This window comes from Triplophysa rosa, linkage group LG11, assembly GCF_024868665.1.
Source record: "Triplophysa rosa linkage group LG11, Trosa_1v2, whole genome shotgun sequence".
Taxonomy (NCBI): domain Eukaryota; kingdom Metazoa; phylum Chordata; class Actinopteri; order Cypriniformes; family Nemacheilidae; genus Triplophysa; species Triplophysa rosa.
Genome location: NC_079900.1, coordinates 10,667,215 through 10,769,321, shown reverse-complemented (window position 1 = coordinate 10,769,321; position 102,107 = coordinate 10,667,215). Strand labels below are relative to the sequence as shown.

Here is a 102,107-nt window from a genome sequence, read left to right as displayed (position 1 = left end):
TTTTGTTTTATTAGGAAATATAACTATGGTAGGTCGGTCTTGCTGTGCTAAAAACTGCAATAGCATTATGCAGAGTCATTCAGGTAAAAACCCTGGTTCTTTCACTTTCGATTTCTCCATATATCAAACAAAACAAGTAATGGTACATATCAAAACAATAATAGCAGTGGAGTATGATCCTCCCAAGATGGCGGCGCCACTGCAACATGCAACATAGGGCGTGTCGTCAGCTTCAAATTCTCTATACTGGTACTACTGTGTGAATTGTGCTTTTTTTTACAGACAAATCTGGTTGGCAGATATAGAGCGGTTCTGTCTGATTTACACTGTAAATTTAACGCATTTTGAAAGCCAGTTTTCATGAATAGTGCTATTCTATTCTCGCTCTATGAAGTTTTACTAGCTCACCACATCCAGAGTGTGTTGGCAGATTCTGTTCAGCCTCCAGCTTGCTTTTAACGTCTGGCGCTTTTACAATGATTTTCAACAAAATCATTTATTCCTCTTCCCAACTTACATTTCAGGACCTTTTGGTTTTTGGAGACAAAATGGCAATTATGTGATATAACAACAACAACAACAGTGAATGAAAAACTATTCTGTTGGCTTTTTGTATGTACTTGTTCATGTAATACTTCTATAATATTAATAACGCTATTGACATTCATACAGGGTCTGTAACAAACAACTTTTCTCCTGGTGCGAACACCTGGTCGGGTTGACTGTGGTTCAACAGCCTATGAGCAATGTTAGATCTCTGCCTCCCACTGATAATGACATTTCATTTATTTGCCATTTCAGTTCTCTGTTGTGACTTGGGCGTGTCACAATTCACGGTTCTTTAGGGTACATTTATCTCTGTAAATACTGTTGTAGTGGTTCATTTGAAACGAATGATGAAAAAAACTCAAGTTTTATGAACTCCATCTCATGGCTGCAGTGCCTTGTTGTTTTCAATTGGTTGGTTCCAGTCTGCACCGTTTTAGTAAAAGTTGTACAAAATAACACAAGTGTGTCATTTATTTTGTAATCTGTTCACATTGTTTAAATACGTCTGATGAGTGATTACTCTACGACTGTACATTGACTTATAATGTGTATACCTACACTGGTGAAAAAAACATAGGAACCCAATAGAAAGCATCACAGAAATTCTAATGGTTTCCATTGGAAGACCATTACAACTCAATAGCTCTTTCCATTAAAACCATTACAAAATTCCATTTTGTAGTGTGTTTTGGGCATTATTCCAGTTAGTATCCCAATAGAATCCATCTCATACCAGTAGAGACCATTACAGTTTCCATTAAAACCAATGTGGTTCATAATGGTATTTTAATGAAAACCATTAGAATTTCTGTAATGGTTTCTGTTGGGTTTCTATTGTTTTTTTCAGCAGGGTTGTATACCTGGCTGAAAAAACAATAAATCCCTGCTCAAAACACAATAGAAAATGTAATGGGTTCAATGCTTATAATGGAAATTGAATCTATAATGGTATCTAATGGTATGTGATAGATTCCCTGCTGAAAAAATCAATAGAAACCATTAAAGAAGTTATAATGGTTTTATTAGTTTTAAAGGGATTTGTATTGGTTTAAATGGAAACTGTAATGGTTCTACTGGTATGTGATGGATTCTACTGGTGGTATGTTAAATCCTACTGGAATAATGCCCAAAACACACTACAAAAAGGCATTTTGTAATGGTTTTAATGGAAAAAGCTAATGGTTGATAATGGTATTTTATTGTAAACCATTAGAATTTCTGTAATGGTTTCTGTTGGGGTTCTATTGTTTTTTTCAGCAGGGTTATAGTGGTGGGGTGATATCCATGAAAAAAAACCAAGAAACCCAACAGAAACCATTATGATGGTTAAATTCTAATGGTTTTCATTAAAATACCATTATGACCCAATAGCATTTCCATTAAACCATTACAAAATTCCTATTTGTAGTGTGTGTTGGGAATTATTCCAATAGGATTTAAAGGGGTGATATCACAGCTGAAACAAATATTATGGTTTGTTTTAGATGTAACGCAATGTGTATACATGATTTAAGGTTCAAAAACGCTGTATTTTCCACATACCGTGCATGTTTGCATCTCCTCTTTGTCCCGACCAATAGAATCCATCACATATAGCAGTAGGACCATTACAGTTTCCATTTCAAAGCCAGTACAAATCGCTTTAAAACCATTATAACTTCTTTAATGGGCAGGGAGATTGATCCTATTGGAATAAAGTCCAACACAAACCACAAAAGGGAATTTTGTAATGGTTTTAATGGGAAAAGCTAATGGTTCAAAATAGTATTTTAATGGAAATTGTTTGTTGTTTTTTCAGCAGGGTATTCTGACACACTGACTTCAGTGTCGGTTCTTTTATAATAAGCATCTAACACAGAATTGATACAGCTAGCTGTGCATTGCAGGTTAATAAAGGCTAATAAAATGTTTCATTCAGGCTGAAAAACAGCTAGTTTTGCAGTTCAACAAGGGTTGATACATTTTATTTCAGTCAGACAGCCGGTCCTCTGTTTTATAACCCCGTGTTATATAAGCATCCTCAGCAAGCGTTTTCACAAATTCAGACGGATGTTTGTGTTCCTGAATCAAGTCACAAAGAAAGAGCAGTCTGAGCACTTGGCACAAAGATAAATGACATTTGAAACACTTTGTTGGAACCAGAAGAACCCAGAGGACCATCAAAGGCTGCTGAAGGAAGTTTTTAGAAATCCTAGTTATTTACAGCTCAATTTAACATCACTAATGGACAAGCTGTTTATGAGCACATTATAACCATCAGGCCTCATTGATGGTGGTAATTTTTTAATCATAACTCAATCGTGTTTACATGTATATTAATATTGATAACAAGGAAACCATGACGAAGCTGTTAATACATGTTGGGTAAAAAAAACATGATGGTGTGGTACAAAACAATTTGGTTATGTACAGTAGCTTTGAAAAGCAAAGACGCTGAATGGGAAAGTAAACATGATGTGTACCTTTACAAGAGCAAGTTAACTAGCGAGTAAAACCATTTTTATGTATAAAATAACTGTAAACTTGACCCATCAAACATTAGTATGCATTGACGATCTATATTTCCTCATTTCTTTGTCCATCGTCGCATTTGATAAATAGCAGTATCTGACACCAGCCCACGTCCCCAGGTCAAAGGTTATATTTGAAATGCTTCCCATTTTATAAACACATTGGGTTTCATCACAGCAGTTGTTCATGAATAACAGTAATTAGACTCTGTTAAGAAAATACCTTCAGCTACAAAGCAGCTATGGTAACAAAATATTTTTTCTAAAAAAACTCTCTCTCTTACTTAAAACGAAATTTTGTTGTAGAAAATCTAGAAGAATTTTGAAAATCAAAGAGCAAAAGGTACATGTCACATTGCTGGTTCAGTGTATACGTGAAGATAGGGATTATGGGATTTTCCTCTTCCGGTGGCGTATCAAGCGTGTAGGCACACACGTTTTTCTATCTTCCAACGCACCGTGCTATTCAATCAACCGAGCATGAGGCAAAGAACACTTGAAGTGTGAGAAAGGTATCAAGAAAGAGAAAATAAAAGTTGCAAAATCCTGGTTCAATTCAACTCATAACACATCATCAGCTTTCTCAGGCCTACAACCCAGATCCCTTCCCAAAATATAGATTCATTTCAAAAATAGAAGTTTACATGCCTAAAGCAGAAATGTCTTTAGTCAAACGTGTGAATTTTCCATTAACGGCGACCTAGAAGTGGAACGTTCGTCTTTCCCATTCCGACGGGGCAGGATAGACCGCCTAGACCTTCCATCATGTTTGAAAACGGTGCGTGATGGGCTCCGTCCCGTTCAGAGGTGACTCTCTGCGTCATTTTTCTCTAGGGTACCGTTCTCAAAGGTCAGAGGTGAGAGGGCCAGTCCATTGGCATTGCTTTCATTGAGTCTTTGTACTCTGTAGCTCTCATAGTGGATGTCGTGAGTCACATCCTTCAGATCTTGCAGATGGGACCTTCAAAAACAGAACGCAGCGGAGAACACTATCAATTTTGATCACAGTAACATGCCCTACGGGAAATAAGCACAGTGTAAAATAAAAGCCATTCTATTAGGGGGAATGGAATTGTGTTCCGGAAGGTGTCCCTACATCTATCCGAAGAGATGTGTAAAGTTTTTATCATCCCGTTGTGCGATTTGACATGCGTGTCAAGAGCAAAAGTGTGAAAAGCAATGTGAAGTTCTTTGTTTTCCATTTCAGCAGGGACTAACTCTCACACCATCTGTTAGCTGGCAGCTATCCAGGAGCTATAGTGAGAGGGTTCTGTGACCTGTAGTGACCAGATGTGACTCTGTAATTAAACTGTCCTTTACTAAGCTCACAGGAGAACCGTTGTACATGGGCTCTTCTCAGCTGTGCCTCCAGTTTTAGCCTCCCGGGTTGTTTTAACTGAAGGTCTCCTTGCAGACTCCATTTATTGTATTTAATAGGTCCATCGGTGAAACACAACTAAATCAAGAGTTAGGGATTACTGCACGTTCTACATCAATGCGTGCGCTGCCATGAGACTTTTTATTTTGTATCGTGTATGTAGCTGGATCTGATCAATATTGGCTATGTAATTTCCTGTAAACAAGGACCATATTATTAATTTTGGCCACATCATCCGCAAAAAAAGAGTGTATTTCTGAATTATTTCCAATATAATCATCCTTTGACAAAATAAAAAATTTGGGGGGGGGGCTTTTATTTGGCCTTTTTACAAGTATAAGAGTGAATAGTTGACAGGAAAGTGGAGATGAGAGAAGGGGTGTGGGATCGGGATATGTCCAGGTTAGGCTTGAACCCAGGTCCCTAAGAGTCAACATATATGTCTGGAGCTTAGACCACAGCGCCACAGCTTGGACAAAACCAGGTAAATTTACCTAACAATGTGTCCCAAACTTAACTTCCTAAAGACCTCCGCAAAGAATCTATAACTGTTGAGAAGTTTTAATTTAATTTAATACAATTAATATAAAATAAAATATTACTATATATAAATTTAAATTAAACATAAAATAAATTGTCATTTATTTACTTAAAACAAGAAAAAGCTGTTTACCAGTTGGGTAAGAAAAATAATTGGTAAAACTTACAATAAGGTCGTATTTGTTAACATTAGTAAATGCATTACCTAATATGAACTAACAATGAACAACAGTTCTACAGCATGTATTAATCCTTGTTAAAGTTACTGTCAACACAATTATTCATGTTGGTTTAAAATGACAATGTTTACAACCATGTACAACTAATGTCTTAGGAAATGCTGAAAATAAAATGAACTAAGATTAAAAAATGCTGTAGAAGTATTGTTCATTGTTAGTTCATGTTACCTGATGCATCAACCAATGTTAACAAACACAACCTTATTGTAAAGTGTTACCACAATTATCTAATTCAAAAGGAAAAACAGATTCCAAATTGTCCCCCCAACTTGTGTATGGATGGACTGGTTCTCACCATGAATATAACCTGAGATGCTGGAATGGCGTTAAGAATGAATAAAACAAACAAACAAAAGGAAAAACAAAATTATTTTTTTCTACCCCAAACCTACCCCTATTTTCTTGTTTTAAGCATAAAAAAATCAGTTGGATTTCTCTGAAATCAAGACATAAATGCTTTTGCTCCCGTAGTGAATATATCTTGCTTTAATGATGTATAGATACTTGTTTTGGAAAACAAGTTAAACATCCGAGTAAGAAAATGAAGAAAAAAGACTATTTACAAAACTTCAAAACAAAAACATAAATACACTTAAGGACAGAACTTACCTAATAAGAAGATCTCTCAGATGTGCAAACTCACAGTGCGCAACATTTTCAACTAAAAACAAAACACAAAAACAGATATAAGTTCACGAGCTCATCCAGAGATTTTGCTTCACTGCACATTTTACATTGACCACTTGAGGGCAGTGTTGAATAAACTAAATCATGGACAACCTTTTGAAAACGCTCTGCTGTTATATTACACAGTTCTGTTTGTCAGCTGTCAGTTTCACTTCACACATCAGATGCTCTTTACACTCTCACCTTCAATGATTCCCCACTTCGTTTTTCTTCCCAATACTTTGTTTCCATTCACTTGATGTTCCTTGTCGGTTCCAACCACGGCAAATGGGATGTTTTCCTGAGAGAGAATCCATACCACAAAATCTCTGTATATCACATTCAAAGTTCATACCCATCCATAACGTCTCAGGTCCCTCTTTTAATGAAAGTCTATGAGATGGTTTTGCCTATTTTACCATCTGATGAAAATCACGGATCCAATCACATACTATCAAGATCATTCATGTATCACATACAGACAGTTTACAAGAGGTTTGTTCAGAAGAACAGCATGAGGAGCTGTTGCTCTAGCAAACAACACTAATGTAGTCAAGAGGTCTTAACATGTCATTAATACAGCAATGAAGTCCTTGAGAAGTGTCCTCATACCCTAATCTTATCGTTGAGTATTCGATCTTCAGCATCCTCATCATATTCCCTCTGCGGATACACTCTGATCCCGTTGGCCTGGAGATCTTGTCTTATCTGGAAAAAGAAGCTTCCAGTTAGATGGATTTGCACCGATTTCTACGAGCAACCACACACCCGAAACCGCACAATCACCCCAGGGGCTCAATATGACAGAAGCACTATCTCGCGCGCTAAAAGGCCACGGTGAAAGTGCACGAGTTCGCGACAAAATTCTTCTCTTTTTCCCAAAGCCAGAATTTCAGGCCCGAGGTGCAAAGTATGACAGCGTAATGCTTCAGCTGCCATCTGTATTTGTGCGTGCGGGGGAGGATTTTGGAGTGCGGCTGTTGTACATGGATATGATATCAGCGATTGATATCTTGAGCACAGTGTGACGTCCGCCCCCGCTCTGAGCTCGGCTCGGGCTATTGAGTAGTGAGAGACAGCTCCGGATAATCGGCTGAAATGACAGAGTACATCATTAGGAGCGTTGTTTGCTGTATATCGATGGGAGACGCGCCGCGTGCGGGGGCCGCTTGGGCCCCGCGGTCCGTGCAGTCGGAGCTGTCCAAAAGCGTTCCGCGGGGAGCACTGATGGCAACAGGACCGGGCTGGAGGATCAGCTATACATTAGTCAGACGAGAGCACGTCTCCCCGCGGAGACGCTGCTCGTAACCTTAGCGTGGCCTATTCATTTTCCCCTCTCCTATCCAACCCAATGCGAGCAGTCAAACGCTACGAGACCTTTGCAGATTTAAATCTTGCTTTCGGCTCAGGTTTTTAACCCGCTGCGGGGATTTTTTTGTCCACAGATGAACTGTGAATTTCAAACATTTACAGCAGCAGGTCGTACATATTCACGACCTTAATTATGTGAAGGAGTGAATGTGTGTGAAAAGCAAATATACGGTACCAGTCGAAAGTTTGGAAATGCTTGATCTAAAAAATCTTTTCATTTCAAGGTGTTTGCTTCAATGTTTAAAATTACAGACAAAATATAATTGTGCCAACATATCAATTTATTTTATTAGAAAAAAAATGGATTGCTTGGACCAAATAATGAAGAAAAAGCAGCCAATAAGAGCCCTGAATAGATGGGAACCCCTTCGATACAGCATCCCAGGGTGAGACCTGAAGAAGCTCAATGACAATACTCCAAAAAAATGATTTAGCAAATTCTAAAAAGAAAGATTTTAGCGTCTTCTACTTTGAAGATGCTCAAATATAACATAGTTTTGATTTCTTTTAGATGCTTTAATTTGCAACGCATTTCCCACAGTTAAAATTGTGCTACTCTACAGTTTTGATTTGATGATATTTGAAAAGATACAAATAAAGAGTGAGTGTTTCCAAACTTTTGACTGGTAGTGTATAAGGGACTGGGATCTGTATAGCGTAATGTAGTAGTGACGTTTTTAAGAGAATCTCACCCTCTGTTTGAACTCCAGCCGTTCCTCGAGAGTGAGAGTGTCAGCTTTGGCGATCACAGGAACGATGCTCACTATCTTCCCGATTCTCCTCATGAACTCCACATCTATGGGACGTAACCTGTAGAAGAGCAAAGTGGATCATTCCTAAAGTGCACATTTATGTCAAATGCAAACATTAGCTGGTCATCACATTTATCACATTGACAGTCGTCAACTAACCAACGTCTAGGTTTACATTACAGCGATAGTTTACCAAAAATAAAAAAAATCTGTCATGGTTTACTCACCCTCTTATCATTTCAAACCTGTATGACATTCTTTCTTTCGCAGAAGAAAAGTTGGTAACCGAACAGTGCCGGCACACATCAATTTCTACCGTATTGAGACAAATCCAATACAAGTAAATGGCTGCCATCGCTGTTCGGTCAATGACATTCTTCAAAATATCTTCTTTCGTGTTCCGTTGAAGAAAGTCATAAAGGTTTGAAATGACAAAATTTTCATTTATGGGTGAATTATCCCTTTAAGGGCTGTTAGGAAGAACTTTTAAAAGATGATGTATGTAACCCCATTCTTCACTGACTAGAATCATTTTCACAGTTCTCAAGGTTAGTGGCTCAAAACCCAAACTCGGATGGCTGAGATTCATATTAATGTGACAGAAGCACAACAGCATTTAAAAACATCTGGTGCGAAGCACGTGAGGTCTGCAGGAAGTGACACACACCAGTGTCCAGTGGCCGGCAGGAAGTAGACGCAGCAGTGGACACGGCTGTCAGGGATTCTTCTCTTCCTGTTAACATTCAGCTCTTCCTTCAGGTATTTCTCGTACTGTTCATTGACATACTTTACAATGGGCTCCCAGCTGAGAAGAGAAGTCATGGAGAAGCATTAGATCACAACATATTCTTATGCTTTACAGTAGATGCAGCTGTCAGACACAGGTTGTATAAGGCATTTAAAAAACAATCAATTATTTTAAGAAATAGGATAAAATACAAAAAGATTAATCTAAACAGAACTGAAATGTCATGGGTTTGATTTCCAGGAAAGCACATATTGTTAAGATGCATAGCTGGAATTCAGTTCGGATAAAAGTGTCTGCAAAATGAATAAATGTAAACTGAGGATTGTATGAAAGGTCAGATTCTTTAAGTGCATGCAGTCATTAAAGCAAAAGAAGGACATACCAAACGCTAATATATTTTATGATTCATGTACATTCTTCTATTCGGTTTTTCATAAAAATTGTTATACTGACACATTCCAACAATTTAGAATGAGGGTGAAATGGTGTTAAATCAAAATGAATGCAAAAAAGAAACATTTTCACTCGAAGTCTCAGACTTGAATATGTAAACGGTTCAAGTGTGATGCCTATAACAGCATAAAAAAGATTGACAAGGTCTTCTCACCAGTTCTCATTGTTGATCTGGTCTCCAAACCCAGGCGTGTCAATCACAGTGAGTTTCATCTTCACACCTTTCTCCTCAATGACTAGAAAATTACAAGACAAAGATGAAACAATTGAGAGAGGACTAAAAGATGTTTTAGGTGAACATGTATTCCATATCAGAGGACTTGAGGAGTTCTTTTTAACAACACCAATTCTTGAGGACTGAACTGATCAGATGAAGTAACACTGAAGTCCCAGATCATCACATTTGTAATGTAATGGTGCAGACATACATCGTACAACATGAAGTCTGTCTGCCAGTAGGAATCTAATAAGGTGTCTGCGCAGGCAGGGAGCCCTACAGTATCCCTGCATAAAGATCAGGCTTTAGTGATTGACGTTTGCCGTTAGCTCATCAGGCTAATCCTTCTGGATGAGACAATCAAGGAAAATCTGAGGAGGTTGTAATGGGGAAAAATTTAACTGTCAGTCAACACTGAGATTCATGAGTCGCAGGATTCGATTACTGTATGTGATGAGGATCAATGTTTCATATGCAATCGAGAATATGCCAGTGTCTGGACATCCCTCATGATCAAATGATGGAGACACATACAGTGGCCTCCAAAAGTAGTTGGACACTTTAGCCACACTTAAAGGAATAGTTCCCCCCAAAAATGAAAATTCTGTCATTATTTATTCACCCTCATGTTGCTCAAAACTTGTATATGACTCTTTTTCTGTGGAACACAATAGAAGATATTTTAAGAAATGTATCAGTGGTTCTGTGTCCATACAATGGAAGTCAACGGGGGGGCGATGTTGTTTGGTTGCCAACGTTCTTAACTTCTTTTGTGTTGTGCAGAAGAAATTCATACAGGTTTAAAATGACGTAAGGGTGAGGTAAATGATGAAACATCTTTTCATTTTTGGGTGAATATTGTAATCCCTTTACAAAAGTATGAATGTACATTGTCATTTTGCATAAAAGATACCACAATCACATCTTACAAACCTTTGCCAAGTTTCAAATGAACAAAAAACTGCAGATTACAACAATGTTTAGTACAAATTAGAATAACAAAAAAAAAAAACGAAAGTATTAGGATATGTCCATGTGTGACAAACGTAAAATTGCAAAAAAATTGCATGGTCAAGTTAGAGCTCTAGCATTATTGTTTGCATGTGGTTGCTTTACAGTAGTTGTACATTATGCAATAAAATGTCCAAACACTGTGCAAAATGCTCCTGACGTGACTCCGTAACAAAGCTGAGCTAGTTTCCCCCATAGCCTGTTCTCCCCCACTGAGGGAGCGGAGCTGAATGGCAGCATTGAGCAGGCCTGCACTTCATTTTCTGCACTGTGCCGTCTTTGAGAGAACGGGGGATTGTGTAACACCCGTCTCCCCTGGCGGTTAGTGTACAGGAGGACTTTTTTCACAGGCTGTGAGGGTCACTGGACAGCTTTGTACTGTGTGGAGGTGTCAGGCACCCTGTGACTTTGGTACTTCTCTTTGTCTTCAACAGGCCTGTACTCTGTCATGGAAGAATGAGTCGGATACTACCGAAACAGAAGACAGCAAGACATCTGCTAGACGAAGTGTCTCAATTATGAGACCGCAGGGGCGATTTGGCAGTTTAGCAGTAATAGTGGCTATATTATTGAGGGTACGGGAAGTAATATTTCTGTTGTTAGAGCTTTTTTAAAGGATGTGTATCACAATAATAAAATGAATGTGGGTGGCAAAATTCTGATAGTTTGGTCCCGGGAGCACCAGAAGACAAATTTGAGAAGCATTAGATAGCAAAAGTCTAAATTTGCACTCCAATGTTACTGCTTTCTATGAGAATTAAAGGTGCTGTGTGTATTCTTTGGAGGATCTATTGACAGAAATGTAATGTAATACAGTGATAATTCTATACAGTTTTTATGATCTTGGAATGAGCTATTTCTCTTTAAAGATGCCGCAGGTCCCCTTGCATGGAATTCACCATGTTGTTTCTACAGTCGCCCTAAACGGGCAAACTGCTCCACAGAGCACATTTCATAAATATGTTATCTCCTTCGGCAAAGAAGCGAAAAAGTGACGACATCTTAGTTCTGTGTCAGCCACCGTAGTGCTTCGAAAGGGAGGGCTGGAGTGAGCCGTTGGTTGCAATTCACAACCTCACCGCTAGATGCCGCTAAATTTCATACGACCTTTCATTTTCTTTTCATCGAATTAACAATTGTGTAATGAAAACAATGTGTGGTAAAAATATGTTGTGATTTCTATTCCGTAATAGAAGAGATCATAATAGATTCACGCATGATGGCTAATGCAGACGAAACAGCAAAAGAAAGTAAACATTTAGGTTGTGCGTCAAGCTCTGTCAACTTGTCTTTCTGAAAGCCAACAAAAGAAAACAGGACACTCTCATTCACGGCAATGTTTATGCTGTGCTACGCTGGGAAGTCAGTGAGGGTTGTCTCCTGAAGCCCGGAGATATCTCAGAAAATCACAAACTGACTTATCCTCAATCTTCTTTTGTTAAGAAACAGCACACCCAGCTTCTTATCCCACCCTCTTTCTCATTCTACATGTCAAACATTTGTAAACTATAGGGCCATAAGTTTTGAGAGGTCTGTGAGAAATGAGGTTTGGTTGTGGTACAGAAATACAACAGATGCTTTGTGAAGAGTTCTTATATCAATGCAGGTAAAAAAAGAAATTTATAGAACAACACTAAAAACACTTTTTACACAGCAGTTATCAAAAATACCCTGTGATTTCCATCAGTCAGATAGAGCACAAAACAGACCCCTAACAGAAAGTAAAAACATGTTGCAATTTCAGTCAAAAGTTATTGGAAATAAAAGTTTGAAATCTACAAACAGATTTAATTTAACCTTTGGGTAACTGAAGTGAAAGTTAAGAAACTAAGCTAATGCAGAAGTCCGCCACAGCGTAACATTTACTCATCATGTCTTAAACCTTTCAAGGGGAAGTCAGAACCGGAAGAGAGATAAACAAGCAGATCTAAGACTGAAACGTTACCCGACAACAAAACCAACTGACTCATCTCGAGACGGCAGGCAGCAAGCCGAAGACAGAATCTGGTCAAAGTTTTCAAGTTTCTTACCGCTGCCAGGACACCTGCAGAAGGTTGTAGTGATAATTAATATCACAGCCTTGGCGCCGCAAGCTCTCGGTAGGGTTTCGTAATTGGATATTTCTACACCCATAACCAGCTCGAGGTGAAGTTCGCCGGTCTTCATACAATTCTGCTGTCAAGTAGGCACCGCGGCAATTAACATAGCACGCTACGCTAATGACCTAGCGTGCCAAAGGCCTCCGCAAATCAACTGACTGACACTTAAAACTACAAGAAGCGGCATCACTTGTACAGCATCCTGCAACTTCCTGTGACAGAATCATTACATTACGTCCTTTCTATATTCGCTATGCCAACCTGCGGGTCATTCTATTCGAGTTCAGATTTGCGGTTAAACTAGCAAACATGAGTAACTCCATAAACTCTTGACCCCAATGAAAGTGGCAGGGGTAATTCGATTACGGTGCGATGTGAATTGTATTATTTAGTCTCATTAGAGCAGCACTTCAGACCTTCATAACCTTTTCAAAAGGGAGCAAATTTGACCAAGTTCTTTCAAGGAGTTTTTCAATACGGCACATGGAGGACCGCTATCAAATTTTGTGTTTGTTAGACTCTTGTCAGTGCATCTACAGTGTGAAATGAAGATGGATAGCTGGGTGTGACTACACCAACTGAGGTCAGGCAAATACACACACACACACACACGCACACACACACACAAACCTTTCATTTAAAGAACTGGTGAAGTTGGCTACGCCATCTGAATTTCACGCCTCTTTCCAACGAAGCATGGTGGCGCCGGCAGAAGCAAAAAGGAGATCCATTGCTTTTTCATTGCCGTATGCGGGATGTTTGGGAGATATGTGATTATCTGTGCATACAACCTACAACCTCTTGTCGTGGTAAATAAAAATACCTGAGAAGAACTCAAGCATAGCCGCTATTAGTCTCAGTAGTCTCAGTTTGAGAGATATCCTTCACCTCAAAAGCTAAGAATCAAAGGTAACCCTTCAGAAACATTCCAAACCTAGCTTAAACAAAACACAAATTCCACTCCTCATCGGAGACAAGACCCAAGCTCTTATTGGCTGTTAGTCTGGAGAAATGTACGAGACAGATACATTACTCAATAAATTCATTCACTCAGAAGTCACACGTCGTGTATGGGTGGCCTCCATTAGACCAGGAGTCACCTCTTGACCCGTGCGAGCTCCTGCTCTCTGACAGAGAGCTCATGACAGCTGCAGCCCGATCTCGACGGCACGACGTTGTGTGATTGATTTTTCCGAATCCAACCCCCTCGCAGGCATTTTAATTTCTCTTTCCTGCTCAAGATTAAACACTGTACAACTGTGACAAAGAGCTGTGCCTTCAAACTCAGAAGGACAGCAGCGATATCAAAGCAAAGCTTAAAGCAATATGGGAATATGTTTTTAGTGCTTAAATGCATATACAAAAAGATATATATAATGTTACAATGTATATAATACTATGTAATGTGTATAATGTACATACACTGAAAACTGAAAAAACAACTAAGGCCGTGTTCAGACTTGACTTCTTTTTTGAAGCTTCTAGCGTCTATTTTACATTACTGAGCGCTTTTTTCAACGCCGGCGTCTTTTTCTGCAGCGTCTTTTGAGGTTGAAAGAAGTTAAACTTTTCTGAAAAAAACGCCCTAGGTCGAGCTCCTTTTTCCCAGCTAACCAATGACAGAGACCTGTCGTTTCCATAACAACATGTGAGGAACGTGATAGGTCGAGAAGGCTCAAGCTCGAAAAAATTAAATGGCGGCCGAAACGCCCGCTGGAGCATAGTTTTGTATAAAATGTAAGTTTAATTTTCACTTTCAACAACTTCTGATTACATTTCTAGCGAGAAATGAGTATTATAGTTTTTAAATATGTGATTAGTTATTGCAAAGACGCTCTCTGTTTGTAATTCAAGTAGACTTAAGTTACGCTGCCTATCTGTTTCTCTGGGCTGCCTTCATGCACAGACGCTGCCTCCGAAGTCATGGTGTTCGGCTGCTATTTGTAACCAAATGCTGCCAGCGTTTTGTTTTATTAAAAAAGCACCTTTGTCAACTTTTTCTTGTCAAAAACGAAGTCAAGTCTGAACACGGCCTAAGAGCATTTGTCAATTTTTGCACCCACATCTTTTTTTTCATTTTTACAGACTATATTATGTGACATTAAATAAACATGAAAAAAATTGATTAAATAAATACAAATAGAAAAAAAATAGAAAATATCCTTAAAAATAACATATCTTGAGCTATAAAATCATAAATTATGCAAAATTGTCTGTCCTGATGAAAATCTAAAGAAACTCAAATTTCCAGCAGTCTTCTAAAACATTCTTGTCTTCAATAACTCATTTGTAATGAAACTCTAATCTCAAACAACTCTGTTCCAGGAGGCCTGAACAATCCAAAACTGTCACTGCCAAGTGTTTGTTTGTAAACAGTTATATTATCTATGTAACTCACTGTGGCTGACTGACTGCAGGTGGACAGTTTTGGAGATCTTCTCCTCATGGTTGGGATTGCAGGACTTCCTGCTGACCTTGGACTTGAAGAGCGTGTTTACAAGCGTCGACTTTCCCAACCCGCTCTGACCTGTCGATGAGAATGAAAACAGATTTAATGACTTTTGTTTGTAAACTGCAGTAAACAGCATATGCAACGGACCCCAAGCGTGTTTATTTGCCGCTCGACCTTTGCTTAGCATTAGCAGCGGGAATAAAACTTTATTACTGCTCACAGATAAGATGCCATACATAAAATTCAGGTCGTAAAGAAATCACGTGACCAGCCGGGGCTTGCGCAAGCCTTTGATGCTGCAAATCATCAGTGATGTAACAGGAACGGGTCAGGCAGAGCGTCTTATCTGGTGGGTGTCCAAACATGCTGACAGCACCACGCCGACTGGAGCTTTGGGGAGCTCTTACACTTAATGACTCTTTCACGCTGGCCCTCACGGAGATCCCATCGTAGAAAAGAAGCTATTACCAAAGAGGGAGGCTTATCAAGGCCATCACAATTCAAAAAAATAAGGGGAAATCTATGAGGCCACCTTCAATGCCTCGCTGTGTTAATGTGAGCGTGTGTCAATGATGAGCAGGGTATCATCTCGCTCTGAGGGCTCCTGGGGGCCGCCGGTCAGCTCCCCCACACCGGGCAGTGGTGGGGAACGTGCTAAACATTCTCGCCGCTCTGTTTGTACCTGTTGAGGGGCCCGGGTGCCTCGGGAAGACGTCAGCAGATAAAACAGAGATAGGCTTGACGGAGATTTGACAAAGATAGACGACAGAGCCGAGGAAATCTGGCCCCTCCATCATTGCCCACCTCAACAGAGGCTTTGATGAATTTACGCCACAGCCTCTCACCACGGGAGGCAGCTGACATCAAATTTATGACAAAATGACAACACACACACCCACACTGTGCGAGTCCTTCTGGGGCTCCTTGATTTAACCACTCAGACAATGTCTGAGTAAGGCAGGACTTCCTGAAACTCTCAGTTTAGTCACACATACCGTACCTGTTGGACATGAGGTGCTGAAATGAGGTAAAAAGACTAGACACAGACAGGTGCTTGCTTTGAGTCATACATTGGACAGGCACTCCGAAGTAACAACTTGTCATTTATCTACACCGCATACAACTTCAATGCAAACAGTAATTTTAGAAGCATCATGTGTGTTTAAATCTAATTGAGTTCTTAAAAGAATTTCTAATGGTGCAACCCATTGACTTGCACTGGTGTCTATACAATAGAAGACAATGGGTACCGCCATTGTTCGGTTACCAACATTCTTCAAAATATCGTCTTTTGTGTTCTGCAGAAGAAAGAAAGTCATACAGGTTTGGAATGACAAGAGGGTGAATAAATGATGACAGAAGTTTAATTTGTGGGTGAACTATCAAGAAGATCTTGATTTTTCACAAATATACACTGATACACGCAGTTTACAAAATGTACTTCGGACACAATATCTACAAGTTGGCATTGTAAATATCACAATATGCCAAATCTCCATTTGGGAGTAGAACGCTATGGGTTTCAGTCTAGCAAAGAGTCTGTGGGTTTATGGGAAACTGAGTGAGTCACAGTAGCTTAAGTCCTCGGGCTACAAGAAAGGTCCTGACCTTTACGACCGTGGACAAACTACACAGTCCAACAGTCTCCAAGTGCTGCCATATGTGTGTGTGCATCTTGTGTAAGAGCTGCCCAAGGCAGGAAAATAGGGGAATGCGAGCATAATACACTAAACTCTTCCTGTAGATGACGCAGAGCTTCCTCCATTCCATGCTTACAGTCTTACTGCTCATCCTGTTGTATATATCTTGCTTTCACACAATCGCCCATTTTCCTGTATCTTGTCAAGTTCTTATTCAGCTGTCATTTAATGCCATTACATATTAGCTTTCCAAATGCCCCCATGATAAAGTTACCCACTAAAAAGACCAGCATACATTTTCAACTTGTTTGGTGTTAGTATGACAAATCAACTTCTCTTTCAGAAACCACCCGCATAACAGAACCCAAACCAAAATAGTATTTTTAACAACATACACAATTTTAAAAACATTTACTAAACATAAATTAGTGATTCCATGCAAATCAACCGAATACTTAATGGAAACAAATGAGTGGTCTGTCACTAGTTTTATATAGAAAGTGAGAGTCGCACCGTCTATGTTTCATTTTCACACCCACCAAAAAAAAAAGAGATAGACAGCGGTTCACCTTTGATGCATGTCCAGAATAGCAGGCATGGAGAACACCAGCATATTTACAACCAAAGCTAGGATGTAACCAACACAGCTCACTGGGGCAAGGAACAGAGTCACGCAGAACAAATGTTAAGAAGTAAAGAGGCAGTTTAGGGGGGAGTGATCAGTGGACCGGACCTGTCTGTGCTCTGCAGAATTCACCGCTAGCCCTGATCTGCTTTAACATGCCTTTGATCTCCATCCTCCTCAACAGGCTGCTCTGGGTAGAAGGTTTAAAATCCGCCAGTGTTGCAAAAAACGAGAACAGGTGAAAACTGTTATATCAGTGTTGAAGTGCAACTAACTAAAAATAGTAACTTGGTTTTTCCAACAAGTACTGGAACGACAAAACGCCACATTACTGATCTTTGTAAATGTCACGTAGTTTTGCTCATGCACGTTTACAGCCACTATACGTTTGTGCATCGTTTGCTATGTTTAGTGTAAACGTATTTGTTTGGAATATAGCAATAATTGAGATAAATCTGTTTTCGGGCAAGATAGATACTGCTGTCTTGCTTAAAAATAAAGTTATATCATATGATAGTTCTTAACAGACTCCTTACACAGTTTGTATTGAGCTATTTCTTATTAATAGCTTATAATGTAGTTTCCAACCGTCTCGACAGAACTATAGCTTAACCACTATTATAACTGAACCACAGTTTAAAAGTAGCTGACATGCATGTCTAATATAAATCCCACACAATGAGAAGATCACATTGCATTTGTTTAACTGACATTATTCTGGAGTGACATGGAGACTCGCAGCCTTTGAAGGTTTTGGCAAAATGTCCTTCTATTTTCACAACACAGGAGCCACCGGGAGAAACCAAGGGAGTGAGGAAAAACCTGGCAGCTGACTTAAAAAAACAGGGGAAGAATAAAGAATAGCTCTCATTGGAGAGCTGGATGGTTTTGAATTTGTGATGCTGCGCCCATCATAAATCCCCTTAGCTGGCCCAGTTGGGGAGCACTGTGGCGTGTACGGCTCCAGGCTGGCCCTGCCTCCCAGCCCACAGACAACACAACAATAGCCCCTGCCATTTAATTAGGTAAGGCCCACACTCAGCCAACACCTCCTCTTCTGCCCCTTCTTGCATGCTTACCCACACTCTTTCTAAAAGCACAGGGGGATCATGGGAGGTTCCAGCGCACTGATTGGCCAGCCTTGAATAAGGTGGCCAGTTTTAATTGGGCAGATGACCAGTGAATTCTTTGGACAGTTCCCAGTACGCTGGTATTAAATATTTGACTTGACAAAACAAAACCACTCTTCTTTAAAACAAGGCAACATATGAATATATTGTAAATGTTAAATATGTTGTTTAATATAACTTGACTGGCCATGTACTATTAAGTGTCACCACGGTTGTGATGATTGTAAAGTGATTTTTATGTGGCCATTAAGTTTCTTAAAGAGCATGTTAATAGACTAGTTTCACGACCGCTTGAGAGCGTTAAGACAGAGTTTTAATAGCTTCATAAAAAGTGTCTCTTAATGGCAATTTAAACTTTAGCAGCAAAAATGGTGAAGTTTGATTCTTTTGAGTGAATCAATTAAAGTGATCTATGCCAGCGAATGAATCCAAAGTGATTCCTTTGAACAACTAATTTAAACTCTTAAAGGGATAGTTCACCCAAGAATGAAAATTCGGTCATCATTTACTCACCCTCTTGTCGTTTCAAACCTGTATGACTTTCTTGCTTCCGCAGAGCACAAGAGAAGATATTCTGAAGAATGTCTTCACCATTGACTTGCATTGGTTTGTGTCCATACAATATAAGTGAATGGGTAGCGCCATATTCTTCACAATATCATCTTTTGTGTTCTGCATACAGGTTTGAAATGACAAGAGGAGGAGTAAATGTTGACAGAATGTTCATTTTGGGGTGAACTATCACTTTAAAAAGAGACCGTTTTCCTCTCATGGCACCATTTCCTCTTCACCTGCGTGTATTTCCTGTCATAGGCAACTCACTTCCTGTCTCATTCAGCCACTTCTAAAATCATCCTAGGTTCTTGACACTTTGTAAATGTGTGACTGGCTTGATTTTACTCAGACTTTTTGAAGGATTTGACACCTCCCAAAAGCTGTGCTATTTTCATTACTTCATCAGTTGCTTTAAAGTTTAAACAAAGACAAAACTCATGAGACAAACAAAGTCTAAGGTAAAGTTTCACACTGAAAATAGAAAGAAAAGTGTGAAGCTACTCGCACTGAGCTGTTATGAATGTAGATTAAAGGTTCTGAATTTGCTTTGCAGGCTTTGTTCACTTCTATTTAAGTACCAACTTGACAAATTCTGCATAAAAAGTTAAACCAGCTGATGTTTCACTTACCAACAACCATGATATTGAATTCAAAGGCGGCCTTCATGGTTTTGCGTCTCATCTGGTCCAAAACCGCCTCGATTCCAACATATCCGAACAGATCTCTGCCCTTGATGATGCCTTGCGTGTCAGATTCACCGAGGCATGGCGGAGAATGTTCTATCTCCCCTCTCCTCTCCTCCACCTCTCTCCCCTCAATGACCTCCTCCTCCATCTGGACGGGTGGTTCCAGATCCAGATCCTGTGCCGTGTCTGCCAGGAGAGAAAAGAGTTAACATACAAGGTTTAACTCCATAACATCCTCACATAACAGTATTACTGTAGCTCAACTGTTAAAGAATTGCATATAGCAGCGCAAAGTTCATGGGTTCGAGGGAACACACATACTGATAAAAAGTATAGCTTGAATAAATAAGCGTTTGGTAAATGCATAAATGTAAATAACGAGGGTGCCCACATTTCCTGCCGTGTTCAATGCACACGCTTGTTTGTGAGCCAGAGAGTGTTATGAGCATGCTCAGAACGTGCAGGTGGAGATTCATGAAGATTATGATGACCGAAACTAAATGTAACTGAGGCAGGGTGGGCAAGTGAACTTGCTGAAATGAGGTATTAGATTCATTTGTTAATGTTTGATATGTATGATTAAACACAACGAAAATGTTAAGTTCCCTCAAATTGTATTAAACTGTCAAACAAACTAACACAAAAGACAACTGCACGGAGATGTTTCTGCCGCATGAGCTGCAGGTGTTCAGCTCCATTTATTTCACTCGCGAGGGTAGTGAGCACAGAGACCACAGTTCACGCCGCACTGGTTAACTACATCTGCACAGGCACCTGTCAGCCAGGCCGGACGGAGGATGCCCCGCCTGACTTAGCAAGTGCAGCGACTACATAAGTGCAGTGACTATACGTCTGATTGAAGCTAATGTTTATAATATTCCCGCACTGTAGTTTGCACGATTGCCGCGCCATTGTGTAAGAGGATTGATAAGAAATCTCCCTGAGAACCTCTGAAGTTGTAGTAAAGAGAGGACACTCCTATACTTGTATACACAGATAGCTTTAAAAACTGACTCCCTTTCAGTTCATGAGCTGAAATTTGATTTCAACAGGCCACGCCCCACAGTATGTTGAATTAGCATTTAAATGGAAAAGACAAGACACTTAAAGGGACAGTTCACCAAAAATGTAAAATGGTTTTTTCATATACTCACCCTCATGTCATTTCAAACCTGTATAAATTTCTTTCTTCTGCACGACACGAACGAAGATATTTTGAATAATGCTGGGAACCAAACATTATTGACTCCCCTCAAGATCCAAAATAACTTATTTTGTGTTCCACAGACAAAAGAATGGTTTTGAATGACATGAGGCTGAATAAATGATGACAGAACTTTCATTTTTGGGTGAACTAGACATTTCTATCAACTAATTCAAGTCCAAACAATGACCAGCAAATTTAAATGTTACCACAACATGCCTACAACACAATTAAAAAAATTGAATCCAGTGATTATATCATATTGATGTTTTGAGCTGCCACCCTAACGAGTGTGCTTCAGAGTAAAGAATATCATATCACATTAAAATATTAAAAGGGATCATCTCTTATTTGACATGGCGAGCAGAATTACGCTGCAAAAAGCACAGCTGCTTCCACACCCATATAAAAGATGTATAACACACATCTCATTTGTGCGTGAATGAGCTCACACTCACACCTGAAAACATCCACCCAACACCTCACAGTTCTTTGACAAGTCTTCATCAGTTGAACCTGATGACTTCACCTCCTATGGCCTTTTAAGGGTTGGACACTTGTAGACTGTCAGCTGCTGATAATGAAGTTAAAGGGGTCATACGGCGGAAGTACGTGTTTTTCTGTGTTTTTGGTGTGTTATAAGTTGCCCGTGCATGTAGTAGACACGCAAAATTGCACAAATGAAAGTGTGGGAACAAAAGATGCATTCTATCTAAAAGCAAATGCTCAACCAGACTTGCCTGAAACACCTCGTATAACCACACCCCGGCGAATCTACGTAACTTCGTAACATGATTTGACTTAAGACCGCCCAAATCTACAATTGGGCGAAATTGTAAATCTCATTGTATCATGCGTTACATCTAATACAAACAATAATATTTGTTTTAGCCATGCAATATGACTCCTTTAATAATAAACAATATCAATAAGCATTCTGACATCCTCCTAATTTAACATACTGAGTGCTAAACAGTGCAAATCTACAATCGCATATCTATTAAATCAGCAGCATGTGCTGTGTTTGATCTGATGAGATCACAAACCCTCGTGAGCATCCGGCAGCCCATATCCCGTCCAGATGACTTAATTAGCTATAAATATACCGTACGGCCTCCAACCACCAAAATGGAACTAATCCTGGGCTTCTTATTTCCTAACTGGCTTCACATTCAAGTGATCCATCCTGCACCTGAGGAGCTCAGCAACTGCACCTACTCTGTCAGGGCTCTAGACTGCGACTAAAATACGAACGTTTGTTTAAAGGTGCGAGGTAAAATTTCACAGGGTCGCATTGGTGCGAGTGCGTAAAAAAAAATTTTGTCAAAGATTTATTTGAACATTTAATGTGATTTATGAGTGGTGAATGACGCGCTTGTGATAAGTGAAGGAAAGGGCGAACCGAGAGCTTGTGTACTCCCCCTATGTCTCCAATCTAAAGTGTGTGTTTGACTTCATTCTAGCGATGGGTCGTTCTTGAACGATTCGAATCTTTAATGTGACTCAGGAAGAACGAGTCGTCTTAGGGAGTGATTCGTTCAGTCGCGCATGCGCATTGCGCAACATTCTATGGGTCCTGTACTGGAATTCAAGAAGAACGAACGATTCAAACCCGAAGACTCGAGAGGTGAACTAATCAATTCTCTTTCCGGCTCTGACTGCATTGGTTTAGCTTACGAAGCTGTCACGTGATGAACGAAAAAGTCAAACCCAAAGACTCGAGAGGTGAACTAATCAATTCTCTTTCCGGCTCTGACTGCATTGGTTTAGCTTACGACGCTGTCACGTACGGTGGCCGTGAAGTGCAAAACAAAACAACAAATCGCAAAACTAAAAACAAATCTAAAAGCAAAATAAAAAATCCAAAATCAAAATGACAAATCTGAAAACGCAATATCAAATCTAAAAACAGAATAGCAAATCTTAAAACACAACAACAATTCGGTAAACAAAATAACAAGTCAGAAATCACATCGACAAGTCAGAAACCACATCGACAAGTCAGAAAGCAAAACGACAAGTCAGAAAACACAACGACAAATCAGTCAAACCGGAAAAGGTAGGTATTTTGTTGAAATGGGATAGCTACTGCTGATTGGATGAAACTCCTGTCAATCAAGATATCCAGGACGCTCAATGTTACTATGAGAAAGGACATGCATATGTGATACTGCTGCATATTCATTGATTAAGTTCAAAAGCCACATTTTGTTAATAAAGTTGAAACGGGCTCATCTTGCATTAGGAGTAGATGCGTGTCTGTTTCACACAGCATCAATGAGCAGAGTCTTCGCGTGGCGTGAGCCCTGAGCAGCACGCATAGTGCATCTTAAAGGCGACTGCCTGTGTACCAGCCATGATCGTTTTCCCCTCACAAAATACATACAATATAAGCATATAACATGATATGTACTTTAATCTGTGTCCCTGTGGGTTTGGTGAGAGAGTGACTGACGCGTTTGTTTTCACTTATAAATATAAACATAAGCCTATAACAATACTGTGAAAACGCGCATCTGACGCGTGGTTGTTCTGAACGTCTCTTTATATTCGTTCACATTTTTTTACAGTTGTACAAACAAAACCATAGCAAAGTTATCGCTTTCCAGCTTGGCTTCACACATCGGCCGAGACGCGCAGCACCGCATCGCGTACACCGCACGCGTTTGATGTGCGTGTATAGGCTTATGTTTATATTTGTAAGCGAAACAAACGATCGCGTCAGTCACTCTCTCACCAGAACCACAGGGACACAGATTAAAGTACATATCATGTCATATGCTTATATTGTATCTTGTGAGGGGAAAACGATCATGGATGGTACACAGGCAGTCTATGCGTGCTGCTCAGGGCTCACGCCGCGCGACGACTCTGCTCATGCATGCAGTGTGAAACAGACACGCATCTACTCCTAATGCATCGCCCGTTTCAACTTTATTAACAAAATGTGGCTTTTGAACCTTAATCAATGAATATGCGCTGTATCACATATGCATGTTCTTTCTCATTGAGCGTCCTGGATATCTTGATTGACAGGAGTTTCATCCAATCAGCAGTAGCTATCCCATTTCAACAAAATACCTACCTTTTCCGGTTTGACTGATTTGTCGTTGTGTTTTCTGACTTGTCGTTTTGCTTTCTGACTTGTCGATGTGGTTTCTGACTTGTTATTTTGTTTCCCGAATTGTTGTTGTGTTTTAAGATTTGCTATTCTGTTTTTAGATTTGATATTGCGTTTTCAGATTTGTCATTTTGATTTTGGATTTTTTGATTTTGCTTTTAGATTTGTTTTTAGTTTTGCAACTTGTTGTTTTGTTTTGCACTTCTCGGCCACGGTAGTCACGTGATGAACGAACGACGTCAAACCCGAAGACTCGAGAGGTGAACTAATCAATTCTCTTTCCGGCTCTGACTGCATTGGTTTAGCTTACGACGCTGTCACGTGATGAACGAAGGAGTCAACCCGAAGACTCGAGAGGTGAACTAATCAATTCTCTTTCCGGCTCTGACTGCATTGGTTTAGCTTACGACGCTGTCACGTGATGAACGAAGGAGTCAAACCCCAGGACTTGTCAGATAAGAGGTGTGGTGAGCTAATCATAGACTAAAGACCCAGGTAAACAATGAATTAATCTTTTCTGTTTCTTATAGCATTATAGTTTTGTATTGTTTGTAATGTGATCAACGTTTGCATAAGTAGTAGATGTGTTAGGAAAGTAACATGTAACATTTTAATTATATTTTGCTAAAATGAACGAAATGAACGATATGACTCGAAAAAAGATTCGTTCATTTTGCTGAACGAGACTCAAAGATCCGAGTCAGTAAAATGATCCTAACTTCCCATCACTACTTCATTCGGTGTTGCACAGACCAATCGGTATAAAAAGCATCGCGGGACAGACTGCTCCATATGCTTTTAAAACGCTGTCACGGAACATTGAGGTCATATTCCGATCGTTCTGCGCAGTGTTTAATGAAGTCAAACACGTCGGTTTCTGAACTGTCTCTCTCGTTAATCAAAAGCAAGGTCGGAAGACAGCATCCATGTTTCACGTCGCGCATTCGGAGAATATGTTTTACCTGAATTAACGTACAGCTGGGTGTGACTGTGCTTAAAAACATGTCGCCTTTTCTTCCCCGACAAGTGTTCCGCACATGCAGCTGACATAAAGGAAATATCCTATCCAGTGAAGTATTTTCCGTGTGAACTTCTATCTTTTGCGATGTCGTAACAGCTCTGAAAAACAAACAGCGCATCAACGTCCGATTCGTGACCTAATGACTCATTTGAACCGATTCATTTTGTTGAAACAACTCATATGTCAAACACTGAATTCACGTGACTCATTGTCTGAACCCATCAGTCACTCAAAACACATCCGAACACAAGCATGCTTAGACCATTTAACAAGACTGTAAGATTAGTAAGATTTAGTATTTAAAGTTTATTTATGACAATCATGTGTAGTAAAGTAGGTTACATACTGTATATAATAATTTAGTTCCGAGTTGCTTTTGTGTTTTGAGCTAGCTAATTTAATTTAATTAAATTTTATGTGGTAAAAATAAAGATTTAGACCTTATTTAAAAATAAGGTCTGGCAAATGAAGCCGCAGTGGGGAAATTACAGCTTTTTGCAAAGTGCATAGATAATAAAACACAAGTATTAAAGCACAAATATGAAGCGCTCTATAGCCGACTATTTTAAAAGACTTAGTGACAAATTAACAGAACGAATTATCAACTGAGGTCATTATGCAAGGTCATTATGATTACTATAAAACAAGTGTGCGACCAAATTGTAAGTTGGTGCGACCAACTGAGAAAGTGAGTCGCACCAGTGCGACCAGTGGGAAAAATGAGTCTAGAGCCCTGTCTGTGCATTTCTGAGGTGCGTGTACAAACCCTCACAAGTCATTAAGTCATCCAAATGTTACAATTCTGCCATCATTTACCTTCCGTTAGCTATGAAACATTGAAAGCAAAATGTCTGTGAGCTTTTGCAAGGACTGCAGGTTTCCAAAGCCTGACAGAACTTTTCAGTCAACTATTTCTATACGGTAGAAGCAAAACTTACTAACTCATTGAAAAGGGAGAACAGGCAGCGAGACTGTTGATTGACAGATTTATTTATTTGTTTGATGCAGTCGGAAAACGGCCTGCGCTCTAATAGAATCTGACAAACAGAGCGATGCTCAGCTCAAATAGAGAGCGGGGGGGAAATAGAGAGGTTAGACACACTGTCTTCCAGAGGCTTGAGAAAAGCAAACAGAGTGAGAGAAAGTGTTAGAAAGTAGGAAAAGTGAAAGTTTCAACTTTTTAATAGAAACCATCTATATTGTGTCCAAATGCAAGTAAATCTGTTTCTAGGTTTGCTCTGTGTCTGCTTTTGCTCTTTAATAAAAGTGCACAGAGGAGGGCCATCTTTATTTAACACGAACGAGTAACAGGAAACAGCGCCCAGTGACAGGAGACAAACCGATCATGGTTCAAAACTAACACTCTAAATAACTAGTACATAACTAGTTCACATTTAAAGAAATGTACAAAGATTCTACTTTATCATGCATCATAAATTGACTAATGGGTAGTTGACAAATATACCGTGCGTGTGTCCTACGGTGTGACATGAAATATGATTTGAAAATGTAGAAAACAAACGGTTTATTAATATTTATATTTATAATACAAAATAGCATAAGAGGGATAAAAAAATCAAAATTTTAGCTGTCACACCATAGGACACATTTACGATTTGTTTGTCAACCACCCCAATAAGCACTATGCCTGCAGGAAACTGGCAAATGGAGACACACAAACAAAAACATGTCTATATGTGCCATGATGTGCCACATAGGCCTACGTTGCTATAAACATAAGAATGTGAGCCACATGAGCACTGATTTTACACTTCTCATGCTAACCGTTAAATGATAACGTTTGATCTGCAACCAATACCATGCCTTCAAATAAACCTCTATAAACTTGACATATGAGAATTGTCATATAATACATATTTTAATAGCTTTTAACCAAAGTAATAGGCTATATCTGAGAAAAACTGTTCTTGGCAGATAATGAAAGAGAGAGACAGATGTACGATCAATAGAGCATGTCGATATGAAGCATTGTTAATGGTCATAAAAGTTTCTGCAGCCTGTGTTTTCTTTTATGTGGCTCTGTACAAATTTAGCAGTTTTGCCCAATATAGCCACAGCACTCTGAAGCTAGCAATGGAGTGGGCCATTTACAGCCACGCATAAGTTGATAGGGAACTTTAAAGCATTTTAGGAACTAAATTGTGGTCAACAGAACAGCACAGCACAGCAGAAAGGATACGCAGACAGGAAAAGAGTTACACAGCAATAATCTTGAATACAGTTAAAAAGCTAGAATTCAATAGAAAACAAAAGAAATCTTGTTAAAATGATGCATCATGGGAAGTAATTAATCCCAGAGCCATATGAAAGATGTTTTGTACCCATGCAGGTCAACATTACCACAGGCAAACACATGACATCTGAACCTCATCATGGCACCATTTTTAAGCTCTTTAGCTACATCAACTTCCTGTTTATTTTCATTATGAAACATAAAGAACTTCAAACGTTTACTTCTAAAGCTGCACACAAGAGGAAGTGACTCAAACTGTCTGCTTCACATTAGAGAGCATCACAGTATACTTATTACAAAATACTGCGCTTTTGAATGAGGGTAAGCTATAAAATAACCATGCTTCAAAAAACCTCACTATGAGTCAACCATGACTTCCTTCCTGCCAGAATATATCTCAACAAATCTCACCCGCAAACAAAGCAAAACAAGCTAACAAACATGGAAGACATCATGTTTCAAAAGTGTGCTTTCTTAGGCAGCCATGAGCCTCCCCTCCCCCTTTTGGCACTGTCGAAGCGCTTCACTGCGCTCGGTCCCATTGTTATCAGAGGGCAGTGAAGCTGAGATCCACAGAAAAGCCCAAGGGATGAAGCGATTCTTACCTTCTCTCATTCGCAAAGCTCTGTCCAAACCACCCTGCCCAGTGCTGTATACCAAAAGACCCACCGGCCCACGCTGGACTCTCCTCAATTCCCTCTGATGTTCCTCAAAACTGTCCCAAAACTGCTTGTGCTGTGTAACTGCCCATGCACTTCTGCCTCACTCCCTCTCTCTCTCTCTCTCTCTCTCTCTCTCACTATAGAGAAGTGCGCAGGGGTAACGGCTAAAGCAGCTCACACTCATTCACATGCAGATTGCCAAGCAGCTTCCACTAATCCAAAAGAGGACTTCAACCATCAACCCCTCCTCCTCCCCCTGCATCTCTCTACTGCTCTTCCCAGCTCATTTGCACACGAGTGAGGCTGCTGCCGGTCTGCTGGCCCACGGCTCCCCTGCTGACCACACAATGAGGCAAATGCATAATTGACCCATAAAATCAATTAGGAGAAATTTCAGAGCTGCTCTGAACTGTAGGAATCCATGGACTCATCAGTCGGCTCATCAGAGAGAGAAAGAAAAGCAACTGCAGTTACTCGCTCAGTAAAAGACCATAAAGAAGAAAAAGTCATTTTTGTGCCGCCCATGCTGTCATGCTGTTTGCCTGTGGATTGCTGTTAAAAGACAAAATAATGGCTAATCAAACATGAGTGGTTTCTATACCGAAAGAGCTCGTATTTGACCACTTACACACAACTAACACTTGAGTTTAAGAGGATATTATTGGCGCTTAGCAAGCCTGGCATCACTGGATTAATAATATGTGCATGTACTTTTGAAACGTTATAGTGTACTTCTAGCAGGTTTCAGCACTAGATCTGGTGGGAAACAAACACCAGACGGGTTTCGAAAGAGAATAAATTAAACTCCCGTCCAGATCTGTTTAAACATGGAGATGTGAAGCATCTCTGCACAGTTTCACTGAAGAACCGCGTTTCTTTCGTTCTCAAACCGGCTGTCTGATTTTTCACACAGCTGCCGTGTTTAGTCTTCAGGTTCTCTACAATAAAGTTCACCTCGTATAAGTTAAAGTCAAGGGGACCACTGAATACACCCATGTAAGGATCGGCCTTCTTCAATATAGCAGGGTCAGAAACAGTGAACGTGACAGCGAATGTGCGTGCGCTTAAAAATCCTCCAGGAACAATTCCCTAATGTGACAAAATTTGTCCTTTGGGGACAATTGGGACGGCCTCTTTTGTAAAAATTGTAAATAAGTAAATGTTGTGACAATCGTAAAGTGCAAAAAATATGCAGTATGAAGTATAGTCATTATTAGAGATGCAACAATATATCGGCCAATAATCGGTATCGGTCGATAAAAGCAACTTTTCACACCATCGGCTATTGGACATCTATTTGTTTAAAAACAGCCGATGATCAGGGTGGATATATCCTGTCAATCAAAAGAGGAAAATGCAATGAATTTGTGTTCTGTATATAGAAAATAAAAAAACCATCACCATTTTGATGTTCGAAATGAAAAGTCCTTATATTCATTAATAACATTCAGAAAGTTAATAAATATCAATTAAATCTTCAGAATCGGTATCAGCATCAGCAGTTATCACGCTGAATAATCAGGTATCGGTGGAGAAATTTAGTATCAGTGCATCTCTAGTATAAACGCTATAAATTATAGTAAATACTTTTATAAATTGTGAAAAAGCAGAAAGTTTTCTGTTTAGTGTCAGGCTCTAATGTTTACTAGCTGTATACTGTATAAAAGCACTACAAGTCTATTGAATGTGCCCATTTAGATAGACAAGTAAATATGTGTGTGTGTGTGTGTGTGTGTGTGTGTGTGTGTGTGAGATAGACAAGTAAATATGTGTGTGTGTGTGTGTGTGTGTGTGTGTGTGTGTGTGTGTGTGTGTGTGTGTGTGTGTGTGCGCGTGTGTGCGCGTGTGTGTGTGTGTGTGTGTGTGTGTGTGTGCGCGCGTGTGTGCGCGTGTGTGCGCGTGTGTGTGTGTGTGTGTGTGTGTGTGTGCGCGCGTGTGTGCGCGTGTGTGCGCGTGTGTGTGTGTGCGTGCGTGTGTGTGTGTGTGTGTGTGTGTGTGTGTTGGGATTGTCTTATGTTTGAATAACAATACAATTCCTGTTTGATTCCTGATGTGTAGAAGTCTTGACAACTATGAGGCTCCTCACACATTCAAGCAAGCAACACCACGAAACAAAACAGACAGACACATTCACACTTTCACTCAACATACATCAGCCAACTGCTAAACCACAACATTCAGCAACATGTACCTACAGCACTCCTACATCAAGATAACAGGTATAACATGCACACACAAACCCCATTTCATTAGCAATGACAGCTAGTTACTCAATCTCCAAGACCAGAAATGATCCAAAGAAATTCACGAATGCTGAATTATCAGTAGAATATTAACAGAAATCAGTCTTTTACCTTAGCAGATAAGTAAGATACTGGAGTGGTTGCCAGGCCCCATGTGCTGTCAGAAAGTGAATTGCGAACTGTTCAGGATGTCAGTTGCGAGTTTGTGTGAGTGTGTGTGTGTGCGCGCGAGGGTGTGCCGTTGCACAACCACAGACAGCACTCTGAGAGTGATGCATTTCCTTGCCTTTGGGCCTCTCTCTTCCTGGTTGTATTTTAACTAGTTTTATGCCACACAAAACAATTGCGCACTTTCTTCAGCTGTGTTATCACCATAGTTACCAAATAAGAGTGTTTCTCAAGAGCGGGATGGATTTAGCAAAACCGTCTGTTAAAACGAACACTGAATCCCACACTCGAGATATGAGGACATGTCTTTGTGTAGAGGTTCAAAATCCCAGACAGGTAATGTCACAAATGGAAATCCAATCCATTGTGAATGAAATAAAATGCTCCGGCTCTGCCGGGATAGATATATCGAGTACAGGTTGAACTTTTTGCATCTCATAACTAAGGTTGCAGAGAAGATAGTATGAGAAGCAGCAAATTTCCATCATGCACTCTCTCTCTCCCAACACACAAGTGAACGGGCAGGTCTGCTGCACATTACCACACAGAGCATCTCTGCTGTTTTGGGAATTCTCTCTTCACCGCTGACAGGAAAAAGCATTTTGATTAATGTGGCAATCGCAAAATGACCTTTGCATGCGGCGAGAGCTGTCTATTTTACATTCAATATTTGATCATTTAATAAAGTATAGAACAAGCCCGATGACAGCAATTCATCACTTTCATCTAAAAGCCTTTCGCAAAGCTGCGAGCCCCATGCAGGGTCTGAACGCTCCACAGCATCTACAGATAATTAACTGACTGAGATTTGTTAATTTAGTTTCCTACAAAGTGCTCTCGACCACCACATCATTCTGGTTATTCCAGGTCATTATTTCGTGACTGATAAAGCTTTCCGATTTTGAATCCACCCACTGTGTAAACACTATCATTGGCATATACATCACTGGCAGATATACTTTTTGAGGTGGGACTCATGGTATGCGGTAAATGTATTCTGAGAAGGACTGATATGAATGACCAAACCTGAAAAAAATATGTGCTAAGAAACAGGCTCACGAGGGAAATGACTTGAACTCGACCTACTTAATGCAGCGAGAAAATCAACGGAAGCCATTTGAGGACAAAGTTGCGGCGACACAATCAGGGAGAGAAATGAAGCCGCCCCAAGTGCCAAATGCAAGTCAAAATTGGCGAGTAAATAAAAAAACACGCCAGCTGGCCTCCGACTTCATTAGGGACTGCTGTAGAATACATGGTTTAAATCACATTGAAATCAAAGACATACAAAGTGTCTACAAATGAAAACATCTGTCATGACTCATTTGTGTTCTAACAAGTGTTACTTCACTGGAAAATGTACCATCAGTGTTTTGTTTGGGATGTCTAATGTTTTTCTGCAGAACTTTTATGAAATATTTGTAGCCACTAAGAGACGGAAAGTGGCTCATCCAATATATTTTGTTTGACGCAAATAAGAAAAGCGCTCTTCAGTCTAGTGCTGTCATTGCGATTAATCGATTCCAAAATAAAACATATTGTGTAAATAAAACATACTGTATGTGTGTGTGGCGTGTACATTTATATGCATATATAAATAAACATACAAATATACATGTATATATTTAAGTAATATGAGTAATATATATTTATACATTATGTAAATTATATTTAAATGCAAACTATTATTATATATACACGCCACACACATATGTAAACACAATATTTTGGAATCGATTAATCATGATTAATCGATTTGTAGCACTTCTGCAGACATATTATGTTTTATATATAATGTTATAAAATAATACAAATCACCAAGACTGTCAAATGATTAATTGTGATTAATCGCACCCAGAATAAAAGTTTGTGTTTACATAATATATGTCTGTGCTGTGCATTATAATTTTGTATTTATAAACGCAAAAAGATACACATACATGTTTATATATTTAGGAAATATTTAGATGTATTTATTTATAATTATATATGAACATTTATTAATTTTTATATTTTTCTTAAACATATGCATGTATGTGTTTATAAATACACAATTAATATGCACAGTACACAGATATATTATGTAAACACAAACTTTTATTCTGGATGCAATTTATCGCGATTAAACGTTTGATAGCCCAATACCTAACTGGTAAAAAATATGTCCAGTGTTTTTTTCAATCCCATTGGAAGGTGTGGCAGATTTGTGACCCCACCCACAAGTATGGTGTCATGCTTTTGTTTTACTTTTACATCAAGAACAGAGAGCTGTGACTGCCCCTTTCTGTGAACCTCCTGCCATTACCAGATTCAATAAAACTCACTCCTACTGTACGATATCCCTCCAATTACATGAACCTCTTGCTGCGCAAACATACAGATTATCTAAACTGATACGTTGTTTTCTGCGGATGTCGCTACGCTTGAGTAAATGTGCGAGAGAGGAAGAGAGGGGGAGGAAGTATGTGTACGCTGTGCCACGAGGGACAGTGAATTGCCACTAAACGTCTCTATTACTGCTGCTCTTTAATTAAAAGCACATGTAAGCACAGACGCTGTCAGTTCATTCATACTGTTGCCAGGGAAACCTCCCCGAAGAGACTGGAGCTATCAGGTTACCAAGGAGATCCACCGTCACACACCGTGAGAAAACTTCTGCTCTCTACTTGTGTGGGACTCGAGGGGTTAATTCCATTACAGCATCTTAACTTTATCCTAATCCAAACATGCTTAAAAGGAGGTGGCGGACAGGAGCGAAGGATTCCTGAAGTCTCACCCTGGGCGTCTTCCGCGCATGGTGGGGTGAAGACAGACAGAAAAAAAGAGAAAGTGCCAAACACAGACATCTGTTGTAGGTGTACTTTTGGACTCAGCTGATGCACAGCTGGGTGTTTTGCTGAGAACCTATAAAGCATCTGCATATTAAGAGCGATTTTAGACTGTGTGAAGTTTTTTGTAAACTAGGATTAACTATTTTACAACTGTTTAAAATACATGCAAAAAAAAGAAGAGTTCTCGCAATACAGGCCGTTTTCTCTGTCATTTTCTATGTTTAACTTTCAAGTTCAAGCAACTTCCTGTAACTGTTGTCACAAACGGAGACTGTCTTTGTTTGACAGTGACCGCTTAATCTGACGGGGTCAATACTACGGCTGTCACGCCTGAGGTGACCTCCTCATAAGACTGCTTTGAGGTAAATGAATGCTTACTAGTAACAGCCAATGATTAAGCTTAACCAGGATGACAAATACAGATTTACCATCAAAAGCACACAAACAGCTGACTCGCATCCTGCCCTGAAGCAAGAAAGGCAAACTATTGCATAAATGGCACACTGTCATTACAAATGCAGACATACAAGAGTTAGATTACTGTAACTCGGCACGTTGTCATTCTTAGACAGCTTTTGTGTTTGAGTCGTGACCTTTTACTGTGTAGCTTTGACCCTTCAGTCATTATAAACAATACTACCATATTCAAAGAGGAATAAACTCACACGGAAAAATCGCCAGTGTTAAAAAGGTCAAATTAACACTCACAGTGTATATATAATCCACACTTTGAGAGTGTGGATTATATAAACACTGTGAGAGTTAATTTGACCCTTTTTAACACTGCCGATTTTACTGTGTGCACTTAACCGTATTGACACAAGTCACAAGACAACTTTATAGTTATTAAAACCAACTATAAACAGCATCCTGCTTATTACGGTGGATATTTTAATACATTTTTTTAGCTTGGTTCAGCATACCTCACCATGTTGGTATCACAAGGTCTCCGCATCAGCCTAACTGGATTGTTTATGTAAGCAAAACCTATGTGGCTCTATCGAGTCTCATTTGGTTCTCATGGCAGGATGCAGTCGCTCTTAGGGAGGGACGACCCTTGCAGGAAGCCGTCATGCTGTCCGAGAGGAAATCACCTTTCCCCTCTCCCCTTATCCGGAGATGTGTGAGCTGGGGCAACTCTGACCTTCTAAAGCATTTCTACAAAACAATGTTTTAGGATTCATTTGCACTGAGATGGAATGTAGACGCATAAACACCATCTGATAATACACTTCAAAATTGCATAATTAAAGGGATAGTTCACCCAAAAATGAAAATTGAGTAATCATTTACTCACCCTCTTGTCATTTCAAACCTGTATGACTTTCTTCCACAGAACACAAAAGAAGATTTTGAAAAAAGTTCACCGAACCGTGGCGGCACCTATATGCTTCTATTGTATGGAGTGCTGTCGCTTTTCGGCCAACAATATCTTTAAAATATCTTCTTTTGTGTTCTGCAGAAGAACGAAAGTCATACAGGTTTGAAATGACACGAGGGTGAGTAAACCATGACAGAATTTTCATTTTTCGGTGAACTACCACTTTAAGGTGAAATTTGCAGGATCTCTCGAAAACCTACAATAGTGGAAGTGGCCGAAAGGGGGAAGAGGCAAACATATGTTCTCTTTTAATTCGTGTGACAGAAAAGTCCCATAATCAACCACAGTCTTCACTAAAGCAGTTTTTTTTAAGACTGGTGAAGCTCAGACAGTGCTATCATTGCCTGTTAAATCGTCTCACAATCTGTTTTACTAACACACCAGCTTCAAGAAGACCTTTGCCAGGAATGCGGAGTACCATCGCAGCGAGTGTCAACATGTAAACACTCAACAGGTCGGGGCGAGAGACTTACCACGTCGCTTATAGCTGAAGAAAAACACTCGCATGGAGACCGCACCTCCCCTGCCCAGAGCAAGGGCTGGTTACATAGAAACCACAGTAGCAACAAGTAATGTTTTTCCCCGATTGGGCCATCCTCCAATTTGCTTTCAATTTAACCTCATCAGGTGTACAAATAAGAGTGTTTTTGGAAGCAACCACTCAACTTAAAAGCATTCGTTTGATGTAACGTAAAGATGTGAGAGATCAGAATGTAAAAACTAAAAGGTTATAGCAAAAACCAAAACCCCCCATCCTTCATTAAAACAGCTCATACTGTAAATGAGCAGTTGACAAATAAACTGTAAATGTGTTCAATTTTAAATTGTAAATATAAGTAATATAAAATTATTAACAGTTTGTTTTTTACATTTTTATGTCACACCATAGGACACGTGTACGTTATATATTGGTCAACTACCCAAATACAAAAAATGCATACAGGCACTTGTAGTTAGACTGTATTGCTATTTGAATACACTTCAAAAAAGGTACAAAAAAAACATCACATCAAGACAATAAGCAATATAAAAATCAAACCATATGCCATAACCAAAATATAAAAACTGAAAAGATTAAAAAAAAGCTTTTCTTTTGACCCCCATTAGTGACACAAGATCTCATTTGTACCCATAATCTGTGCTAATGTGAAAGTTAACCCAAGGGGAGGTAGATGAAGGCAACCACATTCCAGACGAACTGCCCTGCAAGATCAGCATTTCACAATCCCACCCTTATCCCATGATGTGGAGAGGGGCTTCTATAGGGGTCACTAGAGATCGGGCATCTACAGGGATCAAAGGAGATTTGACCAACATGGTGCTAAACACCAGTGAATGAGAGCTCCTGTTCGCTCTCCATCCAGCCTCTCCTTCACTCCCTGACAATCACAGTCCTACAACAACATAGTATGCCGTATTTTATGCTCTTTTTTTATTCTGCCAAAGGCACTTAGCAATAATTGACTTTTACTTATTGTTTTTAATCTGACAAAAAAACCTGTTTAAAGTGAAACAAGAGCAAATAGGCATCTTTCGGAATTGTGATTGCCACAAAAAGAGTGCACTCTCAAAGTGGTGTCTAAAAGAATGAGATAAAGCGTGTTTATGCTCAAATGTGTAAATGAATCTCGAACAGAATAAAAGAATAAAGGAATTCAATCAGATGGGCTAATCTGACATGAGAACTCTGCTAACCCCTAGTGGATGATTCAGTAACTGCTCTTCAAAAAAGGCAGACATTGCAGTCCCAGTGGAGGGGAAATCTGTATTCAAGACAAAAAAAAGAAAGATCTGATGAAATGAAAAATTAGAACCCATCCATCAAACCATCAATCTTCTTTTTAAAGCTGCGGTTATTATCCAATGTGATCTAGGTCAATGGCAATGAGTGTGTCATCAGAGAATGTAATTATGTTGTTGTTGTGATAGGAAAGGAAGAGCGAAAAAGGAAAAGCGAATAAGAGAAAGGGAGAGATGCTTTAGTCATGCAGCACACCAGACTGTGACAAACTATTTATGTCTTAGTAATTTAACAATCTCCTGCTGCTTCTACTTCTACACATACAAACATAAACCTGCTACCTAGTCATGTGACACTTATCTGTTACGTCATTCAAAAATACATTAAAAATAAAACTAATACCGACTGAAAATATTTATGATATTAATTTCATTATTTAATATTTTGTGGTATTTTGTAAAAATGTCCAGCTGCAGTAACAGTCTGGAGATTGAAATACTTTTTTAATACAATTTTTTTTTCAAAATGACTGTTAAGAAGCACACATTTAAATATTTTCCAATTGTAAAAACAATTTTCTTACTTCACTTAACCTATTTTAGTGTCATTGAGTAAAAAAGTAACTTAAATTTCTTCCTTAAAAAAAGAATAAAATAAATGTTTTGTTTCCAAATTATAAAACCCAACTCAAATCCAAGTATTAAAAAGATTTGTATTTCATTAAAATGAAGTATCAAAATTTTTCAAGCTAAAAAACCCAGCCCCCTAATAGCTATGTAAACAAATGGCCAAACGCGTACGTATAAGCTCTAAAAACACGTACGCGCTTGAACCCACAAACACGCCAGCACGGAGCCCAGCGGTCTCCATTTCCCTCTTTTCCTCTCCCTTCTCGAAAGGTTAGAGACGTTTAGAAAGCAAAATTCTGGCACCCCTGGCTACACCGTTTGATCCTGACAGACTGAAAGAAGGGTGTGATTTGTCCTATAGTTGAAAGCACATCTGCTGCCTGACCTGTATTTCCTGTGCTTTAAGCAACTGATTCAGAAAGACCACAGGGAAACGTGTCGAACAGGCAGCACCGTATTACCCCAGTGAACATCACTGAGTCTGTGTGTGCTTGTGTCAACCAGAAAAAAGTCTATAGGCTTGTGTGTGTGTGGAGAGAGAGGGGGAGTTCATGTACGTTAATGCATATTTGAACACACCCGCCCGTCTTTCCTTCTGGGCCGGCCAGAAAGTCATTACATAGAGCCGCGGTCTTTCCGCAAGCCATAACACTAGGTCTTTCGTATTAGCCTTGCCACCATTACAAGTCCAGCCTTGCATCGCTTCCCCTGGGTTTGTTTGTTGGTGAAGCCGAGACAAATTGTCATGCGTACAGGCACCAGACAAAACAGTGGGAATACTAATGGTCCTGGCCTTTGCAGGGAGTTCTGCTTCCAGATCAAACCCTGTATCATGCATGAACATCTCATCTAAACTCTGCTACTAATAACCTGTGTCTACTACACACGGTTAATTACTCTATCACAGCTAAACGCTGGGGCGCTGGGTCAACAGAGGAGCCAGAAAAATATGGGAAATCCTCACAGGATCAGAGTTCAGCTAGCTAGGTGTGGCAATGAGCTAGTTGGGTATTTCTTCTGGTTTGGATCAATTTCCAGGTTGGGCTGACAGGAATAAGGATGAAAACATTCTCTAACACATCACACATTTGATGGTAACCCAGTCTAACCACTATGGTCGGTCAACACCAGGATGACACTAAGTGCTCATATCTGCACATATACAGTACTTGTGTAATATGTACATTGTGGTCCAAATATGTCAAGCAGCCAATTCTTAATACAGCATGAGAGACCTGACAGACAAGGCAGTGGGACTTTATGAGTCTCTAATAGGCTCCAGACACCGATACAAACATGCCTTCTCTGAATCTCAGCAACAGAGGAAACAGTTTTTATTAGCATGTAGTCAGTGCTCCGGTCTCACATGCCCAGCATGTTTGTATAAGGCGGTTCTCTGGGAAAAATGGACAAACACTGTTAATAGCCTTGTACTTGTAACACATATTTCTCTAAAGCAGATTAAACTCTGTGGAAATGTGAATTCATGTTTGGTTCTATTTGATTTTTAGGCAGTTTCTGGGTCCCAAACGTTTGCCTCTGTTTGAAACATAAAATTGCAGGTTACTTTTTATGTGTTTCATCTTTACGTGTTGAAGTAAATTTTTTCGTGAAATCGTACCTGACAACTCAACTTGTAAAGCAGTACTATAAGCTTACTGTGGTGAATCTAAGCAAGGTGACGGCAGTTTTGAACATTTTTTATAAATTTTTTAAAGGGGTCATATGGCGCGAATACGTGTTTTTCGGTGTCTCTGGTGTGCAAGGCCGGACTTACCATTGGCCTTGACTGGGCTCCAGCCCAGCGGCCCCGCCCTTCAGGGGGCCCGCCTGCTCTCGTTAATTTGATTTGTTTAGTTATATGCCAGTCATTTTATTTTTCATTTAAACTTTGTGCATTGGCCTACCAAGGTTCAATAACACTGCCTTATGTAAGGAATGATGTCGTTTAATTGGCTGAACGTTCCGTCAGTCATGTTGGCGTTTCCTGATTGGTCATTTGTGGATTCTATCCGTCACGTTTACCGCAGTTGAAACCTGTCTGCTCATTAAGACGCTTGTTCTAATGGCTGACAAGCGCAATCGCAGTGCCGCGCTTAAAGAAAACCAAAAACTGAGAGACAAGAACGCGAAAGAACAGCATTTAGGAAATAATGATTCTTTACACCCATGGCACCACACCTTGATCTTTAGGCAGAGAATCCACAGCATACCTGGCACCATCTCCCGCCAGGCCGCCACCCTCCGGGTTTATTTCAGGTATTTCTCCTTTGAAACTCGCGGACCGACGTGAGCCGGAACGCGTTCACGGGGTGGCACTGTGGCTTGAGCCACTGCCCATTTGCCCTCACAGGCTGGCGCCCGTCTTTGGTAGGCGAAGTAGAGTAGAGAGGATTCACATCCCCGCTAAAATATGCTCTTAATACACCGCTATATTATTCCACTCCGCGTTTTCCATTTGACGCTCGCTCCTCACAGTCTGTGTCCGCTCACTGAAGACGACAGATCGGTTCATCGACAGGTAGATGCAGTAGAGTCTACTAGCTGTTGTTGTTGTTGTTGTTACACTTTCTTCACTTTTACAAAAAACGTGTAATGAAAAGTGTTGTGTTCTGCAGACAACTCTGAATAAAAACTGGTAATATAGAGTTTATTTCTAATATCTCCCGTTCTGTGGCCATAAGCGGTTCTTGTAAACAATATGTAAACACTGTTAATATGCAAACACTGTTAAATCCATCCATGTAAATAAAAAATGAAAACTTTCTGCTAACTAATAAACAAAGTTAAAACAACCGAACTACGGGACGCGTGAAGGGACAAACTGCTCGTGCTTTTTCAAACTGCGTTTAGATAGTTATTTCATGTCTGACGTTGAGATCTCTGGCAAAATGTAAATGCTAAATTAAGATGATACCTTGCAGATATACCATTCATGGATTCATGGCCTGTGAGCTGCATTAAACTGTCTCTTAGATTTACATTTAAGAATTTGACATGAAAATGATGTTATGTTAGATATAAAGTAATTAAAACGATTTATAACAGAGGAGTGCCCTATTTGCCCTGCACAACCTCAGTTAACTAGACATTACAAAACTATGGACCCATCTCATTATTATGACACTATTTAAGCCATAATAAGACGTTTCATCTCATTATATGAATACAATTTTAATGTGCATTTCAAACTCATAGATCTGTCATATGCTTTACTGATGGAATTGCAATAGAATACTAATATATTTTTAACACTTTACACCGTTGCATTTGTTAACATTAGTTAAGCATTAGATTACATGTCTGCATTTGTTCATATTTATTTTCAGTATTTACTAATATTTTTAAAAACATTGAACATGCACCATGAACTAACATGAACAATTGTATTTGGCATTAACTAACAATAAACAAGATTAATAAACGCTGACAACTGTATTGCTCATTGTTGGTTTCATGTTAATGCAGGTGTTCCCAAATTTTAGATCCGAGACGTATAATCTCTCAAGATCCTCCAGAAATACAGGCAAAACACACACATTTGTTACTTTTTAGTAGTTTTCTTATTATGGATCAATAAATTTAATTTTAATTTTAAAATACATAATGGTAGGGCTGTATGATTATGTCAAAAACTATATTAGTCCCCTTGATATTGTAATGTTGATTGGATTTTACATTTAAGTATGTTTGAAACTTCCTACACGCTATAAATGCACCACTTGTGGCTCCCACTGTCAAAACAAGCATTATAAACGTGTAAACCAATGAACACGTGTCATTGTTAGTCATTGGAGAAAAAAAACATTTACTAATGCTAACAAACACATGATTTTAAATAGTACGGGGGGCCCCGAAAACAACTCAAGCCCAGGGGCCCCCATCCTCTTAAGTCCGGCCCTGCTGGTGTGTTATAAGTTGCACATGCTTGTATTAGACACGTAAAATTGCACAAATGAAAGTGTGGGAACAAAAGATGTATTCTATCTAAAAGCGAATGCTCACCCAGACCTGCCTGAAACGCCTCGTGTAACCACACCCCCACACATCTACGTCAGTTCGTGGTATGAGTTGACTAAGACCGCCCAAATCTATACGAAAGTAAGGTGGGCGCACCTGTCAGTGCAATTGCTTTGGAACCTGATGTTCCAAATATGGTAAGAGGCGTTACATTTCCGTCACACGCTTGCAGTATTCGACCAATCACTACGCACTGGTTAATCATAGCACACCTGGCTTTTCAGAGCGATGAGCTTTGTTAAAAATCTGCACGTTTCAGAGAGGCGGGACAAAGAGGAGATACAAACAAGCACGGTATGTGGAAAATACAGCGTTTTTGAACCTTAACTCGTGTATACACATTGCATTACATCTAAAACAAACCACAATATTTGTTTCAGCCGTGTCATATCACCCCTTAAAGAACTTGTTTAATAACTGATTTAACAACTCAATTTTTACTTAAAACGTTTAAACCCAAGCCAATTATACTTTCTTTTGTTTACATTCATAGCTCATATATTCAACAATTAACTACTAATATACACTGACAAAATAGTTTATGTATCTGTTGTTTTGATATATTTCTGAACTGACCATTTTATCTATCAGTTTTTTGAAGAAGGCTGAACTGGAGGTCAAATTTGGATTGCGAGCTTGTTTTGACAACCTGACACTATAATAACTATAAATGTGTGAGATTATGTAAAACATTATGGACATTTATAATATTACATAATAGGGCTTTGTAACTGTTTCCTGCTGAGCAATGCTCTTTAACCTGAAGAGCATATCCTTATTCCGCTCCCACTCAGCTGGCCATAACTGGTCAAGGACATCTTTCCTTTGGACCAACAATAACAGGATTTCACCAGCAGATGCTCTGTTTGAATGTATCTCAGTAAAATGATCCGCTCTGCTCCCCTGACTCTTCTCAGAATAACAGAATAACCTATCATTACCAAAGGGTCAATTCAGAAGCGTCAGATCTTCCACGTGCCTTTAAACATCACTTTGTTATGACGTCTAGATCTGGTCAGTCCAATTAGTGTAATTACAAAGCAGTCCTGGGCTACTAAAGATAGTACTTCACAGAATGAGCTTGTGTGTTCTACATTTGAATGAAAATCACATCTTTAAAGCGTTTTATCAGCCAAAACTACCACTGGTGCCTCCTTCAAAAATAGGTGCAAGACGCCTCTATCTTATCAAACACTCCTGTGCTCAAAGATTTAAAGAACCTCTTTCCTTTAATCCCATCCCCTGTTGTCCCTTGTCCTGTTGTGTTTAGCGGGGTGTCTGCGGTCCTTATCTCCAGACAAATGGGTGAAGACTCTGTGAAGCCCCAATTAATCTCCCTGTGAAATGAGCATTAGCCTCATCAATTTGCTTAACTTACTTTGAGAGAGCAATGGCGGTAATTGAGTGCTCATCTAATTAGAAATCATTTACACCCACAAAACATGTTTAGCATGGGGTCCAGTCCCTTTCAATAAAGCAGATGACTGGAATGCTTCAGGTCCGGGGCCAGGTATACGATCACACGGGTGTAAATGATTTTGATTGTGAAACACGTTTGAAACACGACTTTTCATCTTCGGGCCGGGTTGCATGAAGACACCACATTGCTCAAACACACTTTAAAAAGATGAATCATTGAACTTTACTGAGGAGCTTGTGGGTTTGTTCAGCATTCTTGTACAGGCCAAAGGAATGCAATGGCAGTGGGTCAGTGGGTTGCCCCGTCAGCCACAGACTATAGGTCGCTTGTAAGCTGCTCTGTCGCGGGCGAAGGAACGCCGGCCAAAGTTGGCACGATTCTTGCTTTTTATGGTAACTGGATGGAATTCAAAGGCAAGCATTAGTGTATCTTGCTGGCCTTATCTTTTATGTTTACACACTTGAGTGAGTTTATTAAGGCTTTCAAAAGAGGGAAATACACAAGTTTAGTTTAGCGCACGGATCCGGCATTTCCTTCCTCGCGAGTAGTTCCCCGTCCTGCCGAAAAGGATAAACACAAAAACAAACAGCCTTCCGTGATGAACAGCTGATGCGCCTCTCGTCCCAACAACACAAGCCTATCATCTTTTCAAAGAGAGGAAAACAGATGCTTAGAATTAGATAGATTAGTTCTGGAGCTTTTCTGCCATTTATGTCACGACCATGATAAGGTGTCAACCTGAAGAAAAATCTAAGAAAGTAAATCTAGCAGTTTCCATTCATTCTCAGTGTAATCTCCTCACTGCTTTTCAGAAACAGTTGAGATTTTGTAGAGATTTTTTTTATATGGGTAGGTATGACTGATAGCACTGTCTGTGCAGAGATTCCAAATATTAGTATTATTATCATCTGGCACATCCAGACATATCAGGTGCTAGGGAAGTATCGACTTCATACAAACAGCAGGCCATTTGGACAAAGAGAGACTTGTTTGCCACAAACGACATATAAAAACCTCTTCTGTGATGTGACTTCAGATTCCAGATGCCCCCAGGAAATCTTTTGCAATTCGGCACAATAAGATTTTGTGCATCGAGACAGCTGGGTCTGTGGGAACTGGTGAAATATGTGTTCAAGCTTTTCTGTAACTTGAGCTTGAAATCATGGAAAGCTTTTAATGGAAAGAAAACAAATTTCCACAATTGATAGAGGTGTTTATTTACACACGATGTTGTTTTAGCACCTGATTCACAAAAGGAATTATGCAAATCACACCCCAAAATTAGTGTTGAAACCTATTCCTTATTCTAAAAGCTGGTCATGGAGGATAAAGCATGCATGTGTGACAATGTAATTAAGTTGAAAACAATAAGAGACTTTTGTTCAAAACCCTCACAGAAGTAAAAGAACTCCAGTTAAGAAAGCTTGTGAACAAAACTCATTGCCAACTGCATTACATCAAGTATGGATATATTTTTTAACAAACAAATGTGGGAACAAACCCCCAGGACAAAGTTTATACGTAAATGAAAGAAGATCTACATTTATAGCATCTTATGGGCAATAACATCTTCCTCTGGATTATTACTTCATACCTTAGGCAATGTAATGTTATAATCTTAAGAGCTCTTTCTGTACGACAGGATATATATTTAGGGGGGGTGGCTAACTGTCAAAAAGAAAACATAACACACCTCATAACGGATGAGTCACTCGAAAGTATTAGTGAGAAAGAGCACTTTAGAGTTTACAGTTTCCTGTTTATTAAGATGCCGGCGCCTTGAAGGCTGATACAAACAGAGAGAGAATGTCAAATAGCTTAACAGATAACAGCGAAAAAAAATAACCCAGCCTTTCATTTCAGATCAGGAGAATAAACATTCTGCTCCCAGAGTCTCTCACCCTCAGTCTGTGACTGCCATTTGTTTAGACATTACACTAACAGAAATAATTGGCTCTAGCCTCTATCAACTCTAGCCTCTATCAACTCGAAACCCAACTTTCTTCTTGCACTCGTCGAGATAACCTTCTCCACAAAGGGTATGAAAACTCTAAAGCACCAAAGCCTGCCTATCATGCAAAATCTCTCTGTTTAAAGCAGCATCTGAGGTCTTTAAGTGTACAAAATGAGATTTCTCTCTCTTGAAACCCGAGTACCTGTTGGTCTGTTGTTTGACCCGAAGCTCTCCAAGAGAAATGGAAACTCATGCTTGAGAGAAAGATCAATCAATAGTACATGAGAATGGCCTTTCTGAATTAAAGGCGGCCTGATGTGCGCAGAGAAGCTGTCAAAACAATAGGTTTTCTTTCTGCATAACAAACTCTTTGGCATGCGAGATCGGGACCCTCAAAGACCAAACAGTATCGTCCCCTTAAGATATTTTTGGTCTAAATACATAATGTATTTAGCTGAGCATAACGAACACTGGTCAACAAGCCCACTTCCACAGAATGAAGGTGCAACAGTGTTTACCTACAGTGTGTTTACATGTCGAGACAATCCAGCTACATTGTGATTACAGTTCCCAGTCTGTGATTATATCCCTGACACCCAACATTTGACCGGCAATGAAGCCCTAAAGTGCCATTTCCCCGCGTGCCCGTCTGTCTGATGACAGCAGCCTCCAGAGTCTCAGCAGCTATTGCACTACAGATCTCAGAACAGTCACAGCCACAGCTCTGATGCTCAGACTTGGATAATCTACAAAGAAATGTTTGGAATGAAAATCTCGGTCTAACAAATAAGGGATTAAGTTGCACTTCTGCTGACAGACTGAATCAATGAACCTTTGATCCGATGCCTTGATTAAAGCATTCAAAAAAAGGTAAACATCTTGAGTATTTTTAATTATAGTAAGATGATAACTTTCTGGCTAAAGGTTGCTTGAAGGCCCCATTACATTGATGCAACATGCAATGACTGGCTTGTATTTGTGCCTTGAAGGGATAGTGCAGGCAAAAATAAAAAATCTGTCATCAAATTTATGTTGTTCAAAACATGTATGGCTTTCTTTCTTCTGTGGAACACAAAAGACGATGTTTTGAAAAATGTTTCCATTTAATGGAAGTCAATGGGGGCAATGTCGTTTGGTTACCAACGTTCTTAAAAATATCTTCTTTTGAGTTCTGCATAACACAGTCAGACAGATTTGGACTGACATGAGGGTCAATAAATGATAAAAGAATGTTTAATTTTGACTGAACTATGCCCTTTAATTTACAATAATTTTTAACCATTCAGTTACATAAAATGGCATGGCTCAAAGCATACATTGTCAACTTTTTTGTTAAAATCCTTTCTCCGTTCCTAGCCTAATACGCAAAAGGAGCTATTATAAAATGACAGAAATTACACACTTTAGCTCCACGTCTGCCCTGTAGCTTATGCAACACTAAATTCCAAACCGCATCAAGGTGTGCAGCTTCTCATAAATTAAATCCATGTAAAACATGGACAATTTACAGACGTACCCCACTAAGATATACTGGACACTTGTTGATATTTCTTGACTGGTTATTTCTTTATCTCCAGATGAACCTTGGTTGTAAATTCACAGCAATTTTGCCCTGTGTTAAATCACCTAAATACCCCCTTGCACTCCACCAGTGCCTGTTCGCCAGAGGAAAAACACAGATCGAAAACGCCCCAAACCAGCTGCCATGCATTACTGCTGCCACATTCTAAATCAGCGATTCTGTCCAAAGTCCTGAGTGATGGGCTCACTCCCCGTCACATGTTTGGAGTGCACAGCCCATTAGTAGCTTGGCTCTTTGAGTCACTATAGCGCTCGTTATTAATGAACAGCATCCATCATATCATATACAAACAGTAAAGCATGTCACCAGCAGCTTGAATCCCAATTTCAAAACGAAAGTTTACTTATTAGTGAAACATGCAACACCAAAGCCAAACTTTTGTACAAAAGCAGGATTATCTACATAAACTCCCTCATACATGTTTGCTTTTGCTCCACTGACACCTCATTCAAATTATTCAAAAACAACAAAACCACAATTCTATACAGGTGAACCACAATGTCAGTATAACTAATATCACTCTTAAGCGCTTGTGGCATTCTTTGTGATTTAACCAAGCTCTCCCCGAGATCCTTTGCATCCACAGTATCGGGTTAATAATATTTGTCCTGTGTTGTATTGTGCTGAACTCAATAAACCTACACAGACTGTCAGCACAAGTGAACATCTGAACTTTTGATGTGTGCACACTTTCCCTGAGGCGGGAAATATGTTTCCACTAAGAATTAATCTCAGCAGCAAAATACTGATTTCTACAATCGGATATATATACAGTATTAGTAGCTGAAATAAACAAGTGTACAACATGTACCTGTTTGAACTATTATTACCAAAATGCACGATTAGTACAATACTGTTATTGGCAGCATAGATGGCAACATGACAACCTGATGTCTGAACCAAACATATTCTTGCTTCTAGACCTTTATTTTTTGAATGTAACTAATGATGTGTGAGGCAAACACTAACATTAAAAAGAAAATCTACTCGGAATTTTTTTCATCATTTATTCACCCTTATGTCATTCAAAACCTGGAATACAAAAGAAGATTTTTTGAGAAATGACTTAATCCAATCAAAGTCCATCCAATGGAAGTCAATGGGCGCCAGTCTTGTTTGGATACCATCGTTCTTCAAAATATCTCCTTTTGTGTTCTGCAGAGGAATGAAAGTCAAACAGGTTTAGAATGGGTAAAAAAAATGAAAGAATTTCCTTTCATTAACATTGACTTCGCATTGAGGATTAGATGAGGTTTCCTATAGGAGAATTTGTTCTTCTTTTTGTTTTCCCCTCATGTGAATGCATGCTAGCATATTTAATTTTACACACTGCAACGCCTTTAAATGTGAGTGAAATAAACATTACAGATCAGCTTAGACCTGACGGTTTCTATGGTAATTTGTTAAATATTCACCAGTTTGATTACGGTTTCTGAATGGCAACACATTTACACACTCAAACCTGTAAACACCGCTCATCTCTTCAGTGCCTCAGACGTGTGCACAGGTAATAAATCATCGATGACAGCGAGATAAATTATGCTAAATGGGAGAAAAATAAATCCAAATCTTTCTCTGAGAAGATCACCGGGTTCACACGTGTATAAATGTCCTGGAAAACAGGCAAGTCGATCCCATTACTGACCCACCCCTATGAACCTTAGATAAGAATTCGGCTGCTTATTAATGTTGTCTTATCTGCTAAGGAAACACATTTTCCTCCAAATACAAAAAGAAACTGTGATACGACTGAAAATGTCACCAGCCCATAAACATTGGTTTAAAAATGAATAAAAACATTACAAAAAGAAAATATTGTTGATTCAATGACAGCATATTTCACAATCGCTTTGTGAATTGACGGTGGCCGATTGTCCATTCCAAAATGCAGAAGTAAACTGCACTAGATCTACCATACTACTACAAAGCAAAGTGTCTCTTGTTCTCTACCTAAACTGGAGGGGATAATGGAAGGTTGGCCTTAAACATCTGCTTGGGAAGAATTTATTCCCTAAATCATTGTCATTAGATCCAGAATAAATTGTGCTGTAAAAGGAGCAAAGAGCTTTACATTAGACAAGTGAAGACATGAAACCAAGGCCTAGCAGATGGGGGCAGGTAGACAGACAGAAAGACTAATATGGAAAAATCTTTCTGGATTTCAATACTGCAGTAATCTAGCATTTTGACAGAAACAGAGATTGATGAATTTTTACACTCAGTAAACCACACAGATACCTGGGGAAATTCTAAGATCATCCTGATGCAAAGCAATGCAGATAAGCAAGCTGCAGACGTGCTTTATTTCCCTACAAGTAGCTGTGGCAATATTGGAAGAGAAACCATCGTCTGTTTTGGGGATCTTACTGTATTTATGAGCAACTTCAAAGCTGATTTCACTCCATCTCTCTCTCTCCATCTCTCTCTCGCGTGCGCGGTGTTAGAAGAAGAGATGGAGGAAAGGCCCTTGGCTGTTTTTGTTTTCATGTATTAACTGGGAAGAAAAACATCTTTGAGCTAAAGGGAGTGATAGCAAAACAATAATTTAGGCAGCTAACACGTATTAGTAGAACATTTTTCATCTTTACAACCGGTCGTAACACAATGAATGATTTTAAGATTAACTACAGTATATATGTCTGTATAAGTGTCAAACATCAATAAGTGTAAGAGGAGCTATAGAGTTGAACATGAGTTGGCCTGTCAAACATCTGTTCAAAGTTTTTTTTTTTGCACTCATGTCACGTGAAGAAGATAACCTATTGGGGGAGATGCATTTAAATGTTTTGTGATTTGCATGTTATAAAACAAAAGCTCTGTTAAAGGGATAGTTAAGTTATTTATTCACCCCCAAGTTGTTCTTGAGCTGTATAAATTTTGTTGTTCTGCTGAACACAAAGAAAGATTTTTGGAATAATGTTTGTAACAAACTGGGGCACTATTGAATACAATGGTGGGAAAAACTACATTGGTAGTCAATGGTGTCCCAGAGCTGTTTGGTTTGCCACATTCTTCAAAATATTATCTTTTGTGTTCAACAGTCCTAAGAAATTCATTCAGGTTTGGAATAACTTGAGGGTGAGTAAATGATTACAGAATTTTCATTTTTGGGTGAACTAAGAAACCAAAAACTAGGGTGAATATGTTTAAATACTGTATGTGTTCTGTGACACTATACAAACTTGCCAGATATCATCATGTTAATTTTAACCAGCCCAGCATATTTCTATTGGCTCAAACAATTTCAATAGTTTTGGACGAGTCTATCTGTTTGCTGACCATTGGCAGACAGAGCAATTACTAAGAAAATATCCAGTGTTCCACACATAAAGCCAAGAACATAGAAATATAGAAACAAAACTAAAAAGTCATCAAGATTAGTCCACACACTAACATTAACATTGATACACACAGCTCAAATGAACTGGAAAGCCCTATGGTCCCAGGACAGCTATAACACCGTTGGAAGCATGTTGTGTGTTTGGCCTAAACAGCAGATGATCTTTTCCCTTGTTATCACAGGAAGCAGAGCAATAGGCCTACATATAGCTAAATGATGGCCAGGTGACGTAAAGCCTATATATAACCCCTTTTTCAAAAAGTAAAACAAGTCATCATACAGATGGAACATGGTGAAAACATGGGCGGGTGTTTCCCATTGGCTTTGTGAGAAATGTACATCCGCACGCGCTGCGCCCAGATATTTTGAGGGGAAAAATGAAAGGAAAACAAGACACCACAGCGCCACTTAAAAACACTGCCTGAAGCAGATATCATAACAAACAGAACCCACGTCCCAGACTTCCACTGATGCAACCATCGGGAAGTCTGTTTTTAACTATCCCATCAGCGCATCCGTTTGCAGCTCAACTGACAGTAAACAGTACAGTTAGGCCTGAGGTGCAAGCCTGGGGCTGAACCTATTTTGCCCCATTTACTAACACTGGAAATGATAAATAACTGTGTAAACAAAGCCATGTTTACGTTTCAGACAAAACGTGGCAGTGGGGGAGCCGGATGGCTGGGAACTGTGCAGATGTCAAGACGCCCACCCTGATGTTAGCTTCCACAAAATCAGTGCTGCTAGATAAAATGTCACTAGAATCTACAAGGCCAAACATAGTTGCACGCCTCCACTGATTCCCTCTGCTTTTTTTCTCAGGGCAGGAAATGCACTCTGTCCTCTCTGCAATATGACCCCAGGAAGTGAGGATGGGCAGAAAAACACAATAACAAGAAGCAAATATACAACATGTGGCAAAGAAAACTCCCTGACTCATTTCTGGTCTGAACAAACCAAAGCTTTTGTCTGAAATATATAAAAACTATATAATGTATTATGGTTTGTGGTATGCCCCTGCTATATCAAACACATTGCAATTCATGTGGACACAACATGCACACATGTCCAAATTTTATAGCTTTGCCATGGTTTCCACAGAGATGCAGCATTTCACAACAATAACCAATTCATGCTATAAGTAATTCCATTTACTTTTCATTAACATTTTCCCTCTAACTATAAAGATGTCCTGACTCACAAGACGGATACAACCACCATTGGATAAATATGTGAGGACCATACTGTTGACAACAATTCCACCCTAATGCCTCGATATCATTAAGCCTCAGTCCTGAATTCATTTTCGTCGATTGGTATGTAAAGCCATGAATGTAATTATGGTGCCAACACTCCAGGCCCTGTCTGGATTTCACTAATCCTTAACAGTATGGAAAGTGGGGCATCTTTGGATAGGATGAGATCAAGATTGACACACCTGAGAAATTAAACTGTAGAAGGGGCTGAGTCTGTAGCCTCTGCCTGCGTGCAACACAGCTATGGCTGCCAGGGATCACTTTACTGGGAAGGCAGCGATGACAGGCTTCCCTGAACTGTTATCACTGCTTGCACTCAGCTATTTGTTGATATGCCTGGAATTCCTCCTTTTTTGCCCCCCCACGCACCTTTCTCTCCACCTCTACAGTATGTTGGCAAGGTGTGGATTGACAGCTGTGATGACAGCAACACTTCAAATAAAGACCTGTCTTAAGACCCACACTGCTCTGTTTATTTAACTATTCATATTCACCATACAGGGCTTGCTCAAAAGCAAATCTTTTTTGAATGTCTAGTGTAACCACTAGTTGAACTGACCCACCTCTCCTAGTCAACTTTAATAACCCAAGTTTAACCCTGAACTGAAATAGTAGTGACAAATACAGCTTACCCTCTGATCTCTTGGGCTCCAAGTGTTGTATTCCTGGTGAATCTTTTTTGACGCCATTGCTCAGTGGGACCACAGGACGAGCTTCAGCCACCGGAGGCTCCACTCTGGAGAATGAGGCGATTCTCTGTAATATGGAGCCCACAGTCTCTTTGGCATGGACATCATCCTGATCCATATCATGGTTGATCTCCATTTGTCCTGACGATGCGGGTAGAGAGACAGGGGCCACCTGGACCACTTGTGGTTTAGAGAGCATGTTGAACTGAGGAGTCTGGGCTGGAGAAAGTAGAAGAGGAGATTCACTTATGTTGGGAACTGGAATAGCTCCATGAGGAGTGATGGCCTCCTTCTTGTCAATGATGTTGTTGTTGTGGGTCATGGATAGGTCAGTGTTGTCCAAGCTGCTCATGGATGCTGAGGAACTAGCCGACACAGTCGGACTGTTGGATAACGTGTGGAATCTTGGTGGTGGTTTAGGTGCTGCAGACGATTCTGTCTGAGACTTAAAGACCAGGTTGTCAAGGTCAAGTGGGAACTTGTGGAGACGCACTGGTTCCTTCGATTTAGAGGACTGGTGATTGAGAGAGGAGTCCCTTGAAAAGGGACTGCTGTTCTGGATGTTGTGAGGACTTGTGTTCCACTGTGAACTGACATTGGTGAATCTTGACCCAGGTGACGTTACTCGTCTCATTCCTGCCATCTCTGCCATCTGGAGGTCCAGAGAGGGCATGGAGACATGACTAATACCCATAGGGTCAGTTGGAATGACCAGAGGGCCCTCCAGCTCCGAATGGAACATGTTCCCATGGGAGGAGTACTTCTTCAGGGCAGGGCTGCCCAGGCGTTGAGCTTTGTATTCCCCAACACCAACAGGACTCTGGGGAGGGCTAGTGTAGGAGCCCAGTTTGGATGAGGCCTGGTACTCCAAACTAGAAGAAGAGCTGTGGAGACTGTCATTGTCACTCCCTGGCCCTGAAGATGAATTAAAGCCATTAGGGTTGAATTTGTTCTGGAAGGATGCAGCTCGGTTGATCCCGGAGTTGGCATTGATGGCGGGCTTTCCCATTGTCCCTCGGTTGAAGGAGAGACTGGACACCATCCTACTTCTCATAACAGGGCTCTGGGCAGGACTGCAGCTGATACTAATCCTGGAGCGGTAAGGTGGGGATACCTGATTCCCTGGATTCCTCACATCATTTGTCTTGTTGAGGATTGAACTTGGGCTCATGGGAGATGTGACTGAAGATGTAGGGGAGAACGTAGGGATCTCATCATCAATATCAAAGGACCTCTTCAGAGCTAAAAAAGAAAAAAGACACAAAAACATTAGTCATGTTTAATGTAAAGACACTTTAAATGGCTCTATAAAAATAAATGCATATAAAACACAAGGTATGTAAATTGTCAAGCTAAATTTGACCAGGTAACCACAAAGCACATTTCTCTTGCAGAAAATCTAGGTTATATTTTTTCAGGTTATATCATAATTGGTGATAATAATGATGCTACATCAAAGTTTTGGACTTCTTTTATGATTGAAATCATAAATCAACTAGGACAGTCATTTCCCATATTTTATTTAAAGAAGCACTAAAATCTTAAAAGGAGACACTTCATGGTAGGGCAGCCTGGAGCCTTTCTGAATAGATACCTGTCAGACACATTTTGAAAGGCCAAGCTATAATTACAACGGTGTCTATGCAATCTTGCTTTGAGGCTAAGAAAGCAACATTAAGAATAGATGTGCTTTATTTCAACACCGAGTCCTTGATAGGTCTCGAGGAAATAAGTGCTAGGTCTTACTGTACAAATATCATTTGACAAATCATTTTCTTTGATTTCAGTTCTACCAACTTCTTTCTTACTTTAAGTGACTAGTTTTTTTAATACTGTAAACTAACAGAGATATGAAGCATTAGGTACAAAATTCTAAAAAATAAATCGTTAAAGAGATAGTTTACCCAGAAATAAAAATGTTCTCATCATTTACTGTATGTAAACGCGTATGACTTTTTTATGCAGAACACCCAAAAATATTTTGAAGAATGTTGGTGATCAAACAATGGCGGTACCCATTCACTTGCATAGGTTTGGTGGCTATACAATAGAAGTCAACAGGTACTGCCCTGGTTAAAAAATAAAATGTCTTATTTTGAGTTCTGCACAAGAAAGAAAATATCCCTTTAACTATCATTTTGGCTCACCTTAAAACACGTACTAAGAAAATATTATGTACTAGTAGTGACTATTGTAAAAGGCCTTATGGGGCTAAACCGTAAGTCTGCACCTTGAATATGTAAATTGTAGTGACACTGTATAATCCCGTCATTCTCGAAACCAGCTACACAAAGCCGAATGCAAACAGTGCTTTCCGACCTTTTCCCTTTGTGAGAGGCAGTGGCCTTTCCTTTAGCACAATAGGCCAATTCAAAGACAGCTCAGGCGCTGGAGGCTTGGATTACAACAGCCCTTCACCATGACTGAGAATTCCAGTAGAGAACAGTGCAAGTGTCCTAACAGCTCTGTGGCAGACCCAATTAGAAGGGGCAGCTTGTAGACTGCGTCGCAACATGCGCTAGCTATTGGAACAGTCTGAGGTGTGATGCCATGTGGTTCATACACTATAGCACCATAACACAGCATTAGATGCAAAACTCATGATTGCATGCTTGTGTTTTCAACCCTTTTCAGGTGCTTTTGCCCTGCCTTGTGTAAACAAGCAGATATCAGTTTAAAGCTATCACTGAATCTCGCCCAGCAGCTCTGATCGTATCTCTGCCTGGCAGGGGGCAGGGCTGGAGCCGGGCTGCGTGTTTTCCCGTAGGGTATGCTACCAATTAGAGTCACTGAGACTCCAGGCACTAAATTAAATCACATTTCACACAGAAACAGTCTCTTCTTTTACAGTGAAGGGACATGTATTTCTCTTCGCCATCATCAGCCCCACAGCTGTGAAAGTTTAGGCCTAATCAAATTCCACCAGCAAGGCCCTTTTGTGTAGCAGATACACGGCGGTCTGCGCATAGCGACTACATGCAATGTCATTCTCTTCAGCGTCCCAGAAGTCATTTAATACGTTGAGAACACCATCAGGGGGGCATTTAATTCAAAGGAGGGGAAGTTAAAGTTGCAATGTGTGCTTTCACAATGGCACTCGAAGTGATGAAGCAGTGCACTTTGGCAAAGAAGTACGCACCACTTAACTAGCGTTTCAGAAAGTGAAAGAGAAGACACGAAGCGAGGGAGAGATCGCAAACCAAGTGGCGCAGTCTAACAGCTTTTTTACAGCGTAGCACATGCAAGTGTAAACTTGTACTCTCCTTTGACAGAGACGAACCGAGGCCGGTATCAGGTAATTGCTGGCACCCTGTCAAACACTCAGGAAATAATTACGCTGGCAGTCGAGCGCTCCATCTCTGCTCTGTTCAAAATTCTGTCTCACGGTTTAATCCGCACTGTTAACACATACAGAAGCACAATGTCTGCTTCATCAGATAAAAGGGAGAACACCAGAACTTCTTCACCTCTTAGTCTTTCTTCCCCACGCAGCACAGAGCTTTGCAGCTAAGCTTCTTCTTTGGATCTAAGCTGTTTGGGTTGTGTAATGTCTATGGGAAATGAAATGGGTGTCAATGCCTCGTGATGATTACACACTTCCTGTTGAACAATTTGTTGACCTTCCTTTAATAAGGACATTTTGGGGCATTTTAAATTTCCCGTCAAGCACAACTGTGGATTGCTTGACCCCTTGGCCAAAGGTTGATGCAATGGTCTAAATTGTGAAGTTTAGCATTGGCACACATGCTAATTGCCTTCGTAGTTCGTACCAAAAGATGTTCTTAATCAAAGCTACACCAAAATATTTTGCATGATTTGTCTGTCATACTTAGATACACGGTACATCTACTGTCAAGCAACCATCCAACTAAAAAACACATAAATATATATATAAATACACACAAAACCAGCCTAAGACAGTTTGCTGGTGTATTCTTGTCTTAGCTGGTCTCCCAGCCTGGCCAAGCTGGTGCCGAAAAATCTAAATCCAGACCAGGTTGGGAGACTCGTTAAAAGCATCACACCGGTTTAGGCTACTCTAAGCTGGTCTTATTTCAGTAGGACCATGTGGAGAAAATTAAAAATATGTCCTTGCATTTGCCCTATGTGTTCACCTAGATGAAGGATCAAGAAATTAATGAATTTACGACACTAGCTGCTGTTACTTTGGACCTAAGGTTTATGGCGAAGGGCTGCAAGGCAAACAGAGCAAAGCCTGTGGGTGGAGGGGGTCGTCAACAAGAGAGATGGGGGAGGTCAAGTGTACAGCCTTACTGTCACAGATTTATAGAGGAGCTCATGAGATCATCCAGCTGTATGCTTGCATACTGGATTTATCTTTATAGATGCATAAAATCCTATGATTAAACCAATTAAAATGTATACTTTTATAAAAGCACCTTTTTATCATCTGATGGTCCTGATAGGGGAAAGTTTCTCCTGTGGGAAGTATACACAGTTGGCACTTCTGTTGGTGTGTGTGGGGGGGGGTCACGTGTGCAAGTCTGGACCTGTTGTCGTTCTTCACCCCCCCACCGCACATTCCTCACAGGTATACTCAGTCGACCCCTCAAACAGCACCCTAAGCACATAGCTCATCCACACAGACCACCTCTGCCGAGGCACATCTGGAACCAGAATTCCGGCCTGCCATTTCCAGAGTTGCAGCGATGCGAATAAGGCCTTGCGCTCACACCCCTGGGGGCCATGAAAAACTTACACACAGTTACACATACCCTCCAATGCGCCTTTATAGCCTTTTGAGTTGATTGTAGGCCCTCTGTCAACCGGATCCAGTATAATAGAATGTGTCATTCACCCGTGTGCCTTCATAAATTCGGTACATAATGTTCCAAAAGGGAGTAAATACTCAAGAGTAAAAGAAACATGTGAAAAATGGGTTGATGGGCTTCAGTTTACATAAGACTTAGTTACATGGAAACACGCCTGATTCACAAGCAACCAAAATTATTTGGCCGAAAATAGCAAGATAAGCATTTGATGATTTTGATTTGAATCGCGCACGTATGCACTATTCTATGCCATTTTGTAGTAAAAATAGTGTGAGTAGTGCGTTCACATTGAAAATTCTCAAAAAAGAAGTGCACTTTACGTACCCGGATGACGCACTTTTTCAACCGAAAATATGAAGTGTGGGACTGTGGACACTTCACGCACTAGTGGTGGGCGGATCGATCCTGAAGTATCGATACTTTCGATACTGAGGTTGTATCGAAAAGGATCGATCCTAACATAAAAATATCGATACTAATGTGTTTTTTGTTTATACTACTGATTTTATTTATTTACTAATGTAGCTAATAATTGTATAATGAAGAAAAACTATTTCCCATACACCTAGTTTTGCACACGTTGCTCCTCCCTGCCCTGCTGTGTTTTGTAGTCCGCTATCACGTGACTCAGCAGCGCCAAGCGCAGGAACGCAGACGCTGCTGCAGCCAGCTAAAAGAAAAGAAGCATCGTGTGGAGTTTTTTCACCTCGGTGAATAAAAACACTGCGAACTGCGATGTATGGCAGTGGGCCTTTGGGGGTAAAAAGCCAAAGATTGAAAGTACTTTATTATTTAAGCACTTTATTTACTTTGTGTCTCAAACAATTGTGTGCACTTTGTTTATAAATTCACTTAAAAAAATGTAATGAAAGGGAAACATGTTAATTTGTTCTATTATTTTGTCTAAACATAACACTGAACAAAAACTGAAAAGCAGTTTTAAAATTTTTGTTCTTGAGTAATAATTTTGTGCACTTTTTTTTAAAGCTAGAGAAGTAGTACTGGGATAACGAGAAATTGTTTTGTTATATATCGTTTTTCTGTTCTGTTAATCTGTTATTGTTACTATTTCCAGTAATAATTTGGAGCAAAATTCATGTTTGCAAATTCGATTACAGGAATAAATAACTAAATAAATAGATTTATTTGGTTTAAATGATGTCCAGTGTTTTAACATATACATGATGAATTAGCCTGCAGGCACATTAAGAGCACAAATCACAAAATATTTTAGTGGTCATGAAAATGTATTCAGATTTAGCATATTAATGATGCATTCATCTGATAAATCGTGACATTTCATCTACAGGAAAGTAAATGTAAGTTCAAGTGAATGCTTTTTAAAAGTAAAAAGTATTGGTATCGGTATCGAAATCGCCAATACTGGCCCTGCATTTACTTGGTATCGGATCGATACTAAATTTTACAGTATCGCCCACCACTGTCACGCACTCAGTGGTCGCAGTTTCGTTTACGTAGCGGAAGGGAGGCGGGGCTATCAGACGTTGCTCGAGCAAAACTCTCCTGCAGAGTGATAACGCTTCAATCTGATGATGACTCAAGTAATGCTGGGCAAAACAGATGAAAACTACATTATACGTACATTCTACAAGTTGATTTTTATTCACACGCATTGTGCCTTGCGATTGACATCATTTACGTCTGGGAAACCGATATACTTCCAGTTAGTATAAAACCATTTAGTATTCCATTTGGGACAATACTACCCTTCTTAAATTCAGTGGTGGACAGTAACGAAGTAAATTTACCTGAGTACTGTACTTAAGTACACTTTTTGAGTATCTGTACTTTACTTGAGTATTATTTTTTCTGAGTACTTGTACTTTAACTTGACTACATTTGAAAGACAAATATCATACTTTTTACTCCACTACATTTATAAAAAGGTCCAAAAGTAGAAAATGGTTTCTATGCAGCGGGGTTTCCTGTGTGCGCAATTTATCTGGCTTGCGATCTGCAAGGACCTTTTACTGTTGCCAAGTATTTCAGTTTTTCTAAGCTCGCGGTTTTCCGGCAAGCTTTGAATGGCCATTTGGCAGATTTTTTAACGCAAATCTGGCAACTCTGGGATCTTCCCCGCTAAACTAATGTAAACGTAGGCGCTGCTACATCGTTGATAGCGCTCTGAAAAGGCAAATAGAACATTAAAAGAGGAAAAAGGCACATGTTAAAGTGTGGTGTAATCATGTGTGGGCTACGATCAGTCAAAGATCCTTGAAACATTGTCATGAAAATGATCGGCATAACGGCTAAACGGTAAATAAGCATCACATACACCTTGAGCTATGCGTGCATGTTAACTTCTGATCTGCTGCTGTATCATTTAAAGCGATTTGGATAATGAATGATGTTTTTACTGAAGTAACTATAGTTGAAGTATTCCTGTTGAAATAAAAACAATAGAACCCTGCCCAAAATACAACATAAAATGTAATGGATTTAATGGTTATAATGGGAATTGTACTGTGGATATGTTGTCTACTTGTATGTGATGGATTCTATTGTTGGGATGGTAAATCCTATTGGAATAAAACCCAAAACACACTACAAAGAGGAATTTAATTTAAAAATCTCATTTTAATTAAAAAATTCATTGTTTTTTTTCAGCAGGGATGGTATTTGCATTAAAACCACAGTATCCACAAATTTACCATTTTCTAAATATAGGAACCATACTCCAATTAATAATCTTTAGTAAAACCACAGCAACTAAACATACCATAGTTTCATTATACTAGCTATAGAGTATGTTTGTAGTTAAATTATGGTAATACAAATGGTAATAAATCCAACAAACACATGGCTTCTACACTTTACTATTTACAAGAACCTTACTACTTACTGGTAAATTGCTGCTAAAACTGGTAAAGGGAATATACAAAATAAAAGAACACTGCTCATAAATACATATAGGCCTAGGGGGCTAATGAGGATAATTAGGCTAAATGATCATACAGGATTACATCTAAACTAAACATATATGTGCTAAACATATAAAGCTCTTAAAGGAGTTGCTCACTGCAAAATTTGCCCCCATTGACTTTCCATAGTAGGAATAAAAATGACTATGGAAAGTCAATGGGGGCAAAATTTGAAGTGAACTACTCCTTTAATACAACTGATACTGTGAGCTACTCGGTGTATTCAGTAGGGTGCTTCAGAGGCATAAGGTATACGACAATAAAACAATGCACAACTGACATAAAGGACATTTACTTTTAATACTTAAGTACGTTTAAAAGCATGTACTTCTGTACTTTTACTTAAGTAAGAATCTGTCTTTACAACTTTTACTTGTAGTGGAGTAATATTTGACCAGTAGTATCTGTACTTTCACTCAAGTAAGGAAGTTGTGTACTTCGTCCACCTCTGCTTAAATTCATACACTACATGGTTGAGTGCATAGTTTAAGTGCATAGTGCATACTAGTATGTAATTTGGGACACAGCTCTAGTGTTAAACACGCACTGACAAGGTCTTTGCGACAACCTGTCAAAAATAAAAGTCTGGTTAACTTGAACAAATTATGACATACCCTCATGTAAAAAACTGTGGTGTGGTATACTATATTATTATAGTACAAAATTACAAAAATACAACAAAAATTTTAGTTAAGCGTTAAAAAAACAAATAAATTATTTCTTTAAATCATTTTGCATGAAGTAGCCTATAAAAATCCAAAGGTAATCCATTTCATGTTGTTGAGCCAAGGTAAAATAATATAAGCATTTTAAAATGTAAAATCCATACAAATTATATTCCTAAACTCTTAAGACTATTTTCTCAAGCTGTAAGAACAGATAAATCTCAGAATAACATCTTAGAAGGTCAAGAACTCTTATAACATACTTTTAGAGTTCAAGTTCAAGTGTAAATTTTGGAGTGGAGTTACACTATTGACAAAAAAACAATGACAATTCAGCCAACCTTTAGCAGTTCTTTGCGGTTTGCTCTAAGATCTATGTTATTTTCTCTGTTTTATATACACACTACACAAATCCCACTAATGTAGCCTCTTTAAGCAAGGCTTTACCAGGCCCCCTGTATCTCCTCAATCTTTATTCCACGACTCCTTTAATACTATGAGGAATGTATGGGCTGAAAAGACTGTGGAAAACAGCGTTTAACTGTAGATTTAATTGTTAGCATGATTCAACAGCACATGACCCAAAAAAAGCTTCAGCTAAACCAAAAAGTGTTTCTGAGGGGTCAGTCTAACGGCCATCTCACATGACACAACAGGAAGGAAGGCTGGTTCTTTTTGCCATTTTCTCTGTTCCCTTGATATCCACAGCTTGACATTGAAATGTATCAGTCATCACCCACTGGACAGCCATCGCAGTGAATCACAGAAGTTAATGCCCACAATTAAACTTCTACTGATAAGACATGGATGACTGCCGTTCAGTGAATTTTGACCACAAACGGCCGTATGAAAGAAGCATGGCTGACTCGCCCAACGTCCCTCAACATTCCAACCCGACATCCAAGAGCCAGAAGTTTGTCTCAGAATGAACAGCAGTTCTGTATATCTTCACTCAAGCACATGGAGGCACACTGCTCTCTTGTTCAGAAATGACCCTTTTGGCTAGTTTGAGGTGAAGCTGAAAGAATGTAATGTCTCTCTTGTGGCATCTTTTACTAGGAATCACATGGCTTGGGTATAAATCTGATAAAGAACAGCTAACTGTAGCACGCAAAGCCAGGAACAGTATGCTTTTCACCTCATCCACTCATACAACACAAAAAAAGTTGACCGCATCTTTTGGTTAATCCAATTTCGATTTGCTTAAGGCCAAATTGACGAAAAAAAAGACAGTGATTTGTTATTAACTCGTGCCATGGCAAAAACATATTCTAAAAGCAAGGAAGCCTACTATGATGTCATACATTTCAGCTCTAAAGTCACACGGCCAAGAAACATGTTTGTTTACTGACTAGCAAAACAGCTTTCAATAATCCTAGTCATCATAATTGAGTTCTGCAGAAGCATCTATCAGACAAACTACTCGGAATCTCTCACTTCCTCAGACAATTGTCTCCACTGCACATGGCCGTAATAATAGATGGTGTTTTATTCGGGGTGCTTGAACTAATTTGTTTTTCCTCTTCACATCAGCACCTGTCTAAACACTGAGAGAAACAATTGTTCTCCAGTCCACTCTGTTGTATGTCCATGACGGATCTTTTGGAAAGGGTGCCTCTCTTCCACGGAAATGTGTGTCAAATTCAGCAGTGACTGTGGTGAAGATTGTCGAGATAAATACTAATGCGTTGAAGCAATGAAATGTAAAGAGGGTTTGCAGATCATTGCAGCACATCAGTGTAATCATGTTCAGATTCTAGTCATTAAATGCACAACATACACAGCAGTAAACAAGTTTGCACAGTTTGAAAGCTGAAAACGTGAAAATAAACTCATAAGCACATACAACTGAAATATCAACAACAGCTCTAATAAACGACCAAACAACCTGAACAAAATAATAGATTAGCATTAGCCAATATGAGTGCACTATAGCCTACCCATGCAGACTACTAAGGTGTAAAAGTATCCATAACTAACTTTATAGTGAGGACTTTAAATATTAAAAGAAATTGACTGGGTTTACTACCAAAATAACGAATACATAAGTTTATAATTTTTTACGTTATTATAAAAACTTACTGCAAAATGCCAGAAGCTCACGTTTTGCTTAAAAGTAAAACAAAGGATTTTCTCATTTCTTTCCAATTATTAGGATACATCAATCATAGTGCATGCGCGTGGAAAGCATTTTACACGTTACAATTTCTACGAAATAAATACCCTTGCAAATTTTCCATAAATCACTTCCACATCTTTTTTAAATGAATGAATGGATGAACGAATCAACGCGCACACTTACCCTCAAAATCAGACAATATCCCCTCGAGATGGTCATTCACAGAGATACCTGACATCCTGACTTTCTCACCAGCAAAGCTTCCAGGGGTCGATATCACGCAATCACAAGAAATAAACTTTACTGAAACAGCACAGAAGCGCTTCAGCACAGCCGGCGGTTTTCGGACACTTTTGATGCAACAAAAAAGTTGCGCTTTGGGTGGGATTTGCTTTTCATCTGAGAACGCGCAGCACAACAACGCCAAATTTTCTATCAACACAGATTCAGAGACCATCCGATAACCCTCCTCCCTCCGATAGTCCTGCCCCCCTCTCAAAGGGATCTCCCCACCCATTGCCCTTTACCCCACCCCGCGGCTACACCTGCACAAGACAAGCGTCCTCTTTCTCTTTTAACTGGTTGTTTTGTGAGTGGATAACTTTTCTAATCTTCTAATTTTGTGTAAGTGTATTTCTTAAGTAGTCGATTATTTACCAATGAAACATAATAAAATAATAATATTGTGAATAATCCGCTAAATAATGCTGAAAAAACGATAATCGTTTACATATAACAACGCTATGCAAAATTCCTTCAGGCTATGTAATGGGTTTTGGGCCTTATTCCAGTAGCATTTAAAGGGATATTTTAAGACACAATTAGACATTATTTATTTAATCTCGTGACATTAAAAACCTGCCTGATTTTCTTCTGTGACAAATTTTTTTTTTGAGAAATGTCTCAGTGTGCCCATACAATGGAAACCAGTAGAGACCCATGCAGGGAACAAAATGTTTCCATTTCCATCATACCCATAAAATACATAAGAATTTATTTGATGGTTTCTGTTGTTTTTAATCTTATGTTGTTGGTTTTTTTTATCATTATGCAAACAGGCATGAATGCACGCCTGGCTGTCTCTTGCACTCGCTGAGGCATATTATTTATTTAAGAATGTAAGATGTGAAAGTTCAAGGTACAATTTGCTTTGAGATGCGGTAGTTTAGGGATTTACCTGGATTAACACATAAATTGACCTCTCTCAGACAGGCTCACTATGGGCCATGTTCACTTCATGTAGTGGAGAACAAGTGCACTTTTAGTAGTATATTTAATTTGTTTCTCTTCTTTTATTCAGCACTGCTTGCTTGGTAAAACATAATAGATTTGCTTCTTTGTGTGCAACATAGTCAAGAAAGGAAATAATAAATGAGAAGTTTCTAAATACATTCGCTTGGTTTATAATCTTTAAAATAGCAATATAACAATATGCTTTAAAGCGAGAAACAGCTTTAGAGTTCCTCTGAAAATGCCTTTTACAATGCACGTCCCTCTGTGCAGTTTGTGGTATACTGTATGTGCTTGTTTTTAAGTAACATTTATCCATATAGAAACAACAGGAAATGTGGCAATTAAAAGTGAAATAAATCGGAGAGTGATCATGTGACCAAGTTCCCAGACTCCCAGCGTCTGGTTGAAGAGCCAGACAGAGATCCTCAGTGGCCCTCATTAGCCATAAGAGTGTAATGTGCTGAGGATTAATGTCACTGAGTCTCTTAATACTCAGGCAGATGGGTCCTGACTGTAGGAAGGGTTTCAGGGCTTTGGCAAAGAAAAAGTCCTTGACCGCACCACTAACAACCTCTGTAAAATTACACGGGTGTCTGAGGGGCGACAATTTCTAGAAGTTGAAAAGTGCGATTCCGTGTGTTTGTGAGTTAGACAGAAATGAAAGGAAGGGAGGGATCAGATTAGTTTGTGGGATGTGAGTCTTGTCAGCTATTCTACAGCACATCTGAATGCACGAAGAGCAATACAGTGATAAGAATTTGTGAGAGAAAAATAGGTTGGGTTTTTGGTGAAAGAGATTTCATCTACCACAGTTAAAAGCTTGATGTACTCAAGAGTATTTAGTTATCGTGCCCTTTGAACTATGGCCTGACGTCAAAATATTTTTCTGAAGATTGTTAAAGAGCTGTTTTGCTTCGTGTAAATGTGAACAATTTTTTAAACATTTATTGAGGTTCCCAGAATTTAAACAAAAGATCAATGCGACCTTTAAACAAATCGCTATTAACGTAATATGTGTTTATGCAAAACGTATCAGATCGTTAAAAAGAGCCCTTTTTGTACACGTCGTAGTTAAACAATAAATGTCAGAGAACCAGCAAACACAGCTGCTCCTGCAGCAGTAAATTACTCATAAACTCTCTCAATTTCCTGCACGCTGCAATCGACTGAAACGTTTCTCAAAACATCTGGGGAGCGTTTAATCCCCCTTTAGCTCGGAGTTACTTTCCCACACCAAAAAAATAAGCAGGATATTGTCAGGCAACGTCTCAGAGTTCATGACCGGGGCCTTTTAATATTATATGTCAACGTTAATCCGAATTAATTAAAAAATCATTAAAACGGATTTTGGGGCCGATATTTGTGTCCAATGTGCCCTAAAATTTCATTAAAAGAAATATGCGTAAAGTAATTTATAATAATGCATATGTTTCAGTCTTGCATTCTGGCTTTTATAATATTTTTGCTTTTATTTTTACAAAATAAAACTTAATTAAGAGAGTAGAGGGAGAGCAGACCAGACTTGAACTTGCACCCACAACATCCATCATAAATCCATGCCCTTCCCACCATACCATGGCTCAGACTTTTGCAAACATTTTTTTACCATATTTTCAAGGCCGGTTTAAGCTGTCAAGTTGCGGCTAACCACTGAGCTGAACGATTACAGACTGGTAAATATCTGTGAGCAAAATATCTGCATGATCGCCATAGCCCAAACATGCTCTGGTGAACCTCTCCGCTCTGCAGGCGCCTGCTGAAGCGGACAATTATATCTGGGGCTGTGCAGGTTGAGTCAGGGTTATTGGCTGGACAATAGCTGACCTTTGACCTCACCTGCCTCAGGTCACAGATAAGGTGCTCTCAACGAGGTATGTACCCTTTAGTGTTAACATTGTGTTCGTAATCTGGTTCTAAAGGGGTGAATAGAAGACTTTTCAAGCCGTTGAGGCAATGAAATGATCATTGGCTCCTCGCGGCTGCAGGGCGTACATACCTGTGAGCTTTTGTCACTGCGGCCGACAGCCGTGTGCGGGGAAATATTTATTTCGTATTCCCTCGGCGATCGACAGCATCAGCCCTTTCATTCCTATTTTTCAGTTACCAACATTGCAGTGTCGCTGTTGAATTATTCAAGGGCGGAACAGGAACAGGAGATTAATATTTGTCATGCTCTGTGATACTGTCCAGCTGACCAAAACAGCAAATGGAATCTGATCGAGAAGCTCAGTGCGCGAGAGGTTTCTCGCTGTAGAAATGCGCTGTGGGTCTGTGCAGCCTATTCCCTCATCATACTCTTCCTCACAGCTGCCTCCAGACAATAGGGATGGAGGTGAGACGCTGCACAAATCCCAGGATTTTTACAGTATCCTATTATATCCTCTGCGGAGAGATAGAGCTCAGTATGGTGGGATGCAGTTCGAAGATTACAGAATCTTGAAAATAACAGACAGGTTCTTGTTTTGTTCTGCGAGCTTTATGGTTTCTGCATTATGGGCTAAATCACCATCTCCATGGTTTATATCTGTGTTGACATTGCTAATTGATTGATCTCTTTAGGAGATGCACCTAAAGCAAGGGGTGATTGGTCTGCTGTCATCAAACCCTATCCAGAAGTCAGGGGACTGACAGGCAGGAGAAAGCTGCCCTCTGGCCTCTTATCTCCCATCATACCTGTGACCTCCTAATCATCATCACAATCTACTGCATTGCGCTGACCAAGTCAAGCATGACAAAGCTGCTAGGGCTAGTGGATCATGAATTTAGAAGCCAAAAGAGTGGTGATTTCTTTAAAGAACGCATTCAGAATTTGGACACCGGTGCTGAATGTTTCCATAAAGGCATGATGGGGTTGTTTACAAGAATAATGAAAGCGGCAGTACTGTGGTGGTACAAAGATACAGTGATGGTAATGCAATGATACCTTTATATTTACTATAAAATGTATGCATCACGGTGTTGGTATTTGCATGAACACACAACAAACAGGATGTTTAAAATTACATTTATTTTTGTTGTTGATGCAATATAGACCGTATTTAGTACATTATGCATACTTAAAGCTATTTTCTCTATAATTATATCAGTAAATTCTGAATATTTTCTATGGTTTCTTCTTTCAAGAATGGAACATGAAGCAATGTAACGTCTGCATGGTTAAATGGGCAACTTAGTATGGCTAAACTCCAAATCTTACTCCAGGCTCCAGACCAAAGCATGCATGACAGATGTTCAATGTCATGTTAATATCAGACTAAATAATAAAGAGCTGTCAGCCATCCAAAGCAATAGCTTTGCTGCAAGAACATGTTTTTCTCTCTCATAAATCACTCTTCTACATGTATTAGTAGCCTACTATAATATTACAGTTAATCATTGTGCTCATAGTATTTTCAGAATTCATAAATAATTTACGCACATGCAGAAATGAAAGTTGCCTATGTGTAAATGTGTCAATTTGAATTAGAAATCTGGAATGTCAAAATGACCCTAAATTCGATGTATTCGTTTGGTTCTGTTGCACTGTGTAGCATACCTTTTGAACAGCAATACAGAATACAACAGAAATTCACCAACCCACATAAACACTGATCAGAAATTCTGAACAGACACAACAAAACCCAAAACAAATCAAATACTCAAACCATTTTTTTTAAAATAAAAGGATTATTTTCAAGTCACTGAATTACAATATGCCTAACAAAATCCATTTTTCATTTCATTCATCACTTGCTCAAAAGCTCCATACTGCCACCTGCTGGTTCAACGCATAATGTGCATAGCTGTGTAGCAAATGCAAAGCATAACTGTCGCTTGAAATAACCATGAACTGGATTGAATGTAGCTTTATTGATGAGTTGTTTAATAGATATGCACATTTCTCGCCCATGATGTTTCACAGAGGGGATAATCTGGGGGCAATCTGATAACCGTGTTGCATAGCCTACTGATTTGCTCACCACATACATATATCATGCTCATGAGAAATGAAATTCAAATATTAAAGCTGCTCTAAAAACTCTGGAATTATGCATGCGCTACAGCACATGTTAAGCCACAGCACTCTGCCTGGAGAGTGAGAGAAGGTTTTATACTGTGGGCGAGCAAGGAATTTACCTTTAACTGGGTCCACGGTGCAACCAGACAGGTTGATAGATGAGCAGGTAGCCAGGCTTGGTGTGGAGCATGGAGGGTATATCTTCAGAGAGATGGGGGTGTAGGTTAGAGCTGGTTGAGGAGTCTCCCCCAAGCTTGAAAGCATAAATAATTTGTTGTCGTAGGATGCGACATGCATTTTTGATGAGGACGGCCAAAGGAAGGCAGTTTTTGTCCCAATCACAAAAAACACACTTTACTCACTTTAGAAAAGAATGGGTTGCGTTTCCTCTTTAAAGCTTCATTTAAATTTGACAATTGCATAAAACGAGATTCTTTTTCAATTATTATCTTTTTCTTTACTTGAGTGATTCTTATTGTTTTCAACTGGTGTACACTTTTATCTCCAGCAAATGCTTTAAGTTTAATCAATTTGTGTTTATATCTGTTTATATGTTTACAATTTGAGCTATAGAACACATAAAGCTGAGCCCAGAACATGTCATTTGAACTGACATCATGTAAATGTACTGTAAATTACAAAAGAAAATAAACATCTGACACAATAAAGCTCTTCTCTTTTAGCAGTATCACATTCTCACTGTAATATCTTATATTGATGTCCTTCAGTTGTATGATTACCCGCAGACTGATGTGACAACAGCGATGACAGCGCAGCAGAAACGGAGAGGCAATCACCAAGCCAAAGGTAACATCCATTCACTCACTCTAATTAGATGCCATTGTCATGTCAGCAGGAATTCAATCTGCAACACACACATGACAAGTCAACCTCTCACTGCGAAAGGTTGCGCAAGCGCTGCGAAGAAAACCACCACAAACAATTTACAAATCTGCATTGCACCTAATAAAAGGCTTTTATTTGTTGTTTTTAATTGATGGTTGGTTATTGGAATAAATTTCTCCCAAGAACAATATTCAATGGTTGTGACATTCAGCCTCCTTTGGATGGCTAATCTTCTTTTTCTCGAAATGATCAGTTCCAGGTTTTATATTGCTGCAGCCTTCAATGTTTTACCACAAATGTTTTTACCTTGCTTAGCAATGCAAGCAATAAATTGGAAGCAAAAATACATTAGGTAAAATCACAAAAAAGATGAATATAAAAACATTAGTATTAAAGAAAATACAAATGCTCCACGTTGACGAAACCCATTTTCATAAAATTCACATTACTTAGCTCTTTTCCCCTCAGGCGTGAAAAACTTAAACAAGGGAAGGAAGTTAACTAAGTGGGAGCAGTCAGTCAGTGGAAACAGTCTTTTACTCATGAATTTCTGAACACTTTTTACGAGTGTGGGCGTCGTGCTCCTGAAGGACTATCGCATATGCATGCCTCTAACAGCGGAGGAGGTAAGGTCTCGACCTTTATTTGAAGAGAAAGCAAAAACTGTCGTGCTGCAATTAAGTTCTCAACAGGCTGTTGCTTCCCCTCCTAAATGTCAATTAACCAAAGTTCAGAGGAAATCAAAGAATGCAGTGAATTTCAAGAAGGTTATAGTTGGAGGTCATACTGTTTATATTGAATAGAGCGCACCCATCTGTGCGGTCTTGGTGGTGATCTTTTTTTATTATTCCGAGATTGCAGTTCTTTTAATATGAGGTCATGGATCATATTTGAGCTGTGGAAGATTTCTCCAGCAGTCATAACCTTCTCAAGGTCTGTAAACTCCAGGAATGCTATATTTTTAAAGGTCATCTCTTAAGCCGCAACAAAATATATGCATTACTGCAAAATGAGGTGTTGTATTTTGGTGTCCTTGATATAGGTCAGCTATACCATCTCTATCAGGAAAGGACATTGGGAGATTCCTCTGAATGAGCCCCACTTTGACCCCGAGCATGGATGTTGGCATCTCAAAAGAGAACTCATGGTTAGACAGCATTCTATTTTCTGGCTTCACTGAAATACACATGACACACTGGATGCTTATATTTTTGTACACTTATTATTTTAACTTTAAAATGACTACTTATGTATAAAAAAGGGTGTTAAATCTTTAGAAATAAATACATATTTATTTAATGTTTTATTTTATGATTTTTTACATTTTTATTTGAATTCAATTCAATTTAATCCAATTAAAATTTTAATTAGTTTTTTTTACATCTCTTTGTCTCTCTCTCTCTTTGAAGATTTTATTTGAAACAAAACAGATATTAGTTTTTTTTTATTAAGTCATAATGTTTATATTGTGTCTACACCGGACGCGGCGCGATGCGACAAAAGACAATAGAAAGCATTAGAACCAGGGGCGGTCCTAGACCATTTGGTGCCCTAGGCGAGCTTGACTGATGGCGCCCCTTCCCCACCAGAAAAGAACTCATGTCCAAAGAAGTTTAATTTATTTTTTATGTCAAAGTATTGTTGTAGATAGAGGGGTGGCAAAAACTGTTGAAAAAAATAAATAGACATTATAATTTTAATTTTTTTTTTTTTTCTCGCCGCATATTTGGCGTCCCTCACTAGATGGCGCCCTAGGCAAGCGCCTATGTCGCCTGTAGGAAGGACCGCCACTGATTAGAACCCATTATAATCGTAAATTTTGTCCACACTGGATGCTGCGCAGCGTGACAATCCCATTAGAACAAGCCGTGTGTCGTGTCTCCTCGCGCCGGTCGCGTCCGGTGTAGACACATGCTGCGTCCCAATTCGCATACTATCCGTTCTAAATAGTATTCGAAAATAGTATTAGTATGTCCCAAATCGTAGTATGTTGAAAAGAGTATTTCAAAAATTCCCGGATGGTCTACTACTTCCGGTAGAAATTCGAAGTGCAGAATGATGCACACTCTAAGGGCTGATATTACACACAACTCACCGCGAGTAGGCGGAGTTAACGCTCCACTGCATTAATAAAATTAAATAACTGATGCGTCACTAAATCAATAAATATAAGCACAGAGTTAACATTACATATGAAAAAATGAATGAATAAATACTTAAATGAAAAGAAGAGCTGTATTTTGATGCGTGTGTGACAGTTAATGGCCACTGTCATGGTTCTGCCTCTTCTTGTCATGTCTTTCTTGGTCTTGTGGCAGAACCATGGCAGAGCCTCTTGTTCTGTGTGGAGAGAAGCGTATTATTGTCTGTCACGTCATAATATGCGTTCTCTCCGGTGTCTCGTCTCTAAGTCCCGCCCTCTCGTTCCCTCGTTAGCTTCCCCTTAGTGTTTGATCCCTGTCACCTGCCCGTCACCCTCCCTGTGTAATCATCTCTTGTTAGTGTCCCCTATTAGAGCCTCTGTTCTTTCTGTCCCTTGTCGGTTCATTGTTTCTCGTTCGTGTGAATCTCCGTCTAGTATCGCCTCGCCCCTCAAGTGTGAGTTTTGTTTGTTTGTTTGTTTGTTGCTTTAATTCTTGTTTTGCCCCCTAGAGGGAAGTTTTTGTTTGTCTTTTTTTGAGAAGTCTCTTTGTTAGTGTTTGTTCCCCCATCGTGGGTTTTTTGTTTGACCTTTTTTAATAAATATTTTCGTTAACCCCTTCATTGCTGTCTGCATCTGGGTTCTTCCCCTCAAATCCTGACAGGCCACAATGTTGTCTAGGCAACAACGGCCACTTCCGTTTCCTGTTAGTATCTCCCAGTGTGTGCATATTGTTTTGATACACACTAAAATGTATATACATAAAAAAACAGTACATACTTTTAGTGCATGGTATAAGTAGGCAACTTGGGACGCAGCATCTGTGTTGGTTAACTATTTTTTTTAAAAATCAAAACAACTCAACTGCAGTTGGATTGTTATTTCTTGAAATGCAAAATAGACAAAAAAAAAACTGAAAGATGATGGCAATTTATTCAACCCATTGTTGAAACGGGTCGAAACCAACCGATGGGTTGTAAATTAACCCAATTTGTTTTTTTAACCCATTGTTGGGCCAAATATAAACATTTTCTGGTTTCATTTAACCCGCTGGCTGGGTTTGTCCGATTTGACCAACCTATTATTTTGTTTTTATTACTTGTATGATAAAAAATTGTATTACTCCTAGAGTGAATGTTAGTAAAGCTGTGAAATTATACATGTACATTGGTTGTCATGGTAAGGTCTAGGGCACAATTACACGTCTCAGTGATGATGCTTCAGTTTAAGTGTTTAGTTAGCACGTGAACGCTCGCAAGTTCAATGCCCAATGGTATCAAACTGTGTTATGCTGGAAATTTGCCTTCCGAAAACAAGTGCTTAGTGCGCTTGTTTAAGCAAAATACAGAACTAAAGAAAAACTGTGTGTGCACCTGCCACAGGACTAAATCCATTTACTCTTATAACTGCAGTAATTAGACCTCTTATCGGGATTATAGCCATTAGCCTTTGACAAGGAAGGCTTTAACGACAATTAACTTGGAAATAATTGACCATACTATAATTGGTTTCATTTTCACCAAGAAGGGAATTCCCAAGACAATGTTTTGTCATCAATGCTTTTAAGATTGTGAGTAAAAATGTCGATTTGCATGCACCCGTTGCATATAACAGCGTCGAGTAAAACAATTTCCTTAGGCTGATTCCGTGCCACCTACTCAACTGTTTCATTAAGTAGAAACATTCTGAATTGAGCAGCCTTTGTTGCCAGGCAACCTCCTCGGACATTTTGTTTTAGTTATGTTCATGAGCTATTAAAGCATACGAACCAAATCTCAAAGCATGCTATTTTTAACCTGCCTTACCACTTGAGCGTATGCAGCGTGTAATGAAGTGTATTGTTAATAACCAGCTACGGCCAGGCTCTCTATCTTGCGACGTGAAAGATTGGTGAGTGAGGGCTGTGATTAGGCCAGGGGTTATTTAAATCTCACAATCCCTGGATTAAAATGCACATTTGATTCAGAAAATGTGCAGTTCAGATAGTGCGCTCTGCTATGTCAAAGGCGACAGACAAAAGCAAACGCTGCACATCTGCCAAACAAACTGTGCATACATTTCATGTTTGCTTTAAATATAGACTGTGTGGTGCGGACTACACTTATAAGGTCAGCGTGAAATATGTATTCCATAGCTGTTTCATTATAAACCACCAGAACAGGCATTGTGTGAGTGTGGTATTGCTGCAAAAAAAGACTTCAACTGACTAAGAAACTGTGAAGTAAACAAAACAGGCTTTCGTCTGCGGCCGAAACAGACACAACATTGGAAGGCCTTTAAAGCACAACTAGTACCCCTGTGTGTCAGACGTCTTTGTTAATCTCAATTCCCCAGATAAACAGTGTGTGAAGATGCACAAGGTATTAAGGAGGAGTCAAATGGAATAACAGCCTTTGCATTTCTAAACAAATTCGAAATGCAGGTCTGTGTTGAAAGTGCCCTTAGCATCTGCCATCCAGCACTAATTGGCAGCACATTCAGCGCTCCCCAGAGAGGGATTTACCTTGTTGTTAATTGGCGAGAAGTTGGATCGATCACCAGTTCCACGGTATAAAGGCTCTCCCATGTTGCTGTCATTCGTTATCATGCAGCAGATTGGTCAGGAGGGGATGGCTTCGACAACGGTGGGGATTTAATTGGATTTCTTCTTTGCCATTGAAGAACTTTGCTGCCGACGGAATCTTTTGTCTGTGGCCTGCAGCTATGGTGTCAGAATCTTGAGTTTCCCAGGGTGGACACTGCTTGTTGTCGCTGTCCATGCCCGGGTTCTTTGATTCTCAGACACCTCTGTTTCAACTTTTCACAACTCTCACATTTCGCTCTGTAAATGTACCAGCCCAATGTGGGTTTCACCGAGCACTGTATTCAGAATGTCAGGGACCTGTTGAGATGTCACTGCCTGGGCCCATTTTTTTTCTTCAGATTTAACACCTATAAAATACTACACTCATAAAGGTGTAAATATAAAGATTAAAACACGTAATTAAACTATATCAGCATACTTCACAGTCAATGTAACATTTTAAAAAATGATCGAAAGTGTCCTCACTTTTGGTTATTGTTTAATCTGGCCCTAGTTATTGAACATTTTCTTCTTTTACATTTTTTTTAAGAATTGACAAAAATAATTTACTGATTCTTAACACAAAAGAAGTGAAACGATATAGTAAAACAATGCATATGAAGTATAATATTAAAGAATAAGTAGCATGAGATCATGAAAATTACATTTCATGCAGTGTGTTATGTTGCCGTGTTTGAAAGTAAGTCCGAAGGTGAATAAATAACAAAGTTATTGGCTAGTAAAAATGGGAGTCGACTCTGAATCATGCAAACAAGACGTGAGCTAGTCCGAGTCTCTAACCGCCGCGTATCTACGTCACTAGACATAGTCCCCACCTACGTTTTGCTGGGACTGCAGCGAAAATTTCACTAGTCTCCTCCCCCAAAACACTGTCGCTCGTTCGTGATGCGTGTGTATCATGTCTAGAACCCGTGTTCTACGTTGTGAAACTAAGTCCGTCTTATTTCAACTACCAAAGGAAAAACTTCTGAGGGAACAATGGTTACAATTCATTTTTCAAACGATACCAAAGGAGTATAACCCCAGAGTTTTACTGTGCGCACGTCATTTCACCGAAGATTGCTTCAATAATCTTGGCGAGTTCACTGCAGGATATGTGAAACGACTATCCTTGAAAGAGGGGGCAATACCAACCTTATTTGGACCTGTTAGCTCCACTGAATCACAACCTGTAAGTGTGACTATTTATTTTTGTCTTAACTTCAAGAAATATTTGTGTACCTTATGTCTGTGTTTAGCTAATGCATATAACGCTATCATTAGCATGTACCGTTATTTCTGGGGTATTACAGTTTGTTTATCTTGCTATTAACTCAGCTAATTTAATTGTTCTTCGGCTTCTTCGTCAGACTCGGGCTCAAACTGGTAAGGTAAAATCCCCGCCATCTCTATCTACACATATAATATATATGACATCCAACCACCTGTAAACCGTAATCCAGTAATGATGGTAGGCATTCCATTTGCGACACATGATGAACGCGTTTGACCAATCACAACAGACTACACCATCTGACCAATCACATGACACTAGGCTAGCGGATAGGAGGGGACTAGACGGATGAATCACAGAACGAATCATTTGAGAGTCAGACAAGAAGTATGGTAAGAATAACTGCCTATTATTACGACGTAATAGTGGTTTTACACCTTGTATGTACATAAACTTGTTGTTGGACACTCCATAAACCAAAGTAGGACCTTAAAAATCATATGCTACTTACTCTTTAACATTCATAAAGATAGAAATGAAGAAATAGGTCTATTCTATTTAAAGAGCGGGTATCATGCTATGTCATGCATTTTGACTTCTTTACACTGTTAACGTGCTGGCTTCTCGGGCTTAACATGGTCAACTTGTTCAAAAACGAGTTGGCCGTAGTATTTCTGTACTTGATACACTCCCCCAGCACTCCAACTTGTTTCGGAAAGTTTTTTATAATTCTGGATCCCTGTGTCGTCACGGGGATCCTATTCCTTTTATTGGTCACTCTCCTGGAAAAGCACGGCAAGGCGAAAGAAAGAGCACGCCCACGAGCCAACCGACGAGCGAGACCCGCTTACCATCTAGGTCAGTGGTTCTCAACTCTGGCCTGTGAGATGCATTTTCCTGCCGAGTTTAGCCCCAACTCTGATATAAAACACCTGAACAAGCTAATCAGCGTCTTTAGGAATAGATGCGTTCAACTTAATGCGGCGCTGCGCAAATCTATCAGCATATGACATTTAAGTACCGCGATAGCGATTCAAGTGCAGATTTCTCGGTACGCATTTCAATCGCTCTCGCGGTACTTTAATGAGAAATGCCAAACAATCTGCGCAGCCCAACATTAAGTTGAACGCGTCTGTTCCTGAAGTCACTGATTAGACCTCTTCAGGTGTTTTATCAGAGTTGGGGCTAAACTCGGCAGGAAAGTGGATCTCGTGGGCCAGAGTTGAGAACCACTGATCTAAGTTATCTGCGCTGCGTCAAGATGGGCTAGGTGTGAAGTATAGGTGTGTCTGTTTGTTCACGGCATTTCAGTGATGGATGTTATATAAACGGTGGATATAATGCTGGGTTTGATAGAAACTGATAAATGGCGCGGTCCCAGTGCTAAAAGATGCCGGACATGAACTGCACGCAGTAAGTCAAACTAAGTCATACGTCTGTGTTTTGTTGGCAGTCGGCGTGTACATGCATAATGTACAAAACACGAAGGGATGATGTGCTGTAGTTCCATCCCACTCTCCCCACTAGTCCCACTTCTAGCAGCTCGTGTTTTTCAGGAATTAATCGTACAGCTGTATCTCTCTTTTATAAATTTTATCAAACTAAATACTCTTTGAAGATATGATGTGTGCAATACTACTGTATAGGCACTCAAGATTAATATGAGATTGGAAGAAACTGCCAGTGATATGCGATCTTCAAGCACACTGTAGCATCTAAAATAAAGATTTTAAGGCCATTATGAAACTAATAAACGTTCTTAGTAATGTTGATTACTGTGTTCACATAAGGTTACCATTCCAGTAGCCTATTGTTCCGGTCGAGAACTAGTGGAGTGATTTCAACCAACACGTTGAAGGAACGATTTTAAGAACTCACTCATAATACCCAAAGCCACCTACTGGTGTAATCCATAGACGGGGCGGACTGACCAGTAGGACATTCTGTCAAAGTCCAAAATGGCTGTCCCACCGACGGCCTATGGCTGCGACCAGGGACAGACCGACCATCCGGAGTATCGGAACTTTTCCCGGTGGGCCGCTAATGTATGGTGCCGGAATGGACGCTTTGGCCAGACACACGGACGTTATTAACGCGAATGCACGCAACGTGAAGGCATTAGCGAGACTGACACGCAAACATGTAATGCAATGACACGTTACATACAACACTCCCCCCAACCCCATCGACAGAAATGGTGGAGGGCCGATGTGGGCCAAAAACTCCAGGGCCGTTTTTGCTTCCCAGTCCGCCCCTGCCCATAGACATATATAGTACTACCTACACGTGCCATTGTCCGCTGGATCGTACGTCAACACCGCCGCTATATTGGTCAGGGCAAAAGCCGACTATAAACACATACAAGTGAATGGTGGAGCTGTGCTTTTCTGCATATAAACACAATAACGGTTAATTTCTCAACTAATTCCAACACTTTATTATTTATATGTGGAGTATAGAAACGTTATGGCTACAGTTAAAGATGGTTTGACATTATTTTTTTTTATTGTCATACAGTACTGTTAAAACCCAAGCTTGTCAAGTATTCATTTAGGCTTAATATTTGTGTACACATTGCTAATGATATGTAATTTAAGGTAGATGAAATGCACATGATTAGAACACAGCTCGTTCACTTTAAAATCTAGGGAAAACTTGGGTTATATATTAATTATTAGTCTTTACTACATAACCATATTTCATAGTCCTATTTATAATGCATGACAGTGTCTCAACATGATGTTTTGTGTTCTCGACTAATACTTCCACAAGTCGTGTGGTTATTTATTCTGTTGCTTCATTTGTCCTGCATATATCCCTAGCATATCACTGAACATGGTGCCATCTAGTGGTTTATCCTGAATAACAGGCTCAATGAATGTATATTTCACAATTCCTTAGGACAACGATTCATTTTTAAGTATAACTATTGAGATATTAAGTAACTAGGGACATGATCAGTTTCTACTCTACGTATATCGTAAACAATTGACATGTGTTAAGAAATGTAAACGTGATTGTGCTTTTAATGCACAAGCTCAGCTCTCCCATTCACTTCTATGAGTTTAGTGGGCTTTTGCCTTACCTAATATGGCGGCACCATTGACGTATCGCAGCAGAGGAGCAGAGCGACCAATGCCGCGTCTAGGTATTTATTATGTCTATGGTGTAACCTATGTATGTACAGTCACCGAATGAATAAGTGAACGAGTCTTTTTAGAGTCATAAGATTCGTCACCGAAATGAATCAAAACAACGCTACAACAGTAACTGCTCTTCTGTTAATTGTTCTTTACACTTCAAACTACGGATTTTATAATTAGAATATTAATGTTTGTTATTGTGTAACATATTTTTTTCTATTGTAATTGTTGTGTAAATGCTGTTTCCACATACAATCTGTCTGTGTAAATAAATATGTGTTAAGTCGTGATCTGCACACTCCGGTACAGCAGGTGGCACATTATTGGTTTTTTCGATGGTTTGTTAACACACTATAAAACAAAGCAAAAGTGTCAAAGGTTCGTTAAATTGTATGTTTTCGTGAAATGGATTTAGGAGAATTCATCACATAGATATTTCTAACAGCTGCAACGTGAACGGACGACCACGCACTTTCCATAAAGTAATTGTAAAGATTGTAAATCAAAAATCTATTAGCATAACTTTAACAAGTCTGGAGTATTTTGAATTTGTGTAACTTAAAAATGTCGCGAGTTTTGCGTGTCTGCCAAACGAAAAGAGAGAAAGCATGCACCACAATATTTTGTCTCAAATATTAATAAGGATAAATTAACGTTAGACAACAGTTTAATTAGATCTCATAAAATAAAAAAAACATGAGATTATAACAAAGAACATGATTATTGTTGTGGTGGTTATTGTTGCTATTTGGATGCTATTTATAAGCTTGTATGTTATCTCTAGTTTGAAACTTTGAGCAAGCTAGAATAATGATTTTTTTTTATTTACAGGAATACAGGAAATTATAAACATTAGCAGTCAGGTTAGAACTTTAATAGAATTTTATAAAACACATTTAGGTTCTTAAAGAAACATCTCTATTGGAAGTTATAATGAATTTAACAAACTTTGTTTGAGATGATAAAGTAATTGTGTTTATAATGCAATGAAATGGATTTTGACTTCTAGTGGATAATATGCATTTTTATTGCTTGCTTTGTTTACCTATATTTTTATAGCATTTTAATATAAGCACGTTAATTTTATTTTGTTGCTTTATATGCCACATTACTTTAATCCACACATTGCCAATTAAAACTGTTGCAGGAATGTATTGTTGAAAATGTTCTTTTTCAAAATAGCCTAGATACTTAAAAAATTCAAATTTAGCTTTCAATAATTTACTTGTTTTCTCTGGGAAAGAAAAGAGTCAAGAGGAGGAGATCTAAATAAACCCTTTCTTGAGGCATGTTTGGTATTTCTGTCAGTTTTTTGTTGTGATTTTGTAATCTTAATAAAAAATCTAGGAGTGATTGGCAATGGATTGAAAAAGATCTGGATAGAACAGAAAAAAGTATCTCTTGTTTTTTAAAAGATAGAATAATTTTGTGTACTTAAGCCACTACTTTATTGTACAACTATTTTGTGTCATGCATTATTAATGTCTTCCATTATCTTGTCTGCAGAACACAGAAAAGCAGGAGTGGTTAACTACAAAGCAGACTCAGAAGATTGAAGGAACCAAGGAAGAGTAAACCCCAGTAATGACTGAACAAAACCATAATGTATCCTTATTTTTTATATTGTCGCTGGCCTTCTGAAACATTGTATGTCCAAATTCACTGCTTTTAAGGAAAGTGAAAAAAAACTGTACTTTTTAAATGATAACTTACTGAGATGTTAAAGTTACACTCTAAAAAAAAATTGGGCACAATATACTGTATTAATATGAAGGAATTTTCCGTATTCAATTTTACAGTTGTTTTACCTGTATTTTACATTTTGCACTGCATTAAATTGCATTTGAGCATTAACGGAAATGTCCGTAAAATAAATGGAAAATGTACTGGTAATTTTCTGCCAGTACTTTATCTGTTTTTTACGGGATATTTGTACAGTGTAGCACTTTTTAATACTTTTTTTTGGTTAGATATTTGCAAAGCCCAGTGACAAACATAAAGGGTGACTAATAATAATGATTTATGGCAAAAAAATAAGAAATATGGAGATACAAGATTTCAGAAGGACAGCAGCGATATGCTAAATATTTAGTGAAACAGTATAAGGTATGCAAACTTAGGAGCACAGGGAATGTGTGCTTCTGAGCACTAATGTCATGTATTAATATCTTGTGTGTCTTTAGAATGCTGTGAGCTCTGCCGAAGGAGACGCCAATTTCACAGGTGACTCGGGAGGAATATAGCAGGAATGAGGAATGTGTAAACCTGCAACTTATGAGCAGTACTGAACAAAAAAAACAGATGTATGTCTTCTGTAGAAATGATAAACAACTTACTGTACATTCAGGCATGGAAATTTATGCTGGACTGAGTTTAAGGGATATAAGAATTTTGGTCTATTACTGTAATTCCTCTATATTTAGAAATGTTCTAATACCCCTGAAAATATATAAGTAATTGCATTTCATAGTATCTGCTACTTTTAATTTTGTGCATATGACCAAATTGCCATAACATTTTTATAGCAGTAACTTACTTTGTTTTTGCATGCAGGCTAAAATATGTGCATTGTAAGTGATGTAAGTCACAGATGTTATTCAGGGACAGGTGATGACATGTGGTACCCACAGATCTTTGTTGAAGTGAAAGCCAAACATGACACCACTGTGGACTTCATAGACATCACCCAGGGTGAGATCCCAGAGAGTCACTGTAAAATTTAAGACCCTTGCAAGCAGCATTGCTCGGTTGATTCATATAAAAAGCCTGAGGCCTGATATCAGAGACATGATGTTTTGTTCAGACTGAGGCTCGAGATATCTTCAAGAAAAAGCTATTCTTTTACCTTGCTCTTTTCTTGTGCCCCAGACTTTCTGAAGTGTAGCGTGATACACTGATCCCACTTATCATGAGAGACGTTGTTTAATTTAATGCGGATTCAATATTCACAGAGTCATTTACTGATAGGTTTCATTTTTTTCAAATGTCAAGACAAGATAAGCCTTATAGGGTGAAAACAAATTTGAATGTGGATTGATTCTCCTTGTCTCAGACAATAGGTTCTTACGCCAATAGACAGGTAAGACAATTAATAACACTGGCTCAGTTTGACACTTTCTGTGTGAAATCTAGTAGGAAAAAAGCTTTAGCTGTAGACATGGTTTCATTATTAGAATGCCATCTCTTTATTATTATTTGATTAAGCTTGGAAGAGATATTGTTTTGCAATTTACCGCATACTCCATTTATTTCCTATTAAGATATGGACCCTATTTAATTTTTAGTTAAACATAGTTTCATAGATAATATATGGGTGTTATGTGCATTTTTCTCACCCCATTTTGTTCTTTTAAGAACAAACCTGATTAAGATTTTTTTGCTGTGTTCTTAGCCTGAAATGACTTTTACTTTGCTACTGGCATCTTGAAAATCATGAAAGCTATTGTTTGATGTTAACCAATAGCCGGATAGAAATGTAGACATTCATTTAACAAAGTTGTATTTGGGTTGGCTTAATGCTGTTATAGAACTCCCACTGAGACCATTCTTTTGTCTTTAAATAGAAAAACTGTATAAACTAAACATTAGATGAAGAGCAGTCAAACTTCAAATATTCATATTCCTTATCATCTATATTTGGACTCATTGTTTGTATCTTAACAAGAATGCCTTAGGATGAATCACTTTGTTCATTTTTGTTAGTCGTTTTGGATGAGAGCATCTGCTAAATGCTTGAGGTATGAGACATTTAGACTAGAGTTAGCTTGTTCATAATATATATTTTTATTTTGTCTATAACAAGTGCTCAGACAGCTACGATAAATATTTTTAAACTGGAGCTGACAGTTTTATTCGACACACTCCTTTATTTAAAGCCACAGGTATACATTTTAATCATGTGCGTTACCTGGGAGTCGAACCTATGACCTTGTCATTGCCGGCACTGTGATGTAGCAGTTGAGCTGTAGGTTAAATGCAATTGTGTTCTTAGAGCTACATGTCAGTACGGGTGGACCAATGACTAGAAGGTTTATTCATTGTACAGTTCCACTCTGCCATTGCCGTGTTCCAGAGGGAGTTTCTCTGAGATTGTGCCGCTCTAAATCACTTTGGATAAAAGTGTCAGCAAAATGACACGTTTCACAAATGCTTATCATCTCGGAACAACCCTACCTACCCAGAGACCATATTTAACATTCTGTTTAAAACATTACTGCATATTACAGCTGTGATTTGGAAGTGTGATGAGTTTCATAACACACTGACGCAATATTGGCAGGAGCATAAAAAGCTAGCTTTCTAATCTCTGTATACTCGCGGGCTCTGTTAGCACGTTAAATGTCTCCCCAGGGCCCGTCGCCTTTCAGGGGCTCCACTTGCAGGATGGCAGAGCTTATTTATGAGAGCCGGTGTGTCCAAACATAATCACTGCTGAGGTGCCCTGCTATTGGATGACAGAGGCAAAGAAACTATTCCGATGCAAGCTCTCGAGCATCCCAACAGCCTGTGATTAATGACTGTGGGTTTAATTTTCCTCACCGGATGTATCCGAAGCATTTAAATTTTGTCAGAAACTGCCGGAGAGTTCTTAAATTTGGAGTCCGTATCGTGTAGAGAGCTTGGTCGGCTCTTTAAAATCAACAAGAGCAAGTCAACCACAATGACAGCTTGAATGTTGTGTCCTGACAGCTGGTTGATAGAGTTTAGTAAGATGAAAACAAGAGGGTTGTCGATAACTCATAAACGGGTCTAAAGAGGACCCTAGAGTTGAGTGACCATAAAATGGATGTTTTAATGAACAATGAGTGCTAGTGTTTGATCTGATTTTAATTGGTTTAATGCACTAAGGCAGTGATTCTTAACCGAGGTACGATCACTTGATGGCGTGTTTAGATGGATTCTCCGAAGTCGTTTGAAAACAGACAATGTTTGACTTTTAAAAAAATTGTTGTGTTAGATAATTAATCGTTTTTTTATGTATTTAAGTGAATGCCTTTCTTTTATAAGGAAACCACTATTAATTCCAGTGTGAATATAAGGCTCTGGGCTGGGTTTCCCGAAACCTTCATATCACTACATCGTTCTTAAGAATTTATCGCTACCCCTCTTAGAGCTCGTACACACCAGGACGATAAACGCACATGCTTAACGCCATCGTTTTTCGAGACGTTTTTCGGCATTCATACGCAAATGATTTTCACTAGCGATGAGCCGAGTGAACGTGCAAATTCACTCCCTGACATAGATGGCGCTTAATGAAAAACAGAGATACCCCGATACACAAGGTGGCGCTGCGCAACTTTATGCTTCTGACACACGCTTGTCAAACAGAAGTAGAATTCATCTTGCTTCTTCTTCGTCAATGTGTGCTCGGCAAGACCGTTTTGTGCTTAAGCGCCACCAAGTCGTGTTTTACTGTAACTTCAGCAGCTCCAGGCACGTGAACAAAAGCGCCAATCTCATTGGTCGGCCAGTTTTTAACGCGGCGCGTCAAACCAAAAAAGCGAGCCCGAGGCTTTTAAATAAATAGTATGCCAGGTGTTTTGCGCGTCGATGTGCACACTCACATTGGCGCCCTTTGTTTAGTCACCAGGCGTTAAACGTCGACAATAAATGCGCGCGATTATCGCCCGGTGTGGATAAGCCGTTAAGGTATAACTTAAGAATGACGTAGCGTTAAGAAGGTTTCGGAAACCCAACCCTGTTCTTAACGAAGCTTTTATATATATTTATGTTTTCTATGAGCTTAAATACAGTAATTTGAGCAATTATAGTTTGGCTAAAAATGTTGTTTACTAGCCTTTCACAGCCCCGGACCAAATTCCATTCCAAATTTTCATTTATCTAGCATTTCTAGATGTGTTGTGTCCATTCCGGTGCAGTGTCTGTTGAATTTCAACAAAATCAAACCTCAGGAGTGACATAACGTTATCCAACAGCAATGTGAAAGACTGACAGCATGACAAGACATATAACTATCGAGGTTATCACATAATTTTTTTTTTACTTTTCCTAATATTATAATAATATTATAAATACTAATATTACTGTTGTATTGCTATTTGTGGTATTGAGGTCAATCGAAATTTGGGAGAAATATTGTTATTAATTCACTGAATGAAACAAAAATCATCATTTTACCTAAAGGCATACCTATCAAAAGTAAATTCAGAAATGGTCTCTAAAGTTTTACGCAGCTGCATACATGCATTTTTTTTACTGTAATGCTTGCGATAGTTAAAGGGCTAGTTCACCCGAAAATGAAAATTCTGTCATCATTTACTCACCCACAGGTTGTTTCAAACCTGTATAAATGTCTTTGTTCTGTTGAACACAAAGAAAGATATTTGAATAGATTTTCCATATTTGGAATGTTAGCAATTTTCAGTTCTGGAACATCATCCACTACCACAGTAGAAATTTTATTTTATTGTTCTGTTGAACACAAAATTAGATATTTTGAAAAACGTATGCCCGGTTTCAAAGACAAGGCTTAAGACTAGTCCCAGACTAAAATGAAAGTTTGAGCTCTTTTAACTGAAAATAAATTGCCCTGACATACCTTAAAATATGTAATTGCCATTGTTTTGTCTCAAGATGCACACCAGTAATGTTTTTATCTGAGGCATTTTAATAAAAGCGACTTAAATATCCTAATTTAACAAAGGCATAGTCCCGGAGCTATGCCTTGTCTGTGAAACTGGGCCATAGGGAAACAAACAGTTCTGGGGCATCTTTGACTACCATACAGTTTTTCCTACTATGGTAGTCAATGATGTCCCAGAACTGAAAATTGCTAGCATTCTTCAAAATATCTTTATCTGTGTTCATCCGAACAAAGTAATTTATACTTTGTGTGAAATACATGAGAGTGAGTAAATGATGACAGAATTTTCATTTTTGGGTAAAGCAGGTAGATTTTTGTATACATCTAGAGGTTTTTCCAGACGCACAGGTTAAATAAGATGAACCTTAGCGGTCAACAGAAACACTGCTGTAAGGCATTTAAATCTGCAGTCTATATTTAGGCAATTCTCACATATTTCCCCTTTATATGAAATACGATTTTTTTTAATTAAGGACACACATTTTAATAGAATTAAACCTTATTAGTAGAATTATTTATATTATTTCAACATTTTATTATAATGTTTTATTCCTGACATGGTCATTCCATGTGACTGCATGTTTCAATTAGACGCCTGTCTTGTGGATTAGTCAAAGTTCTGCCATCTTCCCTGCTTTGAAAATAACCTTTTCACCCTTCTGTAGCTTTAAATCTGTTGGAAATTAGAAATATGCACACACTATGTAAAAAACTGAACGTTCATGGCAAGGAAGGGGGATTAAGAATCTGTTTATTTTTCCACACTGGGTTAGAGGCTGCATAAACACAGTTTCAGTGTTTTGTTCAAACCTGACTTACTCTGTTGTGCTGTGTTATTCAGCGCTTGGATGAGCCACTCTCATCCCCCATAAACCGTTGCCATTTCTCTTTTTGCTTTTGTTTGTAGTCTGCTGTTCAGAGTGCACACTGGTCAGGAGTCGAGCAGAAAACGCAAAGGCTTTTTGGAGATTTATTCTGAAAACATTACTAGCGAGTCAAGAAAGGGTCTGTGAATTTTGACACACGTATGCTGGTTGTCCATTAACTCACTAAAATGCCCTATTGCCATCTCACTGACTGCTTTTGAAACCACCGAATCCTCTGGCTATGTTTTTAAAGTGGAAATATTTTAGTTCAAAGTGGTCTGGATAATCTCACTTTTAAACATCGGGTTAAGGCTCCATCTCTTTTGGAAGAATAACTTTATTCTTTGGAGACCCGTCATTGCACAGTTGGGCTGAAAGGTTCAGAGGTGTCTGTGTTTGTGCACTTATATGTGCTAGATAAGGAGAGCATTTAATATACTGCTCTCACTACCCATAAGGCTGTGCGTGTCTCAGCGAGGACATGAGCTATAGTACAGGATGTTTTTGGTCTTGTCAACAGATATTTACAAGCAAATATCAGCGTGACTGCTTGGCCCGGAGATGGCCTAATGTCAGGAAAGGTCTGCTGCCGACTGCCGACAAGATGTAGGTCAGGCCAGTTCAAAATAGCTGCAAGGCCATAGTCAGGGGAACGATGATGACTTCATAAATCGTAACTCTGTGGCAGTGTACCTCCTCCTTGTTTTCTCTCTTTGATCTTTTCGTAACCTTAGCCGGTCTTGGTGTGACTCGGGCCACAGTCTTTTTTTCCATTGTGATCCCACTAACTAACAGGAATCCTGTTTGACAATATGTAACATACTATAAGAGTGTGTGCATCGGGATGTTATGGCCGGGCATTGACAAATGCGTGGTTGGATTGGTAGACAATATTGTACATTATTGATTGGTCATTTTAAGTGAAAACATTTAGCATTGACGGTTACATGTCCTGCATAGCGATGTGTTCTTGAACTTGAAGTTCGAATAAATTACAATGGGGAATTACACAGAAACCAGGATGCTGCGATCCATTTGCATTTGAAATGCAAACCTGCCTGTGTTATGCAGATAGACAATCTTTGCAATCTACATAATGGGTGCGTAACAAAATTCTGAAGCTTTTTCGCACGGTCATTGAAGGACCGTATGAAAGAAGCCTTTCTTTGTCGGGAATAGGAAGATGCCCCTTTTAGCCATACTTTGGGAAACTCTCAGATGTTCGTGAGTCAGATGCCTGCAGTCAAAAAGTGGAATTTGGATGCGAGAGACATGCGCAGCCATCCAGCCGGTGACCCGCTCTGTGTATGATATTATTACAGGTAGTTCTGCTGAGTGGTTGAGCCACTCGATAGCAAGCAGCAGGTGGCATGTTGCATTTCCTTTTCTCTGCACAAATAAAATCGAGTTGCATTAAGTTCTACATTAAGTCAAAAGCGAACCCTTTCTATACACTTCATTGAACAGATACTGCCATCCAGTGGAAACAGTGTATTTGGATATGGGATTTAATATTTTCATGTAACATTCATTTCAGTGTGTGTGTGCTGTGTCTCTACCTCTGTCTGAAATGGGCTCTACATCCATTAAATGCATGGGAAAACCAAGCTCAGAGCCCTAGGCCTAGGAGCATCCAGTGTTGGACAGAGCTCAAATGCACCCTTGCCTGGGGTGCCATCTTTCCCTTGCATCCCAGCTCTTGCCTGCCTCCTTGCATCCAGGTGGCTGGGATGGAAGGGAAGACTTAAGGTTTCCGCATATATTCTAATTTTTCTCTCACTCATCTTCACCTTCTGCATTAGATCTCTACAATCAATAACTAATAGAAAAGAAAGCCTCATCCCTCAGTAAATGTGTTGGAGAGACTGGGGCTAGTTGTCACATGAAGAAATTGTTCTCTCTAAAAGGCTCTATTTCAAGGCTTTATTTTTTATTTTTAGGCAAAAGTACAATTACATAAATGAGTGTTTTCAGCAGCGTATGTTGGTTTCACAAACCTCTCTTGATTTTTTTGTGGATTTTTGCTCTAAATTAAAATGAAAATAACATATATAACCACAATAGAATACAAAAAATGTACACTGACAACTATATAATGAAGTTTTTTTTAAACATTAGCTGTTAAACATTTGTTTTTTTCCCCATAATTGTTTTACAGTTGATTTTACTGAAAGGACTGTAATGTTTATTTAATGCCAGGTTCCGCCGTGACAATTTAGCCCATATAGTGTCAGCCATTGCTGTGGCCACACGATGGGCCTCATTTATCAATCTAACATATAAACGAGCGCAGATCTGTGCGCAGAAACCGTTTTACGACAGGGTTTACGTGTGATTCATCAAACATTTGTATGCCGCCAATCTCATCGTAGGAATGATCGTACCTTGATAAATGTGGCGGCTGAAATCGGTCGTATTTTACATATAACGCCCCGATAAATTCAGGGTGTAGACGCCTCGCCCCTAGATTTTGCGACATGGAGAAACGTAATCCGGCCAAAACGAGGAACTTTTCCGATTTAGAAATTAAAGTTTAACCCTTTAAAGCGGAATCAAAGGAAGTAAAAAACTGTTTTGGAAAGAGATCGCTATGGTCAACAGCGTTGGTGTAGTGAACCGAACTATAGCTGAGGTTTGTATTTTTATTGGATATTTATGTTTTGTAAATATGACCGCAAATATTTTATTAAAAAAAATATTATAAATTTACACTGAAAGTATTGTTGTTGCTTTATATTACTTTGGTTGTATAATGCATTTAAATTTAAACAAAATTAATCTGACTTCAGTCTTGAAAAACTTTAAGTTATATTAATGTTAATGTAAAAACGAGATATACTGTAAATTACTGATAATTTTCAAGGCGCAATTATAGAATAATGTTTATATGTAAGCTAAATGTTTTTATACAGTTTTCTTCATTTAGGTGAAGAAAAAATGGTCTGTTGCGGAGGAAACAGATGCATGTTTCTAGGCAGGACCAAGGTTTAAAATCTAATGCTGCTAATCTTGCATTTCATGCTGCTTAAATCAAGCACACACAGTTTTATGTTTCCTTCATTTATTTTTTCTCTTTCAGATCTGTCAGAGGCAGGACCAGCGGTCTTCAGCCCCCACAAACCGGCTGGAACCTGCCACACAAAGCAAGTCAATCTGTGACCCAGTGCGCGTCTTCCATCCCATCGAACATCGCACAAATAAAAAAAACATTAAATCATGCGTTTTGTCCGTTTTCATTAGAATGCATATTTGTCCATCAAAGAAGCTAACATCTTGCAAATAGGTAAACTAACCCATTGCATATAAATACACTCACCTAAAGGATTATTAGGAACACCATACTAATACGGTGTTTGACCCCCTTTCGCCTTCAGAACTGCCTTAATTCTACGTGGCATTGATTCAACAAGGTGCTGAAAGCATTCTTTAGAAATGTTGGCCCATATTGATAGGATAGCATCTTGCAGTTGATGGAGATTTGTGGGATGCACATCCAGGGCACGAAGCTCCCGTTCCACCACATCCCAAAGATGTTCTATCGGGTTGAGATCTGGTGACTGTGGGGGCCATTCTAGTACAGTGAACTCATTGTCATGTTCAAGAAACCAATTTGAAATGATTCGAGCTTTGTGACATGGTGCATTATCCTGCTGGAAGTAGCCATTAGAGGATGGGTACATGGTGGTCATAAAGGGATGGACATGGTCAGAAACAATGCTCAGGTAGGCCGTGGCATTTAAACGATGCCCAATTGGCACTAAGGGGCCTAAAGTGTGCCAAGAAAACATCCCCCACACCATTACACCACCACCACCAGCCTGCACAGTGGTAACAAGGCATGATGGATCCATGTTCTCATTCTGTTTACGCCAAATTCTGACTCTACCATTTGAATGTCTCAACAGAAATCGAGACTCATCAGACCAGGCAACATTTTTCCAGTCTTCAACTGTCCAATTTTGGTGAGCTCGTGCAAATTGTAGCCTCTTTTTCCTATTTGTAGTGGAGATGAGTGGTACCCGGTGGGGTCTTCTGCTGTTGTAGCCCATCTGCCTCAAGGTTGTGCGTGTTGTGGCTTCACAAATGCTTTGCTGCATACCTCGGTTGTAACGAGTGGTTATTTCAGTCAAAGTTGCTCTTCTATCAGCTTGAATCAGTCGGCCCATTCTCCTCTGACCTCTAGCATCAACAAGGCATTTTCGCCCACAGGACTGCCGCATACTGGATGTTTTTCCCTTTTCACACCATTCTTTGTAAACCCTAGAAATGGTTGTGCGTGAAAATCCCAGTAACTGAGCAGATTGTGAAATACTCAGACCGGCCCGTCTGGCACCAACAACCATGCCACGCTCAAAATTGCTTAAATCACCTTTCTTTCCCATTCTGACATTCAGTTTGGAGTTCAGGAGATTGTCTTGACCAGGACCACACCCCTAAATGCATTGAAGCAACTGCCATGTGATTGGTTGATTAGATAATTGCATTAATGAGAAATTGAACAGGTGTTCCTAATAATCCTTTAGGTGAGTGTATATTGATTAGGCCTATTGTAGTTTTTAAAATGTTTGACTTTTAATTGTGCATTTTAATTGTCGTAAATTATCTTAGAAGTAGCCTAGAATTTCCTTAAAGTTTTGTACACCAAAGCACCTGTTAACCTTGTAATTTCAAACAATTAAATGATTATATAATAAATAATTAAATAATTAAAAATACTTTATTAATGTAATGAAAAAAGAAATTGCATAGTAATCTATTTTTACATTTGTTAAACTAAACGAAAAAAAACAAATCTTTTTTATTTGTCATTATTCCTTTTCAGTTATCAAAAGGGTAAAGCGTACACAGACGTACATCTCAAAACTTGCTTACACAAACTGAGACCTCTCGTGAGATTTGATCGTAGCATCCGCTCACATCCATATTGATAAATGCCAAGTTTCACATGGAAACGACCCTACACCCAGTTTTCGGTCGTACGCTCGTTTCATAAATGAGGCCCGATGTGTTTCAATTCATTCCTGGGTACGATACCGGTAAAAATGTTCAGCAGCCATGAACTTAAAGGAACAGTTCAGTCAAAAATTTAAAATTAAATGAGGGTTTTTATTTACTCACCCTCAAGTTGTTCCAAATCTGTTTAAATTTCTTTGTTTTGATGAACACAGAGAAAGATATTTGGAAGAATGCTTGTAACCAAAGAGGCCACCATTGACTTCCAAAGTAGGAAAATTTGCTTTATAAATTTCTTTGTTCTGTTGAACACAAGAAGATATTTTAAAGAATGTAGGAAGGCAAACAGTTCTGGGTCACTTTTGACTACCATTGTGATTTTTCCTACTATGGTAGTCAATGGTGGTCCAGAACAGTTTGGTTGCAAGCATTCTTCCAAATATCTGTATTAATCGGAACAAAGAAATTTATACAGATTTGGAACAACTCAAGGGGGTGTAAATGATGAGAGAATTTTTATTTTTGGATGTACTGTCCCTTTAAGTAATGTACCTATACAGAAACTGATCAAAAATCAACCCTGAGATTATTCTCTGCAGTAAGAGTGACTGCTAGCCCCAGTCTCCTGTACATTGTTTGTTTGAAGGTTTATAGATATTAAACATTGATTAGTTCCTGCAGTATTTTCTGATGGGATAGACACACACGGGGACAATGGGTAGTTTTGTAAAGCAGGGTTAGATATGAAATCTAGTGATATTACTTTGTTTACAAGAAGAGCAGTAATTGCATATTTGGGGTTGGGAATGCACAAACAAATGCTGGAATAATGTGGCCTCGCCAGGGTCATTAAGACAGCGGCATTGTTAGCTTGCGCTGTGAAATATAGATGTGTAAAGGGCTGCCTGGGGGTGGAAGGGAAACAGAGGATCTAGAAAAACACATTTCCCCTTTGCCTGCTGGTTTGAATGCTATTAATTTCATGCCTCGGGAACTGAAGCGAGGTCCCTTTCTGGTGGACGAAAAAATAAATCTAATATTCATATATTTGATTGGCTTTTCTTCATTTTTGATATGGTTAAAATGTCACAAGCTATTTTTAAGTACTTTTTTGTTTGAATATCGTGTTTTTTACAAGGCGTATTTGATTGTTACAGAGTGTGTTTTCTTTGGTATGTAGGCTGTTGAAATTATGCAGCATTACAGTGTTTCCCGTGCGATGATGATATTATTAGGTGTAATCTGTAGCATATTGGGATTTTCTCGCTTGTTTTTCTGCTTAGGAAGCTGTTAAACAGCCTCTTTCTCGATTGCGTTCCCAGCCATTAGTGAATGTCAGCGCCACAAAAGGCCCAGAGCGCAGCCTCCAGAGATTTTGTCGACTTGAGCTCAGGTGGTTTTGTGTGGTGTGAGAGGTGAGCAGCAGGAGACAGTCTGAGCCGGCATTCCTGCTGTCATTTCCAGGCTGCCTCATCAGTGACATCACTTCTGTACCGCATCCACACCGGCTCAATCACGTTCTCATCAGTATTCCACCCATAAGAAGATTTCCCTTTTCTCTCTCGACAGAGATCCAGGGCCCATTCGTGCCAGCCAAACACTCCACCCCTTTGACTCACTCCGACTTTGATCGCCGATGCCAATAATTTGTTTTATACGGTCAAACAGTGGCATGTTTCGTTAATATTGATAGAGGATAGGGAGAGATTGCGATAAAAACTTGTTCTGAGACTGCGAGGATGAATCCTTCACCGTGCCACGTCTGGCTTTATTGGTCTTATCAGGGTCCCACAGGCACACCAGATAAGTCTTACACTCTGAAGGGCACAGGGATGTTTTGGAGCTCACTACCTTGAACCTCAGTGGTTAATTGTGTCCGGTGAGGACTGATGCCCATCTGTCCATTGCAATTTAGGTATTTACAGAGCCCAAGTCTGCAAGGCAATTTGGTCTCGCGCTGAAGTTTGGCCACGGTAGTCGGGGGACATCGCGTATCAGTGGACAGCGAGAGCGATTTCGTGGCAATGGCTTGGTAATGCAGAATAAATAGAGGAGAGTGACCTTGATCATGGCGAATAAAAGCGTGTTGACTGTTGGAAAAAGCAACAAATAAACATGCCGGTGTAAACACCTTGTGACAAAGGAGGTCACTCACCTAATTGATTTTATTCTTGGAGGAGCAAATGTATGCAAGCTGTTTTTTCAGGGTCATAGCGTTATGGCAAATTTGAAAAGGCAATGCACTCACGGTATATATTCGACGGCGGCACGCGGGTCGGTTCGTCACGTCCAGGAAACGTATACGTCGTGCTTTCTAAATATATCTGTGCTCAGAGCAGCTTGTGAAACTCTAGACGTTGATTAGAGGTGTCTTTGGATAAATTGCGTTTTGCATTAAGATTACATTTATTATATTGCGTATGCAGACGGATAACAAACCACAAAACAAGACTTAAATCATGTCGCAATTTTTCTCTATTACTGAAATCTTTTACACTGCAAAAAATGACTTTCTTACTTAGTCTTTTTTTCTTGTTTTCCAGTAAAAATGTCTAAACATTCTTGAATCAAGATGCATTTTCTTGATGAGCAAAATGACCTAAGAAAATAAGTCTTGTTTTTAGTGAAAAAATATGAAATTTCAGTGAATTTGTGCTTAAAACAAGCAAAAAAATAATAATCTGCCAATGGGGTAAGAAAAATAATCTTGAATTAAGGTTTACCTTTTTCTTAGTCACTCAATTCAAGATTATTTTTCTTACCCCATTGGCAGATTATTATTTTTTTGCTTGTTTTAAGCACAAATTCACTGAAATTTCATATTTTTTCACTAAAAACAAGACTTATTTTCTTAGGTCATTTTGCTCATCAAGAAAATGCATCTCGATTCAAGAATGTTTAGACATTTTTACTGGAAAACAAGAAAAAAAGACTAAGTAAGAAAGCCATTTTTTGCAGTGTAGGAGAGTATGATCGTATAAAAAGCTAATGTCACATACAAATATGTATGGCATTATAGCGCTTTGTTTTTCAGCTCCTTGGGACTCATCTTAGTCAATGGCCAATCAAGAGCAGTTGTCTGTCATGTTGGCTTGAGAGAAAAGCTGATCCCCGCTTGTGGAATTGTTCTGTCACTGGATGGATTGACTCATTCTTCAGGGTGCAGGGACAACTAACAACCACTTGTCTCGTCTTGATTATATCGTAGCCCATACGGATTATTGAGTTACAGGCTCTAGAACTGTCCTTGGCCAAGTATTTAAAGAAATAGTTGAGCGAGAAATGAAAATTACATCTTCGCATAGTCAACCTCATGTTCTTGCGAACACATATTTCTTTCCTTTGTGCAATAAAAAAGATGTATTTACAGACAATGTAAGTAAATGGCGAACACGGCTGTCAAGCAAGAAGATCAAGGCAAGGTTTTCAGTCCATTCTTTATACGTACTGTAGCTGTTGAATGATTTCAAGCATGGAATGTAGCAGACAAGTCATACAGACTACTTTAATGATACCTTTTTGTTCTTGTTGGACCTTGACAGGCCCTAGCAGACTCTGCTAAACATTTGGAATGACTTGAGAATGAATAAATGACGGTGTAATGAGTAGAGACATCCCCAACTTTTTTAGTTTCTGCACAGCAGGCTTATTGTGTGAACAATTAAATCATTAATTTTTCATTTGATTCTCAATAACACTCAATGACAAAAAACATTTTCACATACACAGTTGTATGTCATCTGACAGATTTTTGTTTTGTTTAGTCTTCATGTAACCACATTAGTCACTCGTCCTGCAGATTGCTGCAAACTAACTGGCAGATGGTAGCTTTGTGACGCCGGTATTGTTTTTGACATTATGTTAAGAGGGTCGCACTTGATCGAGTAAACTATTCGAAGGCTTGCAGTAGAGCTCAGCTGCGCTCAGCGAGGGATTCATTTTATCTGGCTGAAAAATCAGAGTTTATCTCTTCTTCTTTGGTCGGCGTATCCAGGCCTCAGCCGATGGCGGCGTCACATGACTGACATACGTGGTGTGACAGCCCGAAGCTATGGTGAAGGCATGCTATTTCTGCTCTGAATTCATACTGGCATTCTCCATTTTCTCAGCATAAAAGCCAGACAACACAGGTGGATATTCATTTGACGTGTCCCCGGCAGGAAAAAAGAGAGATATGCTCTTGCGTATGAACGTTTCGTGCTCTCACGGCGACCGGGAAAGACTAAAATGGGTTTCGAGTAGTTCAAAGTGATTGGATATGTACTGTATTGCAGTGAGGGTTGCGTCTTCCTCGCTTTGGAATTGCATCATTTAAGTGTGAACTCTTGAGCGGTGCGGGAATGAATGTGCTCGGGGCGTGCTCTAGGTCATATACTTCATATGTAAATGTGTCCGAGCCCGACTCCGACAGGCTGCGTGACTGACTCCCGTCTGAAATTACCTCAACCTGCTGCACTTTCCCAATGAGAAATCTGTTAGAAAGGACGAAATATGTTTGCAAAACACCAGAGGCTACGCGACTAAAAATACAGCTAGTCTCCTAGGTGACTAAGCAAAGTTTTCATCGTCTCAAAGACATGAGCCTTTTGACTTACATTTTCAAAGGATTGCGTTTCTTCTGTGTCAAAATAAATATTGAGCTTATATATTTTGTCTGCATCTTCACCCGGCCTTATGATGATTCGGATGCAAATATTTTTAGTTTATTGCTTGTTTTGTTGTTGTTATTTTTGTTTGTTGTCTTTTTTACAAGTGTGGTGGTTACCATGGAAACGTGCAATTAAATGAGTGTAGGAAACAGCAGCCAGGCCTGTATATGCTCAGAGCCAGTGTACTCTGAGTGTGTTTTCACTGGATAGAAACCTTTCACGCTCCATCTCTCCCAGTAATGCGCTTTATGAATTTTGAGGCAAACATTTAGCGCCACATTTCTTCCCTTCCTTCCTGTTTTCGCTTCTTTCTGAGGCAAACGCGAGCACAGCATGTTTCTGATGACAAAGGTTATTATGTGGCCTCCGCTGTACTATTAAAGAGAAAACCCGTATGAACAACAAGGATGAGAGAGGATGGCAGGGGAGCGCGTTAAATATTTCATGAAGGTTGTTTATCATGGTGTATGTATTACAGACTATACATAATTTAAGAAAGTAATATTGTGACCGCCTGCTTTGCTATTACTAATTCTTGTATTTTAATGGCATGAGGGTTGTGCAAGGTTATTGACCAGTGCATTAAAAGGCTATTTGGCATGCTAAAGTTTCACACGTTTCTGGTCTCCTCCTGTCTTTTTTGCCCAGTTTTTACAGACAGGGTGCTGCTTCCGAATTTTAGAACGTCCTGCATGTGTATGTTGCAGAAAGGCCACAAAACCTGCTGGTCTTCAACCAGGAAGGTCGGTGGGTGGGATAAGATCCACTAAAATTATGAAATTGTTTTTAGAAGTATAGGTTTTAAGATATGACGTCTGTGTAATGCTGTTGGTTGAGCTGCCGACATGTGACATGCGTCAACAAAATGTTTTGTTTGTTTATTTTTTGTGCTTTTAGTGCTTTTAGAAGTTTTCTATTAGTTGTATTTTTCAGTGACAGATCTAGTGATACACAACTCCACTTGCCATTTTAGCCTGATGATCCCACTGTTTCTCCACGCATCTCAGACCTTTCACTCTGGATGAAGGACCATCACCTGCAGCTGAACGTTGCAAAAACAGAACTGCTTGTAATCCTGGCCGACCCAAAGAGTCATCACAACCTCTCCATTCAACTAGGCTCATCAACCATCACACCTTCCAGAACGGCCAGAAACCTGGTAGTGGTAATTGACGATCAGCTAAACTTCACGGATCATGTTGCCAGCACCACCCGGTCCTGTAGATTCATCCTATACAACATTAGGAAAATTAGACCGTTACTGTCAGACCTTGCTACACAAGTTCTAGTCCAGGGTCTTGTCCTGTTCAGACTGGACTATTGCAATGCACTACTGGCTGGAAACTAAACTTCTACAAATGATCGAGAATGCAGTGGCAAGAGTGGTCTTCAATGAACCGAAGAGAGCACACATAACTCCTCTCTTCATTAGGTTACATTGGCTCCCTATAGTCGCTTGCATCAAATTCAAAGGTCTGCTCTTGGCCACCAAGACCACCACTGGTTCGGCACACCCATATCTTCACGCACTAATACAGACTTATGTACCTGCCAGATCCCTACGGTCTGCAAACGAACGACGTCTTGTAGTGCCATCACAAAAAGGGGAAAAAATCACTCTCACGTACCTTCTCTGGATCTGTTCCACATTTGTGGAATGATCTGCCCGCTGCTACAAGATCAGCTGATTCTGTAGCCATCTTTAAGAATCGGCTGAAAACACATCTCCTCCGTCAACACCTGACCGATTAGTACTGACTTCTATTTCTTTTCTACTCTGTCTATCCTTAAAAAGAAAAAAAACTTAGCTTTGTATACTGTGTTGGGCTATATGAGACCAGTTTTACTGCACTGTGCTTTTTGTTGTCCTTATGTTGTCCCAATTGCTTCTATTGTTTACCTCGTTTTTAAATCGCTTTGTATAAAAGCATCTGCTATGACTAAATGTAAATACATTTTCTAAAACACTTACGACTCATAAACAAAAACTTGTACTGTATCTTTATAGTCAGGTTATGTAGTAATAATGAAAATTTAGCGAGTGGAAAAATGTTCAGATGTTGATCAAACCAGCACCATTTCAGTGGGCTCCAAGGCACAGCGCACAGTTTCGATTGACTTTTCTTCTAAATGTAAGCTATCCGAGTGAGGCCAAGCCATTCTACTACATGAAATCAACTCTGTGGAAGATAATGAGAGCTCTGCCTGGATGAAAAGCAGTCAGAGATTGATCAGGGCAGACTGGGTGATGTGGGGAAGAAGGCCGGAGCAGAAGCCTGCAGCACTTCTAAATGATCTGCTGCCTGGCCCAGATCAGCCTACTGCCAACATACGCTCTCTTTTTCTCCTTCTCCCTTGTTTCACGCTGCAGCCTGTTCAGACCTTAAGACGGTCGTTGGCTCACATTGAAAACAGACACAACAGACCATTCTCTTTAGCAGCCTCCAGTCCTGTATTGTAGATTTTTTCGGCGAGCTCTAATGAGCCCCCAGCGCCCACAACGTGGCAGCGTAGAGGTCAGTGACCGCTGCATCCATCAATATTATGTTCAACATTCAGTCCTGATGCCCAAAGCATTTTATTCACAAAGAGAAGAAATATGAATGCTTTTCCAGATAATCACAGTGAAACTCGGGAGTGTGGAGGAGATGGGTGGAATTGTTTTATTGATTTGGCTGCAAAGGTATGAGCTGTGCCACGCTGTGTTTTGCCACCTTGATGAATGAGACTCAGTGGCCTCGCTCTGGAATAAAAACACACATTCCTGTTTCGGCAAAGATGCTGTACAGGATGGTGAAACTGGTGGGTGGTTTTGAATGTGCCGGACTGGTTGTCTTTCACAGTGTTACACACCGCTTTGTCTTACAAAGACACCAACCGGCACATCCACTGAGCGGGTGATAGAAAGCTCTCCCGCATTCCTATCATTAAGAACACAGCACCATCGACCCACCTGCAGTTACGGCTCCATCCCAGAGGTATTCCTGTGTTTTCAATCGCCAATCTACGAATTAACTAAATTACAAGGATGCATACGAAGGGGCTACAAAGCGACGGCACCACGCTTCTGTCACGCGCCTCTTGCCTCATTAATTTACATCATGAAGTATCAGTTCAATTAGATAAGGGTTCGTCTGCCACAGATAGCAATCTTAATTCTGCACCCCGGCTGCACCCCGGTCCGCCGGTGAGTCAGACGGTTTTCAACTTGAGAGTTTGTCACGGATTAGTGGCAAGATGGAATTTTCTCTCTCACAGGCAAAGAAGTCACTTCCATTACCCATCTCGCTCAATTAGGCTCTGAGGTAGGGCGCCGCTCTGGGCAATGAGGCCCCGACGGCCTCTCCTGGGCAAGGCGATCGTTAAGTGTTTCAAAGTTGTTGCGAGTAAATAAGATGATGAAACGTCACGTACAGAATTGGCAAGGACGGCAGAGTAATAAATGAAAGCAATAAACAGAATCTAAAGAGATTATCCTAAAATAATAGTCTAGAAGGCTAAGTCAGAATTGCATCACTGTTCATATTTGAATATATATTGAGTTTCTAGTGCACGCTAATCTCTCTATTGACTTATGTTTTTTGGGCTACAATAGAAAGCCACGGCCGCTGATCTTTTCCGACAAATACGGGTTATTGTCACCATCAGGCAATTTACCGATCGAGCAGTGTCTCTTATTTAAAGTGAGAGGAGGTAATTACCAGAATGGCGGATAAATAATTTGTACGGATTTAAAGATCCGCGCACACAATTAAGAGATGAGACGGGGTCCCCTGCCAGAGGCCGCCGAGAGAAAACGAAATCCTCTTAGCTTATTCCTGGATATAGCCTACTGTACGTGACCACAGATCACCTTGACCGCTTTGCCTTGTCATCGTTCAACATGTCAGCTTTACAATTATTACTTAACTGATTCGGAGGCCCGAGCATAAAGGTAAAGCTGTTAGGCGTAATGGGAGCAAATTAAACAGATGAAATGAAATCGAAAGCGCGCTTTCAGTTTTCCCGGGCATTGTGCACCCCCGCCGTTTAATATGGCCTTATCATGCAAGCATAAAGAACGGCAGATTCAATAATGACAATTTATAGACACCAGCTCTGCCTCTGCTACCTACAGCCGAGATTCTATCACTCTTATCGTAACAGTCGTCCTTGGCGCGCTTCTGCTCATACAGTATACGTGTTGGATTTCATCTATACTAAGCATATGATAGACAGATCTGTCAATCACACAATATAGAACAAATCATTAGGAAAATAAATCAAAGAAAGCAAAGCACACTTGAAAAGGAAATTAAGGAAATAATCTTTGCCAACACTAGCTGTCTTGTGTTAAAAATGAATAATTCTATTTGTGACCAGGTTGCTGCATGCTCTTTGAGAACAAATGGCACGGTGCCAATTTTAATTTGTGTAAACGTATAGGGGTGCACCCGGGAAGACCTGAATGAACGGTAATCCATTACCGATATTGTGTTGGAGGCTCATAAATAACCATAAATGTTGCCAGGAAGGAATCTCTAACCCGCTGTACGGAAGCCCTTCGCTAGTCTGTCCATCTTCCTGATATTGTCCTCTCACTGTCCCCTTGCTCTCATTTGCACCTAAAGTGGGATGCTGTGTGTTAACACGCTGGACCCAACAAGGTGGCCTATTTTGTAACGTGTCGAGTGTTGAATGCATGAGGGAATAGTGTCACGGCTTGAGGAAAGGCAACAAAAAGTGGGGCTCCATGGTGTACTGCTTCACAGATGGAAGGATTACATTCTGCCGGTTCATTTCAGTACCATTTCACCAGAGGTATAAAAAGTGATCGTGCACCATTTTAGGAAATTCAAATGCTGAACAACAGTAACACTCCCCAAACATGCTTGAAGGATGCCTGACAGGTAATAAACATCCCAAGGCTATTAGTGAATAATTTTACATGGGGAACAAAATTCAAATGACACGGCTGAATTGGAAATGATTCGAAATGATAAAAAGAACAACTTTAATTTGCAGCGCATGCATAAAACGCCCTAATAAACATTGTGTGGCACTAAGAAATTGGAATGTCAGAGCAGGACGGGATACATATTAAACATCATGTCTCATGGCACTTCAAACCAGCAGGGATGTAGTTACACAGAGGTCAGTGATGACAAGTTCTTTAGTCTCCCTGCCTGATGCGGCTCTGTGGGGGCTGCTGCTAACCCAATTTATGTAGACTGTCACCGGGATTTCTGCAGCGGTGACTGCTATCACACTGATCTACACTAGCCTCCTGCTGCTCACGAGGTAAAAGAGGGAGATATTTTCTTGTCATAGGGTTGTCAGGTGTCACGGTTGCCAAGGAACTTGCAGTCGACTAATACCTTTCAGGTTCCCGACCTCATGCCGGAGATGGGGTAAGTCCGGGAGAGGCCTGGTGCTAAACGTATTTTTTAAGAGGCATGAGATTTCATTTCGTATAGAAGGCAGGGCACGTACTTGACACAGCAGGGTTAATAATAGAGAAATTCATGCACTTTTCAATTGTATTTCATGATAGAAGTTACAGTATACAATAAGTGGCTTTGTACTCAATTTCAGCTTTGCCCCAAAATGAACGCATGAAAACATTAAAATTAAAAAAGCATGCTTGATATCTCAAAACTGCATCCAAAAATGCTTAAAACATATTTAAGTACAAATAAATATCATTAATAAATATAACTTTTTATAGAAAAAAATCAGCATACCTGCAGATTCGATATAGTTTAACGAGGTGCACAAAAGCTGTAGGATATCGTGCTCATCTAGAGTTGTTTACAGTAAACGCCGCAACTAAAGTCAGGCTTAATGGTGTGAACTCGAGAAGCACATCGCAAGTATGACTGTGGCACAGGCGAGTGGAGTGACAGATGCAGTCATTTACATGGCACCACGTGGATACGGTCCACTGACTAGCACTCGCGCGGTCTCCGCTGCCCGTCCTGCATCTCTTCGCGCGCATTCGGTTTACCTCCACTGAGAAAACAGGAGGCACTTTTCCTTTGCTTTTTCGCTGCCCGACCACAATGAAATCTTGGCAGCTAATCGCAGTCGTGGGAGATGCCCTTCAGGTAAGACACGCGAGCGGTGGGGAGAAAGGAAATGAGCGCGTTTGTTAGAGGAGGAATTTGAACGCGAAATCGTGGGATGCTTTCAGTGCGCCGCCGTTAAATCTTCAGTCCGACGCGTTTTCTCTTCTCTCGCTTGAGCCTTATCGCAACATCAAAGGTTAGTGTGACCATCTCAACAGCTTGGCTTGTGTTTGCATCTTGATGCACGCCTGAGGTTTGCGGCGTTGAGGGATCTCTTGCAGGGACTTCCGAGAGAGAGAGAGAGACAGAGACAGGTGCTTTCTGCATGGCATGTGTTTGGGTACAGGCATGCTCTGAGATCTCCCGAGTTAAGGAATGGTCCATACCTCATGTCATCTCTTCAACGCCAATGTACTGATGCAATTTCTAAGCGAGTTTCGCGCTACAAACGCCTCATCGATTACAAAGTTGTGCTCGTGCGAATTTACCTGCATGGTGGACGGGTGTAAAATCCCAAAATATATATAACACTATTTGTTCTGGGAGTTATTTTAAAGCATTTTTTGCTGGTCATTTAGGTAGTTATTGGCTGGTCGGCAGGTGGAAAGTTGCGTGTATTGTGCGGCTTCTCACGCTGAGATCATCAAATGCATCTGCCTTTGAAAGCGAGATTCACATTGCTGTGCTGTGTGTGAGATCACCTTTGTTAGGGAGACGGCCGTGCATTGGAAATATCCATCTGTCTTTCAAAAAGAGAAAATTTGGAGACGTAAAAAACAGATAAACAATGACACCTCAGTGTCAGCTTGTCACTTGGAGACGGACGCACTGATGGCTGTTTTGTCAATGCCTTATGGTGTGGGAATAGAGTATTGTAAGGACGTGGGCTTAGAGAAGACGCTTAGTCACAAAATGACAGCTTTGGACATTGACCTTTTTGAATCTCATAATATAAACTAATGTTTAGCCTATTTTGTTTTGTATTATTAGGAATTCGAAGCCCATTAAGTAGTCTTTTGTAACATGCACAGTACTGTTGGAATGTTGTATTGTGTCTTGTAGTTTTTTCCTTTTAATAATATTAATGACATGTAAGACTCTAATATTATAGGTGTTGTTTGATTATATTAGAATGTAATAGGCGGTAGCTTTCTAACACAGGAAAATGGGTTATGATGAAGTGTGTGATTTACACTGGTGTTGTGTGGACAGTACACACACCCCGGGTTCTGTTTTATGAGAGGAACTGTAACCTCCAGTTGAATCAGGCTGTGCTTTATTTGAAGCCGTCTGAAAAGGATCCTTAACCTTATACAGAAGAGAGGCAACTCTTGTAATAGTTCACCTGAGTGGCTTAACCAGGTCTCGGTATGAAAGCTGCCTAATTCGTCGGTCACAAAATGCGCGTCCCTGGCGCTGTCACGAATTTTAACGCATATTGGTCATGGTGACACAATATGTGTCATCTCAAAGAATGTTCAATAAAGATACATCTAGATACATATGTCCAGTGTTGATGGCTTGGTCACAACAGGGTCATTTCACTATTAAGTCCTATATTTCTTACATTGCCTAAAAGTAGTCTTTGTACTTAATGTTTTACTGTGACATTTTTGCATTTAACCAACACTAATAGCGTAATAAGGTCATTAAGATTCCCCTATTTTTGTTTTGTTAGCTATATAGGCACAAGAGCACAAGAACCTACAATTTTGACTCGTAATTATAATGCTTAATGGCCAGCTGCAATAAAGGAGTGCGACATGCACCCTGCTTAGTATATGGCAAAAGACCAATTTTCATTCTGAAGTCAATGGTTTAAAAATGTGGTTTCCCACAGAGGAATATGCACAAAAAACAACAGCTGAGCCTGTAGATGGTTCCACACAATGCCGATGGGGTTTTTTACAACAAATGGAGACTGAATCACTATGGCCGTGACACAGTGCCAACAAATGGAAGAAAATGTGCCAAGATCCATGGCACAACAATATGTCAAAACGCTCTGTATGGTTTCTCCATGCCTCAGATGATTTATGGTGTTATTTTCCACACCAAATGAATTTGGCACTAATAGATGAACTTTTAAATGGTTCTATAAGACACTTTTCGAAACACACAATGTTTTAAAAGAAAAAAGGTCCTGAAAGATGAGATGAGGTAAGTTTCTTAT

General features: G+C 39.5%; 2 protein-coding genes across 6 annotated transcripts in view; one reads left to right on the top strand and one right to left on the bottom strand.

Moving 5' to 3' along the window:
- Window positions 1-2,815: 2,815 nt before the first annotated feature.
- Window positions 2,816-62,131, bottom strand: septin12 (septin 12). 3 transcript variants are annotated; one of them, XM_057344952.1, is made up of 11 exons: window positions 61,840-62,131; window positions 51,081-52,379; window positions 19,565-19,807; window positions 14,932-15,060; window positions 9,361-9,442; window positions 8,673-8,810; window positions 7,946-8,063; window positions 6,495-6,590; window positions 6,087-6,183; window positions 5,826-5,877; window positions 2,816-4,020 (listed from the first exon to the last, which is right to left on the bottom strand). In XM_057344952.1, the coding sequence occupies exons 1-11, from the start codon at window positions 62,111-62,113 to the stop codon at window positions 3,861-3,863; spliced, it is 2,688 nt and encodes an 895-aa protein (XP_057200935.1). In that variant the 5' UTR covers window positions 62,114-62,131; the 3' UTR covers window positions 2,816-3,860. The 3 variants fall into 3 exon arrangements, with proteins under 3 accessions (XP_057200935.1, XP_057200937.1, XP_057200936.1); XM_057344954.1 differs by lacking the exons at window positions 51,081-52,379; window positions 61,840-62,131 and adding an exon at window positions 30,238-30,360; XM_057344953.1 differs by lacking the exons at window positions 51,081-52,379; window positions 61,840-62,131 and adding an exon at window positions 27,827-28,037.
- Window positions 62,132-99,770: 37,639 nt separating this feature from the next.
- Window positions 99,771-102,107, top strand: part of rbfox1 (RNA binding fox-1 homolog 1) — a 231,563-nt gene continuing 229,226 nt past the window's right edge. The window contains exon 1 of one of the 3 annotated variants that reach the window (XM_057345620.1): window positions 99,771-99,973. In XM_057345620.1, coding sequence (XP_057201603.1) covers window positions 99,929-99,973 — 45 coding nt within the window. In that variant the 5' untranslated portion in view covers window positions 99,771-99,928. The other 2 variants (XM_057345622.1, XM_057345625.1) reach the window with 2 other exon arrangements.

Excerpts from the sequence above, each read along its gene's own strand:
- septin12 (XM_057344952.1), bottom strand. The coding sequence starts at position 62,113 with ATGGTCTCTGAATCTGTGTTGATAGAAAATTTGGCGTTGTTGTGCTGC. Across the intron at positions 52,380-61,839 it reads GATATTGTCTGATTTTGAGG|CTCTGAAGAGGTCCTTTGAT; the intron begins GTAAGTGTGCGC and ends TTTCTTTTTTAG. Across the intron at positions 6,184-6,494 it reads TACTCAACGATAAGATTAGG|GAAAACATCCCATTTGCCGT; the intron begins GTATGAGGACAC and ends ATTCTCTCTCAG.